The 103,029-nt window shown below is 42.2% G+C and overlaps 1 protein-coding gene across 1 annotated transcript; it reads left to right on the top strand.

The window, feature by feature from the left end:
- Positions 1–8,796: 8,796 nt before the first annotated feature.
- LOC309653691 (dihydropyrimidinase-like) lies at positions 8,797–87,465 on the top strand. Its single transcript, XM_082478536.1, is given in 10 exon segments — positions 8,797–9,083; positions 23,816–23,878; positions 23,880–23,978; positions 29,296–29,475; positions 30,733–30,955; positions 44,276–44,354; positions 44,356–44,500; positions 46,585–46,727; positions 76,920–77,127; positions 87,149–87,465. Coding segments are annotated over 10 exon segments (1,521 nt in total). The 5' UTR covers positions 8,797–8,819; the 3' UTR covers positions 87,266–87,465.
- Positions 87,466–103,029: the final 15,564 nt, after the last annotated feature.

Raw genomic sequence — 103,029 nt, 5'->3', positions numbered from 1 at the left:
CAGACACATAACAGTTTGACTCCTGGCTCTGCTACTTTAGGAGTTTTATAACTGAATAAATCACTTGATCTCAGTAAGCCTTGTTGTGTCATCTGAAAAATGGGCTAACATCCAGGCTTGAGGGTTACTGTAAGGATTAAACTAAAGAAAGAAATAAGAGGTTGAAATAAATTTTAATTGTGATTATTACAGACTCATTTTCAAATAAAAAGGACCTTTTTTTCGAGCTCCCCTCCACTGAGTGTTATGCATTTTGTATATTAGTAGAGCTTTCTTTAAGAGCATATTTCTTACAGTAATCATTCTCCTGTTTTCTTCATTACAGGGCAACTTATGGCTGTATCTCAATGAAAAGTAGATTCACTAAACAAAGGTAGAGTGGCATCTTGGCACAGACGTCTTTATTTTATTATAAAAAGGCCAAAATGGTGAACTTCCATAGAGCCCCAGACCAAGAAAGATGTGGCTACAAGCTATGGACTTCGTAACATATGTTGAGCGAGTATAAATAAAAGACATACAGAGAAGTGATTTCTATTAAAAAAATTATAGTAACAAACAATATTAAAAAAACTTTTCTCAATTTCACTACAGGATCATATTTCACTTGAATATTTATACTTCTCTCATCTGCTGAGCTCTGATTTCAAGGAGCATAGAAATTCCTTATCTAATTTGGCTTTTAGATTTAGTTTTTACTTACCTTAAATATAGACTTTGTTATTGTGCATTGTGTAAATTTCAGCTTCACTGGGTTCTTATTACTTTCCTTGGGTTGGAACTTACATTGTTGCTGTTTTCGATGGAGATTTCACCATACAACATAATTTCCATTTCTCTAGCTCATGAGTTGCCATTAGAGATGTTAGCCAAGTGCACAAAGCAATTCTTCGTAACCTTTTCCTAGATTTGGAATGAAAATAAGCATCCATGTTTAGAGTACTTCCTGAGAACCAACCACAGTACTAGATATATCACACTTTGTTTACCCATTTATCAAATGATGTTTTTTTGAGTTATTTCTCCTTTCTGACTATTAAGAATAATGCTACTATAAACATTCATGTACAAGTTTTTGGGTATATACCTAGGAGTAGAATTTCTGGGTCATAGGGTAACTCTCTTTAACTTTTGAGGCACTGCCAAACCACTTCCCACTGTAACTGTACATTTCATTCCTACCAGCAATGTATGAGGGTTTCAATTTCTCCACATCCTTGCAATGTGAAAATATAATACAGCAAAGAGTCATATTGCTTCCAATCCCAATGAGAAAGGCACTTCCTGAAGCTTCTGCTGATGTTTGAGAGGATAAGACCTACTCCACAGATTTGTTCTGAGGATTAGAAATGAAGTACATCAGGTACACAGGGAACTCTTCTTAGACGTCACCATGGTCTGTGATAGGTCTTTGAATACAAAAATAAATACCATGCAGTTTTCATTTTCCAGAAGCTCACAGATTAGTGCCCTTAAGTACAGTTACACAACAGACGGGTAGTTGGTATTATCCTTGACCTTAAATCACATTTTCACTGTGCTTGCCTTGTCTAATACTAAATACCTCTCACAGCAAGCAGAACAGTAAGTTTCTCCCAAGACGTATTTGTTTAAGATGAACAAAAGTTTTAATAAAGAAGGAAGATATACAAATCTAGTCCCTTCCAGTTATATTAGAGAAATGCGAAGTATAAAATGAGATGGCACAGCCAGTGCAGAGACAGAAAGGTTCTAATTCAGAGGGTGTGGGCCCCGGTGGGACAAGTGCAGGTAAAAGGGGCAGCACCTTGACTACTGTCTCTCTCTATCTTATGGTCTTCCTTTTACACTGATGCCTCCAACATCTGGGGCATCAGTCTCGACACTGTCCTGTCTACATAACTGTAAACAGTGTCATGAGGGCTCCAGAACGGCACCTGCTGTCCCTGCTTCAGCCCCAACTGTGGTCACGCTCAGGACCTCCCAGGATTCCTGGAAAAGTTGAGGTAAATCCTAGTAAGGTCCGCCTCTGAATCTTTTCAGCTTTAGACCTTGACAGCATCAACAGCAGGGCATAGGAAGAGTTTTACTAAGTGGCAGAACCGAAGTTGAACTCTCCAGAAGATACCCAGCAACTTACTTTGTTTCCATGTCTCAAGTCAACAAAATACAAAAGACTGAAAGTAGATCAGTGGTTGCCAGGGGCCAGGGCTGGGGGAAGAGAATTGACTACAAAGGGGCACCCGGAAACTTTTCTGAGTGATGGAAATATCTTCTGTCTTGATTGTGGTGGTGGTTACATGACAGCGTGTTTCTGTCAGAATTCATAGTACTGTACACTTGAAAAGATGGATTTTGCTCTATGTGCTTTACTTTAATTTTTGTTAAGAAATTAAATATATAAAATGCATATTCAAACCCTCTTTGGTCTGTGTAGCAAAGTCCAAGTAATTTTTTTAATGATTTACTCTTGACTCTTAAAAAAATAAAACTTTCTCAAAATGAAATCTCAGAGATGGTGGTTTCTGCACTCTCATGTTCATTGCAGCATTGTTTCCAATAGCCAAAACATAAAAGTGTCCATTAACACATGAATGGATAAAAATGTGGCATATAGATATAGATATAGATATAGATATATTTTGTGTGTGTGTGTGTGTGTGTGTGTAAAATTAATAAACAGAAACCTCAATCAAATACAGCTGGGAGACCAGAGGGGGAGCTCTCACCTCCTGCACCTATAGCAGAGCCCCGCAGGAATAATGACTCCTCCTCATTCCTGGCAAGGACTCAGCCAAGGAAAAGCCATGCACTCTTTGTTCACTGTAGCCCTCCCTGCTTCTTTTTCCCTCTCTTAAAGCCTGTTCCTTCCTTTGCCCAGTGGCTTGCCATGGCTGGAGACCCCAAATTGCAATCCTTTGCTGATCCCAAATAAACCCATCTTTGCTGGAGAAATATCTGGCAGTCTATTTGTTTCAGGTCAACAAATGGAATATTATTCAGAAAAAAAAGAAGGAAATCCTGCCATTTGCAACAACGTGGATGGACGGTGAGGATATTATGCTCATAGTGAAACAGATCAGAGAAAGACAAATACCACATATGATCACATATGATCTCACTCATATGTGGAATCTAACAAAACCAGACTCATAGAAACAGAGAACAGATTAGTGATTGTCATGGGCAGGGCTGTAAATGAGTGAAGGTGGTCAAAAGGTGCAAACTTCCAATTATAAGATGAATAAGTTCTGGGGACTTAATATACAGCTTGGTGACTAGAGTTAACAGTACTGTGTTGCGTACTTGAAAGTTGCTGGAAGAGTAAAATTTAAATATTCTCACCACACACACGTACACAAAGTTGTAACTGTGAGGTGATGGATGTGTTAACTCACCTTATTGTGGTAAACGTTTCACAATATATGCATATATCAAATTATTACATGTACCCCTTACACTTACACAGTGTTATGTGTCAATTACATCTCCATAAAGCTGGAAAAAGTTCTTCTCAAGATCAGTAAAATAATTTCATAAGCCTGTGGATCTCACATTTTAAAAAGTGAAACTATTAATAAGAAGAAAATGCTAGAATAGAGAAATGAAACAGTTGGTTTTGCTAAAAATAATATCTAACAAGCACTATGCTATGGGCTTTACATGAATTATCTCATTTAAAGTGTACAGCCCTTAATGGGTTGCTACCACTATTCAAAAAACGAACAAAACAAACAAAACAAAACAAACAGACAAAAGAAAACAACAAACCCAAAAAAAAAAAAAAAACCAAGAGGCTTAGGACCATTAAGAAACTTAACCAAGAATCCACAGATGTGGACTTCCCTGGTGGTGCAGTGATTAAGAATCCGCCTGCCAATGCAGGGGACATGGGTTCAATCCCTGGGCCAGGAAGATCCCACATGCCGCAGAGCAACTAAGCCCACAAGCCACAACTGCTGAGCCCGCGCACCACAACTACTGAAGCCTGCGTGCTCTAGGGCCTGCGTGCCGCAACTTCTGAGCCCGCATGCTGCAACTACTGAAGCCCACGCACCTAGAGCCCGTGCTCCACAACAAGAGAAGCCACTGCAATGAGAAGCCCGTGCACTGCAACGAAGAGTAGCCCCGACTCGCCGCAACTAGAGAAAGCCTGTGCGCAGCAGCGAAGACCCAACACAGCCAAAAAAAAAAAACCAAAGAATCCACAGATGATAGGTGATAAAACCAGAACTCAAATCTAGATCAATTTGGCTCCAAAGTACAAGCTTTTTAATTTTACTTTATTACATTTTTTCTAATCAAGGGGGCGCTTCCTCTATTTCCTTGAGTATTATTTCACTGCTGAAATATAGTTTGCTAGGAAAGCTCAAAATAACTTGGAAACCGTGGCACAGTACGCATGAGGTCAAGGGGCAAGAGAGTTTCTGGAAGCATACATTAGTGCTGCTGGCAGAAAGGGCAGAAGAAACCTTTGAGCCGAGCTTGGTGCTCCTAGGCCATCCCCTGAGAAAGCAGCGTCTTTTTGTTCAAGGGGGGGACACTGATAGGCACTGTCATAGGCTGAATTACGGGGCGCGAAGATACCCAGATATCTTTCTAGTCCCTGGAACCTGGGAAAGTTACCTTACATGGCAAAAGGGACTTTGCAGATGTGGCAAAGTTAAGGATTTATTGAAATGAAGAGATCATCCTGGATTATCTAGGTGGCATGTCCTGAAAATTTTCCCCCAAGGCAGGTCAGTATTGGTATATTAGATCTGGACTCACTAAATTTGTTTGTTACAGGATGGAGCACTTTTTTTAAACCCTCATGACATTAGTTATCTGAGCAAAAACATAGACCAGCTCCCCAATATTTAGATAACAATCTGAAGCAGCTTTGCAGCCCCATGTCACAAGTGCTCGAGGTATAAAGAGTGATGGATGTAGGAGTTCATTCCGGGATTACGCTCATCCATGTACGTAACCTGAGGCCCAAATGCAGCCAGGATTTGAACCTGGCTTTAGAGTTTGGACTCACATAATGAGTAAATGACAGGTTCCGGAATGAAAGGCTTACCTCCAGCATTTACTGTTAGGTGACCTTGAGCAGGTCCTTTTACCTCAAAAGGCTCATCTGTTAAACAGGGAAATAGTATTTAGCTCAAAGAGGTGTTGCGGAGGACGAAGTAAAATAAGGCATGTGAAGCATTTGGCCCAGTACTGACTTGATTCAGGTACTCAATAAACCTTAGCTCCCGATGCTGGTATTGTTATTCAGGGCTATTATTTCCTCTTTCTGCCTGGGAGGTTCAGGGAAGAGTGCCCTCTGGAGTTGTGCAGTGGCCACCTTTCTCTCTCTGGTCCTACAGAGACCACTGCCGGCTGCCAGAGAGAAAGATGTTGTCCCTGCTCATGACCGAAAGGTCCCACCAAGCATCGTCCCCCCATGACCTACATCTGGATTTACACTCTGTGCTTGGCACCCTTTCCTAGCACATCCCCTCTGCCTCAGTGGAGGGACCAGAAATAAAAGAGCCCCAAATCTAGAAGGCAAGTCCTTCTTGGTCTCCATTTCCCTTATCTAGACCTGAGAAGAGTTTAGCTCTAGGACTATGCCAGGCACTCCGTGGATGGGCGTCTTGTCCCTGTTCACAGAATCACAAGACTTTTAAAAGTGCAAAGGCTGGGTCTTACGAGCTCTTGTCAACTTAGCTCCTCATTTTTCAGTTGAGGAGAGAGAGGCCCTAAGAGTAAGTGGGTTGCCCAGACTCACACCAGAAGCTTGCATCAGAGCCAGGATTAGACGCCTAATTCCCATCCATGCTGCCTACCTGCCTCTCCTATCGCTGATTCAGGTATAACCTCATCACCCTGCCAGGGACTTTGATCCCAGCGAGGGTCAGGGGACTGGGGCTGCCCAGAGCCCCCAGCTGGGGCGCACTGGAGACGCCCGGCTCTGCCCCCTCTCTCCTTGCTCACTCTGGCTCACACACCCTCGTTGTCTGCTCTTTCTGCCCCACGGACAGCTTTTCCTCCAGAGGAAACAATACCCTGAAATCCCCTCAGAGCCACAGGGGCCTGGAGTAGGAGTGGGGGTGGGTTAGGAGAGTAGGGAAAGCAAACTCAGTGACTCCAGGGCTTCAGAGGACTTAAATACACCTGGGCCTGGTGGCTTTGTTTCCCCAAAACCCTGAGCTGCTCAGTGAAGGAAGTCACCCTTTTCTGCTCTGCCTTTCTGTCCCTTTAGACCATCAGTCAGGGCTGGGAAGGCCTTCCTTTCCAATTGCTCTCACCTACACTTCAAAGTAGACATGTTTCTGTGGGTTAAGCTTTCACAACCTTTGTAACCCTCCTTTAAAATGAGTCCTCTAAGGAGTCATGGGTCCTCAGACACACTTTGGTGTGTTAGTTAATCAAACTGATTCTTTCTCCAGCAAGAAGAAGGCAAAACAGCAGGAGGCTTGCTTCCCGCCTTCCTCCAGTGCCAAGATCATCGTGTCTGGGATTACTTGTTTCATGCCCACTGAGGGCCCGTGTGTCTGGGTGCAGAGGTGGCTGAGTAGGGCAGAGAAAAGGGAGGTGAGGGGTTTCTGAGGACAAGCTTCCCCTCTGAGCACGTTTGCTCGCCTCCCACTCGGCAAGCTGGTGGACGACATCCGGCATCTAGACATGCCCAGCGTCTGGACAGTGGTGGCCAGAAAGGGGGAAGACACCTTCTTTCTGCGAGCTGGCTTTTCTCCTTAAACTTACCCAACACTCTCTTCTGTGCGGTCAGTGAATCTCAATGAGCTATTTCCTCCTGCCTCAGTGACATTCTACAAATCCCCTCTTCTGATCAAGTTTGAGTTAATTAAATGTGGAGAGTTTATGCTGCATTGTGTTACAGGGCATTTTGTGATATAAAGTGTCTGAGATAAAGAAACCTTTGAAATCATCATCTGAGCTTCAGAAAGGATGTCACAACCACCCTGACACCCAATCTTACTTTCCTAGAGTGCTGTTATGTGTGTAGCTTGGCAGAGTTGCATATTTAGTATTATTCTTTTCATCTTTACACAATGGTCTTTGGACAATAATTGCATAACCTTCTTGGGCTTCTTATTCCTGGCTTGACAGCCAAATCTATGGCACTTTATTGATGTTTCCTAATTTTTAATCATTTTGCGGTTTGTGTGATCTGAGACTTGAGGAAATTTGATAATAATAACACCTTGCATTCCACTATTAAAAATGCCATCTCCGAGGTCACATGTGACCGACCACCTACTCCCCAAACTCGAAGTACCTTCCCATCCTCTGTCAGTTGATGGTTGAAAAGGACAAAAGAACCAAAGTAAACCAGCTGAAGCAAACACTGGAGAGTCTGAAAGAGGGGACATCAGGCATGGCTGGTTCCAGGAGCACCCACGGTGTCATGAGAACCCAGTTCCTCTCCATCTCTCCTTCCTGTTCTCTGTGTTGGCTTTGTTCACAGGACTAGTCCCTTGTTGTCTTTTACTCCCTCCAGGATTCAAGTCCAGCAGGAAAGAGAAAGCCCCTCATCTGCTCAACCTAACACAAGTTAGGATCAGCTCTCACTGAGCACAGGTAGTCTTCTTGGGACCCGTGTCATCCCCGAACACATCACCGTGGCCGTGAGGACTTCCTGCTGTGATGGGAAGTGCTTAGATAAGCAGATCAGTCCCAGAGCCGGAGGTCCCATCAGTTCCACCCAGGCGAGTGTTCTGAGAATGCACGGGGAGGATTTCCTGCTAAAGAAACTCCAGTGATTGTTGGCAGAACGAGGAAGAGAATAGACGATGCAGCAGCATGCGTCCACCACGCTCCCCACGCTTCCTGCGGCATTCGATCTCGGTGCTCTTGAAATCCCGCATTGCCGTCTTCCCCCACGCAGGGCTCCCCGAGCTCCCTTCTCTCTCACGGCTCCTCCTCTGTCTTCTCTTCATCCTTCTCACCTGGGAGGAAGGGGGTGGTCCACAGCTGTCCAACCCTATCCCCTCAGCTTGACCACGTGGAGGTCACACTCAACTTGCCATCACCTTCTTGGTGCCTTTATCCAGCTGTTCCCTCACCCAGAGCATCGTCCCTCTTCCCACCCCTCCTCTCTCCATGTCCACGTCCTCTGCGTCCTGCTTCAGATACCTCTTTGTGAAATCTTCCATATCTAATTTCCTTCAAGGCAGAAATAAACTCCCCCTTTCCTCTAAACTCGTATCTTTAGCCTCTCTCGAAGGTAGAATTTTCTGCTTTCTTTATTGTTATCCATTGAAATATGTATGTGTGTCACTGTTGGCTCTTAGCTCCTTGACGACGAGAATGTCATTTATCTTTGTTCCTCACATAGTTAAGAATATTTAAAAGGAAATCCAGATCAAGTGGTTCTTCGGGGCGTGGGTATTTTCATTGCTGCTGGTGGTGTCTGTCTGTCTCCCTCCCTTCCTCTCTCTCTCTGCCTGTCTCTCTGCGTTTTGGTACAGACACACTCTTCATGAAGGGAAGAAATGAGGTGGATTTCTTTCCCCAAAGTGCCTTTTCTTAGAAAGGAAAACAAACGTCCCTCGTCTTTAAAAGTGCCTCCAAGATTTTTCCCTTCCAATGACTGGAAGGGAAAAAATCTCGGTGCACATCCAGGGTCTGGACGTACACCTGGATTCAGGGCGGCGGAACTTTCAGGTCAGACCCCCGCTGACCTCTGCGCCCGCCCCAGCCTTTCGCGCAGGCCCAGCCCCCCGGGGGTGGAGCCGCTCCTCCCCCACCCCCTCGCAGCGGGTCCTTGATAAACCCGGAGCCCGGCCAGAGCGCCCGCCCCGTGCCGCCGGAAGGAGGGCGGCTCCGCAGCGTGTGTGCCCCTCGCCATGGCGGCGCCGTCGCGGCTCCTGATACGCGGTGGGCGCGTGGTCAACGACGACTCCTCGCAGGTGGCCGACGTGCTGGTGGAGGACGGTCTGGTGCGGGCGCTGGGGCGCGACCTGCTGCCGCCCGGGGACGCGCCGGCCGGGCTGCGGGTCCTAGATGCCGCCGGCAAGCTGGTCTTGCCCGGCGGCATCGACACGCACACGCACATGGAGTTCCCCTTCATGGGGTCGCGGTCCGTGGACGACTTCCACCAGGGCACCAAGGTACCCGCCTCGCCGCGCCCTGCACCCCGGGATGCCCGCCGAGTCCTCAGCCGCCTCTGAGGCTGCCCCCCGGGGTCTGGCCGGGCCGGCTCGCGCCGGCGTCGCGCGGGGGCCTGAGGGGGCGGGAGCGAGGCGCCGGGGCCTGAGGGGGCGGGAGCGAGCCGCGGCGGCCTGAGGGGGCGGGAGCGAGGCGCGGCGGCCTGAGGGGGCGGGAGCGAGCCGCGGCGGCCTGAGGCGGCGGGGGCGAGGCGCGGCGGCCTGAGGCGGCGGGGGCGAGGCGCGGCGGCCTGAGGCGGCGGGGGCGAGGCGCGGGGGCCTGAGGCGGCGGGGGCGAGGCGCGGGGGCCTGAGGGGGCGGGGGCGTGCCGCGGCGGCCTGAGGGGGCGGGAGCGAGGCGCGGCGGCCTGAGGCGGCGGGAGCGAGCCGCGGCGGCCTGAGGGGGCGGGAGCGAGGCGCGGGGGCCTGAGGGGGCGGGAGCGAGGCGCGGCGGCCTGAGGGGGCGGGGGCGTGCCGCGGCGGCCTGAGGGGGCGGGAGCGAGGCGCGGGGGCCTGAGGGGGCGGGAGCGAGCCGCGGCGGCCTGAGGGGGCGGGAGCGTGGCGCGGCGGCCTGAGGGGGCGGGAGCGAGGCGCGGGGGCCTGAGGGGGCGGGAGCGAGCCGCGGGGGCCTGAGGGGGCGGGGGCGAGGCGCGGGGGCCTGAGGGGGCGGGGGCGAGCCGCGGCGGCCTGAGGCGGCGGGGGCGAGGCGCGGCGGCCTGAGGCGGCGGGGGCGAGGCGCGGCGGCCTGAGGCGGCGGGGGCGAGCCGCGGCGGCCTGAGGGGGCGGGGGCGAGGCGCGGGGGCCTGAGGGGGCGGGGGCGAGGCGCGGCGGCCTGAGGGGGCGGGAGCGAGGCGCGGGGGCCTGAGGGGGCGGGAGCGAGGCGCGGCGGCCTGAGGGGGCGGGAGCGAGGCGCGGGGGCCTGAGGGGGCGGGAGCGAGGCGCGGGGGCCTGAGGGGGCGGGAGCGAGCCGCGGGGGCCTGAGGGGGCGGGAGCGAGCCGCGGGGGCCTGAGGGGGCGGGAGCGAGCCGCGGGGGCCTGAGGGGGCGGGAGCGAGGCGCGGCGGCCTGAGGGGGCGGGAAAGAGCCGCGGCGGCCTGAGGGGGCGGGAGCGAGGCGCGGCGGCCTGAGGGGGCGGGAGCGAGGCGCGGCGGCCTGAGGCGGCGGGAGCGAGGCGCGGCGGCCTGAGGCGGCGGGAGCGAGCCGCGGCGGCCTGAGGGGGCGGGAGCGAGGCGCGGGGGCCTGAGGGGGCGGGAGCGAGGCGCGGCGGCCTGAGGGGGCGGGAGCGAGGCGCGGGGGCCTGAGGGGGCGGGAGCGAGCCGCGGCGGCCTGAGGGGGCGGGAGCGAGGCGCGGGGGCCTGAGGGGGCGGGAGCGAGCCGCGGCGGCCTGAGGGGGCGGGAGCGTGGCGCGGCGGCCTGAGGGGGCGGGAGCGAGGCGCGGGGGCCTGAGGGGGCGGGAGCGAGCCGCGGGGGCCTGAGGGGGCGGGAGCGAGCCGCGGAGACCCGAGCGGGGTCAAGGCGCCCACGCTGAGCTTCCTTCTTCTAGGTGGCCCTCCTCGGTGGTATCAGCCCGGCTTTGGCCAAGCCAAAGGAGCAAGGGCTTCTTGCAAAGTGGAAGTATCGATACCCTTAAGGTCTAAAATGTCACTCACGGATGCGCGGGTTTTTCCTCGTGGGCCACGCCCTGGTGTGTGTGAAACAGATCGGGCTGTTTAGTGCAGGTACAGGCTGCAAACACTTTCAGAGCAGTTTTGAGGATATATCCGTTACCCAACCGATTTCTAACCGTTTTACTCTCCTTACACCTCTCTCCCTCCACGTTCCCCAGCCCTCTAGGATAGACCAGAATGTTTCACAGAAAAAAGAACCCTCTGACCCAGAGAGAGGGGTCTGGGGCAGGCTGCTGACGCCAACATTTGCAAAGCGTCCTCCTATTTACTAATTATCAACCTTTATCATTAGGCCAATGGTCAAAGTCGTTTGTAGGAAGGATCGTTATCTGTTTTGAAGAGTATTCATTTTTCTCTCTTGCTAAAACGTGAAATTTGCTAAATTTCATTGAATTTATGTTGACATTTAAAATACGTTTTTTTAGATATCCAAGCAATACACGATTATAGACAATTGGAAAAAAATAATAGGAAAGTAGAAAGAGGAAAAGTATTACCCATAATCTCCCAGTCAGTGACAACCCATGTTTTGGTGTATTGTCTTTATGGTTTTCATATGCTTTATTTTACATAATTGAGGTTGTATTGTGCATGTGTGTATGAATGTGTGTACCTGTATTACAAAAGTTTTGTAACCTGTTGTATTCAATTATAGTACAGGCACTTTCTGTTATCACAGACTCGTCATTCACTAAGTGCATTGCTGATGGCAGGGCATTCCATTGACACCCCCGTTTGCCAAGTGGGGACCTGCTGACCATCAGTCACCAGACCCACTAGCGTTATTCCCCCTCATTATTTCCCTTTCTCTGATCAGGGTTCCAGATGAAGCAGCCAAGAAGAGGGGTTAGAATGTTGCCAGGGCAGGACATTCCTTCTCATTCTCAAGTTTATCTGTGCATGCCCCAAGACCCTGGGAGGTGGTTCTTAGTTTTCTATCTGTTCTTGGCCATTCTGGGATTCCAGTGTGGAGAGATTTACGGTTCCATACTTAGAAGGCAGGTTTTTGTAGTATATATATATATATATATATATAGTCTGTTCTCACCATTTGAAAGAACTTACTCACCAGTTGATTCTGTAGGCGTTTCTGTACTTAAAGGTTGTCAAAACATTAAAGGAAAACATGTTTTTCATGAGCTTAGGATCACAAGCGGAAAATGATATGGTCCGAGATAAGGTCAAAGATTTAGCAAAGACTAAATTCACGTGGAACATTAAACAGTACTCACAAAAGGGCCAAGTTGCAAAAGTCTACTGCAAAATTGGTTGGTTGAATCCCAGGACATCCCCATCCCCCAAACAGATGAGGCTCCGTAAAATGGAACCAGCCAGGTAAATACAGATAAACATGAGCATTAAAGTATTGGCCTGAGTTCTGAAAGAAGGGCATTGTGGAGTTATTTTGTCCTCTTTTCTAGAGTCTTCACGATAATTCCCAAGGCAATGTTGATGGAGTTTCTGGTTTGGGGAAACAGGGACAAAGAAGTCTTTTGTAAATGCTCATCATACTATATACCAAACTTGAAAAACATCTTATGAATACTGTTAAGTAACATTTCTTTATCAAGTCCGTGCTATGTACTAGACACTGTGCTAAACTGTGCATTGTCTTCCAACAATCCCAGGTGCCATTGTCTACTCTTCGCAATTGAAGAAACTGAAACTTAAGTCACTTGCCCAAGGTCGCACACCTGGTAAGTGGTAGAGTGGCTCTTCAAATTCAGGACTGCCTGCCATCCCTAGAGCTCTTACCTACTAGGTTCTCTTCCTTTCTGAAATGATGATTGAAAAAAAGTCTAATGTTTAGATTCGTCAGAATGGCAGTAGGTAGATGAAAAAGCTGTAAATGTAAGGTGTGTGTTACTGTGAGAAGTCTTTTGTCAAAGACAGAGCAAAGTCATCTTTCAGAAATACACTAGCCCTTCTTTACCTTCCCGACACTGGAGGCAGTTAAGGTTGTCAAAATAAATACACATGTCATGGTGTGGGTTTGTGAGACATTTATACGTGCATTTATAGCCACATCATCCCTAAGGCTACAGAAATGGGTACCTTAAGTACAGAAAGCCATAAAGTAAGAACGATATATCATGCTTTCAGGAGATGGGCCCCCAAAGGTTAGACCAATAGCTGTGTGCTTCCTGCAAGCATAATGCTAATCATTTATAATATCTGACAAACAGAAGGGATACTATTTGTGGTGGTCTATGTATTGATCACTAGATTGTGATGGACCCCAGTTTTAAAAATGAAATATAGGTCAACCAAAGGTTACATATTTTGGAAATCTAATTCGTGTCAGAGGTAGGTTTAAAGCTTATAATTGATTTAGTTAATTACAGGTAAAAGCTTTCCATCTGATGTAAGTAATGGAAATAGCGTTCTGCTTTAAAGAAATCATATTTCATTTTGTTGGTCTAGACTGGCTGTACAGTGGTCTTCCAGTAATTCAGTATCCATCGTGAAAGACAGTGGGACTTTTTTATTCAAATGGGTATTGAAAATTAGATAAACTTGAAGGAAATACGACTTTGCTTTTACTACATCCTGTGATATGAGAATGAATTAAAAGGACTTGGCCAGTCTTCAAATATACGTATTTGTATTCAGACATAGATACAGCTTGGCGTGGGTGGACTCACATTGAAAACCTGGCAGCATCAGTAGCTGGCAAAAGGATCTTTTTTTTTTTTTTTTTTTTAATTGAGAAAATGCAGAACACTTTTTTTTGTAAAGGACAAAAAGTCCTCAAAATTATCAAGAGAGAAAATTATACTTTGCTCTGGAACATTTTGGTAAAATGCCATGGAGGTGATTACTTATCATAAGACAGTGGAAGGTACATGATTAAGCACATATTTATGGTTGTATTTATAGAGCTTCCTCACCTGGTAGAAGAGCTGTGATTCAGAGAGCTTGGTTACAAACCAAATCCCTTATTTTGTTTCTTGCCGGCGCTCCAGGATGGTTTTCAGAAGCTGTGCATGCTGACTGCATGACCTTGGGCAAGTCACTTCCTCTACTGGTGTTGTCAGCATTTCCGTATCTGTAAAACAAGGCAATAGTTAGAACATCTCGGATTAAATTTTTTTTCTAAGTAATGAAAAATACATATATTTATCATTCAGGAAAATGCTGGAGCATTATATTCGCTGATCATACATAGTTGAATGAAGACACTGCTTTTTTTTTTTTTAAAAAGGAAAATACAGAAGAGTATAAAGAAAAATAATATATAAATCATCTATAATTTCAGCATTTTGCTTTTAACATTTTCCTTTCAGATTTTTCTTTTTGGGGGCACATATAAACATTTTTCCTTCTACTAAATGGTGCGTACACTTTGGAATCAGCCTTGTTCGTTAAACCTTTCCCCCACGGCCTTCACTGTTGTCAGAGAACGTGATTTCTGTGGCCTGTTGACATCTCCGAGGCCAAGTCCCAGATCTTTCTCTCTGGTCTTGTATCTCTTCCGCATCAGGCTTCCATTTCTGCCCATCGACAATGAATGTCCCACAGGCGCCTCAAACTTCAAGTGCTCGACCCATTTTTCATCCTCTGTTTCCCCAACTGTTAACAGCTCCACTCTCATCTTGTTCGTGTTGGACATTTTGGTGGTTTCCAGCTTTTTTTGGCTTGTGCATAACAATGTTGTGACGTAATTCATCACTCAGATTCCTGATGATTGACGTAGAAATCACCCCTCAGGGTGAAATGCCTGGGCCAGTGAGTGTTAGATCCTTCCTAAAGGAGTCTAACATACATCCAAATTGCCTTTCAATTTATGCCCCCCTCACAGCAGTACATCCTAATTCCCATCTCACTGCATCCTAGCTAATTGTGGATATTGACTTTTTTAAAATCTATGCTAATTTAATAGGAAAAACATAGAATTCCGTAATGTTTTTAAACAAGCATTTCTTTAATTGCTTGTAAGGCTGAGCTTTGAACATTCTTGTGTTAATAACTTCCATGTTCCAGCTGTAAGAGTGTATAATTCTGTCATTTCCTTCAGTGGCTATTTACTGATTACAAAGTTAATCTTTGCACTAATCAGAGGAAGAAAATCATCTCAAAGATTAATTTGAAACCACTTGACATTAAATAGGGCTTTGGGCCTATTGAAGGTGTTGTGTGTTAGGAATCCTTTCACTGAATTTTACAGAATCTGGGACTTGCCTTCTTTCAGTTTTCATACTTGAGTTTTGCAGGCTTTTCACTTCCACTGCTTGTTTTCTCCCTCATTTATCTGGACTGCATGCCTTCAGTGTCTGACAGGGGTAGTCAGGATTCAAGGTTTCCTTGACGTTGCTGTCGGGAAAGAAAAATTTTTCCTCTAACCTCTTATGTTTAGTTTTTGGGGGCCCACAAATTAGACTGACAAAAGACAGATTCACAAGAGAAAAGACAGATTTTTAAAATTCATGTACATGCAGTGCAAGTTCACAGAAAAATGTGCTTCAAGGAGGCAGTTAGAATTTGGGGCTTCTATATCACCTTAACAAGGGAAGGGGAGGGGAAGAAGGGCACTTACGGAAAAGCAAATGACTTTTAGGAAAGACCAGTGGGTTCTTAGGGGAATAGATGGAGATACGATAGTTCATGACGAGGTCTATTTAGGTGCAGTGCAGGCTTCTAGTCTCAGGTGCTAAGAGTCATCTTCCTGGAAAGGCATTTATGACAATTCAGTTCTTTTGAAAAGCTCTGCTTTTAGGCAGGTAAGGGAGTTCAGGAAAAAAAGCCTATTCTCAAATGCCTTCAGCTCAAAATGATTTTTATGCCACGGTGGCACATTCTGGACCTTGTCACTGCCGTCTAATATGGAATAACCTTAAGCTAAGGAATTTTCAAGTTGATAGTTGTTCCGTGAATTCAGTCAACAAATAGTTCTTGGGAACCCACTACGAGCCAGGCATTATGGTTGGCGTTATAGAGATGAAAACTGTGGTCTTTGCTCGCAATGGCAGACAGACTGGAGGTATATGGGGTTCTAATTTATCTTGGCTTTAATAATAAATTATATACAGTGGACTTTTGGACTTGTAGACTTAACTTGGACAATTTGTGACTATTTTTGAGTGAACAATTTTTGATCTGGCATTTCCCCTTGTGCTTAGTAACCATTTATAATTGCTGGCATCGCTGGGCTGCACTTCCAATAGGTGAGCCTCAGCAACTCCCCAGAGCCTTCTCCTCAACACCGTTCTGTGCTTTTTCTCAGATGTCAAGTGACAGTTGAGGGAGGACACTGCAATTTTTCTGTTATGCTTCATTGCATCTAATAGAGGAATTTCATGTTATAGTGAGAGTCATGCGTTCCTGAGCCCTGAGGATCTGTTCACACGTAAAAGCTTAAAATAAAACAAACCATAATCTTTTTTTAAAAACAGGAAATTATAGGAGGCATAGATATAGAAATAGGCTATAATTCTGTTTTGTTAAAAGTCCTCATTAACGCTGATGAGGTAATGGGCTTGGGACAAAACTGAGCATTCAGCTTTCAAGTGTGCTCAGAGTCTACATTCTACAATAACATTTTCATAGAAGGATTTCAGAAACCGCACAGCCAGGGCTAGCAATATTTTTGAGAAACAAAATCTCACATGAATATGCAACTTGCGCAGCTTTCCCACTTTGCTGTTGGAAAAGTGAACCATCTTAATTCTTCCATCTCATAATTTCTGGGAGACATTCATTGGCCTCTCTTCCTTTCTTCCTTAAACATTTAAAGAGTATTTATGTACCAGGCACTGTAACAGGCACAGGGCCTATGGAGATGAAACTACATCAGCTAAATCAGAATCTCTGGGGGGCAGGATAAAAGTTCCCTAGACCATGCCAGTGTGCAGCCAGGGTTAAGAGTCGCTGGACTAGGTAGAGAGGGGACAGGGAGAGAAGAGTATGGGTGACTTGTCTCTCCGAGGTGGAAAGGAACTCAGATCATGCAGGGCTTTATGGGCTGTGTAATAATTGTTTTCTTCATCGTGAGAGCAGAGGGAAGTCAATAACAGATTGGAAGTGGCCCAGACTAACTGGTCTAGTCTAGTCAGAAGATGAGGGTGGCACAGGGCAACGGAGGTGCAGACGCAGGAAGTATGGAGACTCATGGAGTATGTAGGGGAAGGGATAGGTTGCTGATGGATTGGATTTGGGGATGTAAGGAAGGGAACAGGTAGACGTCAAGGGTGCCTCTTGAGTCTGTGGTTTGCACAGTGGGATGGGTGATGGTGTGATGAATATTTCACATTTGGGGAGGCAAGGAGTGTGGAGAGGCACTGTGGAGGACATCTTTACAAAGCTGGATATGCTTCTAGAGTTGGAACGTAAACTGGGATCATGAAGTTTGTTCTCATAAGTCTTAGTGACTATGAGAAGTCTGAAAATTCAGCCACGTGTTTTTCTCCCTAAGGCTCAAATGTACTGTTGGATTTCTTTTTGTTTTATTTGGGTCGAGCAGGTCCTCTGATAAATTTTAGGGAAACAAAGTCACTTGTTCTAGGATGAGCTTAGAAATGAAAATTCAGTGACCCCATAAAAGGAAAGAAAATCCTTGGGATGCTTTCAATAATGATTTACAACCTAATACAGTCTTAAATAAAGTCTTGTGTTCTGTCATATTATGACCCCACTGTTGGTTAAGAGTTTATCCCAATTTATGTTCTATCACGTTTTCACGTAAGACAGCACATGCTCTTTTCCCCTCAAGACAAGGTTTTAGACAAATTGGAAGGTTTTCAAGGGAGAACAGCCAAAGTAATTAGGAGCTGAAAGAACTGATTTATGAGCCAAGATTAGAAAAGGCAAACGCATTTTGTTTGGCTACCTGACAAAGGAGAAGTCAATCAGCAATAAATACAAAGGAAACAATTAGGTTTTATATAAAAATATGAAAGAAATTTTCACCCTTTACTGGTTCTCCCTCCCCTAAACTCTCTTTATTCTTCAAATGTTGATCCTGGTGAACATTTTGTGAAGTGAATCTAGAAGCATCTGATGTTAAAAGCAATTCAGTGAATACTGAAAATATCCAAGGTGAGCTAGGAATGAGATGTTCTGCTGAGTTGGTTTGCTGGATAAAGTTAATTATCCCATGGCTAACAAGTGTGTGGAGGCCAAGAAGCACTGATATGGGCCTTTCCTTGTAACTCTTCTAGGGGCGCATTATTTCAATGGCAGGTGTCGCAGTGATGAACATCACATGAGCTTAATGAAGTTGCGTCTCATTTGTGAATTTACAATTTATAATTTGATGGGACTTGTTTTGTTTTGGTATGGCTTTGGGTTTCCTAAATGCTTGATTCATTTTACCAACCTATGCCTTTCTCCAAGTAATGATTCACTGATGACCTGGGGCAACAGGCTGGAAGTCAGATCACACTAAATGGAAGATGGGATAAGGGGGAATGGCCTGCATAGGGTTGAGGCCCAGAGTAGGCTGAATGTAAGACCTCCTGCTCAAAGCTGTATCCTCCTCCATGTTCCCAATGAGGATTTACCAGCTGTGAGACCCTGGAGAGTCATTTGACCTCTCTGAGCCTCATTATCGTCAACTGTAGAATAAGAAAAGCAATTTCTACCTCTCAGGACTATAGCAAGGCTTTGTTCAATGAGCTAACGTGTGTAAGATGCTTAACCCAGGACTGGGCATTTGAACAAGCTCTTCTTTCAAGAGGCAGATACTTCCCGGGAGGGGCAGGTCTCCTTCACAGCTCCTGGTGTCCCCTCTAATTGGGATTATAGAACTGCAGCTCTGGCACGTGGCTCCCTGGATCCAGTGGAAAGAAGGCAACGTTTCAGATCTTGAAATAATAGGGATTTGAGATAACTTTGGGCAGCCAAGGGACCCTGGATAACCAGAGAGAACCGAAGAGGCAGGAGGAAGAAAGGGGTTCCAAGGAGGCTGGGGCGCTGACTGTCCGGCCATTGTTTGCCAGGTCCCAGGGTAGCAGCCAGGATCCCTGCGGCAGGTGGATGGATAAAGCCCCAGGGGTTTGGAAAAAGACAGGTTCCGTTTTCAATCCATTGCCTAGGATTGGCCCAGGCTGTCCTGTCCCAGGCACTATAGTTTTTCTAGATCTGTTCCCATTTTGAGGGTGAGGAGAAGGAGGAAATTAGGGAGGAGAAACAGAACAAGAAGAAACCAAAGAAGACAAGTGGTTGCTCCTTTACTGTTCATTAGGGAGATAGAGCATTTGTGATAAATCCTTATTTATGGGCTTTTAAATGATAGCCCCAGGAATTTCAATTTGCTGTAGTTTAAAAAGAAAAAAAAATGGCCATTTGACCATCACATCTTCAGTCTCATAAGAGGCCCATCGAAGTTGAACTACTTAATTTATATGGCATATGCATGCATACCTGGATTTGTATCACATATATGTAAAATCTTTATTTTTTTCTTCTTTTGAAAGTTAGGCTTTGTTATAGAAAATGTAGCAACTACTGAAAATAAAATTGAACTAGAGGAAAATTAAAAGGATCTGTAGTCACTCCACCCAGAAACAGCCACTGGCTCAGACCTGTTTTGTTTTCTTGCTAAGGGTTGGTATGTTCTGGAGCATGTTGCCATGGCGTCTCTCTCTCTCTGGTTATTTCCCCTGACCTTGGGACCCCTCTGGCCTCCTCTGCAAGGTGACTGCCACATCTTTCTCCTGCGTTTGAGTGCTCTTGTGCTCGGGGCTGCGTTTCTCTGTCTGCAAACACACAGAGTGGACATGTGCCTGAGCACCTCATGCTCAGGGTGCTCTCCGCAGAATTCATGCTCCCTCCAAAGACCAGATCGGCTGCCCTCCTCTGTCCCCTCATCCGCCACCTCTCAGTCACTCCAGCCAAAATCAGCTCCTGGACTCCCGTCACCCCCGCAGCCAGCCAGCCACTGCCTTGCCCTCTGGGAACCATTGCGTCACACATCCCAGTCATCTTTTTTTAAAGTACAGTTGGTTTACAGTAGTATGTTGGTTTCAGGTGTACAGCATAGTGAGTCAGTGTTTTTGCAGATTATACGCCATTATAGGCTATTACAAGATAATGGGTATAATTCCCTGTCCTGTACAGTATATCCTTGTTGCTTATCTGTTCTATACATAGTTGTTTGTATCTCTTAATCCCATACTTCTTATTTGTCCCTCCCCATCTTCCTTCTCTCCTTTGATAACCACAAGTTTGTGTTCTCTATCTGTGAGTCTGTTTCTCTTTTGCATGTACATTCTGCCCTTTACTACTTTTCTGCTGATGCTTCCTCACGGACCCTTTTCTCAGAGTTTCTCCCCTGCTGTCAACTGTTACTGAAAGCACTGGCTCTGGAGCCCAATGACCTGCGTCCAATCTTGCCTTTGTTACTCTCTAGCTGTGAGATGTGGGGAGTTATTTCATGGTGCTGTTCTCAGTTTCCTCAACCCTGAAAAGGGGTTAACAATACGACCTGCTGCAGAGCTGATGAGATGGTTAAAACACTTAGGACATCAGAATAGTTCCTGGCACATAATAAGCACTCACTACAAGTTAGATACTATTATCCTTATTGGCAACTGCACATTTATGTCCTAATGCTAATTCAAATCCCAGCTTCCTCTGACCTGTTTCCTTCCTCTGAATTCCCAGGAGTCTTTTCCTCTTCTAGGGAGCTTAGCAATTTTAACTTCCCTTTAGCAATTCCTATACCACATTTACTATGGAAGTGTACTTGCTACCTATTATTACCATCTGATTATTTGATTATAATTGTTTGTGCATGTTTCTGTCTCCCCCTCTAGACGGTCTGATAATTTGTGTGTGTCTGATTATTAGTGTGTCACATGGTGGAGTGACCAGGTGAACCACTGGGGGGTCCAGTTTCTTCCGTTTAGTCCCTTAGTCCTTGCTCTGTACAAGATCAAGAAATGGGCAGATCAAGAAATGGACAGTGTCAAAACACAAGAAACTGGTGATGTTGGTTGCTTCCTGGAAGTCAGAATTGGAGGGAAGACTTTTCTTTGCATTGTGTGTAACAGCCCACTCACTCCCTGTAATGGCTTACTTGGGTAGACATTTTTTTGGTAATAATTTTATTAAGATGTAATTGATATACAATACCAGTTAGCCATTTAGAGTGTACAGTTTAATGTTCTTTAGTATATTCACAGAGCTGTGCAACCATCACCACAATCAATTTTAGAACATTTTTATCTCCCCAGAAAGAAGCCCATACCCTTTAGCTATCACCCCAACTTTCCCCAACCCCCCTGGCTCCAGGCAACCACTATTCTACTTACTGTCTATGGAGTTATCTCTTCTGGACATTTCATATAAATGGAATCATATGATATGTGATCTTTTGTGACTGGATTCTTTCACTTAGCATCATATTTTCAAGGTTCATTCAAGTTGTAGCAAGTGAATCAGAACCTCATTCCTTTTTATGGCCAAATAATATTCCATTGTATGAATATACCACATTTTGTTTATCCATTCATCAGTAGATGGGCATTTGGGTTGTTTCCACTTTTTGATTATTATGGATAATGCTGCTCTGAATATTTGTGTACAAGTTTTTGTGTGGACATGTTTTCATTTCTTTTGGGTATATACTTAGGAGTGGAATTGATGGGTCATATGGTAACTCTCTGAGGAACTGCCAAACTCTTTTCCAAAGTGGCTGCATCATTTTATTTATATTTCTACCAGCACTGTATCTAGTTTCCCCACATCCTGCATGTGATAGACATTTAATATGGAAAGAATTGCTCTTTAAGCTTGATTTTCTAGTTCAGTAGACACTAAAAAAGTACTTTCTTCCAACACTTTAATTAACAGCACTTTCTATTAGAAAAATGCCCTTCAGCCTCAAGGGATATCTGTCAGAAGACATTTTAGAAGGAAGAAGGTGAGAAGGTTAATCTGCATTCGAATAAAAATATAGAGCCTAAGGGATTTTTTCTGGTATTGTCATTATACCAATAGGGATTTCTTAAGAAAGGCAAATATGCATTGTTTTGCCACGCATAAGGCAATTGTTATCGAAAGATAAAGTACAGGATCCTGTATAAATAGTGAGATTTCTGAGAGCAAAAAGAGTTGGAGTGGGACCAAGTGACTTAAGGACAAATAAAAATCCATTGAAGTAAGCAAGAACAAGGAGCTAGAATAGAGCTCATGTAGCAGCTGGGACCTTGGGAGCACTCGGCATGTCTGGGGGCCTGTGAGTGGGGGGGAAGGTGACAGGGGTGCAGACCTGGGAGGGAAGCTGGTGGCACTCCCTTCTTTGTTGTAACATGACCATGTTTCTGGTGGTGAGATGAGTCAATGTATGAAAAGTGGGGAAATGCCTGATTCTAAAGCAGTGGTGCAAAGGCTCATCACTCATTGTGGGCTGAAGCTTTTGAAGCACTTACTGTGAGTCAAACACGGTATTAAGCACTTTATATACGTCACCCCAGTTTAATCCTCCCAACAACCCTATGGTTCAGGTACAATTATTGTCCTCACTTTACAGGTTAGGAATCAAAGGCACACAGAGGTTAAGAAATTGCTGTCTACACTCCCATGTTCATTGCAGGATTATTCACAATAGTCAAGATATAAATAAATTAACGTGTCCATCTGTGAATGAGTGGATAAAGGAAATATGGTGTATGTGTACAATGGAATATTATCCAGAAAGAGGGAAATCCTGCCATTTGTGACAAAGTGGATGGACCTTGAGGACATTGTGCTAAGTGAAATAAGGCAGACAGAGAAACCCAAATATTACATGATCTCACTTATATGTGAAATCTAAAAAAACCAAACTCAGAGAAACCAAGAGTAGAATGGTGGTTGCCAGGGGCTGGGGACGGGGCGCATGGGGGGAATGGGGAGCTGTTGATCAAAGGACACAGACTTCCAGTTATAAGGTGAATAAGTTCTGGGGATCAAATGTGCAGAATGTACAGAACAATACTGTACAAGGAAAGAAGGAAGGAACGAATTAAGGAAGGAAGGGAAGGAGGAAGGACGGAAGGAAGGAAGGAAGGAGGGAAGGAAGTGGTTAAGGAATTGCTCAGAGTACCATAGCTGATAAGTGCTGAATCTGAGCTGTGCCCTGGAACCAATAAGCCTCTTTGGTCGGTGCCCTTAACCAGTGCACTAGTATATCCCTGCCTATGTTTTTTTTTTTCACCTACATTGTCTGAACACAGCAGTTAAAACCACATTTAACCATCTTTTAATCTTAGTTTAAATAAAATCAAAGCCAGTAATTAGTCAAAGACGTGATTTAATAACTTAATAGTTTTTAATCCAGTTGTAATGTAACATAGTGTAACATGCCAGGGAAAATAGAAGCTTCGAGGCAGATCGCGCAGGGCCTTGTAGATCATGTTAAAAAGATTAAACCTATTCCAGAGGCAGTGAGAAGCATTCAGTTTTAAGTCTTGGAGTCAAGGGGCCCCATCTGTGCTTTGGAATTTCCCCCTAATTGCAAAAAGGGGTTTGCATTGGAGGAAGTAAGAGCAAAATTGGGGACATAAAGATCAAGCTGAGGGGTGACACTAAGACCAGAGCATTGGAGATGGATTAGAGGGGACAGCTGAGAATTAAGGAGTCACCAGTTGGTTGTGGGGAATGAAGGCGAGGTGGGAATCACGTGAGTCTCCCAGGATTCTGTGTGGAACACAGTGTAGTTAGAGATACAGTTCACCAAGATTGATTCTAATGAAATGGATTGTACAATGATGTTTTCTTGAGAAGAAAAATGTTTGAATCGTCTCTGTTTTTCCATTTTGGTTTTTCTTTACAGCCTTCACTATTTTCTTTGGTCAAAGCCATTTTCATTTCATCAGACGTGTCATTCTTTTTGCAGAAGCAATTCCAGCTCTTTGAATACTTCAAACTTTAATTTATGGGACATCTATTCATGTCTCTCTAGATCTTTTAAACAGGCAGCATCTTTGTGCAATTTCCTGGACCCATCAAGTTTGCCCGAGTGCTTGCAAATGCATGTTGTTCAAGGAGATAAATGACTCAACTAGAAAACTGTTGGCTAACCTGTTGAAACTCTCTTGTGATTCCAGGCTGCCCTGGCAGGAGGCACCACCATGATCCTTGATTTCGCCATTCCTCACAAAGGCCACTCACTCCCTCATCGAGGCCTTCGAGACCTGGCGAAGCTGGTCTGATCCCAAAGTCTGCTGTGACTACAGCCTTCATGTGGCGGTGACATGGTGGAGTGAGCAGGTGAACCACTGGGGGGTCCAGTTTCTTCCATTTAGCCCTTTAGTCCTTGCTCTGTGCAAAGATCAAGGAACAGGCAATGTCAAAACATAAGAAGCTGGTGATGTTGGTTGCTTCCTGGAGGTCAGAATTGGAGGGAAGACTTTTCATTGCATACTCTTTTGTACTGTTTGAATTTTGAATCATGTGAGGTATTATCAATTTAGAAAACTAAAAAAAATTTTAAAGCATATGAAGGTGGTAGGATAAATCCCTTATACTCATTCACAAAAGACTTTCCTAATATTTAATTCATGAATTGTAAATACTTTAAATGTAATTTTTAAAAGTACTGGACTTCTCAACTTCAACAATACAGGACGCTTTTAAGCAGTCTTTTCCCACAGATCAGAACTTTAGTTAGAAATGTTTTTAATATCTGGGAAAAAACCAAGGAAGCGACAGACTGGGAATGTGTTCAAGGCCTTCTCCCAGCTGTGCACTAACCTGGTGCTCTGCGAACATCAACACCTGGTCAAAGCATTTCAAAACAGAGCTTACACAACCTTCCGTATCTGCTAATTATTTAGGTCATGGCAGAAATGATAACATGATTCAGACAGAAAAGACAGTTTTGAGAGATGTTAAAATATGTTTATTTTTTTTCCCGTGAAAACATGTATGTGTACTTTGGAAGAAACTTTTACTTGTGGTTTAAATCAATAACATGTTTTTCCACATTGAACTTAATTCAGAACTCGTTTTGCCAGAAAGGGCTCACGGGATGACTTTATTTGAAGTTACCATGTAACTTATGTCCCTCCTTCCTTCCCAAATTTGGACTGTAGACACCAAGTTAATATAAAACAAGTAATCAGTCTTTAACAGATAGTTCAGCAAACATACTAGCAAGGTTTATAGTCCAGAGAAAAAGTTAATTTTTCCCCAGAAACGCCATTCTAACTGAGGCATCTTATCTCTTTCGTGCTTTTAGGGTCTTCCTACCTTCCTACCTTCCTTCTTCCCTCCCTCCCTCCCATCCTTCCTCTCTATCTCCCTTCCTTCTTTCCCTTCTCGCTTCCTCCTTTCCTCCCTCTCTTGTTTTATAAGATAGAGCAAAGGTGAAGATGTTTGCCCTTACCAGCGTTTCTCACACTTTAATATGCAAATGATTACCTGGTGAATATTGTTAAAGCACAGATTATGTTCAGTAAGTGTATTAGTTTGCTAGGGCCGCTGTAACAAAGAACTACAAATTGGGTGGCTGAAACAACAGAAGTGTACTGTCTCACAGTTCCGGAGGCTAAAAGTCTGAGATCAAGGTGTTGGCCGTGTTGGTTCCTTCTGAGGGCTGTGAGGAAGAATCTCTTTCATGCCTCTCACCAGCTTCTGGTGGTTTCCTGACAATCTCTGGTATTGTTTGATTTGTAGGAGCATCACCTGAATTTCTGCCATCATCTTTACATGATGTTGTGTGTGTGTGTGTGTGTGTGTGTGTGTGTCTAAATTTCCCCTTTTACTAAAGACACCAATCTATTGGGTTGTGGTCCACCCTGCTGACCTCATCTTTTTTTTTTTTTAAAGGTTTTTTTTTTTTTAAATTTATTTATTTTTATTTATTTTTGGGTGTGTTGGGTCTCCGTTTCTGTGCGAGGACTTTCTCTAGTTGCGGCGAGTGGGGGCCACTCTTCATCGCGGTGCGCGGGCCTCTCACTGTCGCGGCCTCTCTTGTTGCGGGGCACAGGCTCCAGACGCACAGGCTCAGTAATCGTGGCTCACGGGCCCAGTTGCTCCGTGGCATGTGGGATCTTCCCAGACCAGGGCACGAACCCGTGTCCCCTGCATTGGCAGGCAGATTCTCAACCACTGTGCCACCAGAGAAGCCCTGACCTCATCTTAATTAATTACATCTGCAATGCCCCTATTTCCAAATGTTGACCTGAAACAAATAGACTGCTGGGTATTTCTCCAGCAAAGATGGGTTTATTTGGGATCAGCAGAGAATTGCAGTTCAGGGTCTGCAAGCTTGGCCAGCCACGTGCAAGTCCCCGCAGGGCAAGGGAAGGAGCAGGCTTTCATAGAGGGGGAAAGGAAGCTGGGAGGGCTGTAGTAAACAAAGAGCCCGTGACTTTTCATTGGCTGAGCCCTTGCTAAGAAAGGAGTCTTTTTTTTTTTTTTTCCCCCCTGTGTTGATATGCAGGTGTGAGAGCTCCCCCTTCTGGTCTCCCGACATCCGCTTAATTGAGGTTTCTATTTATTAATTTTTTACACAAGTGAGGTCACATTTGGTACTGGGGGTTAGGACTTCAACATATGAATCTGGGGGGACACAGTCAACCCATAGCAGTAGGTCTGGGGCAGGGCCTGAGATTCTGCATTTCTAACAAGCTCCCAGGTGGTGCTGATGGTGCGAGAGCAATACAGTATAGTGAGACTTACCCATGGGTATGGATGTGGATGACAGGGACGTTTAACGAGGTCACCTTCAGAAAGGCTCTTCTACTCAGGGAGTAATAGGTATTTCATCTGAGCAATGCAGATTATAATTCCCTTTGGGAACCCCATCGTGTGAATATTCCAACAATGTTTAAAGCATTTTTTTTCTGACTATAAAAAATAATAGACTCATGGTAGAAAATATGAACTTGAAGCTTAAAAAAATGAGGCACACTATCCCAAGTCCTACCTTTGCTGTTGTCACTTAATGTACCTTGGAACCCATTCCATCATTTCAGTGATGACCACTCTCAACATTTTGGTGTTTGCCGTTCCTTTTCATGCATTTATTCATCCAACAAAAAGCTATTGAGTGGCCACTATGGACCAGGCACTCTTCTAGGATATAGCAAGGGACAAACTGTACAAAGGCCCTGCTCTTACGGGGTGGAAATTGTAGAGGAGGAGGCAGGCCATCAAGAAGTAACTATATTATATGCCAGGTGATAAAGCGCCATGGAGGAAAGTAAGGAAAATTAGTAAAGGAATAAATAGTGATGGAAGTGAGTAACTTAATATGTGATATTGTCATTTTTAAAACTTTACTGATTCAGTAGGGAAAAGTTGCGTTGTTTTAAAAAATAAATTTATTTATTTATGGCTGCGTCGGGTCTTCGTTGCTGCACGCGGGCTTTCTCTACTTCTGGCGAGCAGGGGCTACTCTTCATTGCTGTCTGTGGGCTTCTCATTGCAGTGGCTTCTCCTGTTGTGGAGCACGGACTCTAGGCACGCGGGCTTCGGTAGTTGTGGCACGCAGGCTCAGTAGTTGTGGCTCACGAGCTCTAGAGCACAGGCTCAGCAGTTGTGGTGCACCTGCTTAGTTGCTCCGCGGCACGTGGGATCTTCCCGGATCGAACCCATGTCCCCTGCATTGGCAGGCGGATTCCTAACCACTGTGCCACCAGGGAAGTCCCTATTTTGTACTTTTTAATCAGTAGGAAGGTTAACATTTTTTCCATGTTTATTAGTCATTTGTATATACTGTTTGAACTGTAACATTTTTTACCTAGAATGTTAGGGTTTTTCTTATCAAGTAGAAACAGCAATAACTCTTTTTAAATTTTTTATTAACTAAAAGCTATAATCCTATGTCTGTTATACATTTTTATGTTTTGTTGTATATTTTTGTTTTATATTTTATGTTATATATATATATTTATTTGTATGTGTGTGTGGGTTTTTGTTTTAACATGTAGAAATTCAAGCAATTTTATTTGATCAAGTCTTCTGACTTTTCCTTTGAAGTTTTTAGTCTTTGATGAGACTAGAATTGGACCTGCAAGGGCAATTACTAAGCTAGTTTTGATCTGAACTTGTCCCTTACCGTTGGTGTGATGTTACGATTTATAATAAGAAATGCATGTCTGGTCTTCGTTCCCATTTCCTGCACAGAGCTCCTAAAACCCCTGGAATTTCCTAAATGATGAGAACAACAAAAGTGTCTTTTATTATGTTAAAGAGGTGATTTTTAGACCGCACCTAAAGATGGGGGCTGATTGACCCAGGAGCCAACTGTATTATTAGAGGGTTGAAAATGTCAGTCCCAGCCAGCTGACCTCCGGGGAGGGCAGAGGGGCTGGAGTCTGGATCAGTTGCCAATGGCCAATGCTTTAATCAATCATGCCTGTGTAATTGAGCCTCCGCAACAACCTAAAAGGATAGGATTTGGAGAGCTTCCAGGATGGTGAGCAAATGGAGATTTGGGGAGAGTGGCGCTCTCAGAGAGGGCATTCAAGCCCCGTGCCCTTTCGCCATTCCTTGCCCTGTGACGTACCTCTTCCATCCAGATGTTCATCTATATCCTTTATCGTTTCCTTGTATCATAAACTGGTGATCCAGTAAGTAAAATGTTTCTCTGAGTTCTGTGAACCGCTTTAGCAAATTAATCGAACCCATGGAGGGGTTGTGGGAAGCTCTGACTTATAGCCAGTTGGTCAGAAGTGCAGGTGACAACCTGGACACCCCATAGCACTGAACGCTTAACTTGTGGAATCCAGTGCAGTCTACCTGGTGCAGGTAGATAGTGTGAAAATTGAGTTTAATTGTAGGATACCCCCCTGCTGGTGTCTGGAGAGCTGCTTGGTGAGGGTGGGGAACCTCCCCACCTCCACACATTGGAATCGGTGATCAGAACCTTTTAGTTGGCAACCCAGAAGGCTCCTGAGGCTTCTGACAGGTCCAGAGTCGCTCAACTCCCAGGAGCTGCCAGTGGCTCAGTCTGCATCTTCCACTACCTTCATCTCTGAACTCATCCTGTAGGTTCCAGATTTGACCCCAAACCCTTACTTCGCATTAGCTCTGATTCCTTCTAGAGACACAATTGCTTCTGTTGCTGCCAGTGGCTTTGTTTTCATGTTCTAGAATAATTTCTTCTCATCAGGAGATAGATGCTGAGAATTTCATCAAGTATAACAATGAAGTATTTGGGGGAAATACTATTAACTCTTTCATGATTTAAAAGTATCGTAGGGACTTCCCTGGTGGTCCAGTGGCTAAGACTCTGCACTCCCAATATAGGGGGCCTGGGTTCGATCCCTGGTCAGGGAACTAGATCCCACATGCCACAACTAAAGATCCTGCCTGCCGCAACTAAGACCCAGCGCAGCCAAAATAAATAAATAATTTTAAAAAAATAAAAAAATAAAAGTATCGTAGCAACAGCAATTCATCACATGAAATGAGGTCTAACCTAGGGGAAAGATCAAGACCTTAATTACATTTTTCTGGAGTTCAACTGATGTCCTTATTTTACTTCATTTTCTTCTGAATGCAAGATTTTGGAGAATGCTGATATTATCTTTAAATTAAAGAGTGACATTTTGTTGTGGTTTTTGTGCCCTTTTAGGTTAAAGAAGAAATGAAAATCCTTACCCAAGATAAAGGTGTGAACTCCTTCAAGATGTTTATGGCCTATAAAGATCTGTACATGCTGAGAGATGGGGAGCTGTACAAGGTCTTCTCTCGGTGCAAGGAAATTGGAGCAATTGCTCAAGTTCATGCAGAAAATGGAGACCTAATTGCAGAGGTAAGTAACTGCCTTCCAGAACTTCCACAGAAATGAAAATGGCCATAACTTAAGGTGAGGATGACTGGCCCCATGTAGGTAAATTCTTTTAATGGATTGGAAGAAAGGAAATTCAGAAACTAATTTTATGTGGCTTGGAAACACGTGACTTGAATTAGTTGCTGCCTGGCTCTGAGTTTTTTGCAGGTGGTATATGTATTGGAATGAGGAGTTCCCTTTTTCAAATCAGTTATTAGATCTCAGACAAGGTTTATTCTAAAAACACAAATATTTTTCTTTGAGTCCCTAGCATTTTTTTTTTTTAGGTAGCTCAAGCTGCTGGTTCAGAATGCCAAAGTGTGGACATCGGTGAAATCTGATGACTAAAGCAGTGCATTAGGTAGCTGTTTAAAGCCCCATTCTTTTCAGAAACTGGGTATTAAAATGTGCTGTGGAGGAATCTAGATGATATTTCTCATGTTAGTTCCATTATTAATGCCCGAAGGGTACACCATCTGCAAGATTTAAAGAGCTGTCTCTTACCCTTTATGTTAGCTGATCTTTCTCTCTCCCTGGGCTCACTTCCCATTAAAGTCAGTGAGATGGAGGCCCCATGGCCAGGATGGGGGGGGGTGTGGTGGGCAGGGGGGCTGATAAGAGGAAAGCATGAGCTGTAAGCTCAAACACACCAGGTTTAAACTGGACTCCTCCGCGTCCTAGCTGTGTGACACCAGGCGAGTGATGTTGACACTCTGAGTCTTGACTTCCTGCCTTTTTTGTAAGGAAGGAATAACACTTTTGGAGAGAGGAAATACTGGTCTAATATCACTCTGTGGATTGGGGGAGGAGGCAGTGAAGAGAATGAATCAGTAAAACGTAGAACTAATTACATAATAGCATGAGTCGCTTCATCAAGGATATAATATGGGGGACTAGAATACTTTGTTTTATTATATTTTGTTCTGAACCAATAAAAAGTCTTAAATATGGACACTACTTTTCAAAGACTGTAATTAGAACAGACCTCATTATCTTTGTCACCTTTTCAATCAAAATATTTTGATTGTGAAATATGTATATGAAAAATTAACACATGCTTTGAGAGTAGTAGATTATTTTTACCCAAAACACACACTGTCTATGCCACAGTCACACACACCTATACCTATTAGATCTAAAATAAAAGCCTGGCAGTGCATTCGTTTCACAACAAAATTATGGGAGTTGTCGTTAGTAAACCTTTCTCACCGGTGTGCATGTTCCTGCTGCCTTTTTTAGGGAGCGAAGAAGATGTTGGCTTTGGGGCTAACGGGTCCCGAGGGCCATGAGCTGAGCCGCCCAGAAGCGGTGGAGGCAGAGGCCACGCTGAGAGCCGTCACCATAGCTGGCGCCGTGAACTGCCCTCTGTGCGTCGTGCACGTGATGAGCAAGTCCGCAGCAAGGGTGATAGCAGATGCCAGGAGGGATGGTAATTCCCGAACTGTAGCCTCGCTTACAACTAGTACTGTTAGCTGAAGAGTAAGGTAAAATAACGCCAACCCCTGCTTTTGCTTATCAGAAAGTTGCCCATGAATTTCCACAACTTTTCTTTCTTTTTTATTTTGAATCTTTGAATTTTATTTTTTTATACAGCAGGTTCCTATTGGTTATCTATTTTATACATATTGGTGTATATATGTCAATCCCAATCCCAACGATTCTTCCTCCCTTTTTATTAGCATCCTTTCTGTGTTCTCGCAGTCTTACACGTCTGTCTGTTTCTGCCCTCTTCAGCCGCAAGCCCCGCCCTTCACACCACTAACTGCCAACTCTCCAGTGAACTTTACAGAAGCTTCCCTGGCTCTTAGGCACTTCCGCTAGCCCTTCCAGTACCTGAATCAGGGTCAGGCAGGGCACACAGTAGGTGCTCCACAAATTTCTTTTGAATCGAATTGATTCGTCTCACAGCAACTTGGTTGTTGGCGCGATTGAAGCAATTATCCAAATAGTGTTTTTATGACAATTATTTTAAGATTTTTAAAGCAAAGTTATGTTTACTCCAAATTGCTTAATTGCCTCACTTCTATAGTGTAATTTTATATGTAAACAGTCATCTTAAAAGAAAGAGAAAATCTCCTATTTTTGATAAGAATTGAACATGGAAATAATTTTATTCATTGGCCAGTACTGGGAAAGGAAGAATGAAAAACAAATGAGGTGTGTTTTATTCAGTACTTTAGACCCTTCTGGGATGTGGTACTGGTTTCTATCTCTCACTTTTAGGAACCTGGATAATCAGAAATCGTTGTGTAAATCATCCTGGCTATTTGTTTTTTAAACTGAAACTGGCTGCATTTTTATAACATGGATCTTAAAAACTATGAAAATAGATTTGGCATGTCTATAATTGACACTAAAATAATTTTTTTCAAAATTGCTTCTTGTTGCTTGAGTTTCAATAAGGATTTTGTGCAAGCTAAATGCATTTTTAAATGTAATATATCAGTATCGTGTACTAAGAGTCACCTCAGTTTCACACAGGAGTTAATAAGGTCTTACTACCAGCCATTTCTGGTTGCTTTTTTTCCCCACATATAGTATAATTTCAGTATAAAAGAGCATACCACTTCAAAAAGAATCTGTACTTCAATTTTAAGTTATAGCTTTAGGTTTTGCCACCAGATGGCGCCGTTGCTAGCTCTATGAAATTGGTTTTCTCTATTTGCTTTGCAGGTGGTGTACCGTGTGTCCCATAGCCTGTCAGTTAGGTCCGTAATGTCAGAATATGGTTTAACAAACAGCAAAATCAGCAGAAATGGTCAATCTTAACCCACCAGCAATCTGTGATTTTGCCAGTTGTGTCAGGAAACAGTTTCTCGATTAGAGTATTTATTTTGCATTGGGATAGAATTCCATTAGCAGCGGAGTAAGTCTAGGGAAGGTTTTAGAATGTAAATCGTAGGCAGAAAACTATTAAAATTAAATATGAATATTTTAATTTTATTTTAAATTATTTTTAAATATAATTTTATATTTTGAATATGTAAAACGTGTACCTGGCCCAAAAGTCAAAGTGATATATTAAAAGATATATTCTCAGGGATATCTTGCTTCCTTCCCTAGCTTCTTCATCACATACCCCATAAGTAATTATTTTTATTAATTTATTTCTGGCCTACCCTGTAGTGTTTCTCTTTATGAAAAAGGAACATATCTATATTTTTATTTCTCTTTCTTTCCTACTTGAAAGGTAAAATCCATAGTGTTGTGTATCTTGTTTTTTCCTACTTGAAAATATGTCCTAAAGGTCAGCTCATATTAGGTATAGAGAGCTTCCTCATTCTTGTTTACAGGTGCAGAGCATGCCACTGTATTTGTTCAACTAGTCTCTAATTATGGATATTTGGGTCGTTTCCAATCTTTAGCTGTTACAAATAGAACCACAGTGATGTCCTATGCCTATGCTATTTCATATTTGTGGAAGGTGTATTAGTCTCCTATTACTGCTGTAACAAATTACAGCAAACCTAATGGCTTAAAACAACACACATTTATTATCTTATAGCTCTGGAGGTCGGAAGTCTGCAGTCGGTCACACTGGGCTGGAAGCAAGGTGTTAGCAGGGCTGTGTTCCTTCTGGAGGCTCTAGGGGGTATGCCCTTCCTTGCCTTCTCTAGCTTCTAGAGACCACCTACATTCCTTTGTTCCTGTCTCCCTTCCTCCATCTTCACAGCCAGCAATGGTGGATGGAGAACATTGCATTATTCTGATCTCTCTCTTCTACTTTAAGGGTCCTTGGATGACATTGAACCCACCTAATTAATTCAGGATAATCTCCCTATCTCAAGATCCTTAATTTACTCACATCGGTGAAGTCCCTTCTGCCAAGTAGGGTTAACATATTCACAGGCTATGGGGATTAGGACATGGACATCTTTGGGGCACCATTATTGTGTCTCCCACAAAAGGGTAGCCTCAGGGTAGAGTCCTAGAAATGAGAACCTGGAAATGGTTCAAAGGGCAAGTGCATATCTACTTTTTGGACGTTGCTAAATCCCTTTGCAAAGGGGTTGTAAACATGAAATACTTAAAATGTCAGCCCAAATGATTTACCGTAATAACACTTGTGAAAATACTCTAACGCGCAATTTTCCGAGGCAGCAGAGGTCCAGAATAAATTAGCACGAGAGGTTGTTCCATCGCTGGCATGTGACCTCTCACAGGTGGTCAAGCAGTGTCAATCCATTCACATGGTGACTGCGTCAGCCAATCCAAGGGCAGATCCATGGGGAGTACAGAGTGACAAGAGCTGGTGGACACACTGACCTGTTATAGAAGATCCCTCTACTCTGTATGCATTTATCATCTAACGCAGTTTCTGAACATAAAAGAGCAAGATACATCTATTCATTGTTATCTTGTTTAAAGAAGAAAAAATTCAGCCTTATAGATTTGTAATATGAACATCTGTAGATACCTTTGCCAGCCCATTCCATCATCTAGGGCCTTGCCACTCAGAGTGTGGTCCCTGGAACACAGTGCTGACATCCCGTGAGAGCTCGTTAGCGATGCAGGTCCTTGGACCTCATCGCAGATGCACTGAATCAGAATGTGCCCTTATAACCAGAACCCCAGGTGATTCCTATGCGTATTGAATTTGAGACTCACTGCCCCAGGAGGCACAAAAGATACCCGATTAGTAACTGTCTCTATTGTAGTTGCCTAGCAATACAATGCTCTTATTACCTTGGATTTTATTGTTGAATTGCCAACTATATACCCCAAAGATAGCGACCTGAGGGTTAATGATTATAACAGCTAACTTTGTTGAGTGCTTAATATGTGCTTGGCACATATTTTAATATATCCTTTATCTCATTTCAAGTTTTATTATAGATTATCTCATCAATGCATTGTAATATACAATCTTTTTTTAAATTGTCATAACAATGCTTCAAGCTAAATTTTTTCACTGTTTTGTGACTGATGAAATTGAGGCTTGGAAAAGTTTGGTAAATTAAGCCCATGATCTCTTTACTAGTACGTGCTAAACCTGAAATTCAAGTCTATCCAACTCCAAAGCCCACATTTTTTATTACCCTCCACCCTGTTCCAGAAGAAATCAGTTTACAGAGTTGGGAAATGCAGATACCAAGTTTATATTTAATTGGTTTTGTTTATTGGCCTTACATTTTTAACAGATTTATTTAAAATATTGCCATCATTTTGTTATTTTTTTATCATTGTTAAAAGGAGAAAACATTCCAGAAATGGAAATGGTCAAGAATCTATTAAGTGAAGAGTAAACATCTTCTATCTCTCTCAGCTCAGTCCTTGGAACTAGCAATTTTTAACCATGTCTGTTTTTTTGGTGGTTTCCTTCAAATTTCTAAACCATAAATTTGTAAGTAGTGACTTATAAATTTTTGACAGTATCACTTGACTCTGAGTGATGAAAAAAGAACAGTCTAGCCTACATAAATCTTACCTCTCACCTCCTGAGTTTTGTTAGTAGTAAATGTTCACTTCAGGTAATATTACTTAAATTTATGTATTTTGGCTATTTTTTGTGTGTGGTATCTCTTTATTCTCTACTAGGCTGAGAAGGAATTGAGAGGCCCAGCATCACCCTCTCTGCCCCCTCCCGACTTCTTTCAGCCGTATTATTATTTTTACATGGACAGGAGTTACCGCATTTTCAGTTGGCTTTAGAACTAGAATCAGGTCTTTCAAGCTTTGTCTATAGGTTAGGTCTAAAATTTAGAACTGTTATAAAGTAAGATTGTGGAAATATTCTTCTTGGTAGAAACAATTCAGGAGAAGAGAACCTCAGAGGAATTTATATCACTAACTTGAGAGTGAAAGCTAATGTCATTTAACTCTTGGAGAGGCCATCGCCAAGTGTCAAGGTGAAGTGGGTTTCCTTTCCTACACTCCCATAAGATTAACGGCATGCCTTATTTTAATTGGCTACATATTTAGACCATTATTGTCTTGTAAAGTTTTTTTGGGCTTGGAATTTTTCCAGTTAGCTCTTTTGAATATAGGTTCAGAAAAGAAACATGTACACCTTCTATATCATGAAGATTTTCTAGCTTCTACCTCATACCTTCTATTGAATGGAATCAGCTTCTATTGAAATGAATCAGCTCTTCTTGCAGAGATATTTTTTTAGGAGGAGAATCTTTTGGCTTTCTGCTTTATTTTTATACTTTCCAAGCTGTAGAGATGCCATCCTTGGATTTCTTTTCACAGAATCCTAGGTTGGATATACTGTTTCTTGGATCCCATCTCTCCCCTTTCCTTGAATTACTGTGAAGATTCTCATGTAATTTTTTTTTTTTTAATACTAATTGTAAAGTCTGCAGTGGATATATAGGTGTTCAACTTTTTTCCAGATTTTATGTTTTTGTTTTTAAATTTTGTATTTATTATTTATTTATTATTTTTATTTTTGGCTGTGTTGGGTCTTCGTTTCTGTACGAGGGCTTTCTCCAGTTGCGGCAAGTGGGGGCCACTCTTCATCGCGGCGCGTGGGCCTCTCTTGTTGCGGAGCAGAGGCTCCAGACGCTCAGGCTCAGTAGTTGTGGCTCATGGGCCCAGTTGCTCTGCGGCATGTGGGATCTTCCCAGACCAGGGCTCGAACCCATGTCCCCTGCATTGGCAGGCAGATTCTCAACCACTGCGCCACCAGGGAAGCCCCTCTCATGTGATTTTTTAAAAAAATATTTATTTAGTGAGTTATTTCGCTGCATCGGGGCTTAGTTGCCCTGCAGCATGTGGGATCTTAGTTCCCTGTGTCCCCTGTGCTGGAAGGCAGATTCTTAACCACTGGACCACCAGGGAAGTCCCTCTCATGTGAGTTTTAAAGGAAGAGTGTTAGAAGGTAAATATTCTGATTCTTTGTCCTCAAGCTTGTTTGCAACTTGAATGGACATAGAATTCTAGGTTCAGAATTACTTCCTTGTGAATTATAAGGGCACCATTTCATTCTCTTCTGGCGTCTAGTGTTACTGATACATAGACAAATGCCAATAAAATTCATGTCCGTTTGTCACTTTTTTCACCATCCGGAAGATTTTTATATTTCCTCTTCATTTTAGACTTCCAGAAATTATATTAAGACTATGTTTAGCAGTAGGATTTTTAAAAATTCACCTTCATGTTCAGATGTCTGTTTAATCTGAAGGCTGATCTTTTTTTTTTTTTTTTTTTTTTTATTTATTTATTTTTGGCTGTGTTGGGTCTTCGTTTCTGTGTGAGGGCTTTCTCTAGTTGCAGCAAGCCGGGGCCACTCTTCGTCGCGGTGCACGGGCCTCTCACTGTCGTGGCCTCTCCCGTTGCGGAGCACAGGCTCCAGACGCGCAGGCTCAGTAGTTGTGGCTCACGGGCTTAGTTGCTCCGTGGCATGTGGGATCTTCCCAGACCAGGGCTCGAACCCGTGTCCCCTGCATTGGCAGGCAGATTCTTAACCACTGCGCCACCAGGGAAGCCCCTGAAGGCTGATCTTTGATTCTGAAATTTTTTCTTCTATTATTTCCTTCATATTAATTTTCTCTGTTCCTCTCTTGGAACTCCAGTATAAGACCTCTTGAACTAAGCCTCCATGTCCTTTAACTACTTTCACCTTTAAAAAAACCTGCTTTTTGCTCTGTATTTTAGGAAAGGATTTTGTTTACTTCTTCTTTCCTTCTAATAAACTTTAATTTTGGTAATGATATATTTATTTCCAAGAAAACACTTGTTCTCTGATAGCTCTTTTTTTTTCCTACAGTTGCTTACTTTTAAATTTTTTTCCTTCAGTAGATGAGATCTTTTTGACCTCATTAGAATACTAACAGAGATTTTTTTTTTTTTTTAATTCTGTTTCCTGGATTATCTTTGTTTCTTGCTGAGTCAATTTTTCAGTTTTTTTTTTAAACATCTTGGCCCTTCTTTTTATGTTGTTTGTTTTTTCTTGAAGTGTCTGGTGATCTTGGGCTGTCTGTATTCATGACTGGACAGTTCAGGTGATTAGAGTAAGGAGCTGGTGTGGATTCCCTCTGCTGTTGAGCAGGCCCCGCCCCCAAATGAGAGCAGCAACAATGAGACTATGAACTTTGTGAATGTAAATGGGGCGTGGTCACTGGTGAGCTTCGGTTTTCAGGTGAGCTTCACTCTGTAGCATCAGCACCACCTTAGAAAGCTTTGTTCCCCAGGCAGAGGGTGGGATGAGGGCTAACTGCCCCAACTCATCCCCTTCCCCACACCAGGAGGAATGTCTGTCATGACCCTTCTGCTCGTTTGAGTTCAAGCTGTAGCTGCTTCTACTTTCCTTTAGAAGCATTGCCATCCCATCAGCTTTCTGTCTTCCTACAATCTGTCATAACCTCTGGTCGGCCATGGTTCCTCTTTTTATTCTCAGCACAGTTTTGGATTTTGTTCATCTGTTGTACATCTTCACCAGGGTTTGATGTGAACTGGGAAGCAAGAGACGGGAATGCATGTTCAGTCCATCAACTTTCTTTCAAAGCCTGCGGTTTCCCTACCATGATATTTCCTTTTAGCATTCAGCACCTGCAATAAAAAGTGAAAAGCAGGTTACAGGGAAAAGAAGAAAGCTTTCACATGCAAGCCATGGAAAGCTGAGTTGCCTTTGACCGTTTGCAAGGAATTTCAATTTCATGCTTATTTCAAGTCTCAGTTAATCTAAGTTGAGTAACTAGGTTAGTTCCCATCTTTACTGTGAGAAGCCACTTTTGCAAAAAATGAGGCAAAGGAATCAGAAGGCTGTCCCTAGGGTGTTATCCTTTTCTTCCAGAAGCAGAATCCCCCCTCCCTTGCTCCATACCCCCAGTATAAAGTTGGACAAACCAGCTGAAATTGTATCTCATATACAAGTTCCCACCTACCACTCTCAGACCTCTCTCACTCACTGTACTCTAGTCTTTGTCCAAATAGTATATGTGTCAATATATGTCATTTGTTTCAGTGGCAGAGGTATTTTTTACTTTGGTTTGAGTAGCTTTGGGTATCGATGTTCCTTTTCTGCCGTGTATTGACATATGGAATTAATAATGTTTAAAAAAACATATTGTTCACCTCTCCTTCCCACCTCCCAGTAAAACTTGCATGCATATGGATTCATTACTTTTCTGGTGCTTTGCTTAGAATGGTGGCGATTTCTCCCAGCAACTTACTTGATGCTCTCTTTGGTGTATATCTGTTATAATAAATTTGTTTACCAATTAATGACTGAAATTTTCAGTACTTTTTTTTAGTTCCCTGTTTAACTTGTTTTAATTTACCTTAATAAAGCTAATTCTATTTTATATCCATATTTGTGTCTTTAGGGGATAAATATGACTCTCACTTGAACTTATTAATAAAATGTTTTCTTTATGCTTTTCATAAAAAACCAAGTTACTGGACATCTAATATATGCTTGGCACTGTGCTCTTGGCATTGGATTTGCAAAAATGATTAAGATAACTTTGGTTCTCAGGTAGCTCACAGTGAACTGGGCTACATGATGGTTGGGGGTTTTTGTTTGCTTTGCTTTGCTTTGGTTTTGGTTTTCCATGTTGTAGAAAGCTTTATTTTCTAGGCTTATTGCTGTAAAATATAAACTTCTCTTACAGAGAGGTTTAGATGTCCTATTTTCCATTTTATTTAAACTCTGCCCCCCCCCCCCACAGCGTATTTCTTTTGTATTTGGGGACTAACAGGGAAAAAGGGCCACACAGAGGCCACTCTCTGCCCATGTGGTCACACTGCCCCCTGCTTGTTGGTGCTGAAGAGAGAAAACCAAATCTCACGCAAGTACTATGAGCTGATGCTTGGTAACCAGTGCTTTTCCTAAGAAAGGGTTGATGTGTGCCCGAGTTAAGGTGGATTTGAATCTCAGGCTTCCTTTTTTCTCTCTTGTGCATGAACATCCGAACATCCCTTGTCCTTTAAATTTAGAACAAGATGATTTACCTTATGTCCAACTGCGAAGCAGTTCAAGACTGCCCATTTTAAAAGATTAAAAAAAAAAAAAAGAATTGTGTAACCATAAGGAAACTAACATTTGTAGAATGTATTTGTTTGCTGCTCTAACAAAGTACCACAGACTGGGTGGCTTAAAACAACGGAAATTAATTTTCTTACAGTCCTGGAGGCTAGAAGTTCAAGACCTAAGTGTTGGCAACATTGGTTTTCCTGTGGGCACTGAAGGAAGGATGCGTGCGCTCCAGACCTCTCTCCTTGGCTTGGAAGGGCTGTCTCCTCCCTGTGTCTTCACGTTGTCTTCCCTCTGTGTGTGTGTGTGTGTGTCCAGATTTCCTCTCCTTATAAGGACCCCAGTCGTATTGAATGAGGGCTCACTTCTAATGACCTCATTTTAACCTAATTACCTCTTTAAAGCGCCCTATCTCCAAATACAGTCACATTCTGAGATACTGGGGGTTAGGACTTTAACATGTGAATTTTGACAAGGGACACAATTCAGCTCATAACATGAAGTGACTGCAGGATCCCAGGAAGATGCTAGGTATTTTCGTATACGTTAAGTTGTTTGATCCTCACAAAATTGCCACACTAGAGGGACTTTATGATCCCATTTCATAGATGAGAAAAACTGAGACCAAGAGCAATGACTTATCATGCACAAGGTCACCAACTAAAAGCAAGATCAGGATTTGAACCTAAATCTGTGTGAGCTACTTTATTATGCTGCTTCTACATATTTTCCTTCTCAATTATTTTCTTTCTTTGTAAGTGTAATATTTTGAATGCAAGCAAAGCCCAGGAAGGTTCTACTTTATCCTTCTAGCTGGGAGAAATTATTTTTATAAAAGCGTTTGGCCTTCTGTTTGGCAGGCAGTGCTTCCACTCCTGGGCACCTATGCCAGCTTCTCTGCATCTTTCAACCTTTTCTAAAAGATCCCATGACTTGATTACATGCTGCTCCCAAATTCAGACAAGATGTTGACATCTGCTCTGTCACTTTCATCTAATAAACAATGGGCTGTCTGGTCAGGGATGGGGCGTAGTTTTGGTTGCTTTGACATGTTTCACTATTTGGAAGTCGTAACAATGTCTCAGAGAGCGGAACTCCTTTAACTGGGAGATTGCATCATAAGTGAAGACTCTTTTTTGGTTTTGAGCTAAAAGATGGAGAAAGAAGGAGAGAACACGTATGGGGAGACAGGATACAACATAATGTGAAACTTGCTGAGACAGTGGGAGGATGTTAATGATGGATATGTACTGTCTCCCAGGAGTTGCTGAAATCGTCTGGTCTCGAATGTAATCAGGAGAGTATCAGACTAGGACAGATTTAGGACTTTTCATTACTAACCTGTTAAGTGTAGCAAATCAAACCAGTAAGTGAAATTGGAAAATTGCTTAACCATGTCCACAGATCTTATGGTTGACTTTTAAAAATACATGCTCTTTACCAAGAAATGAAAAATGATACTTTTCCTACTAACATACTGCGTATGTATGGTATGTTATCAGTATACTAGGATTCTAATTCTAATGTACCACTCACTACCCCTGTGTCATAGAGAAATTAGTCTTATTGAGTGTCAGTTTCTTTGTCTGTCAAATCAGTGTTTGGGTTGCCATGAAGGTCAAGTAAGGTATATGATCTTCAAGCTGTATTTGCAAACTCTAGAGTGCTATACATACATTAGATATGTTTATTACTACTTCATTTCTGGCCCAAATCTAACAGAACCCGCCATTATGCTGAATTAATCTAGTTTGATTCTTCAATTGATGTATTATCCAGGCCCCTTGTTTCCTTTTTACAGCTTGCATGCTGTTTAGTCCTTTGAAAAATGTCTTAGAACCATTGTGAAATACAGGGAAGAATAGTTAGAAATTTTTACTTTTTTATTTTTTCATTTTTTTAAGTACTTACAGATAATTAATGGGGAGACAGTTGAAAATAACCCTGTTAATGAAGAGATTGTTGTATATACCAAAAAAGTGGCACGTCATATTTTAAAGGTGCTAAGCCCTTCCAAGGAAATTACCTGTCATCTGGTTTCAAAAGAGTCCTGGCAAACTCCTGGTAGATGCTGACACTTTTAATTTTTCCTGAGAGCTATTAAAATTGTAGAAATTTTGGAACTGTATTCCCATACCACCTTGATGGGCCAAATGATTGAACAGAACATGTGATTAGACTCTTTCCTCTGTAATGAAGTACCAGGAAAAATCCTGAGTTGGCAACTTGTAAAGCGATTGCAGATCAAGAATCTGAGTTTTTCATTGTCCAAGCATCCATAAGAAGTTCTCTTGGAATAGGAAGGTCTCTTTGTACCTGCAAATACAATACCATGCCTGTCCTGTTATCTCTCCAGTAAATAGTGCATTACCTCTTAGTTCATGTTAAAAGTGATTGTTTCTTGTTCGGTACACCAGAAGGAGATACTAACGGCATTTCCTCTTTTCTGGGAATAGGACAGTAAGAAACGGGGTGGGATTCACCTAATGTGTGTATATCGTGAAAGTGAAGGATATTAGCCGTGGCTAAGTTCTTGGAGGAGAACTTTTATTAGCAGTAGTTTGATGCTAGGTTACATAAGAGGCAAAGTTGGTTAGGCTTCAAGCAGCCTTGCTTTCAGGGTTTTTCAAATCCCTAGGCTCACTGGAGGAAGATGGCTCATTTTGGGGAGAAATGATCTGTGAGGTAATAGGGTGCTACGTTCCAACTCAGTATGACTCAGGCAGCTGGTGGCCATCCACGGTCAGGACTCTGAGGAAATCAGTGCATTTCAGTTGTGTATCAGGATTTTAACTAAAGTCTGGCATCTGGTTAACTAGAGTGAAGTAATTGGGATGCCAGCTTCTCCTTTCTGTGCACTCTCCTTCATGACTGCTTGGATATGAGCAGGTTGGTGCCAAAGAATCTATTATGCTGACAAATCCTAATCAGAGATAGGCTCCTGATTTTAAATTCAAATTCACTACAAGCTATTAACTTTTCTAACATAGTGTGCTTTTGATGGCCTCATTTGCATGATTTTATAAATATGCATTCCTGGCTACAATTTTATTATCTGAGTGTTATTTTATTTAACATAAGTTTTTAGAGGAGGTTTATACCTTAAGGGTGTGCAAAGCTGATCAATCTACTTGCAACAGAGATATAGTGTGGTTGGACTCCGTATGACCATATGATCATTGTCATCAGGATAGTATAGTGTAGAGGTTAGGACCACTCAAGTCAAAATGCCTGGATTCGGACCCTACCTTCTCCACCCCATCTATGCTGAGTGCATGTAATTTAACTGTACAGAAGTTACTTAATCCTATAAGCCTTAACCTCATCTTTTTTAAAAGTTTTATCTTTATTTATTCTCTTAAAATATAGTTGATTTACAATGCTGTGTTAGTTTCAGGTGTACCGCAAAGTGATTCAGTTATACACATATATACATATATATATATATATATTCTTTTTCAGATTCTTTTCCCTTATAGATTATTACAAAATATTAAATATAGTTCCCTGTGCTATACAGTAGGTCCTCGTTGTTTATCTGTTTTACATATAGTAGTGTGTATTTGTTAATCCCAAGCTCCTAATTTATCCCTCCCTCCCTTCCCCTTTGGTAACCATAAGTTTGTTTTCTATGTCTGTGGGTCTATTTCTGTTTTGTAAATAAGTTCGTTTGTATCATTGTTTTTTAGATTCCACATATAAGCGATATCATATGCTATTTCTCTTTCTCTGTCTGGCTTACTTCACTTAGCGTATGATAATCTCTAGGTCCATCCATGTTGCTGCAAATGGAGGTCTGGACCTTCCATTGACCTCCCAGTCTTCTGTTCTACTTGATCTCACAGGCCCTGGGGAATCCTTCATCTGGAGACCCAAAAGCATTGGCTTAATTGTGTTATGATGTGGTGTAAAATCTCTCCTGGCCACAGAGAAATCAGATCATTTTTACTGAAATTTTCCTCTGCTCTGATTTTTTCGTTGTCTTTTCTATCTCTTGCTGCCTAGGACCAGGTCTCTTCAATATGCCCCATTTTTATCGTACAGAATAGTCTTGAATATTTTTCTATGCTGATATAACCCAGGAACCAGATGTGCTTGTTGTATAGATACAAGAGATGATGATCTAGGGCAGAGCCACTGGAGAGGTGAAAGGCAAAATCGTACCCTCTGAGCAGGTTATCCCCATGAAAGGCCATCCAAACTATTTTCAGATGCTGTTTTGGGAGACACTTTGATCATTTTTTCTTGAGAAATACACCATTCGTGGACATTCAGACATTCCCCATTCACGGATACTCAGATCCAGGTTAACAAAGAGCTTTTCACCACAGACTGTCCAAGAGTTCACTTGCCATTTCCTTTCAGGCTCCTACCTCCTTCAGCCTTCTACATCCCCGAGGTGACTCACAGGTCAAAGCACAATTCCTGTTGCTCGTGACCTCAACATCCTCAGCCAGTGTCCCACCTCTGCTCATCACAACATTGCCATGTGGCCAGGGGCTGCCTCTGTTCATGTGAATCACCCTGGTTCATCTTTGTGTAGTTCTGTACTCACAAGAAATGTTCACTTATGTTATTGCCAGTGATCCTGAATACTTGTCATCAAGTATATATAATTACCAATTTCTAGATGAGAAACTGAGCATTGGACAAACTCATCGTCATATAACCAATAGGTGATGGAGCCTAGAACCCACTTTTTCTGACCCAAGCACGATCCTTCATCATGCTTCATGTAAGAGTATTATTCTCCAAAAGTGTTTCCTGGAATAGAGACAGGCATGGGTGAAATATGTACTTGAAAAAAGCTGCTCATTCTCCATTGCAGTTTTCTGACTATCAGTTGAGAATGGGGTCCAGAGACCAGGGAAGGTTATGGTAGCTTCCTCCTGACATATTCTATCTACTCACCCCTATTGCTCTTGTGTGTTTCTCTTTTACAGTGGTGATCTAACCATAACAGGGTCTGACCACTGCACTTTCAACACCTGCCAGAAAGCTCTTGGGAAGGATGATTTTACTAAGATTCCCAATGGAGTGAATGGTGTTGAGGACCGGATGTCAGTAACATGGGAAAAAGGCGTGGTGAGTTTCACAGGATTCAGTCTGTTTTGCCTGATTTTTCAGCCAGAATCTGGCCCATTTTAGGACCAGAGTGGCAAAAGCCTTCATAGAGAAGTTTTTTGATTGTTTTCACTAGAGTGGAAACTGGGAATACAACAGTATCAGCACCACCATGCCATCCCCCAAGATAATAATGAAAAACAATTTTCTTCTCTGCATGGTTTAGAGGATGCTTTGCACCATGATGCAGACATTAGGGGATAAATTTAGATTGGGTACCTAGAGGATTATTCTTGAAATCTTTGAAATGTAATAGCACTTCGACTTGATTTCCATGTTTTTGAATCCTAGTTCCTCATGTGTCACTGATACAAATACTTGGAATGATTGAAAGGACATGAAGAATTTTTATTACGTTCATACCTCCTTTTCATAGAAAAATGTAGATATCCCTTTTAAAGAACTTTTGGATATTATGTTTTAAAAACTGCTGTATGAGGTTACATAAATAATAATCCAAAATATAGAAAGATTTTTTAAAAAATTTCATGATTTAAAATTTTCTACCTGAGGACGAAGAAGAATCAAATGGCTAAATGTTCATATGTTAGCCTATCCAGCCAGCTGACAAGTGTAGTTGTAAAGATCAGCAGTGGAGACTTGCCTGGTAAGACCTGAGGTCCCCATTGTCATGCCATTCTCACCCATCTCTCAGAACCCCTCCCTTCAATGGCACATTAATCACATCTCACACCTCAGAATCCCTTACACATACCCCTGACTTCTAGCTCTAATATTTTACCAGGTCTTGTCAATTTTATTTCCAAAATGCCTCCTTATTTCCACCATCATGTCCACCATTCTACTTTGAGTCCCATGTCTTGTTTGGACTATTGCAGTAGTCTCACAGCTGGTGCCCCTGCCTCCACTCTCTGGCTTACTACAATCTATCCCATACTCTAAGACCAGAGTTGCCTTTCAAACACCAGGGTCTGTTCATGCTACTTTCCTCTCTAAGATCCTTTAATTTTCAGCATTACTTATTGGATGATATTTGAACAGTTAATTTCCATGCAAGGATCTTCAAAACATCTCTACAGCCCTATCTTCTACCAATTGTCCTCTCCACCCCCTGCTACCTCTACCCTAATTCTAAGCATCCCAGATGACTTTTCTTCTCTTTCTCTCTGCTTAGACTTTCTTGATAACAGTCCAACCTTTCACTTTGAACTTGTGTGAATTACAATGAGTACCTTCATTACAGCAGATTTTCATAATATATAAAGTGTAGAAATGGCTTTCAAGTGATCAGATACTTCTTCATAATATACAGGAGCCTATGTTATTTTCTGAAACATTCAGATGGTTTATTTAGGGGAAAATTACTTTCAGGACATGGTTCTTAATGTTTTTATGAGATGGGGACCCTTTGATAATTAAATAAACCTTAAGGATGCTCTTGCCATGTAAATGTACATAGGGATAAATTCTCAACATTTAAAAACAAATCATTTTAGAGGGATCACATCCCACTGAAGTTTGTCCATATTAAAATCTCTTATAGCAGACTGTCCATGACTGTTGGTTCATGTAAATTTCAGTAGCACAAAATTGAACCTCTTAGTTGATTTCTAAAAGCGTGTCACCTGAATTATAGGTCTATCTCATTTTAACTCTATAATATTCCATATAATGTCTACATGATCATCTCATAAATCTTAGGCCCAGATTATAAATGTAGTAGGTGGTGGTAGTAAACTTTAAACAAGAATTGGAAATATTGTTACCAATATTTAGCTCTTGTCTGTGTGATTTTGGAAAGAATGGGAAAAATTAATGGGGCTGTTTTGTTAAGCTGATAGGTTTTTGAAAAATTGTCTTCAGGCTTCCATATATAACCCCATTCATCCCCATCATTATCATTATGATTGTTTAAGATTTATCAGTATTCACAGATGTGTTTGGCTTCACGATATAAGAAATTCGATGCAGTTTTATTTGGTTCTAAGAGAGAAAATTCTTATACTTTGATTGACAGGAGATTTTTAGTGTTTTATCATTTATCAGGAAAAGAAATGTATTTTCTTCCTTGAATTGTTTTACAGCACAGTGGCAAAATGGATGAAAACTGGTTCGTGGCAGTTACCAGCACAAATGCAGCTAAAATCTTTAATCTGTATCCAAGAAAAGGAAGAATAGCTGTGGGCTCAGATGCTGACATTGTGATTTGGGACCCAAAAGCCACAAGGTAAGTCTAAGTTTTTGTATTGGCTTCTCCATGGAGACAAAGCACTAACTTGCAAAGAAATTTTCATTGGCCTTAATCAGCCATTTCTTATTAGGTGATTTATTTAGCCAGGCTCAGGTATTTTGAGCCTATGCACAAGATAAAGGTTTTGATGTACAAACATTCTTTTGTTTTCCTTGGCATAGAGAATGCAAAAGTTGTGTTGCTTCCCATTCCCTGGAAATGCATGTGTGTATAAAACCAGTATGAATTTCCCACTTCAGTGCTTGGCAAACACCTGAGTTCACATGGAGGAAAGGTGCAGAGCAATGAAGAAAAGGAAAGGCTTAGTTTGAAAAGGGCTGCATTGAAAACTCGAAATAATTACAGCCTTCTTGCAGCTTCCAGATAGAAAAATTCCAGCACAAAGGATGTCACTTTTAGTTAGCCAAATTTTCCAGCTGAGTTCATCTTGAGCCTGTCATTCCCAGTAGACTCCGGCTTTTTGTTTCCAATTTCCATAATTCTACGTGAGTATCGCAGGCTTGGCTGATTCCACCAATTCAGAAAAGTATTCAATAGAAGCTGAAGCTTTGTTAATTTCTCCTTATAGGATGTTGGCACAGACAACACCTGCATCCTGATTTCTGTTTTTCATAAACTCTGCAGCTGTAATGGAGAAAATCCCACATACTTTAACATTGCGTGTGTGTGTGCATGCACGCGTACGTGTGCAAACAGGGATACGATAAGACCTTCTACCTTTACTGAATAGGCATTTATTCAAAGTCTATTAAGGGTTATGTTGTAGTAAACGGACGTCTATGTAGGCATACCTTATTGCACTTCACAGATACCATGTTTTTAACTAAGTGAGAGTTTGTGGCAAACCTGCATGGAGCAAGTCTATCAGCACCAGTTTTCCAATAGCATTTGCTCAGTTTGTGTCTCTGCATCATATTTTGGTAATTCTTGCAATACTTCAAGCTTTTTCATTATTATTACATTGGTTGTGGTGATCAGTGATTTTTTTTTTTTTTAATTAATTAATTTATTTATTTGGTTGGGCCAGGTCTTAGTTGCAGCATATGGGATCTTCACTGTGGCACGTGGGATCTTTAGTTGTGGCATGCGGGCTCTAGTTCCCTGACCAGGGATCGAACCTGGGCCCCCTGCGTTGGGAGCACGGAGTCTTAACCACTGGACCACCAGGGAAGTCCGATCAGTGATCTTTGATGTTACTATTGTAATTGTTTGGGGACGAACTGAGCCCCTGTAAGACAGTGAACTTGTGTGTGCTCTCACTACTCCACCAAACGGCTGTTCCCCCGTCTCTCTCCCTCTTCTTGGGCCTGCCTGTTCCCTGAAACACAACAATATTGAAATTCGGCCAGTTAATAACCCTACAGTGGCCTCTAAGTGTTCAAGTGAAAGGAACAGTTTCACGTCTCTCACTTTAAATCAAAAGCTAGAAATGATTAAGGCAAGTTGAAAGCTGAGATAGGCTGAAAGCTAGGCCTCTTGCACCCAACAGTTAGCCAAGTTGTGAATGCAAAAGAAAAGTTATTGAAAGAAATTAAGGGTGCTACTCCAGTGAACACACGAATGATGAGAAAGTGAAACAGCCTTATTGCTGATACGGAGAAAGTTTTAGTGGTCTGGATAGAGGATCCAACCAGCCACAGCATTCCCTTAAACCAAAGCCTAATCCAGAGCTTTAACTCTCTTCCATTCTATGAAGGCTGAGAGAGGTGAGGAAACTGCAGAAGAAGAGTTTGAAGTTAGCAGAGGTTGGCTCATGAGGTTTCAGGAAAGAAGTCATCTCCGTAACGTAAAAGCACAAGGTAACGCAGCAAGTGACCCAGAAGATCTAGCTAAGATCATTAATGAAGGTGGCTACACTGCACAACAGATTTTCAATGTAGATGAAACAGCCTTATATCGGTAGAAGATGCCACCTAGGACTTCCACAGCTAGAGAGGAAAAGTCAGTGCCTGGCTTCAAAGCTTCAAAGGACAGGCTGACTCTTTTGTTAGGGGCTAATGCAGCTGGTAACTTTAAGTTGAAGTTAGTACTCATTTACCATTCTGAAAATCCTAGAGCCCTTAAGAATTATGCTAAATCTACTCTGCCTGTGCTCTCTAAACGGAACAACAAAGCCTGGATGACAGCACATCTGTGGATATTGCTGAATATTTTAAGCCCCGCTGATGAGAGCAACTTCTCAGAAAAAAAGATTCCTTTTGAAATATGACTGCTCAGTGACTATGCACTTGGTGACCCAAGAGCTCTGATGGAGATGCACAACAAGATTCATGTTGTTTTCATGCCTGCTGACCCAACACCCATTCTGCAGCTCATGAATCAGGAGTAATTGCAACTTTTAAGTCTCATTTTTTAAGAAATACATTTCATAAGGCTATAGCTACCATAGATAGTGATTCCTCTGATGGATCTGGGCAAAGTCAGTTGAAAACCTTCTGGAAAGGATTCACCATTCTAGATGCCATTAAGAACATTCGTGATTCATGGGAAGAGGTCAAAATATCAACATTCACAGGAGTTTGGAAGAAGTTGATTCCAACCCTCATAGATGACTTTGAGGAGTTCAAGACTTCAGTGGAGGAAGTAACTGCAGATGTGGTGGAAATAGCAAGAGAACTAGAAATAGAAGTGGGGCCTGAGGTTGTGAATGAATTGTTGCAATCTCATAATAAAGCTTTCATGGATGAGAAGTTGCTTCTCATGTGTGAGCAAAGAAAGTAGTTTCTTGAGATGAAATCTACTCCTGATGAAGATGCTGTGAAGGTGTTGAAATGACAACAAAGGATTTAGAATATCCTGTAAACTTAGTTGATAAAGCAGAGGCAGGGTTTGAGAGGATTACCTCCGATTTTGAAAGAAGTTCTGCTGTAGGTAAAATGCTAGCAAACAGTACTGCATGCTACAGAGAATTTTTTCGTCAAAGGAAGAGTCAATCGATGCGGCAAACTTTATTGTTGTCTTATTTTAAGAAATTGCCACTGCCACCTCAATCTTCAGCAGTCACCACTCTGGTCAGTCAGCAGCCATTAACATTCAGGCAAGACCCTCCACCAGCAAAAACATTAGGACTTTGCCGAAGGCTCAGATGATGGTTAGCACTTTTTAGCAATAAAATAATTTTTCATTAAAGTATGTATATTGTTTCTTTAGACATAATGCTACTGCACACTTAATAGACACAGTATAGTATAAACATAAGTTTTATATGCCCTGGGAAACCAAAAAATTCATGTGACTTGCTCTATGATGATATTCAGTTTATTACAGTGCTCTGGAACCAAACCTGCACTATCTCCAAGGTATGCCTGTATTCTTCCAGATTCATTATTCTATGGAGCCTCCTCTTCAACCACCCCTTCTATCCCATTTCTCACATTCTGCAGTTTTCACACTGAAAAAGATGAATAAGCATAGTGTAAAAAATTCTGACGGTGGCTTAGAGAAAATTCTTAAAGGGTTGGAGAAGCAAGATATAAGTCAAAGAAATCCAAAGAGGGCTAGATCATTTCAACACATCCTCCCAAGTAAAGATAATATTTCTGCGTGTTTCAAAAGGACATTAAAACAAGAAAAGAAAATCAAAAAGGTCTCCAGTTTTTTAAAAGTCTCCGAGAGTCAGAGAAATAGAACCCTATGGTTCATCTGCCTCCAGCCAAACTAGATAAATATAAAATAACCTTAGTAATTTTGTGTAACACTTTCTAAGGTGACAAAACATTTTTGCATTTCTCATGAGATTCTAACAAAAACCTTCGGAAGTAGGCATAAAAATGATTAATATCTCATTTTACAGATGAGAGAGTGGACGGACACTCAGAGACCTTAAATGACATGCCTGGGTTCTCCAGCTTGGCACTGATGAGCTGGGAACAGGATCTACACATCAGGCTCTTGGGCTGTGCTGGTTTTCTTTATGCTTAGCGCTTAGTTATACACAATAAGCAGACATCAATAGAGAAGACTCAGCACTAGTAATCACATGCCAGTATGTATCATTTAACTAAAAGACACATATATAAAAATGTAAATATTTAATTTTCTGATATCATTACTGTTACAAAGTGAAGGAAAGATATTATATAAGAAATACTAGAGAACCGATGAGCGAAAGTGATAGAAACTTAAAAGCACAGAGGCTTTTTAGCTTGACCTTAAGTTAGTTATTCTTAGGCTAGAAATGAAGGAAATTAAGCAGGTAATATATAGACCTTAAAAAAGAATAAGAACTAAACATCTGGATCATTACGGGCTATTCTGAAACAACTGACTAGGAAAAGGAGGACAAAGAATGTTATAGAAATCAGTAGCTAACACTGGTGAGAGAGTGGTCTAAATTGATATAGTCTGAAAACATGACTCAAAGAGACATAATCACAGCCTATAAATATCCTCCAAGCAACAATATATGTGGTAAGTAAAGGAAGTGAATTATTCACAACCTGGAGTTCAGGTCATTTTTCTTTGTCCAGTTGTCTAAGGAAGACAATGCTTTACACCTGAGCTGGTGTTGTCCTCAGACTTTACAACAGCAGAGGAGACTTAAGGCTGGTACCGCTGGAGATACCCAGGTGTAGGGTTAAAAAGAAGATCCACAGGGAATGGCCTTCCCATGGCTCTCCACCTTGCTAGGAATTAGACCGGACAGTTTGAGTGTTTTCATTTCTCCCTCACCTTTGAAAAGGAATACATATTTGGACAAGGAGAAAGTGCATTTATCATAGTTCATATCAAAAGAGAGAATTTGACAGAAACTGAATGCTGATCCCTTATCCAGGTCGATCTCTAGCACCAGCCGTCTCTACTCTTGGCCTGCTTGTTAGGAGAAAGTTGCTCATCTGAGCTGGCTGTTCCTGGCCAAAATTTATGCTGATGACCTCAAGGAGGACCTGTCTGGTGCGAGACAATGTTTTAAGCCTTCGCTAACTGTCCGCACGTCACCCATAGCTTCCCCCTGTCTCCAGCCACTCCCCCACCTCCGTGACGGTTTGCCTCTCCTCGCCTCGCAGACTGCGTTCTCTGGAATGCCGCACGCCCACCGACCACACTGCGTCACAGCCTTTATTCACTGTCTTTCTCCCTCGTTAACATTCTTGAAGTCTAATTCCATTTTTTAAAATAAACGTGTTGTTTCAGAATAGTTTTAGATGTACAGAAAAGTTGCAAAGTTAGCACAGAGACTCCCAAATGCCCCACAGTGGGTTTCCGTTATGATTATCTTACGTTGCTCCGATACATTTGCTACAATGAATGAACCAGTTTTGATAGGTTAGTATTAACTAGAGTTCATACTTTGAGACTTTCTTAGTTTTTGCCTAATATTCTTTTTCCATTCCAGGATCTCATCCAGGACACCACATGACATTTAGTCGTCATGTTTCCTTAGGCTCCTTTGGTCTCTGAGAATTTTTCTGACTTTATTTTTTTATTTTTATTGAAGTACAGTTGATGTACAATGTTGTGTTAATTTCTTCTGTACAGCAAAGTGATTCAGTTATACACACATACATATATATATATATATATATATATATATATATATGTTCTTTTTTATATTCTTTTCCATTATGGTTTATCACAGGATACTGAATATAGTTCCCTGTGCTGTACAGTAGGACCTTGTTGTTTATCCATTCTGTATATAACACTTGGCATCTGCTAATCCCAGCCTCCCACTCCATCCCTCCCTCTTGACAACCACAAGTCTGTTCTGTATGTTTCTGACTTTATTTTTGATGACCTTGACAGTTTTGAGGAATTCTGGTCAGGTATTTTGCAGAATGTCTATTTCTTTTTTTTTGTTTTGACGTTTCTCTCAATGTTAGCCTGGGGTTATGGGTTTGGGGAGGAAGGCCACAGAGGCAAAGTACTATTTTCATCACAACCTTTCAAGGGTACCTACTATCAACGTGACTTCTCACTGTCGTTGTTGACCTGGATCAGCTGCATCCGTTTTCTCCACTGTACAATTAGTCGTTTCTTCCCCTTTCCATATTGTACCTTTTAGAAGGAAGTCACTATGCACAGCCCACACTTAAGGAGTGGGGTATTATGCTCTAGTTTTATGTTTTAATTGATTCTACATCCCCAGAGTCTGACCCAGTTCAGCACAGAGTAGAAACACAATAAATGTTGAAGGGGTGAGTGAGAAGGATACAGGTTCCACACTGCATGGAAGATTGATGTGATTAAGACGTGGCATAAACTCTATTATATACTTGAAAGTTGCTAAGAGAGTAGATCTTAAATGTTCTAACCACAAAAGAGAAATGGTAATTATGTGACATGATGGAGGTGCTTTGTCAGTAATCATTTTGCAATATGTAAGTGTGTATCAAATCAACACATTAGGGACTTCCCTGGTGGCGCAGTGGTTAAGAGTCCACCTGCCAATGCAGGGGACACGGGTTTGAGCCCTGGTCCTGGAAGATCCCACATGCCTCGGAGCAACTAAGCCCGTGCGCCACAACTACTGAGCCTGTGCTCTAGAGCCCGCGAGCCACAACTACTGAAGCCCGCACGCCTAGAGCCCGTGCTCCGCAACAAGAGAAGCCACCGCAATGAGAAGCCCATGCACCGCAACCAAGAGTAGCCCCCGCTCTCTGCAACTAGAGAAAAAGCCCGCACGCAGCAACGAAGACCCAACACAGCCATAAATAAATAAATAAATAAATAAATTTTTTAAAAAAATCAACACGTTAAACTCACACAATGCTATATGTCAATTACAGTTCAATAAAGCTGAGGAAAAGTAAAGGAATGACATAAAGGAAAATTGGAAAGATTTTATTCAACGACAGTTATAGTGAGAGGAAAAGTAAGAAGAATAGCATTTTCTCACACTTTTAACGTATTGCAAATTATCAATAATTGTTGAAATGAAGATGAATAAAGGAGAAAAGATTCTCTAAGGAAAGAAGAAAGAACTGCTTCACGGGTCTTCTTTTCCTTGTGTCCCCTTCATTTTTTTTTTTAATTCTTTTTTTCTCACTTGTCTTTTTTTTAAATACATATTTAATTTAATTAATTTATTTATTTATGGCTGTGTTGGGTCTTCATTTCTGTGCGAGGGCTTTCTCTAGTTGTGGCAAGCGGGGGCCACTCTTCATCGCGGTGCGCGGACCTCTCACTATCGCGACCTCTCTTATTGCGGAGCACAGGCTCCAGACGTGCAGGCTCAGTAATTGTGGCTCACGGGCCCAGTTGCTCCGCGGCATGTGGGATCTTCCCAGACCAGGGCTGGAACCCGTGCCCCCTGCATTGGCAGACAGATTCTCAACCACTGCGCCACCAGGGAAGCCCCTGTCCCCTTCATTTTTGAGGTTGGGGCGCAATTAGCTTTTTAAGCAGCTCTTATAATAAATAAGAGAAGAAAATGAAGTTAACAGAGGGCTATCTTCCTGGTTCTTTCATTCAGTCAGCAAGGAGCACCGCTGAGAGCCAGGCATGAGGATCAAGGTTGTACAAGAGCCAGGCCCTGCCTTTGGGAAGCTGACAGTCTATGGAGAGGAGATAAGAGAGAAAGTCAAAGGGTCTCAGCCTCAGGAGGAATGTGTGAAGGGTATCAAGTGGGAGGCAGAAACAAGATGCTACGGAAGCCCGGCGAGGAAAGATCATTCTTGCACTAGTGCAGTCGTTGGCATAGGACCTAGGGTCACATTAGAGAGGAGGGGAAATGAGGCTTCTGACCCTGAGAGTCAAGGCTAAACATGGAGGTGAGGTAGACTGAGGCATTGGTAGCAGGGTCTGGGTGGAGGCAGCTAAGGCCGGGGATTACAAGCAGGAAGACCAGGTTCAGGCTGTGGAAGGGAGTGGGAGGATGAGGAGGTCGCGGGCTGCCTATCTCCAGTTTTAATCTTGTTCATTACAGACACAGGCAATTTTAAAAAGAGCTTATCTAGTGAAGAAGCGTCATTTAATCCAATGAACAAATCGATATATCTGTAGGTTTTTTTGTTCTTGCAAGATACTCCTTTTGATTTTACCTAATTTTAATATTAGCTAAAGGCTGGTGATGTGAAGGCTTTCTGTCTGACCACAACATTAGAGTTGGAACAGAATTTTCCTTCGAAATTTCCTGAAAGGTTTTTAGCAAAAGCAATTAATTGCCCTGCTGACTAACTAGTTAGTATGTCAAATGACAGCAATGTGCATTTCACCCCAGAGCCTGAAGGGGGCGCCCACAGCCCACATTGAGCCAAGGGCCCCAACCAGGCCATTCGAGCTTCTGGTTATGCAAGAAAAAGCCAGCCTTTGGAGGATGGATGCGTTTGCTAATGATGTTTGGCTTCATGGAACATAGATGTTTTCCTTTTTTTTAAAAAAATTCTCATTACTTATTAATGGCATGTAGAAGTATGCTTGCAACACAATCTGTAACCTTAAAAATGGACTGCATTAAAGTTGCTGAAGGAGGTCAAGGGAAAGATAGGCAGTGCAGCCATGTTTCTTTTTCTTTTAAACTTATAAAAAGCCGGGTGATTCCAGGGTGAGGGATCTGACATGTGGTGCTGGATGCTGAGAGAGGATTGGGAGTGGGCGTCTGTAGAGAAGGTTTGGACACCCTGTTGAAAGGTTACCTAAGACGTTACTAGCCTGTAAAAAGTTCCTGCAAAAATCAACTGCAATAGCTCTTCTGTGTCATTGCACAATCAAAACAAACTGCATTTGGTGCATATGGAGCATTCACCTTTTTTGGAAGTAAAAAGAGTCTGCTGTATTCAGTGTGATGGCCCATTGAGCCAGTGCCTATTGCTTGTGACAGAGGTATGTGCCCTAACACATCACTACTTGGGTCAGAGCTTGAAATTTAAGGACACATTGCCTATCTAAATGTTTGGCCCATTTCTGTAGGATATCTTGGAGCTTAGAGTCAGGAGGACAAAATCAGGATTATGATTTTCATGTAGTGTCAAGACAGAATCTTGTGGTATCATGTGGTGGTAAATACAGAGACCAGTCAAATTGGCCAACTTGTTAAAAACCTTATTAGAGAAGATGGCATGTGAGTTACTTGCAAGCCTATAGCAGCAGCAGTAACTCATGTTCTGGCAATTGAAGACTATCCTATGAGCTTCCGTTCTTCTGCATTCATTAAATAGCACTTAGTTACCATGGCAACTGTCCCTTTTCATTATTTGTGAGCGGTAGGGTATCTCACAGAATCTCAAGCACACAGACACACAGCTAACACACTGTGTGCACTGGAACATTTAATGAAGACTTCTAGGCTGGACTGTATTTTGCAAAGCAGGCATACTTTGCTCACAGTTATTTTCGTTTATTATTTTTAACTCAATTATGGCAGGCTTCGACCTTGAATACACCATTCTTGAAGGCATTGTGCTGTCTTTCCTGCTTAATTTCCTTCCCTTTCTCATTGAAGATAGAGATAAATGAATTTAACTATATTCAGAGAAGAGTAATGACTTGCAGCTTAATGAAAGTGCCCCTCTGAGTTCTAGAGAGGGCCTTGTGTGTGAAAAGGAGAAGAATGACTATTTCATCCTTGGCTAGTGGGGAGTGTGGGACGTGGGGAAAAAGAAGAAATAGGGAGTAAGGTGCCCTTTGGTGAATAGTGATGACTGTGGCTGATTATTACAGCTATGTTATCAGTGACTATTTCACGGAAGCTACTAAGCATTTTCCCTTGAAGTTGCACATCGTGTATCATTTAACTAACTTGTACACTATCATCTTCCTTCTCAAAAGAAGCGTTTGCACACACACATGCTAGCACGCACTCACACACAGGCACATAAACACAACTACCGTGTCTCTGCTTGTAAATGTTGGTCAGCCTGAAAACTCTGCTTTTAATGCCTGTTTCTAAGACTGTTTATAACTCACTCCTCTCCCAGTCCCCAAACCCACACCATCACGTCATGTGGGAGGAGGGGAGAGAGACCCAGGCCTTGTACCACGTGTGTGGCTGGAAATGAAGACGATTGATGCCATGCTTTTTCACCGGGTTGTCTTGCAGACGTTCATGGGGGCAGCATGGCGTCAGGTGAAGGTTGACCAAGGCTCTGCTTTTGCACAGCTATCCGAGGACCCGCCACATAGTAGTTACCATAGATTTATAGAGTAATTTTGACAATTTTCTGGCAAATGATAGCAAAGTTTCTTGAGGAATAAATGACTTTTGCTAATCCACACAAAATCCAGCCCACCTTCTCAGCTGCTGGGGGCAGGAGCAGAACCAGAGCATAAAGAGAAAAAGGCTTTGGGGTTCAATTCCTACTCTGTGTGCCACATACTAACTGGATGTGACCTTGGGAATGTTATTTAATTTTTCTGAATTTCAGTCTGTTTATTTGTAAGATAGGGATGTTGATGATGATTGACGTTTATCTGATAGCATTGTTGTGTTTAAGATAGTGTACGTAAAATGCTTGGTATAATAAATGTAATAAAAAAACAAAATATCTGAAATGTGTGGTACATAATGTTCAGTAGTGCCTGGCGTGCAGTAGATGCTCAGTAGTAGTAGGTGGTCAGTGTCAGTAGATGATCAATTGATCAAATAAGTGGGAGCTATTATTAACTATAATTGTGATTCAAAAGCAGTAATGACTTACTTCAGACCAAACAGGACTAAAATTATATTTCATGTAACGCTCCATCTCTTGTGTTTCTTACACATCTGCAACTTGCAGCAAGAATGACTAAAATTAAGGAGCTTAGTGGATTCTTTAGGCTAAGATAACCTGATTAAATCAGAACTCATGTGCGCCCAGAGCTGACTCCTTTGAAAAATTATTTGCAGTGAAACAGTTTCAACAAACCACCTAAGATCCATTTTGTGACCTTCAGAAGACATTTGCTTTAAAAAAAAGTTTTGGACTATGCATGAAAAAAGCTAGCTTGCTGATTACATACGGGTGAAATTTTAACCACTATTTATTCCAGGTTGTTTATTTAAACATGTTCTTATGCAGCTGAACCTTTCAAGTGAACTAGAAATGATTTCCAAGGACTTCACTACTAATAGCTGCAATTTTCTTCAAATGATACAGGAAAAACGGCTTAGGGACAGACCACAGTAACCCATATTCTATCGTTGACAATTTGCCTTTGCCAGAGTAAGCATAGTTTATTTTAAGCATTAGGATTTGGGTAACAAATAAGCACCAAGGGGAGGTGGTTGTATGAAACGCATAGGCTTTTCTAACCTGCTCTATTTTTCTTCCTACCTGACATATGTTATAAATTTTTTTGTCTTTGGCATTTGCCTGTCTTATTTACAACTGTATCCCTAGGTACCAAAACAGTGCCAGGAATATATAGCAGCTCAATAATTATTTATTGAGTGACTAAACCAGATATTAATTGTCTCGGGCCAGTGAACAAATGTGATTTTAAAATTTTGGTTGGGCTTTGTTTATCTGCTTCGGAAACACGTCCAAGATCGAGGTTTTACATTTTTCCCTCTGAGTTGAAAAAAAAAGAATTCTGGCACTTCTTCCTTCTCCTTCCCCAAAGCAGTACTTGACAAGGATACGTTCCAGAGTCAGTGGCCAGTAACATTGCCAGACCTGGCCTGGCCATGAATGTGGCTTAAGCCAGATTGGATCCTTTTGTGGGTTAAACGACTCTGTGTTTTGGTCCCAGACTCATTTCTAATTCTGGCCAGTTATCTTAAAAACATGGGCCCTTGGTTATGGAGGGGTCAGAAGATGGAATGAAAATGGATGGAGGGAAATTTCGTGTCAGTACCTGAAAAGAATCCCAGTGTCCTTATATTCTTAAAGCACAGCAAAGAGCACGACTTCCTACAAAGGCCTTTGGAGAAAGCATCAGTTACTATGCATTGTTCTCTTTAGAGGGCGATCACAATTGGAAGTCTATTTGGAGGCAGTGAGTAATTTAGGGAAGCACAGTCTTTTCTAATGGCCTGAACAAAGCTCAAAAAACAAAACAAAAACAAAAAACCTTAATGTAAGCTAATTTACTTTTTTTTTTTTTAAGAACAGGGGTTCTTGGGACTTCCCTGGCAGTCCGGTGGTTAAGACTCCTCACTCCCAGTGCAGGGGGCACGGGTTCAATCCCTCATCGGGGAACTAAGGTCCCGCATGCTGCATGGTGCGGCCAAAAAAAAAGAAAAGGGGGCGGTTCTCAAAGTGTGGTCCCTGGACCAGTAGCATCAGCATCAGCTGGGAATGTATTAGAAATGCTAATTCTCAGGCACCTCCCGGAGCCTGCTGTCTCAGAAACTCTGAGGGTGGAGCCCAGCAACCTGTGTTTTCACAAGCCCCCCAGGGGATTCTGTTCCTCACTCAGGTTTAAGAAGCACTGGTTCTCATAGTGTGAGAGAAGGCTTTGGAACTCAAAGTCCAATTAACTCCCCAAACAGAGTTCTCTGTAGCCCTGCTTGATTAGTACTAGTTTTAGGAAACTTAACTACCTAACCAAACTGTTCAGTCCTTCCTGGGATGGTTGTAATTGTTAGGATGTTCTTACTTTGGTTGCATTAAAAATTCCCTCCTTCCAGCTGCTAACATATTTGGCCTCTGAAGCTATGAGGAATGTATCTACATTCTCAGATAATTGTTCATTCATTCATTCATCCAGTCAAACATTTGAAGAAAGACATTGGCTCCAATAAGTCATCCCATCACCAGATAAGCATCCTCAGATCCCTCAGTGGATCCTTAGGTCCATGATAGCAGAATCCCAATGTCCTGACCACACTACTGCTCACCCTTCTCTTGACGCACACTTGTCCACATCCTACAAAGATGCAAGTCCCAGAACTGGATCCGATTCTGCTCGTCATAGCACGAGAGCAAGAACATGTGAGGCTGATTGGTTTTATAACTAAATGCAGAACTTTGCATTTCCTTTATGACATTTTTTTCTGCGATGTACCTTATGAAATTGCCATTTGTAGGTTAAAAATGTGAAATGTGAGCAATTGCGTGGAGTTCTAATATCACATTTATTCAGTCAATAATATAAAAACATATTGGGCCTTCTCTGGTGTTTATGTTAAGATAACAGGATTATGCTAAATGGTTTTTGTTTGTTTGTTTGTTTGTTTCACACTTTTAAGTCCATTTGAGCAGATAGTAATTTACAGTGTCCATAATTCTTCAGAGATGCAATATTTAATATAAACAGAAGTCACAAAGAATAATGCAGTTAACATTTGTGTATTAACCTTCCCAAGCCCATCTCCTCCCCTCCCCCAATAAATACCTTGAATCCTGGATTTGATGTTTATTACTCCCATGCATTTCTTCCTATTTGTACGATATATATATATAGGTGCATTCCCAAGCACAGTATATACACAATAAATATATTTTGTGTATTTTTGGCTTTATATGGATTGTATTGTACCATATATATTATTGTGCAACTTTCTCAATATTATGTTTATTGGCACCTAACCATGTCGAAATGTGTGTAGGTGTTTCATTCCTTTCTACTGCTGTATCGTATTCTATTTTATGAATATAGCATGATTGATTATATATCTTCCTATGCTGGTGGACATTTAGGTTGTTTCCAGTCTTTCACTGTTTCAGACAGTGTGTACATCCTTGTATACATGTGTGAGAGTTTCTATAGGACATCTGTCTAGTCCCTGATTTGTTTGACATCAAATGCTGTCAAATTTTTGCCAGTAGAAAGATATAAAATTGCTCGATTCTTTGTAAGTAAATGCAGAACGATCCATTTGTCTCTATTACCTCTTATCTTGTCCCACATTCATTTGTTCAGTTATTAAGAACCATATATTGGACCCCTGCCATGTGTCAAAGACCACAGTAGGCAGCTGAAAACAAAAGTGAGGCATAATCTCACTCCTTACTTGGGTGGCAGGGGCAGGGTTAGTGGAGAGGTGGTGGCTTTTGCTTTTTGGCTGCAGTCATTGTTTTGTGAGCTGCGAGCCTGACATTGCAGGGATCCGCTGTCACTAACAGAGTGGAATGGAATGTGGAGATGGGGTGTGGGTGGTAGGAAGTGGGGTTAGACAACTTGGGCTTCCGATCCCTTCCTGTCCCCTGAGGTGACACAGCAAATATCCACCTGTACACCTGGCTTTGTACCTATTTTCTTATTCTAACTGCATCCCCAATCCCTGAGATACAGAATATTAGCATCAACCAAAGACACATGAACACAGACATATAACGATTTCCTATTCATCAGGGCCTCTGGTTACAGCCTCACGTATTTTGCATAAACATACATGTTGGCCCTGATTTCCCCACTTTATCATGTATAAACTGAGATGAAGTTTATATGTACATATATACGCATCTATATATGTGTATATATATGTAGGTTTATGCAGAGTGGTGAGCTGGGGGTGCTGAGCAGAGCATCCCTGAGTCCAAGGTCAGAGCTTCCTCGCTGGGCTGCAGGGCAGCAGACTGCGTGCTCTGTCCTCGGTGACAAGTGCGCACTTGGCATATAGGTCTCTGCAAATCTGCCAGTGCTCCTGGATCACTTCCCAGCACATCCTGCTGGCTGGGGGATTCTTTGGACACCAGAGGACAGTGGACATTTTCCATTTAAAAGGTTTCCTGTGCCTGCAGAACACCTACTCGGTGCCCTCCCAGAAGAGCGGGCTGTGCAAAGCAGAGAGAGCTGGGGAAGGAGAGTCAAGGTACATTAAGTTAATTTTGCAGCGGCAGCTGGAGTCACATTAAACCTATTGCCTAATTTCCTTTGTCCAACTTGATTTCTTTTTGGCTGGAAGAGAAATGGATCAGTCTTGCTTTTTATGCCGAGATGATGCTGCCTGAAGGAAAATCTCCATCAGTTCCCTGTGCCTGCCTTCAGTCCTGTAATTGGGACTGGGCAGCGACCTCCCCGGCGGCCTTCTGGAGGGGGTCACGCAGGCTGCCCCTCCACGCAGAGCTTGGCGTCTGTGCCAGGCCTTCCTGCAGGCGTCTCTGGCCACATTCTAACACAGACAGCTTCATTTTATTTATTTTCTTCTTTTCTGTGAAGCCCTTTGCTCCCTACCTTTTCTCTATCTCTTTTCCTATATTTGGAATTCTCTCTGTCTCTCCAAAATTTCTTAACGGTGGTTTCTTTACATTTCTGATATAATATTTCCTTCCTGTCTCCCCTCCTCCCACCCCACCCCAATGTGATTCTGCCCGTTTTTTTTTTTTTTTAATCACCAAGGAGGGACATGTTTATACTTTGCTCTTGGTTCTATTCTCCTACCCAGGCATTTAAGGAAAGCTAAGAGTCTGGAGGCAGAAAAATGAAAAGGCAGTTTAGCCACACACAGAAAATAGGAGCATTTATCTGTGCGGAAGGGTTGCTGAGTTCCTCGCATGGTGGGGATGGGAGGAGAAAATATTAACCGGTTACCTACAAATGTATTTATTGCGTGCTCACTCTGTATAAGAAATAGCGTTGCTAAGTGCTGTGAGGGACATAAATATAAGATTTAACACCTACCATCAAAGAGGCTGCATTCTGGTTGGACAGACAAGATATAAACATGGGAAAGGATAAGATAACTCTTGGAAGAGGAAAATTAGAAGCGCTCAACACATCAGTTCAAGAAGTGGGGAGGGTCTCATGTGCTTGACTCCTACCAATGAGTGGTCCAAATAATTGTCCTGAGTTGAGGTCATCAAGCCTTCACAGAAGACTGGGTTGGGCTTGGGAAAGGGCTTTGACCTAGCTGAATCCTTGGGGACGGTTCTGGATAAGTAGACGGGGGCAGTAAAGCCCTCCAGATGGAGAAGTCAGGGATAAATGAGGGAAAATGGAAAAGATAATTCAGTGGGCAATCAAGAGACCCAGGAGGCTGAGCAGAGGGGTCAAGGTGGCAGGCAGCTGGAGACAAGATTAGTCCTGGCCAAACTGCCAAGGGCTTTGAATGGTAGTTTGAGTACAGAAGATTTTTCTCTTCGGCAGCACGAGCTATTGAATGTCTTTGTGTGAGGATTTGAATTGATCTAAATCTGTACCTCCCTATTTTTACATGGCATAAGTGGAAAATGGTTATTTGTAGAGTACACGGCACTAAAGAGAAAGGGATTTGGAGACTGGGAGGAGAATATAGCAAAAGCAACTTGTCCTGGTTTGCCTGGAACCTTCCCAGTTTTCCCATAGCACTGAAAGTCTCATGTCCAGACAAATCCTCAATGACTGCTTGTCACCTGGGAGAATACTTTTGGTCAAAGGTGACTAGCCTATGAGCTCTGCCCACACCTGGTCACCCTGGGATCTCAGAGTTTCAATCTTGCATCCGGGCTCATCAGTTGGGAAACCTTGATTAAATAGTATTTTAGGGTTATGAGTGGGCAGGATGGGTTGGAGTCTGGAAGCATGGTCAGGAGGCTATTGGTGGAGTCTGGCTTGAGGGGATAAGGCCTCAAACAAGATGATGGCAAGGAAAATGGGGGGAAAAAATTGGTTTAAGACATTTTTCCCCCAGGGAGGAAAAGTTCTCCTAACAACCAGGAGAAAGATTGAAAATTGAATGAGGTAAAGGAGTCAGAAATGACTTCAAAACAACTGCAGCTTTGTTCATTTATGACCCAAGCATTTATTGAGTGCCAACTGGGTGCAAAATATCATACTCAGAGTTGAGTGAGAAATGTGTTCCCCTTATATAACTTAGGACCTGATTGGACACATTAAATAAAATTTTTTAAAAAACTCTTCAAATAACTATAATATAAGGTAAAAGGTCAGGGTGTGTGGCACAGTAGTTAAGGGGCATGGGATTCAGAGCAGAAGTGGGTCACTAGATTCAAATCTCAAATACTAGCTGCATGACCTTGGACAAGTTACCTTTTCAATTCTCAGTTTCCCCTCAGACCCACAGTAATGTAGATATGCTAATCATAGTGCCAAGCTCTGGGCCTTGTTGGAAGGAGATAATACCTTCAACGTGGTGCATGGCATATGGTAAAACTTTAAGCAACATTAATATCATTATCATTATCACATACAAAGTGGTAAGACACGAGAGATTTACTACCTAGCAGGGAGGTGTCAAAGTAAATGACTTTTTTTTTTTTTTAATAATTAATTAATTTATTTATTTATTATTTTTGGCTGTGTTGGGTCTTCGTTTCTGTGCGAGGGCTTTCTCTAGTTGTGGCAAGCGGGGACCACTCTTCATCGCGGTGCGCAGGCCTCTCACTGTCGCGGCCTCTCTTGTTGCGGAGCACAGCCTCCAGACACTCAGGCTCAGCAATTGTGGCTCACGGGCCTAGTCGCTCCGCGGCATGTGGGATCTTCCCAGACCAGGGCTCGAACCCGTGTCCCCTGCATTGGCAGGCAGACTCTCAACCACTGCGCCACCAGGGAAGCCCTAAATGACTTTTATAAAGTGAGAACCTATAGAAAAAAAAAAAAAAAAAGCTTAGACGAATCAACAATAGTTCCAGAATTCCAGTTTGTTTTGTCAATCATAGTTTCACTCCTGTTTATGCATATCCACTTCTGCACATTTAGTTTGCGATTGGCGTGTCAGTGGGGTGCAGTTGTACCTGCAATTTAGGTAAAATGCCCCTTAGATGTCACATTGCAAAGGGCCATTAATCAGTGTTGGATGTCTGACCCTGTGGGGCAGTGGTCTCCAGAGAAGGGTCTCTATCTAATTTCTTTATTTTAGTTATAACTTGGATTACTTTTTACAGTTTAAAAATTTTTTTTTTCCTTTTGCTATTTTAAATCCAAATTTTTGATTATTTCTATTGGATGAGTTACTAAGAGCAGAATTACTATATCAAAGGGTATATGCATTTAAGGGTTCTCTGCGTATGTGGTTACCTCCTCATGGTTCCTCACCAACTCTGGGTACAATCTTTTTTTTTTCCCTTTGATTTTTGTTACTTTTGCAGGTAAAAATTTTTACCTTTCAGCTACAAATTGCATATATTTGAGCACTAAGGAAGTTGAATATTTTTCCATGTTTATTAGTCATTGGGTCTTTTTCCTTATGAAGAAATATCGGTTCATGTCCTTTGTTCATTTTTCATTTGGTAAAGTGTTATTATTTGTCTCTTCATTTAAAGGGGTCTGTCTTATTTCTTGCAAACTCCCCAGGTTCTTTTGAGAAATAAATGCTATAGTTACATGAAAGTGTTTTGCATAAACTGTAAGGACCTATATGCATGTTATTATTATTGAAAAATTGACCTTGTTCATATGTTAGAGTCATATTTATAACAAAGAGGTCCTTGCAAATTCAGAAATAGACTTGACTAGAGTGTGAGGTCAGTTCCCGTCGGGATTTTTGTCTGTTTTATTCACTGCTGCATCCCCAGTGCCTATAACAGTGTGTGGCATGGAGTAGTGATCAATAAATACATGTTAAATGAATGGAATATGAGATAAACACATAGATGGATAGAGATTTTCTACAATGTTCCACCAAGTTGACTTCATTTCATTTTCTTTTTTGCCTCAAGCTGGAAGCAAATAGAGTTGTGTATGGCTGGTAGGTCAGAGCTGTGAAATAGTGTTCTTATCATTCTGGACTTAGGAAGCTCATTTCTTAGAACCTAACTTTCTTTATGGTAACATTGTAAGCCTAATTAGTAATTCTACCTCATTTATTTAAGTGATAAACCAGAGACAAGAAGAGTTTAGTGACCCAAGCATGGCTTTCAGCAGTATGATAGAAGACCCAAGTTGTTGTTCTATTTTTATATAAGAGCATTTCTAATTCCTAAATATATGACAAGCCTCCTAGTCTGTCCATGCCTCACTTGTGGTTTCTGGCAATTATGAGAATAAATTGTACCCAAGGTCTAAAATAAAACATGACAGTATGCCTTAAAATTGATTCATTCTTTGGTTGCCTATTTTGTGGGAAAGGTTTTGCATAGAAATTTATGCTAGTGAGTTTAATCTCCTATATAGACTTAAATTCAACTACCCACAGGTGCCTGGTACCAGCTTCTTTTCTAGAGTTTCTCTGCTCTGTTTTTATCCCTAATTATCCTACCTCACATTGTTTTCCTTTTAAGGTGCTTTAGTGTTTCTGGAAGAAGATGGGGTAAAATTTCATATAAATGTGCATTTTGCTCCAGACTCATGTTCTGGATGGATCACTTACAGTGGGAGGCAATACATGATGGTTAAGTGCTTTGTTTTTGAGGCACACAGAACCTTATTTATGATCTTAGGTGAGTTACTCAGCTTCCCTGAGCCTCAATTTCTTCATTTATAAAATAGGTATTTAAAAAACCCTGCTTCCATTGGATTGTAAGGATTAAATAAAATAATGTGTGAAAAGATGTTAGCATAGGGTTTGACAAATAAGCAAGCAGGAAATAGAGGCTGCAACTGAATATTATTATTTATTATTGTCATGTTCATCATAGATGGCTGGGCCATGGCTCTTAGCCACTGAGGTGCTATTAGCAAATGTAAGAAAAGCAAGTGAAAATGTCAAAGCAAGAGACAAGGAAAGAGAGATAGATGCCTGCAAGGAACAATCCCAGAAGCACCCCATCCAGGATATATCAGTCAGGGTTCAAACAGAGAAGTGGAACCACCTGGAGATACAGATATCGATACAGATACAGATGTATACACACATGCATATATACATATATGTGTATGTGTAGATATATGTGCACATGTATATATACATAGGTATACACATACATGTATGTATATATGATTTGACCTTTCACAACTGTAGGAGCTGGTTGATCAGTGTCTGCAAGGCTGCTGTCTTTGCATCTGATGCTGGAGCTTGAAGTCCAGCGGTCAGGCCATCGGGAGGGGAAGATGGAGGTCCAGTGGGAAGTGCAGAGACAAGGTGGAACCACAAGCGCAAGCTGGGCCCGACAGGGTGGACGGAGTGACACCAGTGCCTGTTCTTGTTGCCTCTGCCCTTGCTGGTGTGGCGTGGATGTCAAACTTTGGTCATGGGCCCAAACACACACTGGGCCCAGGCTCAGCCCCAGTGGCTCCTCACGCCAGATGAGCCCACAGATAATTGGAGCTGCACATTGGCCGCTGCTTCACTTCCACCCTCTGAGGCCTGGGTGTCATTATCCACGTGGTTATCTGTTTTGAGGTGAAGACACTGAGGGGTACAGAGAGGTTATTCATTTGCTTCAAATCACACAGCTGCAGAGGGCAGAGCTGGGATCCAGAGCAGGCCTGGTTGACTTGTTGACTAATCTCTTAAACACTGCAAAGTTACAGCTGCCCCAAAAGGCAGGGAAGGAAGGCATACCTACCGCCCAGCGGTTAACATGTGGTCTCTGGTAACCTTTTTAATGAGTGAAGAATGTAGTGCTTTCATCCTTGGAGCAGGGGGTGCTCACGGATGGTGGAGTGTGGTGAAGGAGGGTGGAATGGGGGTTCAGCCTGCCCGTGTTTATTTCCTCCCGACCGCGTACTTCCTGTGTAACTCGGACAATTTACTCAACCCCTCTCAGTCTCCATTTCCTCGTCTGTTAAATGGAGATAATGAGTGCTTGAGAGATTAGGTGAGGCGTGCACATGGAAGAACCCAGAATATAGCTTAATGGACATTGACCACACCTGGAACTTGCTGGGCCCCTAATTGAAGTGACTTGGAAATAGAATCATGTGACGTTCTGTTTGCCTCATCACTTTCTCGGGAATGCTGGAGGCCAGGGCTCTGTTCTTAGGATTGCGGAGCCGGAAATTCTCTCTGACTTTTGAGGAGGTGCTGTAGCCCATCCTGGTGGATTTCACACAGTTCACTGGCCGCCTGTGTCCACGGATCTCTTTCCTGGCCGCAGACTTTGCTCTTGTTCTTCACTAACACACCTCACTCCCGATTGTCACGAAGTTATTTTCCAGTGTCAAACTACATTTCATCTGCCAGCATTTCTGCTCACTACCTCTTTTTATTTTCCTCAGCAGGGATGGAAGGAAAATAGGTCATCTTTTTCGTTTCAAAAAAAAAGAGTAAAGTTTAGAAGTGCCCCAGACATTTACGTGATCCAGCGTTCTCTTTTCCATCCCTTTATTGAGAACCCTACTGACTTCCCTTTATAGTCCAGTAAGTCTTCTTTCTTCCTGAAATATGGTATTAGAGCTGAACATAATCATAAATACCTGGCCGACTCTGGTTTGCAAGAAGGATAGTGTGTGAATTTTACCCATTGTATTCCTGTGTAGAAAACGCACATCTTTTTCTGCCCAAGTTGTGCCCCTAGATAGTCTGTCAAACAATGTCATCTTGCCAAGGGCAAGGCAGCCTCCCAGGAAGGGTGACAATGTAATTACAAGACCAAGTCCACACCCCATCCCAGAAAGTGATTTCTAACTCTTACCAATATGTTAGGCCAACAACCTCACCTTCCGAAAGCTAATAATCATACCTCACCTATAAGAACTTATCTGTTTAATATTCATAGGACATACATCCTAGTATCATGCTAGCTTTTGCTGATTCCCATTCAGCTCCTCTTCCTTCAAGACACTAAATTATTTTTAATTCCCCACTTTCTGAAAACTAGTATATAGAACATGAAATATTTATGTTAAGTAGTAATGTCAAAATTTGCTAATAACTTATTTTTAGATAAACAAATATGTATCTAAAATGCCTTCTATTTGCTCAGTGCTGTGCAAGGCACAGGGGGTGAAAGATGTGAGACCTATTTCCAAGGTCAACTTTCTAGAATCTAAATCCAGTTTATCTAACCATGGTCTGCACCACCATCCATGACCTGGATGACATAACTCCAAGGACGAAATAGCCGGCTTGCCCGATGGGTTTATTTCTTTAAGTCAGTGCTTGGGCAGCATTATTATGAACCTGTATTAAGTGTTTTGTTGTCCATGTAGCACCAGTAGAGTTCCAAGTTATTGTCCAATTTAGATTTAATAATGTGGCTGAAGCAGTTCCCATTTTCTCTTCTGTGGGAGGCGGTGCAGAAGTCTGCATCGAGGATGGAAGATTGCTGGGTGCAGTGAGCAGCAACTTTGCTTAATAATGAGAATGTACTTGAAGTAGCACCACTTAGCATTTCCAGAGATGTGGTTGCTTTGCTCCCCATTTATATAACTTGTCACATCCAAGAAATTGACAGAAGAAGTAGTCTGAAATAGACAGTGGGAGCACACGTCAAAAAAATATTTTCCATCATGATCACATGGAGAATGACCAATTTCAGTTTAAGGAATTTTTAATAGCATCCTAAATCCCTTGCCGCTAAACAGAAGACAGACTAAGAAACACTAGGAAGTAAGGAACGAGCTGCTTCCCATTTGTTTTCTGGTGGATGAAGAATGTTTTCACTGACTGCATGCTTTCCAAGTAGCTTCTCATAGAGCTTTCAAGGGGCAACACTGTCTAGTGGTTAAGAGCCCAACCTTTTATCTCATCTGAGCTGCATGAACTTACTAGCTGTGTAACATGGGGTGAGTTATTCACCTTTTTGTGTCTCATCATCCTTGTCTATTGCATGGTGCTGTTGGGAAGCTTTAAATGGTTACTATTCCTTCATGTTGAATATACAAGATGTCATATAACACAGTGTAGAGAGATGAGGTATATTTTTAAAGAAGCCACTAATAGACCTGATATGATTCTTTCAACCTTTTTTTTGGTTCTCATGGCAACCTGGTAAGGATCCATCCATGCCATGGAAAAAGTGGCTGAGTTGGAGGCAGTATAACAAAATACCTAAACAAGTCATTTCTCTGGGGTCAGGAAGACCCACATTGTTTTAAGAAATTATCTTCCTTTCCCCAGTGTTCTCTTTGAATGCACACGGGCAGTCTCCCACAGGCTATTTTGCTTCAGTGATTTTCTCATCTGTAAGAGCACGCAGCTCTTTGATAGGAAGCTATTTGCAAAGGGACAGAATGTTTTTCTGCAGCTGTGATGTGAGTGGTATCAAAGTTATTGACACAGTGAAAAATAGCTTAATGTTATCTTCAAGGCTTCCGCTTTCCTGTCGGCTTGAGCCTTGGAGATGTGTATAATTGGGACTCAGTAAGACAACCTTGACACCCCTCTGCAGAGAAATGTGCCCGTTTGATACAGGCTCAAAGCGAGTTTGACAAAGAGCAGCTTTTCCCTTGGGGCAGGGTGACCACGGAGAATCTGCTAATGAAGAGTTAATGGCCCAGGAACCCCAGCTTCACTTACCAGACGGGAAGGCTTTAATCATTCCTATTCTTCCTGTCACCACCAGGACAGGCCAACAGCCTAGCCATCCAGTCAGTAATTAGAGAGAAGGTATTTCTCTACTCTCCTGAGCTGACTGTCATATTGTTAAATTTGAAAACTATTTGATGATGAATCTCACAGCTCTTTGGTTTGACTGATGAGTGGAATCAGAGCACCGCCCCACATTCGCATCTGTTCTGTGGACAGATTTGGTGGAAAATAGTTTCTGGTTTCTTTTTGAGTCGCAGACCTTTTGACCTGTGCCTTGGAGACATCCATGGGCTCTTCATTACAGGAATTACTCTCCAGAGGACAAGGTCTTCATCAGTCAGCATCTTTGGTTGCAAACCATAGCAACTAACTTCCACGCAGATGAGCAAAACCACACTCTGTGGGAAGGCCATGGGGTGCCCACAGATCAAAGGAATAGTCAGTGCTCCAGGCTTTGAAAGGACAGAGTCCAAGGCAGCCCTGGACAGCCTGCAGCAGAATTGCTCTGTGTTCAGGGATGCACCCTCCAATCCCTTAAAAAAACATTTCTTTTTGTCATTCTACCAAAGATTCAAATTCCCGGGAAACAATGCAGTTCCCCCTCTCTTGGCTAGGGAAGAATAGGGCACCATGCCTAACCATCTTGCCAGATATCTCCAATGGGGGAGAGATGTTTCTTAAAGAAAAACTGGGGGAATGCTGAAACCAGAAGAAGGGAGAGTGTATGCTAAGGGATGGAACTACAGAGCTTGCTACACTGCATCCCTCAGAATAGGATCACGTGTGTGGCTGAAATGCACTACAAAGCTCCATGTCACCTGCTCCAATTTATCTCACAGTGTTGCTGAACCTTAGGACGGTGACCTGTTAGCCCATTGACTGAATCCCTTCTAGTTAGAGCCCAGACGTGTGTTCTGCTTTCTTCTAAGATGGTTGAAAGAAAAAGATGGATCAGGCAGGGTTCTTAGCTGCAACCAAGAGAAATCTGCGCTAGGTGGTTAAACAAAAGAGGAATGTACTAAAAGAACTGGGTGACTCAGAGGATCTCCAAGAGGGCCAGAAGACCAGGCTGAGAGGCTGTGTAGCCAGGGCCAATGCCCCAGGCCTACCATAGGGCAGTAGAGAGCCCCAGCGCTGCCCCTGGGCTCAGTTGCCATGGATCGCTTCACTGAGGTGGGGCTTGGACCCTAGTGCTGAACCCCTGTCACAGCTGGCCTGAAAAACAGGATTGACCCATCTCTACCTTCACCAACATGGATCCTGCAGCACCTGCTTCCTGAGTCACCAGCTTGCCCTGCAAAGTACGGTGCTGGGGCACCATTTTGGAGGAGACCAGGCGACATGACCGGGCCCCAGCTGCAGAGGGGCCTGGGAAGGCATGTTCTGGCTTCTGCCTTAGAACAGAAGGCCTCTGCCTTGGAGGAAGCATGTTCAAAGGAACAGCAAGTGTCCTTAGAAAGGCAGTTGTGTGACTTTGAACTTGTGTTCATTCCACTAATGGACCACATCTCCCATACAGCACTAGTAATGAATAGATGTTAAATACATTTTGTAATAATTTTATAAACCTTATGATGATATTGCATTCTATTTTTTGTTGAAAACAAATATTGAAAATGTACCACACTTTTTTTCATCTTCTTATGACGGGGTTACAGATACACCAGTATGCTCAAAAAGTGGCAGTGATTCCAACCTGTCAGAGGTTCCTTCAATATCAAGCTGTATGAACCTTGGGCAAACTCTTACACAGCTGTATTTGAGCATTACCATCCAGGACATGGTGTAATAGTACTTAGCTGCGGACTTAATCGTGTTGATAATATTGGTATTGCTAAGTATTTTTAGGTATCAATAAACAAATGTTTCATCTAACTGGATAAGATACAACTAAGAATGATAATTATAACAATGTTCCTTTATTTATTTATTTATTTATTACTAATGAGCTTGTACAGTTCACCAGAAATGCTAAGTACACAGCAGAACTTTAGGACTGGATGTTTACATTCCATGTAAGTCAGTGTTCTGTTATTTCCAAAACACTGTAATTATCAAGAGATCATTACAATTGGTTCAGATAATGCTACAACACAGAGGAAAATGCAAGGTTTTGCCGTGGGTTGTCAGGGTCAGCTTCTAGGAACCAGAAGCTGGCCCTTCCCTTCCCTTTCCTTCCCTTCCCTTCCCTTCCCTTCCCTTCCCTTCCCTTCCCTTCCCTTCCCTTCCCTTCCCTTCCCTTCCCTTTCGTTTCTGTTTCATTTCCTTTCTTTTCTCTTCTGTTTTCTTCTCTTCTTTTCTTTTCCAGCTTTATTGAGATATGATTGACATGGGACCAGGATTTTTGAGCAGAGTCTTGGGGCAGGGAGGGGGCATATCTGAGCAGTGAGAAGGGCACCCAGGGAAAAGGAAGACTCAGAAGTGTGGAAGTTCCTAAAGAACTGGAGACTCGCAGCTCTGGCTGGAAGGAAAAAGTTGGGTGAGGAATGACACCCTGTCAGACACCTTCCAATGTGAAAGTGGAAGCACATTCTTTTTGCTGCTGGTGATAATGCCGAGAATTTACATTTTGTGTTAATTTGACCTCATTGACATAATACCTTATTATAGAGAATCACTTAGATGTTGCCTAATTGCCTTCTTTCTCTTGCTAACCCCAATGCTGAGAAAGTCAAAAAAATGGCCTTTGTTTTGGCTGCGGCAGAGAAATCTGATTTGATATTTTGTTGTCACAGATCTTTTGCTTTCATATTTATTTGTTTTTTCCTAGGCCACCCAAGCACTTTAATTTGTATATTTCCTTTTGCATTTGTCCACATGCATATGTATTTTCCCATGCTTTCTGTAACTTTTTTTCCATTTAAATTATATAATTATCATTTTCTTTGCTTCCCCAGTGTATTCTTATTTCTAGTCTTTCACAGAAGCCCAATGTTCCATTGAGTAATCACTGGGAAATTGTTATGCTTCAGTTTTTCAAAAGTTTAGGTATCGTAATGGCAATTTTTGTGTATAGAACTTATTTCTTCTGTTAGATTATTTTCCTAACAGCATCTGTAACTCTTAACTTCCTGCTTGGAAAAATAAAGTTTTATGTCTTAGGGTTTTCCCTTTTTTGCCTCCCATTCTTGTATGTAAATAACCATTTCAGCATGAATTATTATGCATTTTACTTTCTCTGTATAGCAGCCTTACTAATACATCTGTCCAGACATGCTTATATAACACTGTACAGTATAAGCCCAAGAGCTTCTGCCATCAGTGTAACTGTGATATGCAGGAAAGCAGTAGCCCAGACTATGGAAGTATCGAAGAGAGATTGTGATGGTCATAAAACGACACTCTAGCCTGAAGGTCTAAATCTCCTCTATGTTGTTTCCTAGATTTATTTTCTTTAAGTTTGTATCTTTCATCACCAACTCATAACTTATCATAACTCATTCTATACCTAGTAACCCTTTAACTATTTTATTCATTTTCCTACTTTAATGACATTACTTACTATTTGATCAGTACTCTTCCCTCCTCCTTAGTGTTTGAAATGATTGTTGTTGTATTTGTACCTGCCTCCTATTTGTTAACCTTTTAAATGTTTCTCTGTACCAGTAAGTTGGTTCCTAAGGATACTGAAAGCTCTTTTTGTGCAGCATACACTGGCCATGGGACCCAGTGATGCCACTCATGGGAATTTACACTAAGAAAAGCGTTCACACCAAACATATACATGAATCTTTATAATATCTGTATTCATAATCATCAAAAACTGGAAACAACCCAAATGTCCTTCAGTAGGTGAATGGATAAACACTCTGTGGTGTATTCATACATTGGAATACTACTCAGCAATTAAAAAGGAATGACCTATTGATACACACAACAACTTGGATAAATCTCAAAATAGTTATGCCAAATGAAAGAAGTCAGCTTCAAAAGGTTACATACTCTATGATTCCATTTACATGACATTCTTGAAAAGAGACTACTCTGGAGATAGAGAACAGATCAAGGATTTCCAGGAGTTATGCGTGGGGGGAGGTTATGACTACACAGGGATGGTATGAGTTTTGGGGGGCGATGGAACTGTTTGTGTCCTGAATGTTGTGAGGATAACAAATCTATCCAGGGGTCAACAGTCATAGAACTAACACTAAAAATGTAAATTTTATTGTATGTTAACTTAAAAAATATGAAAAGATTCCCGTTTCATCAAAGTAGTCGTAGGTCCTTTGACAAGTTATTTAACCTCTCTAAATCTCAATTTATTTACTTGTCAAGTGTAGAAAATACTCTCTACCTTGAAGAGGTGTCATAAAGATGAACTAGAATGTCATAAAGTATCTACCTGACATACAGGAAAATCTTCTTTTTCTTTTCCATGCTGGTATTTCTCATTGGGAGCAGATTCTTTTTCATGATTACTATTACCTGGGCTTTTTTACAGTTATTTGTCTCTTGGGGAACAGACTGGAGGGTTTCAAGCAGAAAAGTGACCTGATCTGATGTTCATTTTTAAAATATCATTTGAGCAGCTTTGTGGGGGGGTGGTAAGGAGTGTAGGAGGGTAAGAATGGAAACATGGAGGCCAGTAAGAGGCGTTGGGGGTCGTCCAGATGAGAGATGATGGTGGCGTGGACTCTGTGGGAGCGATGGAGGGGGAGAGAAATGGGCAGGTTTGGGATTTATTTATTTTTTGGAGGTAGAACCAACAGGCTTGATGATGGTTTGAGGAGTGAGGAAAGGTGGCTGGGGGTGTCATTTACTGAGATGAGAAACTCAAGGGAGGAGCAAACTCGAGTGTGTGGGCTGGAGTCATCATGGAAAATCAAGAATTCTGTTTGGATGTGTTAAGGAGTGGAAACCAAACAGATAATTGGGTACAGGATTCTGGAACCCAGGACCAGGTCAGCGTTGTGTCGTTCATTTCCACTGGAGGCGCCACAGTGAGTCTCCCAGCTCCGCCCCTCCAGATTAGGGTTGCAGGGGAGCTTTTAGCTGCTATTCCTTTGACCTAGCCTTGGGATTTTTAGCAAAGCACTTTTCTTTAATCCATTCCTGAGAGCAAGCGCTTGTAGAAACTTCAGAGTATGCTTCTCTGATCCACTGCTGCCAGATTTTCTTTTTCCTTTTCCATTTAATGTGATTTAGGGAAAGGCGAACACCCAGTATTTCCAAATATCCAGCTTAGAAGTCATTTCATACTGTGTAAGATTGAAAAGTATTAATAAACTACTGAGAATACTGATGACTATGCAAATACATGACAAAATATGCTGAGGTTATATTCAACATATTTTGTTATTTTTATTGTCCTCAAATTTCCAGTTTTGCCACAGACAAGGGAAAGAAATTCAAGATATAGTTTTCCTTTTCAAGGTATAATTTTTTCTATGTTGAATTTTTTAAAGTTTTATTTACTTTTTTATACAGCAGTTTCTTATTAGTTATCTATTTTATACATATTAGTGTATATATGTCAATCCCAATCTCCCAATTCATCCCACCACCACCACCCCTCCCACCCCCGCTTTCTCCCCTTGGTGTCCATACGTTTGTTCTCTGCATCTGTGTCTCTATTTCTGCCGTGCAAACCGGTTCATCTGTACCATTTTTCTAGATTCCACATATATGCGTTAATATATGATATTTGTTTTTCTCTTTCTGACTTACTTCACTCTGTATGACAGTCTCTAGGTCCATCCACGTCTCTACAAATGACCCAATTTCGTTCCTTTTTATGGCTGAGTAATATTCCATTGTATATATGTACCACATCTTCTTTATCGTCTGTCAGTGGGCATTTAGGTTGCTTCCATAACCTGACTATTGTAAATAGTGCTGCATTGAACATTGGGGCGCATGTGTCTTTTGGAATTATGGTTTTCTCTGGGTATATGCCCGGTAGTGGGATAAGCATCATAAGAGACTACTACAAGCAACTCTATGCCAATAAAATGGACAACCTGGAAGAAATGGACAAATTCTTAGAAAGGTATAACCTTCCAAGACTGAACCAGGAAGAAATAGAAAGTATGAACAGACCAATCACAAGTAACAAAATTGAAAATGTGATTAAAAATCTTCCAACAAACAAAAGTCCAGGACCAGATGACTTCACAGGTGAATTCTATCAAACATTTAGAGAAGAGCTAACACCCATCCTTCTCAAACTCTTCCAAAAAATTGCAGAGGAAGGAACACTCCCAAACTCATTCTACAAGACCACCATCACCCTGATACCAAAACCAGACAAAGATACTACAAAAAAAGAAAATTACTGACCAGTATCACTGATGAATATAGAAGCAAAAATCCTCAACAAAATACTAGCAAACAGAATCCAACAACACATTAAAAGGATCATACACCATGATCAAGTGGGATTTATCCCAAGGATGCAAGGATTCTTCAATATACGCAAATCAGTCAATGTGATACACCACATTAACAAATTGAAGAATAAATACCATATGATCATCTCAATAGATGCAGGAAAAGCTTTCGACAAAATTCAATACCTATTTATGATAAAAAAAAAACTCTCCAGAGAGTGGGCATAGAGGGAACCTACCTCAACACAATAAAGACCATATACGATAACTACCAATTAACGATTGCCTCTGGGAAGGGAGGGACAGGGATGGAATTTGAGGGACAGGGAGGTATTGAGGAAACCTCCACTGTGTCTGCAAAAGTTAAAATTGTGTGGAGTGGGTATTGAGTCAGTGTGTTCATCATACTAATCTATGTTTGAAATATTTTATAATTAATATTTTGTTCTTTAAACATATACATAAAAATAGCTTAAAATTATAAACGAGAGACAATGCCCTTCTTCCACTCGCTCCATCCTTATTAACCACCGTAAAGAGTGATCTACTGGGTTTTTCTCTCAGAAAATGTAATTACTTTGCAATAAAATGTTAATGCTATGTTCTATCCTTAAAGTCACTTGTTCCAGTGATAAAGCTATGGCTTAATAGAGTTGCTAAATTTTCTTCTAAGTCATTCTTTTAATATTTCATATTTGTCAAATGAGCTGGTAATGATCGGGAACATCTTTGTTTTTACGTCAGGACCATTTCGGCAAAAACTCATCATCAGGCTGTTAACTTCAACATCTTTGAGGGCATGGTGTGCCATGGGGTGCCCCTGGTGACTATTTCAAGAGGCAAAGTGGTGTATGAAGCTGGAGTTTTCAATGTCACAGCAGGAGACGGGAAGTTTATTCCTCGTAAACCATTTGCTGAATATATTTACAGACGGATCAAGCAGCAGGACCAGGTGAGTTGGGGCTAAGTGGGCTGTTAACACGGGCTGGATTGTCACTTGCTCCTGGATGCTGGTGATGGCGTTGTCACATACAATTGGTTAACATATTCACAGGGTGTTAGAAGAGGTTATGAACAAATACAGCTGTCAAAGAAAAAAGTCATTATTGGATGGATGCAGTTTCTTTTGAAGATTGGTGTCTATCAGGTTTCCTAATGGACCAAGTCAGGTTTTCCCAGGCAAGTGTAGGGCCCCTGTGGGCCTTTTGACAATTGCTGTTAGTCAGAGTCCTGTGAGAAGCAGCCATCCAGATGGATAAAGGTGTGACTTTTTTAAACACCTGGGAGAGAAAATGGGTGGGAGCCCGGGAAAGGCTGGGAGAGCCCTCAGCCTGCAGTTCAAGCCTGGCCCCAGTGAAGGAGAGAGGGAGAAAAGCAAGTGGTGGAAACATCCTAGAGTACTATACAGACCAAGAAAGGTTGAGCAAGGCCTACAAGCAGCCCTTGAGCCATCTCCTGCATCCAGCCACGTGGCGTGCTGTCATTGGCTGAGAACAGCAGTGGGAGGCATGTCCTCAAACGGACAAAAGGATGGAGTTCGAACTCAACTACTGTCCCTTGAAACATCAAGCTCCCTGTCGTTGAAGGTCTGCAAGGTGTATTCTAATGACCACCAGAGCAATGGCGGAGTTTGAGGTCAAGGTAAATATGAATTCTACCTTGGCTTCCCTTTTCCTAGCTGTGTGGCCAAGAGCAAGTTTCTCTATCATCCTTGGTCTGTTTCCTCATCTGGAAAATGACAACAGTGTGTTCTCCCCAACAGATTGCAAGAGTCAAATGAGATTTTAAAACGTAAGGCACCAGTAGGAGGTCAATAAACATCAGTTCAGTCTCTTTGCTTTCCGCCTTTGATGACCGAATTTATAATAAAGGCCTCCAAGTCTTTGTTATAATCCAGTTGTTAAAAAAGAGGTGTTTGTTCTTTTAATATGTCTTGCATTTTCCAGTGTTTGTTTAGCTCATGCAGTGTTTTAAACAGTTTTAAAAATTCACTTCACTACATACAGTAATATATCAGAATTTTCAGACTAAAACCATCTAAATTGCTGGGTTTGGAGAGAGGCGGGGCACCGTGTGCCCTCAATCCCACATGGTAAGAACAGGCCGGAGCTGGATGGCCAAGCCCTACAGAGGCAGCCTTTCTGATTTTCACCTACAGGCTTCACTCATTAATGTTCCCAAACCGGCTGTGTAGCCATTAGAATTTGTAACCCTTGGGTTAGTTCTAAGGCTTCTGTGTCTTCTTTCCATTTTAAAATATACTTCTCTTTTTCCAAAGTTCTCTGGCTGTTTTCCGATTCATTTCGTTTGGGTCTTGTAGTCTCTGATTTCTCCTCTAATGTCTTGTGAAAATTTTTTGCTTGTGGATTCTCAGAGTTTGTTAGATAAGATTCATCCTTTTTAACCACTTCCTAAAGCTTTGATTAAGTAAACAAGTGCTCTAGAATGCTTTAAATTCTCAGGATGCCACAATTCTTTATATACTGTATTTCAGTCAAAATATTTAAGGTTGCAATTTATTTTGCTGGGAGTTAATTTGTAAATATTGACACTGACAGGTGACAGGTAGGTAGAGGCTATAAGGTTTCCATGTATTTCTAAACATCACATGGTAAATAACAGCAATACTAACATTTACTGAGCTTTTACTGAAGGCAAGGCACAATGCTAGGGGCTCTGTCACTGTAACAACCCTGTGAGCGAGGGAGTATTATTTTCCCCACTTTAAGTATTAGGAAACTGAAGCTTAAGGAAATTAAACAACTTGGTCATGTCACATAGCTAGTATATGGCAGGACCAAAACATCAACTCCGGTTATCTGACTACAAAAGCTGTATGCTTAAGCAATAAACCATATAACGTAAACCATAAAGATTGAGTTAAATGAGTTAATGGGAGATAAGTTATTCTGAACTAGGTTTGGGGAAAAAATCTAAATGAGAGGCCTTGATGGCAGCTAGTTTATTCATGACACTTGTAGTAGTAATCCAAGGGAGGAACAGATAAGCGTTGACTTAGGAGAGATAGTACCGACAGAACTGGGTGATGAATCATGTGACACTTGAAGTGAATCCAGGACCAGCCTGCTCCAGGCTGTCAGTACCAGTTGCCCACCAGCAGGGACACTAGACTAACTGGGAACCCCTGACAGACTGTATTTAAAGGACTGACTTTGCCTAAGTCTTCCTCTTGTAGGGAAAATATGCCGAGATCACCGAATGACTGGCTTCATCAGTTCTCCTTTTCAAATTGTTGTTGGGTATTTTATTGGCAAAATTAATGCCAACATCATTTTTTAGGAGTTCACTATCAATTTTGTGAGTTATTTTAGTTTCTCAATATTTTCTTCTGATACCAACTTTTTAGGTATTCTAGTGCATTATTGTTTTTACAATAACAATAAATAATAGTTGCATTATAATATATTGTTCTGAGCACTTACTATCTGCCAGGCACTGTATTTGGTGTAATTTATATTCATTATTTTACCTAACCTGCACAACAAGCCATGTGGGAGATATTGTCATCCCCATTTTACAGAATAGGAAACTGACTCTCAGCAAGATTAAGTAACTTTACCTGGGCTGAGCGGTAAGTAAACGTAAGAGCCAGGGTGTGTGATAAGACCTTTCTGATTCCCGCTGTACATGAGACCTCTGTAGAGCAAGAAAAGAGAAGAAAATGATTGTGAAACTCAAATCATGGGGAATGCATTATTTTAAAAAGTGTTGATGTGGAAAAAGTATCAAATAAAATGAATCAAATGAGGTTGGGGGACTGTGTGGAGATGTTTCAGACCTTTTTTCTCTCCATTAGGCGAAGATAATTTCATAGAAGGAAAATATTACGCTAAAGTTAAAAAGAGTTGTTAGGAATCCTAGATTTTAAATTCACATGAGGTAATTAGAGCTCTTACTTTGGTTTTCATTTGAAATATTCAGATTTCTTTGTAAGTGAGGAGAAGAGTTTGAAGGCAAGCAGGAAAGGCCCATACCATTTCTCCTGCTCTTCTGTTATCCTTCCCAAGAAAATTAATCACTTGCCACTCTGGACTCCAAAGCACAGATTGTAGAGACACGCCAGTGTTTGTCAGTCCCAGAACTCAGCTGGTCTCCTGGCTAGAATTTTAGTTCTTTGAGGAACTTACTTTCTTATTCCCAGTACTTCCTATGTAGTAGGCGTTTGATAAATAAACAAATTGCAAATGGAAGGAGCAAAGACTATAGTTTCAGAGGTCATAGAAAGGACTTGAAATAAATTTACACAGAAGATTGCCTCTTGCCTCGTCCCAAACAGTGGGGTTGTCTGTGAACTTGATTCTTATCCACGATTTTATTACTTAGTGAAACTTGGCATCATGCTGTGCAGCTGTCACTGTTAACGGATATTGTGAGGAATTTCAAAGGACAGAAATGACATTGTAATGCAATTTGACAGCTTCAGGGAATTGTTTACTTTATTTTAATAGTTAAACAGGGGATCCTTAAGGGAAAAAATTTAAATCAGAAGATGAAACCTCAAAATTTATTTGATAAATGTTACATAATAAAATACGTATTTCAATTCAATATAAAAAGTCACTTAAGGAAGAGGGTTGGGGGATTCAGGAAAGAAAAATAAAAGAGGAAGGAAAAAAAGGACATGGTCCCTCGGTATCCATAGGGTTTGGTGCTCAGTATCTGCAGATACCAAAACCCACAGCTGCTCAAGTCCCTTATACTGTTGGCCCTCTCTATCCATGTACTCAACCAGCTGTGCACATGGAGGGCCACGGTAACAGCAACTTGGGTGTTCAAGTACATTTTGAAAGAAGAAAATCAACTTACATACTACTCATTCTTTACCAAAAAAAACAAAAACAAAAACTTTTTAAACTCAAATGGTTTATTATTCCTAGAATTTTTGTTTGTTTAGGGTATTATAATTTTTACCAAAATTTGGAAGCACAGACATTCTTCAAGTCATCCCTTTTTCTCTTTTTTCAGTAATAAGCAACCCAATCTATTTTGGAAAATTAGGGTCACATTGCATTTTCTAGAGAAGCAGGGATAACTTCATGGAGTAATGCATGGTTTCAGAATACTGCTGCCAAAGCTTTTAAACTGGCTTGTGCCTTTGCAACCATAAGCATAATTTGCCTTTTAGATAAGATAAAATTAAATGGATGGCTGATCTAGTCCTTGAAACGGGTGTTCTCCATTTCCGAAATAACAGTTTGTCAATGTCTTTCTCAATGTGGTAGCTCAGAGAAAATAATTTCATATCATCAGCTGCCATGTAATTCTGATTTCCTCGGATTGATTGCTAGTAATTGCAAAAAGCGATACATATGTTGGAGCCAGCTCATTTTGGCTTATGAGAGACACTTCTATGTATCCCTTCCCAACTCCTCCTTCAGTGGTGTCAGTAGCTTGAAATCAGCCATGGTGAGAGCATTTACACAACAGAAATAGGCAAGTGCTATAAATCAGGGCTTTAGGAGTGATGAGAAAAGGGGAAGGTGGGTTGTCAACATTTACCAGTACATCACTGTATACAGGGACTTTGTTAAGTACTCTCTTTTCATGTTTTATCTAACCATTCAATGTTCATCCAGTAAATACTTATTGATGACCAATTATGTGCTGACATTGTTCTTGAGAAATAGCTCACAGGGTATTTTGAGGATTAAATGGAAACATTTGGTGGATAGTAAAACATTATCAAAGTGCAAATGTCCATGTTATAGATCACCTCTGTTGAATCTAGTGATTCATAGTCCCCTGGAGAGCTCAGTCCTGTGAGGACCTCTAAGAACCTTGAAGTTCACCAGGTACTGAATACCTACCTCTAAATTCACCAGCCAGGAATGGATTTCATTCTCAGGGAGTCGCTGCTCATTTGGACCGTTTGGTGTTAGGTCAGTGTCTGCTGTTTGGTATTTGGAAGTTCTGTTGTCTTTATCGCTATGTTAGTATCTTAGCCTCCATGATCAACATCGTATTAGTAACTTCTTGGGGTTCAGGATTCTTGTCTATGGTCTTAAAAATCTCAGAGAAATCTAGCATCCTAGCATTTTACTCTCTGCAGACAATACAGGTAAATTTTCTATCAATTTTAAGCTTCCTCTTTTCCCTGACCAGCTAACCAAAAACATTTCTGCAATCATGCGGGTATAGTGATTGCAATTAATATTTATTCATAGCACTTCATATCGCGATATAATTCTCATTTTTGTCTATAAACTCATCACCGTGACAATCATCATTAAGTACTATGAACTCAAATTGAGCTCCCATCTACCTAAGTAAACCACCAGCACCCTGCTGGGTGAGGTGCCATCCATGTTTCCTGTTTTACTTAGGATAGCCTCTCACAGTGTTTTACCCTCAAACCTTTCTATTTGATTGTGAACCCACCAAGATGGGAAGAACTGCTGGCGGGGTGTGCTCGTCTAATTTTGGCCAGCCTGTACTGGGGGAAAAAGATGTCCCCACCCAGATCAGTCTTCCAAAGGTGTGCGCTCAGGATCCTAGTCTCTTTTAGGTGCTCCTTAAGAAAGCTTTCAAGTGATTTTAGATAATGCTACCCTCAGGAGATTCTATTGCCCAATATCATCTAAAAAGTTCTAAAAAGTCCTACAGTCAAGAAATCTTTCATTTAACAAATGTTTGTTAAGGACCAGATACAATTCCATATTCCAGGTGCTGGGGATATAGGTGTAACTAAGACAGCAGTCCCTGGGCTCAAAGAGCTTTAATCCTACTTCTCTTTCAACTATAGTTTGTGGGTGCTTAAGTTCTAGTTCTGTTTGAGATGCTAATTACACCTCCCTGTGAAGAGGTCTGTTAGCCACTTGGATAAAGGAGTGCGGAAATTGGGAGGCATTGGGGCTGGACGTAAAATTTAGGAATCCTGGCATCTACATTTATTTAAAAACACAAGTCTGAGGCCACCAGAGAGACTGTAGACAGAGAAGAAAGGGGACTTGAGAAAGAGCTCTGGGGCTGCCAACCTTCAGAGGCTGAGGAGAGGTGGAGGGGAGGAGCCAGCAAAGGAGCCTGAGAAAGCTGACCAGTGAGATCAGAAGAAAAGTAGGAGAACACGGAGAAGATAAGAGACCTGCTTACTTTGTTCAACCCAGAACCCTCTGATACTTCATCCTGGTCTTCCTGTGAGCTTTATGCTGCATTAATGTCCTCTAAGAAGTGGGTATGCAGGGACTTCCCTGGTGGCGCAGTGGTTAGGAATCCGCCTGCCAATGCAGGGGACACGGGTTCGAGCCCTGGTCTGGGAAGATCCCACATGCCGTGGAGCAACTAAGCCCGTGCACCACAACTGCTGAGCCTGTGCTCTAGAGCCCACGAGCCACAACTACTGAGCCTGCATGCCACAACTATAAAGCCCGTGCGCCTAGAGCCCGTGTTCCTCAACAAGAGAAGCCACTGCAATGAGAAGCCCGCGCACCAAAACGAAGAGCAGCCCCCGCTCGCTGCAACTAGAGAAAGCCCGCATACAGCAATGAAGACCCAACGTAGCCAAAAATAAATAAATAAGTAAAAAAAAAAAAAAAAAAAAAGAAATAGGTATGCATGTAGTTGGGAAACTCAGGATGGTGTCCCTGTCATCACTGTACTCATCCTGGATACCTGGGAAAGAAGCCCACTTTGGACCCAACCACTAGGATAAGCTCTGAGCATTATACACTGGTTGCACCAGATGCTGATGCCCGTGTCAGGGCTGGGCACGTCACACTGGAGATGGAGTTTGCCATTTGCCACTAGAGAGAAGCCACGTGACTACTTTTCCTGAGAGCTGCAGGGTAAGTCTGCTTAGAAAACATGTGCAGCCAAACTCTGGAATAATGCAGGGAAGGCTTAACATTCTGCAGAACGAGTGCCGTCACCTTTCTATTTCGTCACCGTGAACATCTACTGAGGTTCTAAAATGTATATAGAGTACAGTGCCAGGGGCAATAGACAGTACAAAGATGGACAAGACCTGGGTCTAGCATTAAAGAGCTTATGTAACCACATCTAAGGATAAGAAAAGATTAGAAGGTTGAAAGTACTGCAAGGCTTGAGACCAGAACTTAAATTGTCTTTGATTCCTGTCAACTTGTCTATAAAGGGGAAGACTGTGAAGTGTGGGGCAGCAAAAGCCTCCCCAGAGAGGGTCAGTCTGTGTCTGAGGTGGCGGTGTGGGCAGGAGTGGTTAACAGCCCACAGCCATCCTGGCAGGAAATCGGTCCCTGCCCGTCCCGAGCCTCAGCAGCAGATGAAGAGGAAGGCTGTGTGCACGTGAGACCTGGCCAGTCAGGTCAGAGACATTTGACGGTCAGTGTGACCAGAGTGACCAGCCAGGCTAAGAGGGGCCTCGTGGCATTGCTAGTACAGTGACTGAGCAGCCGGAAAGGGATTCTTAGACAAGTGCAAAGGGCAGGTGCAACCTGGGGAGCAGATCAGTGCTGAAGCAGAACAAAAGAGGATGAGGGAAACTGAGTCAGCTCTGGCCAGGATAACTGACACAAAGAGGAGAGGAGCTCAACTAGAGATCTCCTTCCCACCAGCATCCTTCCACCCTTAATAGGAATTTATCAAGTATTTACTGAGTACTTGTTTTGGAGAAACAGAGCAATAGACCAACCCTGAGTCTGCTGGAGGAGATAGACAGATAATTACAGAAAATGGTAAGCACGATACTGGATGTGGCAGAGAGGTCTAAAGCTCCCTGGGCTAATGATTGCCTGGGCTGAGTTACCGAAGATCCATTGGAGATATTTAGGTTAAAAAAAAGAGGGTGGGCATGCCATGATGGTTGAAGGCATGGCCCTGGCAGAAGGATGCTTGGAAGGATGCCGATTCACCTGGTTTGAGTCACCCCTGAGCCTGCAGCTGGGTTCAGGGAAGGGATCCTCCGAGGGACCTGCCGGCTTGTGGAGCAAGCCCACCCCCTGAATGAGGAGGGGGGGGCCCGGGCTTGACGGTCCCGCTTAAATCACTGGTATTAGTCATCAGTCCCCAGGAAGGAGTCCAGGAGAGACAAACAAGTACAGATGAAAGCCACAAACAGAAAGGTTTCGAAGGAACTGTTGGAACAGGGAGATGGGGGTGCTGATGAGGGACATGCAGCACAAAGGCAGATGGCACAAATATCTGCCCACTGGTGTCACTTTCTCCAGGGGCTGCAGAAGAGGCTGATGCTTGAACTGAAATATGCCACGGGTTTTGCCGAGTGCAGATACCAACAGGAAAAGAGAAAAGCAAGACTCTTTACGTTGTCTGCAAGAGAAGGGTTGAAGGAAAGTGGAAACAAATCCTGGTTTGCTTGGATGGTCCTGAATTTTACCTGTTAATTACGTTTAGTACCCTTTACACTCTCAGAAGTGTCCCAGTTTGGATGATAAATTATATGGTCACATTAGGTTTAAGTACATACATATAGTTGGGCTTGAAAAATAAACCAGGAGAAGAAAAAACAATGAGACTAAGACCTGAAACGGGGGATGTGGTCAGAGAGTGGGGTATTAAATTAATTTAAAGTTTCAGGTGTGGATTGGCTCCAGGTAACTACAATGTCCAGGGGCTGGGTGGCAGCCAAGGGAAGTTGGTGCTTCATTACCCCGTGTCGATGTTCAAGGTGATGGCAGGATCCAGGGCGAAGGAAAGGACTGAGTCGATAGCGAGCCAAGATGCAAGTCCAGCAAAGCATCCAACCAGACACAGAAAGTGGACAGAGGCTTGGACTTGTGCACAGAGGGCAGGGGTCTTCCTAGTCACTAAGTGATCAGTGTGCTTCAAATTCCACTGTAGGGACACGGTCTCTGTCTTGTTCTCTGCTTTATCCTCTGTGCCTGGCAAAATACCTGGGGCTTGTGTGTGCTCAGTAAATATCTACTGAATGAACGAAGGAAATGCTTTGTATCTGGGAAATCTCATGTGCCTGTGAGGTAGGTTTTATTCCTTGCATTTCATAAGTGAGTGAGTAGGCTCAGAGGAGCTTATTAACTTGCCAGTTTCCTACAGCCAGTAAATGGCAAAGCTAGAATTCAAACTTAGACCTACCTTTCTCCAAAGCCCACACGGTTGATCACTACAATATATTAGTTTTGGTGGTCAAAATAAGACAGATGTACACAAACGTACACACACACATATTTATTTTTTAAGAGCTTTTATATGCTAGGCATTATTCTAAATGCTTTACATATATTTAATCCTCACAACCCCCCTATAAATTAGGAGCTATTACGATCCCCAGTTTATAGCTGAAGCACAGTTTTAAGTAACATGCCCAGGCCCTTAACCACTGTGGTTTACAATTACTTGACTTGCCAGTGAATTTGTGTCCACATTGACAAACAGTAGGATTTACTTACTTCTTATGAATCCCTTTGTTTAGAAAGTCCTGATTTCCAAAGTCTGCTCAAGCACTGAATTAACTCTAGCTGAATCCAGGGTTCTGCTACACAGTTGGCCACCAAAGAGGTATAGTTCCAGATGGGAGATTCTGTAGAAGGCTTGTTACAAGCGGGGACTATCAGGAAAATGAGGAAACACACACACAGATTGCTAGAATCTGAAACAAAAAGCTGAAAGTCTTAGGAGACGTACAACAAAGCACTCTGGGAATATAGACACCTAGAATTGAAACTACAAGAAAAGGTAGAATGTTGGAAAAGCCTGTAAGGTGGTTATAGAACAGAATGTGTGAGGATATGGCAGAGGCCCCAGTGAAAGTTGCACTGGAAGGAATGATTGTTAGGAAGTGTTCCCTGGGCCTTTGTCTGATGCAGATCAACCCCAGTGAAAGAGTGGGGCAATGCCGGTACCCGAGGTCGCCGGGAATTTCTGTGAAAGGGCAGGGCATGGGAGGCACATGATAAATTCACAAGGCTCATTTTTGGTCTCACAATTCACTTAGGGAGCAGAACTTAGCTTTGAATTCAAGAAGTCAATAAGCCACAAGAGAAAAATGAAATGTTCTGTTTCAGACTTGCACGCCTACCCCCGTGGAGCGTGAACCCTATAAGGGAGAAGTCATCACACTGAAATCCAGAGGGACAACAGAAGACTCCACACATGGGACCAGGAAACAGGCCCCCTCCTGAACCCGGTGCTGTCAGTAAGGGATAGTGGGCAGAGAAAGTTTTCCTCCCTGACAGCATATGGAATTAGCATATCTCTTTCTTCCTTAGTGTTTAAAGAGTCCATGGTCAAGGTCAAAGACTTCAAAGTGACCTCAGACTCAAGGACAGTTCAGCCAAAGGGCAGGCTGATAAAAGACCTCTTGACGCAGAACACTTGGATGAGCCTTCCAGGTTGAAGCAGGCCTTGGGCTAGCTGGAGGTTTATTCTCTGAGGCGTCAGGAAACATTGCACAGAGGCCTAGAGAATCAAGTTTGAGCAAGAGGCTTGTAACACAGAGGGAGGCTGTTATTGAGGAAGGTTGGCACTACTTAAAACTGAGAGTGCAAGTTTATAGTCAAAATTGATAAACCGGTTAGGACTTTATCTGGAAGAAATGAATCTATGTATTGTAAAGGCAACCATATTCTAGAACTTAGAATGGAATGAAAAATGAATCATGTTGCTTTGGGTATAATTTTTCAGGAAAATTATTTGATAGCTTATTTCACATAGTTTTAGAATAATATAGATATGGTCATTTAAAAAACATTTGAGTGCTTCATCAGTTTTCTCTTAGTCTTTTGACATTCAAATCTTTCTTTTTGAAACACATATTATCATCATCCTTGTCAATTTTCTTTTTCTTTTTCTGGGTTTTTTGGGTTTTTTTTTTTCCAGTTGTTTTCTGGTCCTGCTCTGCCAGGTACCTATTTCACCATGGCTTTCCTGTGATTTCAACATTTCTCTAACATCATTTCCACTGACTTCATGAAATCTACATGTTTTGCCAGTTTTGCAATTTCACTAGCCTCTATGGCTTTGTTTTGAGTCAACGTGGCTGAAAGATGCTGCAGTGATACCTTCCGGCCCCTGTGCTTCCTGGTCTGTGCTCTGAACCTTCTGGGTGTGCAGAGAAGCTGAGTTTATATTCCTTCTCCTGGGTAACTAGGCCAAGAGGGATTTTTAAAACATGCAGTAAAATCAGGGCAATTATGTTCTCACTGCAGACACATCTGCCCCGACTTACTCACTTAGATCTGGGGTGTAGTCACACTTTTGACAAAGGATGGTAGGAATCTAGTTTACTCAGTTGTGATTCGTTTTGAACACACAGTAAAAAGGATGATGAAATACATCTACGGAAGAATCACAGGTCTTTTTTCTCAGGTAAGAGATACCTTAAAATACGACTTTTCTCCTCCACTTTGGTTGATGAAAAAATTCGACAATAAGATGACTGAATCCTCTGAAAAGAAAGAATGAAATTACTTTTTTATCTAGAAGCCAATTTTCACTCATCCTTTAGAATTCAGCTTAAATATCACCCTCACTCAGAGGCTTCCCCAGACCCAACACCATAGGGTTAAGTCCCACTTTCTGTTCCTCCATATCAAGGCCACCACGTACCCCATCACAGCACCACACCCAACTGTACTATATCTACCTGCTTTACTTGTTGGCCTCCCCCAGGAAACTGAAAGCTCGTTCAGGGCAGGGCTGTCTGGTCCACTGTTATTTCCCCAGCATCTATCAGAGCACCAACTGATGGGCATTCAATGGATAATTATCAGAGGACATGGAGGAGTTCCTGCTAAGTTCCTGAATTGATACTGATGAACTAAGTGAGAACTTTCAACAAAATAAGGATAAATTTTGTGGAGTATTTTAGTGTAAAGGGGCTTTAAATGAAGACTACTGACTCATTATCTGGTATTTGATTGATCTCTTTGGGAGAATGAAATAGCCTTAGGACTCTACATGAACAAAATCATTTGAAATGAATGTGGGGATCCCTTTGTTGCTTTCCTTAGGCTTTGTCATGAAAATGTTTGTAGAAACATAGTTCTAAATAAATGACATAAGGCAATGGAAAAACATGATTTCAAGCTATTAATATTTAATACCTTGTTTTTCAGGATTGCCTCTGGTATACAAAGTAAGGGTCCCTTTGTCACTAAACAATTGCATTCTCAAGGTCTGTCCAAAGACTAGATGGAATTAGTAGCTTTTTTTTTTTTTTTTTTTAAATATTCACTCCTTCCTCTGATGGGCAGTATGATGTACTGGGAAGCAAAAAATTGTGGGATCTAAACTTCTATTTCCTAGTTGTGAGGCCTTAAACAATTCTTAAAATTAAAATACATTATGAATTTATCAAAACATACCAAAAGCAAAAAAATTAACATAATCACACTTATATACCTATTATCCTGTTTAAGATAGAAAACTTTACCAGTACAGCTGAAGAGCCCTGTGTGCTTCTCTATTCATTTCCCTTTCCTCCCCCAAGGTAACCAGTGTCTGGAATCTGGTGTTTTATTCCCATGTACAATACATCTTTTATATATTTGCTATATGTGTACATATCTCTAAGCATTGTTTTGTAGTGGTTAAATCTCATAAAAGCATTATATAGTATGTGTTGGTTTTTTCTTTGTTTGTTGGTACGTATTCTTTGGTTTCTGCTTTTTTGCAGTCAACATGTTTGGGAGTTATTTGTTTTGCTAGGTCTAGCTCTAGTTATCCATTTTATTGCTATACAGTATTTCCTTGTATGACCACACCGTAATCTATTTACCCATGTTCCTGTTGATGGACATTTAGGTCGTTTCCATTATCATAAACAACACTGCTATAAGCGTTTTTGTACCTATTTCCTTGTGCTCACTGAGTGCTTCCCTAACGTATATGCCTTGAGTGAAGGGGAGTGGAACTGACGGGTCCAATGGTGGGCGCATTCTCCCCTTAGTTAGATACTGGCAAATTCTTGTCCAAAGTGGAAACGTATGCCCTCCATAACAGAGTGGAAGAGTTTCTGTTGCTCCAGATTCTCACCAACATGAGATATTGTCCAACGTACTAACTTTGCTAATTTGATTCTTTTCAAAGTTATCTTATCGGAGTTTTAATTTGCATTTTCTTGGGTGCTAATGAAGTTGAGCTCCTTTTTATCATGCAGTTTAATTGATCTTACTAAGCGTCAGCGTCTTCATTTATAAGATGAGAATAATAGTATCTTCCTAATGCACAAGGATGCTGTGAGGGTTACAAAGCCCATACTGTGTGGTCAGCATGGGCTAGCTAAGATTACTGCTAATAGTGTCATGATGAAATAATAAACAGTGTGCTGCCCAGAGACTGCCGAAGTCTTGACTGTTCTCCTTCTGTGGCAAAGGTCACCAGGCTTGGTAATGCCAGCTCCTTTGGCAGCTGGAGGAGCATGGAAGCCAAGACCGGAAGGGCGGAGTGAGAGCAGGCACAGGGTGAGGGATTAGCACGGGCCTGGGGAGGGCTCAGTGGGCATGGTGGCCCTGGGTCCTGGCACATGTGAGCAGTCAGCAGGGGCACAAGCAGAAATACGGGGGATGAGCAGAGCCTGGCTCTCAAGTGACGCCTGTAGATCCAGCAGGTCCCAATGGCAGCATCTACCAGCTACACCTGGGACCCTCTTCTCTCAGTGTTTTCTCTCCCCTCTGCCTGCCCACTGGAGAGGAGACAGCATCTTGTGGGGGAAAGAGTGTCGGCCTGTCACTGCCTTTAAAATCACAAAGCTGGATTTGAACCAGGTGATCTAGATGCTTGACGTTCCTGAGCCTGTTTCCCTACTGGTAAGGTGGGAACAATTACTAATACTTCCTTGGCAGGGAAGAGGCGAAAGGATTAACTGAGATGATATGGAAGGTCAGATTCATCCTCTTCTTGTGGCCCTCCCCTACACCTGCTTTTACTCTTTTTTTGCCTTCTTTCTCACTTACCTACTATCGAACCCCCCTGAAGGCACCAATAGATTCATTAGATTTCTTTGTGTCAAACCCACTCCCTTTCCTTCTTTTTGGAGAATATCTGCGGACAAGTTAAAAGGAAATAAAGGCAGTGGATCTATCATTTATTAAACACCTACTGTTTATAGAACACAAACCAAACCCCTCAGTTTTGGCTGCCACTGTCCCTCAACAGTACAGTGAGTAACACAAAGAAGTGCTCAATGAATTCATCTTGGGAAGAGAAGACAAAGAAGATTATGGTGATGGAGGAAGAAGAGAGAAATAATTCACGAATGAAAATCAACACTACAGCAAACCATTATTTGTGTTCAGGGGTCAGGACGGCATTTATCTCAGGAGCTATCCATAGCGTGTCAGGGGAGTTTGTAGAAATCTAAATGGCCAGTTGTGAAATATATTTGCCCACATTTTAACTCAGCCTATACAATAATCTAACACGATAAAATAACTATGTTATATTTGTTATACAAAATATTTGCAACTGCATTATGATTGAAAGTTCCTTGAGGGCAGGGACAGTTTCTTAACAGCTTGTGCCCCAAACAACACCAGCACAATGATTTACACAGGGCAGACCTTCACGATGGGCTTGGTGAATTGAAATTAATGTACCGTGGCTGAGGGGATTTAAAGGAAAGCGTCTGAATTTGGAAAGGCTCGCTGAAAGAAAAGGATTTAAAATCCTATTGATGAAGACAGTCACACCTGGCAGAGGAGAGAAGGAAGTATATTCTAGGAAAAGGAACAGCGCAGCAAAAGCAGAGGTTGGCTCAGCCAGGGCCATCAGCCAGTGGAGGTTCACTGGGGACTGGCCATTGTGGCTCTATGGGCCAACGGAGTTTTCCAAAACAAGCTGTTGGGGTAAGGAAGTATTAACAGTATTTGCCTTAGAATAGGATGTAGTCTCCACAAGAACACAGAACCTTTGGCATTTTCTTTAATGATTTCTATAAATGTGCACAATAGATCATTAATATAACATTTATTAGGCCCTTATTGAAGCAGAGCAGGACCCATTGGGGCTCCTGGACATGGAAGCCTTTCTGTGTCCCCTGTTTCTTGTTTGTAGGGAATAGACTCCAGCCTCCATGACCTTCCAAAGGGCAGGTTTGAACAGTTGCTAATCAGGGAAGGGAGGGGATGCAGAGACAAGGGAGGAGACCACCTGAGGCCAGATCAAAGGAACCAGAGAAGCTCATCGGGAGACCACCGGAGGCCAGATTAAAGGAGTGCAGGCCCTGCACACACCCTGATCCTTATCAGCAACTCTGCCCCTAAATCATTGCTATAAAACTCCTCACCAAATCCTCCCAGGTTGGGACACATGGTTTTTGAGGCCTGAGCCTGTGATGTCCCCCTTTGCCTGGCAAAGCAGTAAAGCTATTCTTTTCTACTTCACCCAAAACTCTGTCTCCAAGATGCGCTTAGGCACCGGTACACAGAGGCCGAGATTTCGGCATCATTATTAGGTGTCTAGAGCAGCGTTGGAACCTCCCCCGAACCCCGTGTTTGTGCCTGTCCTGTTCATCACCCAGCGAGATTCCGACGGGCGTGTCACCGACCCTCGTCCTGCGCAGGTGCGGCCCTCACTGGGCTGCGGGGCTGAGTGAGCGCTCGCCCCACCCACTCCAACGGGGCATCTCCTCCCATCCGCGCACCAGGAGACTGCTCACCCCTCTGCAGGCAGACATTTGGGAATTCTTTATTCTCCACTCCCCCTCCTCCCAAGGCCTGCATTCTTTTCTTAAGTGGTTTACAGTACTCTGAGTTGCTTTACACCTTATATGCAACTCGCTCTTAAGGCTTCTCTTCTCTGGGGAGTTCTAGTAACAAGACGGCTTGCTTTCTCTTTTCTAAAAGAGCACGGCCCGTCCCCTCCAATCAATATTTACTGGCTCTAGGTCTGCTGAGAGGGAGAGAGGTTTACGTTAAGAAGATGTAGACACAGCCCTCAGGGAGCTTATAATAAAAATGTTACAGGGAGAGGAGTCAAAAAGTTCCTAAGATTCTTAGGAGTGGAACTATGCCGGCAGTGGTGGGATTTCAAGGGAGTTCCTGAAAAAAGGATTTTCTTGTTGTGGTTTTTGTGTTGTTTTTTCCTTCTCCTCCTCCTCCTCCCCCCTGCTCCTCTTTCTTGTAGGCAAAGAAGGAAAAAATGAAGGTTTCTGAATCTTAGTTGTAGGATCCTAGAATCTACCTTTATGCCATGGAGCTAATGAAAGAGGGGAAATTGAAGGCATGAGTTGGTATTTCTTTTTCTTGAAATTCTTTGGAGGACAATGGTCTAACACTAAGAAGGAAAGATTCTTAGACTAAGATGGGAAGGGTGTGGGCAAAGACTCAGAGCCCCAGAAGTTATGCTTCATGCACCAGAGGACACATGACATGGGCAAGGAGCCTGAGATTTGGAATGAGAAGGTGGTTTTCATCACTTCTCAACGTGTGGCTTGGGGAAAGTCACTTAACCTCTCTGAACCTCCATTTCTTGATCCATGAAATGGAAATGATGATACCTGCCCTGCTTACTTTACTGCTTTGAACTGAATGAAGTTTGTGGACAATAAAACATTATGAGTGTTATGAGTATAATATGATGATAATATCAATGCCAGGCTCAAAAAGTCAGTTACTCTGGAAAGCTGGTTTGTAGTAAAAAGAAGATTCAGAATGAGAGAGATTATAAAGGCCATGGGAGATTTTAAAATAGCCTGGTGAGATCACTGTAATTACAGAAGGGCACTTTTAAGGGGAGGGTGACAAGAAAAGGAGAAAATAACTGAGAACTGAACAAGATGTTTAACAGGGGCCACAGAGAAGGAGGAAGTGTTGCTGGGTCCCACTGGAGGAAGCTGGAAGTTTTGTTCACTGATATATAGAGGAATGGGGCTGGGGAAGAGCTTAGAATGTGAGCATTTACTGTGAGTCACTGTACCATCCCTATTGAGTGTCACATGTAAAAGCCAGAGCCAAGAACAGGCATGCCAAGTGAAGGCTAGGACTGCATTCAAGAACCCATGGAGAAGATGCACTGAGCTGGGGGGACCAGCGTGGTGAAAGGAGTTGGACACTCCAGGCAAGTTCTGAGAAAGCTCAGCAGGAGGCGGTGGGAGGAGTTCAGAGCGAACGCACGGATATCTGGGCAGCGAAGGCTGCCAGGAGGTGTAAGGACCTGCCATGGGGATGGGTTGGAAGCCAAGAAGGTCAGTTCAGAAGGAGCTGGAATCCTAGGCAGGGTGGCAAGGATGCTACCTGGTCAGGAAGGAGACTTGGCAGACACCCTAGATTAGGACCAGAGCTACAGGGCAGAGAGAAGCTTGATTCCCAAGAGCGGGACATGAGGACAGTGTTTAGGTCCTGCTCCCCCAGAGAGCAGTTAGGGACAGCAGGCTGCTTGTGGCCTGGGACTATGTCTCATCGCTCTCTGTAGCCTCACTACCTAGCACAGTGCCTGGTGTTCAGAAAGCACTTGATCAGTGTTCGTTGGAATGAACCAACAAATGAATGACAAATGAATAAGGCCAAGTTCAAAATACCCAGTAAGCTTTGAATTTTATTCCTCCCTCTGGTGGCTTTTGACAGCCTTTGGCTTTCTTTCTAGTGCCAGATAGTTCATGTGGAACCACCCTAACGGTCCCTCCTGAGAACTCTTGGCCACCCAGTGTGTCTCCTTCCCTTCTCTTTACGTGGTAGGTGTGCTTGATATGGCCACGTTCCACTTAGCGGCTTGTTTCCTTGGCAACTTGCTTCTTCGTTATGCCACACTCACCCTGCCTCTCATTACCAGGCATTGCCGTATCTTATTCAGATTTCTAACCCTGTCAGTTCCCAGCCGTGTTTACATCCTGTCTGATATAGAATGTCTTACATTAAGGGAACATTGTCTTCTCAGAAAATTAACTTTAAAAATTGCACTTAAACACATTATGGCATGATTTTTTTTCCAACTAGAAATATAAATTTTCTCCACAACTTCCTTGCCAAGAAACAAGTTCCCTTGTCAGCCATTTTCACTGACTCTTTTCAAAACTTTTTTCTCCATGCATATTTTAAAGCCCTGGAAAGAGTCTCCAGGAGAAGCATCTGGCTCCTGAAGTAATGTATGGCTCTCAAACTTTCACCTACATCTGCGGACTCTGCCCCCTGCTGGTCACTGCCATGGTCAGACCACCAGCCATCTCTCCCTTGGTACTGAAGAAGATCTGAACACCATCCCAAGAAAATGTAGGCACAAGAGTCACAGTACATATTTAATTTCATTTTATTGTGTCACTTTTATTAGACCAGTCCATTTGTGTTTTAAGGCTCCCGACATGGTTTTCATCACTTTAATGAAGAAAGATCAAGCTAATCTGTTCTTAGAATCCATCTTGGTCAATTTACAGAGTGTGTCTTGACCTTAGTCTCTTTCTCAGCTGTCAACTATTTTAAGAAACACTCAGATGGGACCCACTAATGCCGGTTCAGGATCACCTCGTCTTTTCTTTTCAAGGCGGATTTTCACATCTGCTGGAAGAACTGTCTGTCACACACCTGCCACTTGTAACCAGTGTGGGTAGGCTTGTCCTTGGTCCAGAGGCTCATCCTGTTCCTCACTTGCGGCCTTTCACCATTCCTTACCTTCCCATAAAGCACCAAATGGATTCCTACATTTGGTGTCTCTCACTTATAAGGTCCCTCATGGCTCAGCTCAGTGTATTGCTGGGATCCTTCATTTAGATCTTTTCCTCAATGCTCAGTGAGACTCTGTGTAGCAGAACATTTATTGTGGCTAAGATATACTTCCAAGTTCCATAGAACAACTTCCCTCTGGTTGTGCAGAGGAAAAAAAAATTCAGTTCTGAAGGACCTACTATATAGCACAAGGAACTACACTCAATATTTTGTAATAACCAATATGAGAAAAGAATCTGAAAAAGAATATATATATAACTGAATCACTTGCTGTGTACCGGAAACTAACACAACATTGTAAATCTACTATACTTCAATTTAAAAAAAGGAAAAAAAATCAATTCTGATTTCTCCTGCCCTTTTCACGCCTGCATTTAGAGTTAGAATGCATCAGAGGATGTGTAAAGTTCATCCTAACCGTGCAGCTATGCTATAACCCAGTAGAAGATATTTTCTAAAGGGTTGGTTATGCATGCCGGACATACCGTACAAGGGGTGATTCTTTTAGGGGAAAGTCTGTGCTGGTTGTTTACTGTACTGGGTTGAATTGTGTCCCCCACAAAAATACCTTCAGGTCCTAATCCCCATTATCCGCCAATGTGACCTTATTTGGAGATACGGTCTTTGCAAATGTAGTCAAATTAAGATGAGGTTATACTGGATTAGGTTTGGTCCGAATACAACGACTGCTGTTCTTAAAAGAAGGGAGAATATTGGACACAGAAGGATGAAGGTCATGTGAAGACAGAGGCAGAAATTGGACTTGTGTTGCCATAAGCCAAAGGATGTGAAGAATTGCCAGTAACCACCAGAAGGCAGAAGAGACAAGGGAAGATTCTCTCCTAGAAACTTTGGAGGAAACATGGCCCCGCCAATGCCTTGAATTCAGCTTCCAGGCTCCAGACTATGAGAGCATACATTTCTGTTGTTTTAAGGCCTCCAATTTGTGGTCATTTGTTACAGCAGTCCTAGGAAACCAATACATTCACCACTGGAAAACTAAATAAAGGCAAGAAGTTTGAAACTTGAGAATTTTGTCCTGCCTCCAAGGTTCAAATCCCCCAAGGATAAATGGGAATTTGCCCAGTTTGTTTCTTGGATATGAGAAAAAAAAATAGAGACATTTTTTCCTCCCCTGACATTGGTATCATTGTTAGCCGTAATATATTAGACTATCATATTTGAGCTACTGCCTAAATATTTACAGCTCCTCCTGGAGTATGAATGCCTAACATCCTGATAAGAGGCTGCTTGAGAGACACACCCCTGACCATGATGCTCAGCTTTGCACCCTCCCTCCATGCCCAGCTAGTGAATTAAACATGACTGCTTGAGTTGACTCCTTAATCTGCAAGGGCAGCAGGCAACTTGGGGGTTGGATGTGATAAGTAATGGGGATTACAAGTGACCATTGTAAATTCTCATCCAAGGAAAAGCTCCGCACAAATTGCTTTTTAGATTATTTTTGTGTTTGTTGTTTTGGGAGAAAGAGTTCTAGAGCTGAGGCTTGATGGAGAAGCTGGAGTAGGGATGGGAGCAAATGCAATGGTTTGGTAAGTAAATGATATTGGCAGTTAACACTGGAACAAAAAAAGGAGATTCAAGGGATGTGCAGCAAGGGAATTGGTTGGGTGTTGGATAGAAGCAGAATTACAAATAAAACTGACTCCTAAGCTGAGAAAATCTGGAAAATATTTGGGTCACTGATCGTGATGGGGAATTGATCTTTGAGACTAAGAAGGGCAAGAAAGAGGGTGATGAGGATGGGGATCTAGCAGCCTCATGAGCTAATAGAGCTTGTAGGGCTCTCAAACTCATTGACTCCAAGGGTCACCCTGAGGCCCACAGAGGGGAAACTACTCAACCAAAATCCTACGGCCAGCGACAGACAGAGCCCAAGTCAGAATCCAGGACTCCTATCATCGTCCTGTATTCTTTCCAAATTAGAAGACTGGAAGAAAGTGGGAAGCTTTAGGCTGAAGCATGTAGATTTTGTAGAACCCCGCTTTATAGCTGGTAACAAACACGGTTCCCGAAAAAGAATGTATGAGCAGAGGCCACAAACCACCAGCTCATGGATTGACCTCGACTCTATTTTTTTAAATTAATTTTTGAATTGATTATTGGGAATTCCCTGGCGGTCCAGTGGTTAGGATTTGGTGCTTTCACTGCTGTGGCCTGGGAACTAAGATCCCACAAGCTACATGGCGCAGCCAAAGAAAAATTTTTTTAATTGATTACTAACATTTAAAAAAGTAAGCAATATATGTGGAATCTAGAAAATGGTACAGATGAACTTAGTGGCAAAGCAGAAATAGAGACACAGATGGAGAGAACAAACGTATGGATACCAAGGGGGGAAGGGAGTGTGGGATGAACTGGGAGATTGGGATTGATATATATACAATACTATGTATAAAATAGATAACTAATGAGAACCTACTGTACAGCACAGGGAACTCTACTCAGTGCTCTGTGGTGACCTAACTGGGAAGGAAATCCAAAAAAGAGGGGATATATGTATACGTATAGCTGATTCACTTTGCTGTGCAGCAGAAACTACAACATTGTAAAGCAACTATACTCCAATAAAAATTAATAAAAAATTAAAATAAATTAATTAAAAAAAAAAAAGGCCTTAAAAAAAGAAAAAAGAGTAAGTGAACTCCCCTAAAACTCTGGCTGTCTAGCTGCTCTGGGAAAAGTCAGTGGATCTATGTGACAGGAGGAAGAGCTGCCCTCTGTTTAGATGAGGAAGGCAGGCAGGCAGGCCCAGGGGTGTGTGCCCATCTACCTGGCCGGCTTTGCTAACTTATATTCTCTACCTGGCCCCTGCCGGCCCTGGAGTCTGCCAGCCCTGGGAGAGGCCCTGAGCCTGAGGCCGAGGCCAGAGTTGGGACTGTTAATGGCAGGGGTGAAAAGAACCCGGCAAAGAAACCCAGGCACTAGGAGGACTAGAGAGCCTAGGTCACAGAAGCTAAGGTCTTGTCCAAAAAGTCAGGGACAGACTTTTCATCTATTTTTAGATAAAGCAACAGGATGTGGAAACCAAAAATGTGGTCAGTTCTCCAATACTGCGCGATGAGGATGACTTATGCACAACATCCTCTTTTCCTATTTTTAACTAGATCACAGAAGCTGCATCAGAGGACTGGCTGCTGACTAATCCTGTTGAGGCGCCTTTCTCTGAGTTGCATAAATGTCATCTACACGAGCTAGAGAACATTTGAGAAGGAAAAAGAAAACCCTGTAAAGACTACTGCACATAGGGCATTCTTAAAAATAGTCTTCTGAGTGGTATCAAGGTGTTCTGGGCCACAGCTTTCTGGAAGTTGTCTAGGATTTCATGGCTGAATGGGGCAGACATTCAAAGAGAAATCATTCATTTATTAAAGCTGAATTAATGATCCATGACTTTTTTGGACTCCAAAGTACAGTGATGACAGTTTTTCAGTAGATTACCTGGAGAATTACGCTGATTTTTTCAGCAAAACTATTATCTAGCTGTATAAATATCCCTGCCCCAGGAACAGGCATTTTATTGGAGAAAAGGAATCAGGGATGAAAGCAAAGCGTTGTCAATGCGTTATGGATGAGAACCACATCATGACAATGGCAGGCCTTGAACGTCAGCAGAGAGCTCAGCCATCATGGAAGGCAACCTTCTCACTTTACTGAGGGGGAGATGGAACTGTTGCAGACGGTGTGCAGACCCTGCTCCTCACCCCCGGCCCCCCCAAGCCTCACCACTTCTGTGCGTTCCCGCTGTCCTCCAGTGGCCAGACTCTAAAATCTCTTTGCCTGGGGGCTTTTTTCATAACTGAGGAAAGCCAGATGCGCCAGGGAATAAATACCACCCAGAAGCAGCAGTGGCCCACAATCAGGAACTGGTAGCACTTGGTGTCTAAATACCCCAGGCCCTCACCCCTCAGTGGGATGACCCCTAGGCATGAGCTCTACAAGCTGCTAACAGAGAAAGTAGGCTGCAGGCTTTGGCAGGCAAGTATCTTGCTAGAGTTAATGTAATAATGTTGTTTTGTTTTCAATGTGTGTGTGTATGTCTGTGTGTGTGGTATGTATAGTTTATATATGTATATTTAAGATGTATATATTGTATATATTAATGTATATATGTAAATATGGGTATATAATAAATAATGTATATATGATGTTTATATAAGTTACTTTCTATTTACGGAAGGTGATACTGTTTTTCTATTTACAGTGGTGTTATAAAGTTTCCTTTTGTTTTTTAAAAATTTATTTTGTTGAAGAATAGGTGATTTACAATGTTGTGTTAATTTCTACTGTATAGCAAATGATTCATTTATACATAGATATACATTCTTTTTCATATTCTTTTCCGTTATGGTTTATCACAGGATGTCGAATATAGTTCCCTGAGCTACACAGTAGGACCTTGTCGTTTATCCATTCTATACATAATAGTTGCCTCTGCTAGTCCCAAACTCCCAATCCTTCCCTTCCCCATGCCCTGTCCCCCTCGGCAACCACAAGTCTGTTCTCTATGTCTGTGAGTCTGTTTCTGTTTCATAGATAAATTCATTTGTGTCATACTTTAGATTCCACATATAAGTGATATCATATGGTAATCGTCTTTCTCTTTCTGACTTTTGAAGTTTCCTTTTAGAATGAACTTATTTAGGTAAAAATGTTGAGTTGACTTAAAGAACATTTAAGTACACGATAGACCATGCACTATGCTAATATGATAAAAAATGGTGGAGGTTGTACATGAATGACTAAAGTTAGTCTGGGATCTCCTGCTTTGTTTTCAGATCCCTCAGGTGCTTGGGGAACTGCCAAGACGGAGGAGAGGAAGGGAAGCTGGCTTCAGGTCATCAGCCTCTCTTTCAGTCATGGCACCTCTGTCTTTGTTGGGTTAGGAACTGGTGATATAAAGAATGAATTAGAGATACAAACTACTAGACATAAACTAGATAAACAACAAGGATTTACTGTATAGCACAGGGAATTATATTTAATATCTTGTAATAACCTATAATGAAATATAATCTGAAAACAAAAGCTGGATCACTTTGCTGTACACCTGAAACTAACACAACATGGAAAATCAACTATACTTCTATTTTAAAAATACATTGTAGGCTTTGAACTGTACATTTAAAAATTGTTAAAATGGCAAATTTTATGTTCTATATATTTTACCATAATAAAAAATACAAAATAAAAATATATAGGTTTAAAAAAAGGTGACTTAGAGGAAGGGGGGTTTACTGCTTAAAAGAATAGTAGTTGATACGTTTGCAAATTTCAAATGGAGTCCAACACTCAATCGATCGCGAAATTGAGGCCCAGAGAGATTAAATGACATTTCCCAGTTCCCACACAGAGTCGGTGACAAAGCCAGGACAAGGCCCCATTCACTTAACTCCCACCCGTGCTCTTCCCACAGTGCTCACTTCCTGAGGAGGCGGGACTTGAAGAATGGGAGGAAGTGAATGGGTAGAGAAGATTGGAGCGTGCAATGAGGAGGTCCAAGAGAGCAAAGGTGTGAAGGGGGAATGCCGGCGACTCTTCGCAAGCCAGGTGGGAAGAGCTTTTTGACTAAAGGGAAGGTTGGGGCAGAAGCGGAGTGAGAAATAAGGTGGCAAAATAGGCTGGGATCAGATTGGAGGGGAGTTTGAATGCCCAATGGGGAGAATGTTAACTCCCCAGGACCTATGATGCAAATCTCTGAGCTGGGAAACAATAGGTCAGAACCATGCTGCAGGAGGCAGCATGGCAGAAAGTAACTATGCTCAAATATTGTTTCCAGAACACAGTGCAGACAAGTTACTTAGCCTCTCTGTGCCTTGGTTTCTTCACGTACAAAACAGCAACAGCGTCAGAACTTCCCTCATGAAATTTTGGTGAGGATTACTGGAAATAATACACCAAAAACAATATCTAGTATCTAGTAAGGGCTCAATAAATCATAGCTATTATGATTTCTAAGGACTAATTTGACTCAAGAGACAGAAGTGCCTTGGCTGAGCTAGTTAATAGCAGAGCCAGAATTAGGAGTCAGTTCCTGTAATTTCTAACTCAACATTCTTTTTCTTTCATTGTATCATATTTTAAAACAATGGATTATTTATTTTCTGGTATGTATTAGCATTTCGACTTGCAAGACATAGCACTCTTATTCTTTGTGTACAATCATTACAATGGTTTCCTTTTGGAGAAAGAATTTTGATCAATTTCTTTCACTCTCTAATTAATATATCACATTTAGAGTGACTGCACTGTTTGCTTTGAAAAAGAAAGTCTTTCAATTTTCAGGTCTTCAGGCAACTGACATTGCAGCCTGACTTTAAACCATAAGAAATTACATATGACATTTAGAATATAATAACTATTCTGATTGCTTCTTTGTGTCTGGAGAGAAAACATTTATTTTTACCAAATGTTATCTTTTCCCTCTTTCATCAAATGAATCATCCTCATGACCCAAGAGCGTCTGTTATTCTTTATGCTTCATTGATCAACCATAAAAGAACAAACAAATCAAATACTGAAACTTGGGTGGCAGTTTATTGGTGATTCTCTCCAGGAGACTGTGGTCTCCCGAAGAATCATAGACCTTAAGAGATGGCAGCTTCCTCGGAGATTCCGTATCCCTGCTCCTTCATCTTTATAGACGAGAAAATTCAGTTCAGAAAGGTGAAGTGACTTTTGCAAAGTCATCCAGCTAGTTGATGGAAAAGAGGGATTTTGATCCCATTTTTTTTTTTCTAACTTTGAAAAAAACGAGGGATTTTGATCCCCCACCCCCTTTTTTTTCTGGCATTGCATCATGTCCTGCATCAACTCATGGATTTCTGAAAAGTCTTCCTGCGTTTCAGGCAGACCAGATCCAGTTTGCTGCTTCTTTGTGCAAATAAAGTTTTATTGAAACACAGCCATGCTCATTCCTTTACTGATTGTCTATGGCTGCTTTCTCACTACAGTGGCAGAGGTGAGGGGGTTGCACCAGACCCACATGACTGCAAAGCCTGAAAGACTTACTATCAGTCCCTTCACAAAAAAATTGTGTCAATTTCCATCGTATATCAAGCCTAGTTGAAATTCTGTTTTTTGTTTTTATTCTTTTTGTATCAGACCCTAATGTCAATGTTGAATAAAGTGGGGTTTGGCAGGGAAGAATGGGAAAGAAGAAAGAGAAAGGAAAGAACTAACATTTATTTGTCTCATTGGGGGAGACTTTTTATGTGTCACCCCATTTAATTCTCAAAAAGATGCTGTCAGATTGCTCTTTTAAGCCC

The sequence above is a fragment of the Balaenoptera physalus genome (genome assembly GCF_965194825.1).
Source record: "Balaenoptera physalus genome assembly, contig: HAP1_SCAFFOLD_884, whole genome shotgun sequence".
Lineage (NCBI taxonomy): Eukaryota > Metazoa > Chordata > Mammalia > Artiodactyla > Balaenopteridae > Balaenoptera > Balaenoptera physalus.
The sequence above is the reverse complement of the archived record's forward strand: the minus strand, read 5'-3'. Positions and strand labels throughout refer to the sequence as shown.